Source organism: Schistosoma haematobium, chromosome 1 (genome assembly GCF_000699445.3).
Source record: "Schistosoma haematobium chromosome 1, whole genome shotgun sequence".
Taxonomy (NCBI): Eukaryota; Metazoa; Platyhelminthes; class Trematoda; order Strigeidida; family Schistosomatidae; genus Schistosoma; species Schistosoma haematobium.
In genome coordinates, this window is record NC_067196.1 from 31,243,312 (window position 1) to 31,358,910 (window position 115,599).

Consider the following 115,599-nt stretch of genomic DNA (forward strand, 5'->3'; position numbering starts at 1 on the left):
TTGTATATCACTAAACTTTCGAAATTTCATAAAAATGCCTTAAGTTCTAGCGTTTTGGTTTTATTTGTCAAAAGTAATGATACTTTCACTTTAACAGGCCCAGGTAATTGTGGTGAATTATCAGCTACATTATAATAGATTAAAATGCCGATATATTTTACTCATCATAGTACCACCTGTTATCATACAGTAATTTTCTCGTTTCAAGGTTTTTTATGAGAATAAGATGTGACAAAATATGATCCAAATACAGGCTTGCATACTTGAAATATCAAATTGATCAAGCAGAGTTGGTTGCCTATCCGTAACCTAGTGGATAAAAGTTGAGTACTTAATCTTTTAATCCAACAGTCCTCGATAACTAAATTATCTTATTAGTCTACCTCCAAACTGCCACTTTTTCAAACGTCTATGTAGTTTTCTCTATTAACTGTACTGCATGAATAAAGATTCTTTAGTGAACTCAAATATTATGGATTCATTTTCACAGCCTGTTTTCTTATGCTCAATTTCCGTTCATAGATGGCTAGGACACAGAAAAACAAAAATACCATGGGTCATTTAGGATTATTAAAGGCTCGGTTGGCTAAACTTAGACGAGAACTTATTGAACCCAAAGGTGGTACTGGCGGAGGTGGAGAAGGTTTTGATGTTGCTAAAACGGGAGATGCACGTATCGGCTTTGTGGGTTTCCCATCAGTCGGAAAGTCAACACTTCTGTGCAATTTGGCCGGTGTCTATTCTGAAGTGGCTGCCTATGAGTTCACAACCCTTACCACTGTGCCAGGCGTTATTAGGTACAAAGGAGCTAAAATTCAACTACTTGATCTACCCGGTATTATAGAAGGTGCCAAAGATGGAAAGGGTAGAGGAAAACAGGTGATAGCTGGTAAGTCATGTTTGCAAGAGACGTCAGTAAATTTTTACGGATAGTTGCCCGAACGTGCACTCTCATTCTCATGGTGCTAGATGTCCTTAAGCCTTTACAACACAAAAAACTTCTAGAAAACGAATTAGAGGGATTTGGTATCAGATTAAACAAAAGTCCTCCTAACATTACATTACGCCGTAAAGAAAAAGGAGGCCTGAATATTCAAAGTTTAGTAAGTTTTCCTCATTCTATTTTGCTAAAAATGACGTTTGCAGGTCCCTCAATCTGAATTAGATAAAGAAGTAATAAAAACTATTTTAAGTGAATATAAAATACACAATGCAGATGTCTCACTTAGATGCGATGCAACTGCTGAAGATCTAATTGATGTGATCGAAGGAAGTCGTGTTTATATTCCGTGTATATATGTTCTCAACAAAATTGATCAGATTACCATTGAGGTATGAAACGAGTCATGTAATTGTTCGGATTTTGTTAGGAGTTAGATATCATTTGTCGTGTTCCTCATTGTGTGCCCATTTCAGCTCATCACAAATGGAATTTTGATGATCTACTTGAGCTAATATGGGAGTATTTAAACTTGATAAGAATTTACACAAAACCCAAAGGGCAGTTGCCTGATTACAACGCTCCGGTTATTTTGAGATCTGCTTCGCATACTGTTGAGGACTTTTGCAATAAATTGCACAAGACTTTAATCAAGGAATTCAAGTAGTAAGTCCAGTTAACAGTTGAAAGATTTAATAATTTTTGTGTAAATGCTCTGGTCACTTCTGGAAAGTTTTATATCAGAACAGTCGTTAAATACGGTTTATCAGACGATGAAGTGAAATAGTTCTGTACATTCTCTTTAGTCCTAATACTTTTTAATTTTATAAAATAAATGCTATAAACCCTTAGTATTCAACGTAAGAATGTTTAAATAGCATGACACCTTTGACAACGACGAACTATAGAGTAAGCTAGAGCTTAAAGAGAAGTTAATGAGAAGTATAAATCTCATAGAAAAAGTTAGGTAAGATAGACAAATTAGTTTAGAATAAACTTACGTGCCTTGCAGACTAATAGTTCATAATCACTTTTGTCATTATTGATTTTTATGGTTGGTGATAGAACTTAGATATTCTGCGAGTTCATAGACTTCAGAGCATTTTGCCCATTTGACCGCTTCCAAAATTTCTGGTCCATAGATCCAGTCCACAAAGACCTGGTGCAGTGCCATAAGATTCATTTGCGTGGTAACTAGTATCCAAATCAAGTTCGCATACTATTTCTACTTCGACCATTCTTTACTACTGACTGTACGATGGCCTATCTTTTACAGGTTTCAGAGCCAGATTTATGCTTATAGTTATCTTTAATTAACCATATGTTAAGGAGTCATTAATTACAATGCACCACTTATTTCTACCTAGTTTAAATATGTGATAATGTTTTCGGCTGTTTGAACATTAATCTCCTCCCATTTTTGGTTTACTGATGAGTAGGCAGTGCGAAATTTAGGATTTTATCCCATATTTATTTACACAAAATTTCATTTTTCATATTTACCTTGGCTTGCTAGTGTTTTGTACTGATAAAGCGCTCTTTCGTGACATATAAATAGTGCTCAGTATAACATTATTTTTATGTAGTATCCACACCTAACTTGGATTTTTTGAACAAACGAAGCGTTCAGTAGCTGTTTTTCCAAATTATGTATTATTATCAAACTCTTCGACATATTTTTACCATTCATTAGTAAATTTGTAACAAATAGGAAGTTACATTTGAAATTTCCAATAAATCTCTATCAAGAAGGAACCATTAAGAACAGACCAATTTTACCGTCACTTCATATCCTTTGAATTTATCAAAAATCTGTGGTTTTATCAAAATACATAAAATTCCGTATGCTATTTCTGTATGGGTTATTGAAATATGATGTCGTGTTTGATAACTTAAAATAGTTTGATCTCCGAATACCTGACTCCAGGGCTCAGTAGTTTGGGATCTAGTCATTTTGAACAGTTTCAAATTTTATTTGTCAATAAGGGACAATAAACACGTTAAGTAAATATTGTGTCCTTCAGGTTTTCTCCAAAGTACCCATCATTTATAGTAGTCTGTGTTGTCATGTCGCTTATCTCAGCGATTGGGTCGCTCCATTTAACTTGTAAGATTCCATGTCCATTATATTTCAAGACTTTTTTGCTCGATATAAACCTGAATAATGCACCTCTATCTTTTAATTGCAAGCTACTTAATCTTAGCAGTCAGACAGAATTATATAAACTTAGCCTACTTCATTCATCTTTATTAAAAAGCTCTAAATAATTTTTAGTCAACATCTTATATCAAATTTATGCCATATATATATATTTTCCGTATAACTATATATACGAATGTACAGCTTAAGTAAATGATTTCATCGAAAAGAAAATTTTCTTCACCGAATTCTCTTTTTCTTATTCAAAATTTCTACGAGTTGATCCTTTTTGGATGAAATAGAATCATCATAACCTTTCAGCTTGCTCCAACAACTTACCATTGTAAATTTATTTTACTGTTAATTATAAATACATGTTATTGAATATTGTGAACTTGATACATTCATACAATTGTACATAGTTCCCAACCTGTACTGTATTCTACCTAAGAATTATGGAAACAGTTGGCAATATTATCACATGCGGAAATATTTCTATCATATCTTACTTCAGGAACATGCAAGTAGTTGACGAGTTGCATTCTTATAATTTATGGACTTTCACTATCTGTTCGCGCCAGTTATTTGATTTTTTGATTTAATCCAGATTTTAACAATCTGCTTAGAAAGAGTTTTTTAGCTGCCTAAAACCGTTAGTTTATTTTTCTAAAAAGAGAGTTAATTTTAATCGGAACTCAACATTTCACTGAATACCATAATTCTTTTCATTTCAATCTCGATACTGAAGTATCTCGGAAGAAATATTTATGTTTTCTAGTTAGTTGTTAAACAATTTTTTATTAAGAATCCAAGTTAGTATAATAATTATATCCTCTAGAAATATCATTTTTGAGTTTAAAATGAAGTTGCCATTCATATTCTGGAATAATCCCATCAGGACATTATTGTTCTATCTGAATAATTTAGTTTAGTCTGGCTAGCTTAAATGTAACATTTCTTTTGGCCAAATAATAAAAATAATTATGTTTTCAAATACTAAATGTTTCATAATTTTGAGTATTTTACGTATTTTTTTAGTGCCTTTGTTTGGGGTTCTTCAGTAAAACATCAACCACAGCGTGTAGGTAAAGATCATATACTTCACGATGAAGATGTAGTACAAATTGTTAAGAAGTAAGTATCCACAGATTACCTAGAATATCACCATACAATATATAAATGAATAGTATTCGTTTTAAGAAATTATCACCAAGTTCTACGGTTATAATTTCAAAATAATAATCAAAACGAATAACCGAATTCGGCGCAAGTTTATCTTTTTGGAATCCAGGATATAAATGTAGGGTTGTTAGTAAAATAAGTTTGTTAGCTAACATTTACCAATAGTGATGCAATTAATGTTTAACGTATACTTGAACTGGAGCTGTGCTACAGTGGCTTTCGGGGTTCCAACGCTTAACAGATGAGTTTGTAAGCAAATATCAGTCTGTACTTATGTGAAAATCAAAAGTTCAGTAATGCAACTAATATATTTTTTTAGACTAAAAGTTAAAAAAACTACACTATAAATGTATTTAAAGTCATAAACTTGAGTGTTAAAATCAACATACAGATACAATTTTTTTACTTAAAGGACTCAACGAGGTTTTACCCTTTAGGTTTCTATATTTCCCCGATATTAGTAAAACTTTGTATACACATTACCGCTGGTTTACTATAGTTTTGTTTCAACCTTTTACCGCCCAGCAAGCCGTTCATCCTAAAAATCATCATCACAAAATCTACACCCATATAGTCAGTCAGTCAGCTACAACGTAGGACCAGGCACATATATGCGTCGGTCCAGGTTGCCATACCTCATTAGCACAACAAGATGAACACCGAATTCATAAAAGTAGTTAATTGAATAGTGGTAATATATATATAAATGATTGCATTTAAGGACATAGTACGGGAAAGAATTAGTTCGTAGAAAAGAAGATATGAAACGATTTTAATCTCATAGTTTAAGGAAAGACAAAGAGTGTATACACCAACGCCATTGTGATCGATTCTGAGCCATGTCACCCAGAGTCTCCAACCATTGTTTACGATAATTGCGCGAACTCCAACCAAGTAGTCTGCATCTATCAACGTGGCAAACATCAGAAGTTAGTTATCATACGTTGACCATATATTTACTTGTAATTTCTCAGTGTCATAAAAAACAGGTTCTGTATATATACAACACTTGTTTCCCTTTTTGTTTCAGAGTTTGATCGATTCGCCGTTCACTGTGTCACTTTTACCTCTCTTCTGTATTTATTTCGTCTGCCAAAATTTTGATGGACAAATATATTTCAGCGATATGATTTCGACAATTGCTTCGTGTTATTATTATTGTATTTACAGATTTTCAATAGTTTTTCAATAAAAGTATTTGTGGAGTAGACTTTCATGTGTTTATTTTTGGTAGCGATATTGTTTAATCGATAACGATGTTATGTATGTATGGTGGTGGTACAGAGTTTGGTTGGTTGTTTTGTTGGTAAATATACCAAGACTTCAACATAGGCATGCTTTTTTAAGAATAACGTTTCCCGGTAATGTTTCTGGTTATATCTTACTTCATTTACCAAACACTGGTACTTAAGTTTGGAGACGTTATATTGTGGAATCAGATAACACATTAACCAAAACTCGAATATGTAGGTCATTCTTATGTTGACTTTAATGGTCCAAAGGTATTTTAGTTGCCACGGAATCTCATATTCTAAGTCCTGATTCCTAATAGAATCGCACTTGTTTGCTCCTGAGGACTCACAAAATTTTTTTATGGTCAGATTAAAATCAGTACATAGTGAGAACCGTAATCAGTATATTACTTATTTTTTTCTGGTTGCTCTTCAGTTAATGTAGTGGGTTGGTACTGAAATCACCTTCGAATTTATCTGTCTATCTTCTAAACACCAATTTCCAGTTATATTTATTGACTATTCTTATATCTGATTATATCAAGGTTAAAGTGATAATTAGATAATTGTTTAGAAATATAGTTTTTCTCAAATAAATAGTGAACATGGGAATTTCGAAATACTTATGCGACAGTTCACTTATCAATTTTAGTACTAGGTATTTGTTTGATTATTCATACAATCAAAATAATTTTACAGCAACCAAGCTGTTTAGTTTTATTATACTGTATGACATTACAAAATCTTTTTATCGTCTTGATGTCTTCGTAGAAAATTATTTATCTCTAAGAAAGTAAATCGTGGTTATTCTATGAACCAATTGGTTTAATATTCACACTTAACTTATCTCAATCTTTAGAAAAATTCGTGTTGTCACTTTAATAAAGAGAAGTATTGCTGTCAGCTCATTGACGCGTGTATTCCAACTGAATGTATACAGGTCTCAGTCTTTGAAATAAAATCCTTTAAACGTTTCTCTTAATGAATTGTTTATATATGTATATACATATATATAATACAGGGAGTGAGTAAAAAATACAACTGTTACCTTTATATCTAGCAATTAAATATTTTAGAGAACATTTCCATCGAAATCAATTTTTGGACCTTTTAGATAGAGTACTACCCATTTACTTTTGAATGTATTAAGGTTCAGTAATTGATAATGTTCTACACTCACGTTAATATGTCAACTTCTTTTAATATCTCTTGATAATGAGAGCTGATCACGATCGTTATTTAGCTTTTCGGATAATATTCCATTGTCATCTTACCCTCATATTTCATCGCTCTACTTATAAAATATTTAGGATAATCGTTTGTTCAAAATGAGAACTTAACTTGTTCCGGTTCTGTGTTTTACTTCTAATTCTGCAGCGAGATGGATAACTCTGTTTACGCGTTGTTTAGTAACCATTGTTACCTTGTTGATTTATAAATCTTTGAAAGTATTAGCTTTATGAAATGCTAGATGTCACATTGTTGTCTTGTCGTTTTTCAACTAAACAGTCAGAGAATTTCGGTTTATGATCCTCCTTGAAAAATTCAATGCCATCTGATATAGTAATTATACTTATTAAAAGTTTGCACAGAAAGACTTTTGAAATTACTAGTTGTTATCTAAATGTTAGATGGAGCGATTTATTTCATAATTTCACTTAGTCCCAGGAAATTTAAATGAAGTCTCCAATAATCTGGGAACTGGTAACCCTCATTACTATTTCTATACATTACTGTAGATCTGATTAAAGTATAGAAAGTGAAATATAATTCCAAAATCTATAGTTTTATTAATATCTAATAGAAAGCACAAATATAAATTCATACTGATACCGAAGATTTATATGTATTATTATCTATTAGCCTCATATATACCTAACTCGACAAATAAAACACTGGAACTTGGTTTTACTTTTACCAACTTACTGTGATTAGGTTAATTTTTAGATGGTAGAGAAGATTTGTGGCACAGTAGGATGACTTTTGTCAAGTAGCCATCTCTTAACTGGGTAGTTTAGTTGTGATAGTTTCATTGTCCTTCTAGTCAACATCATCAGGAGAAGCTTCATGATTCCTTACAAGCAGAACCCAAGTGGAAATAGTGTTTATGCTTTACATATTCTCTATATATTTATTTATATGTATATACCAACTTATGTTCACATCATTTTTGTTCTTAGTAAAACGTCCGACTTATTTTTACTTATTTATTGTACTCAATCATTCATTGTACCGTACTATAGTCCCAATAATAATAATAAATGCCAATCGTTTATGCATACTGTTGATATGATCAATAAAGTGAAATGAACTACAAATTCTCTTCTTATTTCTTTTTAAGAATATTTGGAATTTTATAAAATTGAATTTTAGCAAATGTCAATGATAATGCTTTTCTGTATTGAAATTTCAAACGTTTTGACTGGAATATTATCGTGTATTTATATTTGTATGTTCTTCTTTAAATGGAAAATTAGTTACCGGACTAGGATAAGCACGTAGAAACTTTTTTTATTGTTTTTTTTCTAAAAATATGTGAAGGAACTTGTAGGCAAAATGATTATCTGTCTGAATTTCAAACACTTAGTTATTAAAACGTTTGTAACTGAAAATTAATGCACTTCGTCTTGTTCAGACTTAGATAATTCATCATATACTAATTCACGTTAATTGTGTACATTGAATTTTAATCAGTATAGATGTTAAGTTATTTATTAATTACGAAAATTAGCATTAATTTTAATACCTGGAATCTTGTTGTGTTGTTGGTAATCAATACCACTTATCTGTCGAGTTTAATGTAGAACGGTTTAGAGTATCCTTAAAATTTGCGCTTTTTTAAAGGGTTTTAAGTACTTGTTGCTTAGAGGATGTAATCTATATTATCAGCTTTGTATCATTCCTAACACATGGAATCTGTGTAGATAGTTGTCACTTTTTTGACCATTCAAATACTAATATTTGACTATAAGTGTTTTCAAAGTTTTACTACTGTATGTTGAAACCGCTGAATGAATACTGTTGAAGCTAGACGCATGGTGCTAAATGCAGGTTGTAAATCTTCACTGACTGGGGTGGTTGAGACGTGTATTACGTATGTCCAACAACCGTCTACCTTGACTCATGTTATTTGATGACCTAGGAGCGAGTTGGAAGAAAACTAGGGGCGTTCAGAATAAAACTTCGCAGCGGTCCGTGAGGTCATTGACCATAAGACTAAGTCATGTTAGTAAATTCTGACTACCTTGCTGAGGTCCACTCAATTATCATAACTAGCTATTTGAGACGAATCACACGGCTCAGAATTGATTGCAGTGATATACACCTACTCATTCTTTATCTTTCCTAAGATCCTGTGTTTTAAAATTATTTTATCCCTTTTATGCATCTTTCTCGAATCGTACTCTCTATGCCTAATTTCTTTATACTATCACTGATACTGTTGCTACTTTTATGGCTTTGACATTCATTTTGATAACATTTTCTCTTTGTGACGTGGTGTGGGAATGTTTACTGATATAGTGATGTACCAAATTTTACATTGGATTTGGCTGATTATCTTATTGATTGCTACGTTTTTATCAACACTTAATCTCTTTTTCTACTGCAAAAAATCAAGTACTACATCGGATTAGTAATTTTTCAAGAGATTGGAAGTTACTAACAACTAACGTTTCTGGTGATCACTCAATATGTATCTCAGACCATAGTGCCAAATTTCGATACCACGGTCTTTACTTCCATTGAGTTATGCTTTTGTCACTGCACTTTATCCGTTGCAACGATTCTTTAGACAATCGTTATTGGACGTCATTGTCATTTTTATAGAATTGTGGATGCGAAAGTGCCTTATATGCTAGTGGAATATAGTAGGTAGTGACATAAGCACTTAGAAATAACCTAATCTGTCCTAATTTTGTTCCAAAGATCATAATGTTTTCTTGGTTATGCGATTTCGAATAGAAAACCTGTCGACAACACTAGACAATTAAAAAATGATTCATCTTTAAATGTTATGTCCGTGGGATGGTAGTTTCGATTTTGATAATACTCATCATCAAAATATCTTGTAATCAATCCGATCAACAGTATAGTTGTTTCGCGATGTAAATGTTGATTCATCAGGTGACTACTAGTGTAGTGTGTGGTATGTATCATCCATAGAAAGTGAAATGCCTGGAGGCAGAAGGTTATGAAGATCAAAGAAAAGAGAATGAGGACAGAGAGTGATTGGTGTGGAAACGAAGAGACAATTAGGTTTGAGACGATTGATTAACATTTTGCAAATGAAGTATTTGCTGTGTAGTTCTCAGATTTTACTAAAACGTTCTGTAATTTTCTATACAAATACATTTGACTTGTGTTCTCGTTCACTACACTAGTACTGAGGAAATTATAAATCTAGGTTGCGACGCTTCTTTGAAATTGCATATCATTTACATGAAACAATTTACTATGTTATAATCATAGTGTGGTTGACCGTTATTGATATCCGTGTGTGAATATTTCAAGAGAATGGGTAAACAATATACGATCTTTGTTATGCTAGATCATCCTGGATGCCATCTAATTTGTTGTAAATATGAATTTTCAGAAATAATGAAATTCCACTAGGAGTGTACCATGTTAGAACCTCATCTTAGTAGATATCGTTTACCAGTTTATACTGTACATTTTTCGGTGATTTATAAACTCTGAAAACAATGGCTCTTCAATACTTTCTGTTGAAATCGCATTTTCTGAGCTGGTTGGATTAGTTGTAAGGCTTTCGTTGTCTTTCTACTTTCATACATATATTAGGGATTCAGATGGGACGTGTTTCTTGTTCGTTATACTTTACTTAATAAAATTGAAACAGAAGTTGTGTCTTTTAATCTGGAAAAATGCTTAATCCAATCATACTGCTCATCCATATACACTTTGAGTTGATTTAATTTTATTCGTTGCGTTATTGGGAAATTTTATTATTTAGTCAGTTAATCACTATTAATTACTTAAGTGATTTACCACAGATTTTCTTATATGAACTTTTAGCCGCTCTTATGCAAACCTCGACAGATTTTATATCTAAATCTAAAAGAGAAAAATGCTGGAAATCACGTGATGCCTTTTGGGAATGTGTTACTGATGTAATCGCGAAAAATTCAGAACCTGATGACAAGTTGATAAGAAAACAATGTACCAAACAAAGAAAACTTTACGAAGAAATGTGTCCACGAATATGGGTTAGTTCACTGTGTGGTATTTGATTTTTCGAATTCCAGAAGTAGTTAGATTACATACATTCAGCTGATCTTACGAGTCTAAGCACAGTACGTAGCTAATTAATTATAATTCATTGTTTCCTTTTTAGATACTTACAAGCTCACATATAGATGAATTATAATTCAGACAGACACACCACGGGAATCGACATAAATATATGTTTTTCAGTCTGCCACATTTTATATCATATGGACAAAAAAACCAGTAAAAGATATGGCAAAATGTTTCATTAATATTAATAACAATATTGGTTAGCTAAAATGAATATGGGAAAACTTATTGTTATCTTGTGGATTGCATCTAGGAAGTGTACACCTTCCTATACGGCTCATTCAAATGTCTGATATATTTTGGTCTAGCCATCTTCACATTTTTCCAATCTACTTTTATACCGTTACGCAGGTTATCCGTCCTGTAAGCTGTCGAGTTTTCTGATTCCTGCGGAGGATCAATTCAAAAAATGACTCGGGTTCAATGAGTTTTTACCAATACATTAATTTACAGTCATTAGATAGTCTTAATATTTACCAACCTTCATGTTTTTGCTTCTGTGTTTTGTACCAATGTGTGACTAGGATGTAATCGTGATGTTCTCAATGTTCTCTGTTACTGACTTATCACAGTGGTGTGATGGAAACACCGATGTGTTTCTCTATAGTTTGGAGACTTAAATTTCAGCCATTAGGTTATAGTTTTTTCACTTGCGTTTTTTTGAGTGTATTTGTCCGATTGTAATGTTTCATCTGCGCTACAGTCTGCTTGCCCGATTCGGTTACAAAATACTCGCTCTTGCTAGGCACTTAGCCCAACTGCTATGCATTTGAAAGGACTGAAAACAATAGAGAAGCTTTAATTGTCAGGTCCGAATAAACTGTATGCAATTCGGATAATGATTTGAAAGCAATAACCTTGGATAAGTGAGTAATTCACAGTGTTATGCCACGTTTGTATTTTTCACCCACTGGTGGTATCCAGACGTGTTATGTCTGACTTTCGGAACACATAACATGTTCATGCTCATTTAGCATTCCCTTACTGAGAGGGTTTTCTTCTGGCATTCAATCAAGGAGAGGTCATGTAAAATTGTCATTCTTAACATGATCAGCAGCATTAGTGATCTTTAATGAACGCAGTAAGGCATTCTACAGTATTATCAATCTCCACTGATGGAGCTACTTGATGTGTGCGAAATTCCCACTTACTGGCTGTATACTTCAGTCATATGTGCTAGATAAATTTGAAATACGAAAGTAGGTTTCAAGGTACATGAATTTTAAGTCGTTAATTGTTCATTTTAATCTTTCCAGAAGATGTTGATCTCCAGCATAGAGTTATTAAGAGACCAGAAGTTTGCAGTTAAAAGAATCTACCTACTATAAACTGATCAGTTTATCACAGGTTTCTTAGTTTATTCTTTTATGTAGGCTTACAACTAAATAAGTGCTCACTGATGTTTATTATTCTAACTGATATTTGCTTATGATGGGAAACCTCTTTCTAACTAAGCTTCCAACAAGCAATTGTACTGTTCTGTTCTATGTTTTAAATATCAATATTGTAATGACATCAGCATTTCTAAAATTCTGACCATTAAATTTTGTAACTTAATCTTTCGATGCTGAAGTGGTGGTTTCCTCAATCTTAGTCTCTATTTTAAATATTATAGCATGAAACAGTGTATATTGCACTTCTACATTAAATTGGATGAAAATACTTTTTAATTTATAAATCATCAGCAACATTTTAATCTTTTTCTCTTTATTCAATTAAGATCGTAACGGAAGTTAGTATGATTGAGTTTTGAGATCTCTTAATTATTTAACTTCACTTAGCAACCATATACACAGGTTCATATAAATAGACTAATAATCACTACATGGTTACTTGTATCTTAGTAAATAGAGTGAGAATTGTACCAATTACCCAGTAATTGAAATGAAACTAAACTATGGAGGTTTCAAGAGCGTTTTTCTTAAAGATTATATCATTTGAATTCACTTGGTGTTGTTTGCTTCCATTTTCCAATTGTTGTTCAGGAATGCAATTGATTAGTCTCTTGTTGGCATATGTACATCCTGAGCGGATTACTTCGATATTACCTTAAGTCACAAGCTTTGTAATCAAAGATGGATAGTGGCTAGCGGTGGAATCTAGGACGCCCGTTTCGTCCGATTTGGGACTCGTCAGCTGTATCTACCTGCACCCCAGAGTTTATATCCACTCTGGGATTCGAACCCAGTACCGTTCGCTTTAAATGCCATCGCGTTATCCATTTAGCTACTGAGTCATCATTTGGTATATTCACTTGTTCAGTTGATGCATTCATGTATATCTAACTTAGATGCTATTAGCTATCTCGATTTAACCTTGAAATTGATATGAAAACTTTAATGGCCAATACTTTCATGTTTCAGTAAATAGGTCATTAGAGTTGGTTTTTGTATATCGTATTCCTCAATTGATTTAGGTTTTACTTCTCATCATCAAAATAAATTTGGGTTATTTATTTTTTTGATAAGTCCAACTGACTTATCACTAAAATGATATTTCCTGAAAGGTTTCTTTACTCATTATGTAATGAACGAAAACACAGGTGGGGGTAACTAACTGTATTTTAATGCAAAATTACAGAGTTGTTTGATAAAATGTGAAAACCATACGTTCACTACTTCATTTGCAAATCCTCCATCAGTTGTCTCAAACGTCATCGTTCCTTCATTGCCATAACAATTACTCTCTGTTCTCGTTCTCTTCGATTCGATCTTCCCAACCATCTACTGCTAGGCATTGTACTACTAATCGATATACTACTTATGTAGACATAAGTAGCATACGCCACAATCATAATTATTTAGAGGTTTTAAGACTTCTCCAAAGAAGTTATTTCGTCGATTTTTGAATATACTGATTGTTTAACAATAAATTACAATCTACTGCTGAGCTCAGAGCATATTTTTTGTCGTAAAGTGAAACTGTCTGAGAAAACTTACCACAAATTTATATCAAAGATCCTACACAGGATTAAACCTAAAATTTGTTAATCACGTAATGAATACAGTACCATTCAATGTGAGTCAGAAACGAATGGTTTAAACTTTCTAACTTCAGTCAGTTAGTTATGTGGGGCTATAATCATTCGTTACTGTCATAGATAACTGCTTTCTTCTCTGCATTATTAAAATCCTTCAGGTAACAGTTCCTCAGTGGAACTTATATAAGCGGATATTCGATTTAATCACTATTCAGCACACCATCTTCTATTTAGACAAAACATTTGTTTCAGATAAGAACTCGTAAAGTGTCATATTTTTTCACTGCTTTCGAGTCCAAAGCTGAACAAAAACGTTGGTTTCTGATTTTATTAACCAATTTCAGTGGTCACAAATAAACTTTTCATATATTGTCAATTCGTTAAATATTGAACGTTAAGCCTTCACGATTAACGATTTAAAATGCAGATGAAATTATGAGTAGTCAAAGTATGAGACTTCTTATTAGATTAGTTTATATTAACAGACAACCTAAGTGAAATTTGTTGTCATTGGTATATTTATTTCATCATTGTCTAATTGTTTCACATCCAGCACATAAATTGTGACTGATTTTCTTTTCTTTTTTATTCATGGATGGTGTTTTTTGTTAGTTTGATAATAAGCCTATTTGTGATTTAAGTCTACTACATAGTTTATGGGATGTCTCTCAATTTTTTCATATCCACAAAATTCGAAATGTTGATTGGATACTGAATGGATAATCAGTGTTATTTATGTAGAGCATTTATGTAGGACATTTCTTTAGATATTGAAAGATATATAGTATGTTCATTACAACAGTGTTCAGACCTTAGACAACCATTTAGACTTTATGAGTTACTTTTATATTCAGATTGATACTAATCAGTGATGAAGTTTTCATATTCATAATTCCGAAGAATTATATTGTCCACATCATAAACTATTGAAAACAAATAGCCTCATAGTATCTATTTATTTCTTCTCTACTTTTTCTGAACATACATATTTTCAAACCAATACTTTAGTACCAAAAAACCTAAAATTCTAAAGTTACCAATTTAATAAACATACGTTTTCTTTGTTATTTTGTTTCTTTTGATTTTACTAAATATGCCCAGTAATAACTTTAAACAGTTCACTAGTTGATTATATCTGGAAAGCGCCATGTGTTCGATCTTTATCATAGTGAATGATTGGTATCGTAGGTTATCAGATAATCTCTGGATACCTTAATTTAAACTTATATGTTGAGATAAAGTTGTACAATGTTAGCAAGTCTTAGAATACGACAATAATAACTGTTTGATAATCTTTAGTTCTCAGTGTTATCAATTAGTGATAACGATTTGTAGAGAAACAAAAAAAACTAATGAATACATAAAAGTAATAAATATTCCAAATTTTATGTTCAATTAATTGTCATATATATAGTTATAACTTGTAGCCTTGTACCCAATGACGCATAAACCCGTACGAGCAGTTTAGAGTCCTTATCGGTCCTTCTTCCTGCTTAGCCCTGCCTTTTGAGACCAGAACACCGATCTCAACCTCCGCGATAGGAATCATATATTTCAAACATACTGGGTTTATGTACAAACCAAACAGATCACATCGTACCATAAAATAGAAAATAACATATGCATAAGATCTAGCCAAAAAAGGCCGTGTTTGTGGGAGACTGTAATTAATAATCGTGGCATAACTTAAGAATGGTAAATCGTATAATGATAGTCTATAGGTCAAATAAAAGCTTATAATAAGCGGAATATGAATATACATAGCTTAATTATTTAACAATTATACAATAAAAATATATGTATAGTATTAGTCCATGAATAGATCCCAACTGTTACCATTCGTTATTCTCGTCGGGATATCATTTATTTATTTATTTCAACACATAGATATTGGTACAAAGAGGCACCAAATACATATGCGCCACACAAATCTCATTCGATATGTGTGAGGGCTGTGATACTGCCCGGGTGCCCAAACCGAAGCACGTGGTTTTCTTAGGGGGCCACTCCCCGAGCCTTCGAACTGAAGGTCTGATCCACAAGGCAGTAGAGCATCGTAAGGAGATGCAGTCCCATGGAAGTTGGTGACCAACAATTGGTTCATACGCCATTTGTTCCCGCAGGATACTGGAGCCCATGTGCACCATTGGTTTGGAATCCGGTTAAAACGCCGGGCATTCGCTTTTCGTCCTCTCATTTTTGTAAACAACACCCCAGCCACGAGAAGGCAGTGAGTAGTACTTCCCTGGTGGAGGCTATATACGCGTGGCCATGTGAGAGCATTTCAAGAGGGAGAGCGGACTCTCCCTACTCTCGGCCGTACCAGGGCATTTGGGCGATATCATATATATATATATATGGCTGCATTATTGTGCCAATGCATTTTCTTTATATTTCTTTTGTGTTTTCCTCAGGTCGATTTTTTCGATAAGAAGAAAGATTTTGAACTTTTCAAGGCCAAGAAATTTGAGAAGGAGTTGTTACATAGCACGGGTTCACAGAGTTAGTGATTGCACTTGGTGTGTAATTTAGTGTATACATGAAATTAATTTATCCCGGATTTTCATAAATATACATTAAAACTATTTCCAGAGAACCCAGTTTTCTTTAAAACTACATATTTATATAATAGATGAAATACAAATGTGTAGATATCAGTGACTCAGTACTTAAATTACAAGACAACGTGTTCGTAGATAGGGTTAGGTATGATGGTTGTAAAAACATATGTTGAATCATAAGTTTTATTTTACGATGTACTAATTCTGCATAAAATATTTATAAGTTGAGATTTTTAAAAAAGATTGTTTTCATAGTTGCATTTGAGTGTTTCAATGTGTAGTTCGTCAGAATTGTGATAATTAATGAATTCATGTCATCTGAACTAGACAATGTTGAGAAACTTAATGTGTTCAAATTATATTTCCATGTCAATGTTAACAATTTTAAAACATCAGCTATCCATCAAACCTTTATTAATTGATAATCTGGAGACGTGAGAAATATTCGGTCGTGTGATTAGTCAGTTTTAAGTTTGAGTGAAATTCTTATAAATATTCAGAAAAATAACGCAAAGATTACTGCAAGTTCCTAAAAGAACAGTTAACTTCTGATCAAAAAGTACCAGGTTGCATTTCATCGGTAAACCCATATATTATAAGATTTGCATCTATTTCTCTCGTAATATGGACATCTTTTTTCATTGAAATGAAAACAGATACTATCAGAGAATTCAGAACCGGTTATTTCGAATGAAAGTAGTTTATTTTATTCGAAAACAACTTATTTTTCGAAAAGACTTTACGAAAAAAGTATGTGAAATTTAATTAGTTACTTTCTTAAATTCTAATTGTTAAGGTATTTTGAAGATTTTATCACTAAACAACATGAATCGCAAAACCATTGAGAAATGAGGAATGGCGTCCAATCCAAATATAAAACGTCAGAAATTCCTACTCACTTCTTCCGATGGTATTCAATTAAATCTTGGTTTGAAGCAAGTCGGGCAACACTCACCTAATGATTCTAAATATGATGATTAACGTCTTCATATCTCCCACTTTGTATCATACGACCATTACTAAATATTATCAGTGTATAGCTCTTTCAGTCTCTACTTAGGAAAATAATGGATCAGAACGAACCAATCAAGCTTCGACACTGAACTCAACACCACGTCTTACACTATTTATGCAGTCTCAGTTACCCAAAGTCCCTCCCAACTGTACTTACAAATCCGCATAATGTTAGGAAGTAAGCGAGATCTATCTATTCCTCTTAGAATGTTTTGCATATCTGCAGATCAGGTTCCAGGTAGTTTACAAGTGCGATTGTACACTACCCGAAGATATTACTTTGTATTCACTATTTTTAGTAGATTGGAATCCAGAAAACTTCTGCATATAAAGTGAAACAGTTGTCAACCCAATATTGCTTAATTATAACAATGAGCATTTTGAAGATATATTAATTTCACCGAACCTTTTTTATGATTCTTTTTCCTCTACATATGAGTAAAAACTTTGCTAGTATTAGAAAAACTGTTAAAAGCATATATGATATGTTGTACAATCTTCCAAATCATTTATAAATGTAAAGCACGTTGATTCTATAAATTGCTTTGTTTTATGAATACGGAATGTCTTCACGAGAGATACTATCTATATTGTGTGAGTCTACTAATAAATATTACTGCTTTCTCTTATTGATGTATTCCTACATGAGTTCATGCAGTTGGATCCAAAAATGAAGACTTATCTTTCGGGTACATTGGGTTAACCAGACATAAGCCAAATAATAAGTGAGAAATGTTGACGGGCGCGCACTACTAGTCAAGAATTGGCTAACCGTTCTGCAGAAACGAACATACACTGTTAGTTAGAAATGCGATTTAATTTTCTGAAGAACATGTATCTATATATCTGCGAATAAGTTGTGCTTGCATTTTCGATTGGGTTAGCCAATAAAAGCTTCCTACTCATTTTTGATAGTATCACTCCGACAGCTAGCTTGGAGGCATATACGAAGCGTGTATACCAAAAGAATTCTACTTTTCCTACTTTCGAGACCCAGAATTGATAAATGGTGAAAGAAATCAACAAAAAATTATCACAATAGTATTCTTTTTATTTCACCTCCAAAAAAATGAGAAAAAAGGAAGTCCCAGTTACATACTAGTAGAACTACTGCTACTACCACTACAAGGAGTAGTAGTGACAGTAGCAAAAAATTACCAAATAACTGTACTATCTATGTTATATATGTATATAAAGTTGAGAAATTTAATAAAATTACCATTAATCATGATTATAAGACTAGTTATAGAAAGATAATCATTATTGGCAATATTGCTCGTTAACTTTGAGATCCCTTTCCATAATAGAAAAAAACCATTGCATGTATACGATAGTAATTAGTAAGTAGTATTCTTGAAATATGAAGGAAACTGTATATTCAAAGCGAGAAAGAACATATCAGTGAAAATAAACTGATCTGTATGATGATATATTAGAGTAATCAAATAATGAGTAAGGTTGTCATGAACAATAACGATTGTATAGTTAAAACAGTACTCGTTCTTGAGCATAATAGATTGCTTTAACTACAGAGAGCAAACAATAAAAAAATGATTATTTTAGTTTCTATAATGCATATTATTAGTAAAGAAATTAATGAAACTTAATGATCAGTAATACAGTTTGTTATCATTATCGAGTTGTGATATCAGCAGGGTTCAAATTAGTTGAATCAACTAACATTTTAGTGATAATAAAATATATTTTTTCTTACATTTGCAAGGATTCATTACACGCGCTGTATGAGAATAAATGTATTTCTTATGTTAATATAGAATTGTAATAAAAATGAAATGTTTGCAAAAAATACTGAATCATCAAAGAGAAAATAATAAGTATTATCTGTATTTAATATTGGGCGAATAAAGTCCAGTTTCGCTTTTGTTAACTGGTTTCTGTTTGTTCTGATAATTCTTTATACAAGGCTACAGTGAATATTGTTAGAAGAGAGGGAAGGGCATGAATTTTTACAAGATGAATTGGTAGTTGGCAGTATTTTGTGTTGCAATCTGTTTCTTGTTGCCGTCGTCTTTATCAATACCACAGCCACGAATACCAGAGAATTCTGTTCATAAAAGCACTTTTTAAGATAGTTTCGAGTCATATACACATAAAGAGAATAGTACACGTCCTGTATTGATGTTATTGTTTGAACATGTAATTGAAATAAAGTTAACAATGAATTAAAAGATAAAATTTATTTTTAAGGAAAAGAAGCACACAATGTGAAGGTGTCTAATCCATGGTTTACTCTACTAATAAAATCATCACAAACTTTCCACAGTTCTGTTAGTAATTCTAAATCCATTAAATCCTACTGTTGTTTTGTTTCCCAGCAAACAAGTACACATTAGCAGTTCACTGATGATTAATCAAAGAATTAGAAAAGTTTGATTTTTTTTGTTGTTTTTTCTAATAAATCCTTAAGATAAAATGTTTTCCAAAGATTTTTTTTCAATGAAAGAAATTCAATGTATAGAATGGCACAAAATTATCAACGTCGAGTTTATTTTTTCATTTTGTATGGAAATAACTATAAATAGTTGGCAAAAATATAAGGAAATAAAAGACAGGAAAAGAACAATTCACAGCAATCTTTGAAGATTAACATAAAACTCCTATCTATGTGTATGTGAACTGAAGGACGAGTTGACAGTGCTTTGTTTCTTATAATTGTTACATTTTACTAAGGAATCCAGGTTTTGAAATGCCACTTAGACTTCCTGTTATTGTGCCAAGTATCGATCGTGTTGGACTACTTCCTATATCAGGTCGAACAGCTTGAGCAGTTTCTTCCATCTATAATAAAAATAGTGAAAAATTTATTATTCTTCTGCATAGAACACAAGGATCTTTTTAATAAAAGAAAATAATAAAATTCAGTTTCACTCAAACAAAGTTATATCCATCTCTTTAGGAACTAGTTTACTTAATCGTTATTTTCCCTTAAGGTTTATCATAGACTCATTTTAAAAACTAACTTTGAATATTGTAGAGAATATATATTGAAGATTTTACTTGTTGAAGACTTGTTAACAAGTTTATCATGAAATAACAATCCTGGTTATGTTTTCAGAAGCTTATTTTTCTAATTGGAAGCAATAGTTTTATGTTACATGATTATTACATAACATAAATAGTATTATCAGCGGAAGAAGTTGAATGATAAACATTCAATGAAAAGAATATATTATGATGTCAGAGTTACTTTTTCTTTAATAAATAAATTTATAGTTTTTTTCTTTTAGAAAAGACCGATTGTTTTCTGTACGTGCTTAGATTCGGCTGGATATTATTCTGTCTTATTCTTCTTTGTGTAAACTTCATTATGTACATTGTGAAACAATAAAGTAAATAGTTTATACTGACAAATCATCGAGTAGTAATCAACATTATGTTTACCTGTCTAGTGCTTCATGTTGATCGGTATTTACATTTTGCTAGTTATTATACAAGGAATAAGATGAATTTTTTTGAATCCCTTGGAATCCATATTAAAACATTACCGTAATAAATATTACAAAGTAAATAAGTACATTGAAAGAGCATATAAACTAAGAAAGAAGAGGTATAATTAGTGTACACTCTAATTCTGCAAGTAAAAAAGTGAGGAATATCTCATCATATTATACATGACCTCATAAATATGATTGAAGCCATGAATAAATTATCACTTTTTGAAGAAGTATAGGATTCTAGGAATCATCAATATATTCATTTTGAAATAAATAACCTACCTTTGGCTAATTCATGACCAAAGGCAAGATAGAAAGGTAGTTCTTAGTAGCCTAGTATTAATCCATATAGGTTATATAAACTTAACCTAAATCTTTTCAAGTGAATGAACTATAGATTGTTGTTAAAGTTTGAAGATAGCTTGGGCGAAAGGATAATGTAAGAGTGAGGTCAGAATTGAGAAAACGATTTTTGGGCTTCAGTACCAGCTTCAAAAAGGAATAAGCTTTGTTTTATAACACGTAGAGAAAGCAGAATAAATAAGTTTAAGCAGCACTAAAAATGCTTAAAGTGATAATAAGAAATTTTTTACCACCAGAGAGAAGTGATGTAAAATGTATCAAATGCTCGATTTTATGTAACATACCAATCCTGTCCCTAAATTCTAACTTTGAGCCCTTAACATTTAACCTTTACCCTAAATCCACAATTCTAGCCAGGAGTAATGATGAAAATTCAAGAAATCTGCGTCTTCATGAGTTTGATAGGACAGATAATCGACAAACATTTGGAGGGATTTAGATGTTATTGGTTTTGGATTTACAGGCAAAACAATCTGTAGAAAGCTTAGAAAAATTCATCAATAATTTAGAATATATTTACCCTTTATAATTTTGTTGTTTATTTCCCTTAAACTATCCGTTAACAAAAGCTACCACCTGACAAACAAACAGCTGGCTAAAATTCCCGTTTGTTTCAAGATCATCTTTATAATATTACAATAAATTGTTTGAGAAATCCTCGTAAACTCGATTACAATTTAATATCATTGGATAACTGTGATGTAACTGACAGAGGAGAAATTCTCAATTGTGGGTAAAATAATTCATGGCACCAAAAAAAACTTAACTATACCCTGAATCTTGAGGATATAATTACACTTAATCCAAACATAAACTTCTGAGATATCTGAATATCAGAAAAATTAATTATTGCATTTGGAAAATATTAAACAAGTGATTATTATTAAAGTTAGATGTTAACACCGTTGGATACTGACTTAGTGGTTTAATCTAGAGGTTGATCGTTCGCGCGTGAAGCCCAAGAACCTTCGTTCGATTCGCACTGGTGAGGAGTTCCATACTAGGACAAAACGGTCGTCTAGTGCTTCCAAGTTTCCAGTGGTGGTCTAACATAGATTAGTTCATGATTTAAATGAAATTCAACAATCTCCACAACGCCTTACTGAAGATTACCAAACAGTAAAATAAATTTATATCAAAAAACAATCACAACTGATACTATGTGAAAATAAGATAGCATACTTGAAGTCTTTGCATAATTGTTTTGTAAGCCATTGTATCCAATGCATCTGGGCTTATACCTTGAAGTTCAAAATCGGAATACATTTTCTAAAACGTAATATTATCAATAGAAGAAATAGGTGAATCTCATAAATACTTAATTTAGTAAATAATTATTTGCAAACACAAATAGTTAATATAGAATTATGATATAAAGTATTTCAGAATAGAAAGCTACTTTAAAAGCTTTTATAAAGAAAGTTTTAATAAACTGTCTTCTCATCGTTTAAGTGTGGCTTCTGAAAAAAAAACCTTTTCGAACCTTCAAAGAATTATCAGTTGGATGCAATACTGATCATTGAATTACTTTAAGATGGATTTCCTTTAAGATTAAATGAGGAAAAATGACTTGTTGAACTAAAATAACACTGACAACATGTATAGATCATTCACTCTAAGTGATAGACATGATGTATGAGGAGTTGGATGAGACGTGATTCCAATACAACTAACCCGGTGGTATTATCAAGCTTACAGTGAAATATGGAACTAAACTGAATAAGCTGTTTTCAAAAATGAAATCTGGCAGAAGAAATAAAAAGACGCAAATAAACTTTCGGAAGAAATAGAGAAAATGTTTCTACTAGTAAATTTAATATTTATAAAGCATTCAATAAAAGTCAGTTGTAGATTTATTGACATTAAAAACTGTCTAAGTAAAGAAAAGTAGAACGTTATTTTTTATATCCAGTGTATATGAACACCAATTCGTTTGAATTCTTATCACAATTTAATTAAGTTTTATATGACATAGCACTGTAGGTTGTTTACTTTACAAAAACTGCTTCGTTAAAAAATACCAATTAACCAGTATGAACAAAGAGAAAAATTTCAACATGACAAAACTAATATCTCTAGAGGTATGAATGCCAAGGTTGAACTTGATAATTTTAAATAAATTGAGCATTAGGTAGAAAGTCAATGCAGAATGTGCATTGCTTCTTTCGTACTTTTTAAACTTGTACTAATTTAATTCGGCTATTTAATTACTCTAAAGAGTGGCTTAAATTAAGTTACAAAAAGTCAGAAATACAACTTTGCTATTCATTGGGATACAACAAAAATACATTTATGAATATCTGTGGACAAAATTTAGACCTTTTCATGTTGGAAGAAACACCTAGTATTGATAATAGAATAAAAAAGAAACAATCAATTGAAATCGATAAGAATTAGTTGCCTAGGTGGTGATTGTAAGCATAGTAATAATAATGGGATAATACAATGAATTATTCTATGTAGATTTTTAGTTATTTAATAATAAGTTGTGTATTGTTAGCTTACTTATTCGAAATGAGGAATGAAACAGTCTGAAGAATAGTAAGCGTAAACTGGTAGTCATATGATGTAAAGAATAAGCCATTTGACAAATAATAACTATTGCCAAAAATATATAATATATAGCTTCATATCAAAAACTTTCAGTAACACCCAAATATTACGTAAACAATATCATTAAAAGTCAGTATGTGTGTGTAGAATGAGATTAGAAGTAGGTAAATTGCTTAATAAATTATTTATTAATTCAATCTGCATAATAAATATTAGTAATAGAATGTGCTCTATTCAAAAGTGAATAAACATTTTTAAACAAGAGAAAGAGAAACAAGTATCCGATGTTTAATAGTGGCACATCGACTTATAATCAATAGAGATATCACTGACAGTTTTAAATAATAACAATAACTTTCGTTTATGAGAGTTTATATTTTTCTGTTATTGATATTTAAAACTGCAACTGATCCGTTTCTATTGTCATATATCAATGGTGAGCAGATTGCCTCAATAAAGACATTTAGTCATAATCAGTTATTAGAGAACCCGATTAATCGAAGTTCTTAACATCAACAATGAGGGAATAAAAACTCTTATTAATAGTTGCACATCCGTTGAACATGTTAGTGAATATCTGGACATACTAACTTAGTGGATAACGTGTTAGGCAATTGAGCTAATAGGTAGAAAGTTCGATTTTCAATATGAGAATCAACATTGATATACAAGCACATCCGGCTGACGAATCCCAAATAAGATGAAACCAATGTATTGTTTCCCACTATTAGCCACTGTCCAACTCTAATAATCACCTTAACTTTTATCTAACAACACAACTTAGTGGTGAAACTCATGAGACATTTTTCAAATTTTTTTTTTAAGAACTCTTATTATTGAATGTAACTGTATTGTAAAACTTGGAGTTTCTAACGTAATATCTTTTTATTCCTAACGTTTACTGGTTTTAAGAATAAATACATTGAAAGAAGGTCACAGCGAGAAAATAATAGTATTCAAGATTCCGGTTATTCCAATTCAGAATAGATTAGTAACAGTATGAATGAACTAACAACAAAATGTATACAATATATAATACATGAAGATCAACTAGAACTATTAGTAATATACTATAAATTTAATAAAGAATGTGATCATGACTATCCTCAGTGTCCATGGGAAGAGTTTATTCACCAAAAAATCTTGAATAAACACTCCAGTTTCATCAAAATGGGCTAATAGGGAGTCTCCTGACTCGACTTACAACCACTCATGTATGAATTTATATGTAAAGTATACTACAAACTTCAAACAAATAGATTTATTGGCTAATAAATTTTTCAACAAATGTTTGTTTGTATTGATAATTAAATTTTGAATTTATTATTATTATCAAATAGATTCCGAATAATTACTGTTTAAAACAATTAAATTTCGTGATAGTCTACGTGTTTCAATTTCCTTTCATTATCTAATACTACTTTTCTTGACAATGAAAGTTACCAATCTTCCAGTAGTCTTTAAAAATAGTCATCATAATTCTTTGGAATACTTTAAGTAAAAAATTCTCATGATTACGAGAAATGTTGTTTATTTATTTATTTGAACACATAAATATTGGTACGAAGGGGCACCGAATACATATGCGCCACACAAGTCACTTGATTTGTGTGAGGGCTGTGATACTGCCCTGGTTCCCAGACAGAAGAAGGTGGTTTTCTTAGGAAGCCACACCCAGAGCCTTTAACCTAAAGGTCTGATCAACAAGGCAGTGGAGCAACGTCGGGGGATGCAGTCACAACGATTGGTTCATACGTCATTTGTTCCTCAGGATCCTAGAGACCATGGAATCAGGGTTTTCCAACTCCCCTAGGTGGACTCTCAGTGTCCACCAACTAGGTTAAAGCGCTGAACATTCGCTTTTGGTCCTGTCAATTTTGTAAACAACACCCCCGCCACGAGAAGGCAGTGATAAGAACTTCCCTGACAGTGTCTATATACACGTGGTACGTGAGAGCATTTCGAGAAGGAGAGCGGATTTCCCCCACCCTCGGCCGTACCAGGGCATTTGAAGACCGTTTTGTGTACCGATGTTAATAACTAATTTATAGAAAATAAACTGTGTTTTGTAAGCTGAATTGTTTTATTATGAAGCTTCCTTCGTGAATATCAATGGTAATAATAAATCCAAATTAAAGAAATAAGAAGGAGAGCACGTTTGTCATTTACTAAATCATTTTACCATGATTAGCTAGCGAGAAAGTTTCAAATTATTTATTTCCATTTAACAGTTGAGGTATTTGATATAATGCTTAAAGAATACGTCTAACGGTCAGGTCTTAATTGATTGGCTAATAAGTGACCTACAAACTAAGTTCCCCAAACTGCCTGTGATATTGGATTATGTTTATTTTGTTTCCATGTTTTGTACACAAGCCTATTATTTTGATACATGAAAAATCTGTCAATATACCTAATAGTCTTGACTTAAATTTTAAGTTATTAATACGGTCTCATAAGTGGTCATTACTCGACATTTCATTTTGTTCATCTATTCAATGACTTTAACAATTGAAAATGTTGTCTCATCAAAATACTACAGTACTCAAAATTGTATACTTAGTAAAAATGTGGCAGTACGTTAGTCCAAACAATGTATATACGCACAATATATCGCTAAACAGTAATAATCTAAGAAATAAAATATTCTTCAATTTATTTTTACATAAGAAAAAATAGATTTACTCACTTTAATAATGGTAGAAAGACATGTGAATTGATAAGGACTTAAAGCATTTCCTTTACGTTCAATAAGCCAATCATTGATCATTCGTGTTTGTGTCATATACCATGTCTTTTTACAACAACAAAAATTAAAAAAGAATTAAGTTAGAGAAAAAAAAGGAAAAGATGAATAATCATGGAATATCACGGAGTAAACAGATAAAAATCACTTTGAAATGATTTTTACCTAATCTAAAGATAAGACATCTCCTTCCTTTTTAGATGAACATTTTTCTAATCAAATAAAGATATAAGTGGTTAGAATTTTTCAACAATTTTCAAGAAATATCCTTTAAATGTAAACATGAAATAAAAGCAAAAATATATTATGTCTAGGTGAACTTGAATTTGTTAGAGTATACAGAACAGATGAGAATTATCATAGTGTTGTTTTGAAGTTTTAAATACTAATTGTTTCAGTAGTAATAGACTATAATTCTTACTTTAATTAGACAGAATATACAGCTTAAACAATGTGATTGTTATTTTTTTTGGATCGAGAAAGTATTTAACGACTGTAGTCTGACCCTACTGGAATTATACAATTATTTGAACTGAAATGAAACCTCAAAAAGAACGTAACACTAAATTGATCCAAAGCATCAATGTTTGTTACAAATACATACATATAAGATAGTGAAATAGAACTTTTCTTTAAAGCAACTTCATTCATTTCAAGTAATATGAGTAAATAAAGCATAAGCTGACTGGAGATCCTCTCTAATAAAAACAGAAAAACAAGTACACTTGGAAAGCTATTACTATTATTATCATTATTATCCAGACGACCTGAAATGCGCTACTTATTTTCATCTTATGATTCATTAAACAGAAACTTACGTAAAAGCTTACATATTTTTGATTATCAAGAATATCTGTACACTGTTCTATACTTTCTTTAAACCGTTATGTCTAAACAGAAGTGTAGATTGTAAAGTAAACAAACAATGGTCACGGCCTCGAACCATCTATATTTATCGTGACAAAAACCAGCTGATATATATGTTTATCTTTTAAATACGTACATAAGGAAAAAGTTGTCAGTATAAAAAGTTTGTGGACACTACTAAGTTTCATAGCTTGTATTACGAAATGATCTTAATAAAACAATGTCTGAAAAAATGTAAACACTGGACAGGCGTTTTATTTTAGTATAGGATTTCTCCTTAGTAGAGGGATCTACGATTTTGTTGGTGATAAAACCCAGGACACAAAAGATCTCGCGGAGAGCGCCTAACCACTCGCCTACTAAGTAGATGTTCAGTGATTTACTTCCCTAACTACAATCAGTTTGAGCACTATCATAAATGCTCGTCTAACTAGGATCAATTTTTAACGTGAACTATTAAAAGATTAACACCTTCGAACATTACTTTATCTATTGATTTAGTCTTTAAGATTTAAGCTAAGTTATTCTACATGTTATTTAATCTTGAGTTCCAGAATATCACAAGGTATATGAGTTATAAATGAAACAGTGTTAGTAATGATAATAGTAAAGTGAAGTTTTATGACTAGAAAACAAACTCAATCGGAAATGACCCTGCACTATTCTATGGACTAAATAATCAAGATTCTTCATCGTATTACTGTTACTACTACTGTTTTTAGAGTTTAATGTTATATGTAATTATAGTCAATATTCTACAGTTATTTGTTGTTCCCTTTATTGTAAATATTTTCAGTATAATTCCCTCCCACTACCGTATTTCATTTTATTCTAGTCTTGACACAAAAATGATATGCTAAGCGAGAGATAATAGAAAAAGAAACATTGAATAAATTTCTACATAATTATAAATTAATTTTGACAAGGCACTGTACAATACCCACTCTATATAGGATTTGAGGGAGAAAGTTTTTATCAAGTACAGGACTATGAATATGTTCACATGTTAAACTGAATAGGTTCTTTAGGATATATAAGGCCACGTTTATACTGAGGTCAAGTTGAGTGAGATTAGTAAGCTTATGTAAAGAAATTAAAATTTCCAATCGATTTGGAAGTAAAGTATCCAAACACTAAAATTATGATAAACTTTTACATTCCACTTTATGTGAATATAATGACAAAATATCATGTTTCTCTAAAATAAATTTTGTTTGCAAAAAAATAAAGTTCAATCTTAATGATGATAATATTTTCATTTCTGACAAGAATAAACGGTGTAGCAATGACGCAAGAGAAATAAGGAAAAAAGTTGAAGGCCTAATTCCACTTTTGCATACATAAGAAAACAGGATTGATAACTGAAGTGACACAAATACTTATTTGATAGGTAAGTTTCGAAGCTTAGTGATTGGATTAAATGAAGTGGTTACTTGAAATTTAACGAATCAAACCCTTACGTAACTTCAGCTCCTTTGTTTCAATCTTCTCTGTGCAAAAAACGTATAATAATTACCAACTGAAGCAGTATAATAAAAATTCTTATTCTTCACATAGAAATGAACAGAAACCTAAAGCAATATTCTCTGCATGGTGTGACTGTGATTATTTATGCATTGAGTCATTTCACTCACTAATATATCATAAAATAAGTGAAAAATATATTCATAAATTTATTTCAACTGAAATGAAAAAGTCAACCTACATATAAAGATTAATGATATGAAATGAATTCAGATTTAGAAGGGACAAGACGGAAAAGAGATTTAAAGAGTAATAGGGATCACCAAAATTTGATTCTCTAAACTAATTATGTGTGAATGATGTGAATATATATATATATATACTGACATAATGGGTTACTGGTTTAAACGTTTGCTTAGGGTAGAATCTTCCTTAATTATTTTTAAATTCTGAACCAGTTTAGTCATGTACAATGAAGTAATATAAATCTTTAAAAAAGCAGCCTGTTATACTAGTAAAACTCGTTTTGAGGAAAACACAACTTACTTCCATAATTGATAAAATATACAGTTCATCAGAGACTTTTTGACGCATTTGTTCTAAATTGACACGAAGAAACTCAACATATGCTTTGCCAATTTCATCCGTAGGTTTCTTGGAAAAATACGGAGAAAAAAAAAACAAATGAAAAAATGACTACGCAGATAACATTTTATTCTGTTTCTAATCCTCCTCCTCATACAAAAAAAATTCTAGAGATAAGAAACTTTACTGTTATTTAGTGAGAAATCAATTCGCATTTGAAAGCATTAGGCATTATTATGGCACTAATAGTTTGAATTAAAAGAGCACAAATATCTCAAAGTCACCGTCTCATATTGTTTACAAAGTCATGAAAAATGCATACTTAAGAAGCAATGAGAACCTACCAAACTTTTCTGCATATAAGCTTATTTTAAGTAGTCAAGCGCTATAGTATAAAAGCATGGCTCTCATCACCAGGACATATTTGGACGTTTTTATTTAGAAAGTCGGTGTTTTCTGTGGGGTTTAAGTTCATATCATCTAGTGCTAGAGCTAAAGATGTTACCACCGAGTCACAACAGTCGACCATCACTTATAACAAGATAGAGCCATATCGTTTACTCACTAGTGTCAGCTAAATCCTACTAATAAAATCGCAATCTATCCATTAACATAAGGGATTTCAATTTATTTGAACTATTTAATGTTAAACGAAATACAATACTCTGCTTAGCTACCAAGCCTAGTGACTCCTCCACGTGGTGACTTGATCCACAAAATTTAATCAGCACTAAGGGTTGGATAATATCAAACCATTTAACATTAGTTAGTATGAGTGAAACACTTTAACACTAAACTTCTTCAAGTTCATTCAGGGGCCAAGATCACCGATCATCACACAGAACTTATAAAATTCCGAATGGAGATGAGAATGTTTGGGGATTTACGTACCGTTAATTCATTTTAAATGCATTAATAAAAAAAACACAATTAATCTGTAACCATTAAAAGCGGTAAAGCAGTTATGTACGTTCTATTAACTCTTTAAGTTAAATCTTTCGTTTCAAGTATCCTCTTTTTATGAATAGAATTAAAGGAAAATTCTGTATAAACCGATTGATTTTGAGTCATTCATAATTTACTGAACAAGCATACCTCCTAGGGTGTGTTTACGAGTAACTATGAAGATTACTACTAACTAATTTATAAGTACTCTTAAACACACCATAGAATTCAAATTAAACAATGATTTTGCTTCAAAGTTTCATGCTTTATAATCACTTGAATAGTCTTTTTCTGTTCAATTTATTTTACTAGAAGTAACTTATCCGTAATAATGACAAGCAATTGAAATGCGCCATTTAAAAATTTAAGTAAAAATTGAATTTCAAATATATATATATATATATATATATATATATATATATATATATATATATATATAGGTTTGATAGGGATGAACAGTAGAATTCTGAATGCAAGTTTTATTCTTTTAGCAGTCAGTCAGTTGAATTCATTTAAATTCCGAACAATGTACATCATTGAAGTTTGTGACTAGAAGACAACACTATAAAAAGAGACGAGAGACAGTTACAATGTAGTGTATGAATCTTATATATGATAGATGGGAAAAAATATTTTAAGCACTCGAATTGGTAGAAACCCTTTCTTATTTCAAGTAGATGGAAGATAGTGACTGTCGAAAACATTTATAAAAAAAGTATGTTTTCAAACAATCACAATTTGAATGCACACTAAACAGAATTACATAATGAGGACCAAATACAAACAGAAAGGAAAAGGTTTATTTATTAAAGTTTACTTGTATTATATAATGCACTTTATAAACACTTAAATACATTTTGTCATTATACATGTCAGCATTATCATTTTTTAATTAATATATACATTGATACTCCAATGTTATTAATCATAACAGTTGATCAGTATCGTTTTTAAGATAATCATTTCTAATTTTAACTACGTAATATGATGAATCATAATAATAAATATGAATTTGAATTACGTTCTCATACATATAGTATATTACTTAAGCAGACGATATTCACAACTCGTTAATTAACTGTAGTTATTTTAACAGTTATTGCTTACTAGAAATGATAATTCCCGACCGTTGTTGCTGCTGGTGGTCGGGCTTGTCTATCGTGATGAACCAGTCGAACTATACTGGCTGGAACAGTCGTTCTTCAAGGTCCTACCATGCCAGATAGGTCGGTTGAAGAGCGGTAACACTAAAAGTAACAAACCCAAGGTCCGAAGGCGAAGTCGTACATCTGACTGTACAGAGTTGTGACGGCAGTAAGGTGTTTCCTTCAGACAGACAGCATAACAGCGATGCTGCCTTCCCACAAAGAGGGGTGGGGTTAGAAAATGTCGACCCTAAAAGTGCACATCTCGTGTTATCCAACGGATGTCCGTCTCCTTCAGTAAGATCTCAACAAGTACGGAGCTAACACGTGAATTACCCACAAAAAGGTCGTGTGTAACCAATATCAAGTAGTCCCTTGGGCACTGAGGTCACGCTCTCAGGTCACTAAGACCACCTCTAATCCAATTTCCTTTCCAAGTAATAGAAATTATATTTTTCCAATTATCAACACTGTACAAGTGAAAAAAAAACACAAAAAATCATATGTTCGCCGAAACAAAAAACAAACAAGTAGAATGAATGATTCCACGACGTGAATGGAATAAAATTAAAGATGAAGATGAAAACTTAATGGAGTCATCTGTATAATTGTATCCTGGGATTTTGATTTTGTTTTACAGAAATCGAATTATGAATAATTAAGATATTACTAACGAATACAAACATTATGATACAATACAAAATCATAAACATATAGAAAACAAAGAATACAAATGACGATGAGGGGAAAATATTCATATCTCCTTATTTATGACTATTTTATCGGTCTACATATTACTATTTAACTCGTTCGAATAGGATATTTGAAAACCAAAAGAAACAGTAAGTGCCAGTTTAAGCGATTAAATTGTTAGAGCATAATTTTTCCCTGAATATAATTATGTCACAAGTTTAATAAAAACAAACCGGAATATATATTAATTGACCTTAAGAGTAAAACAAAAATAATCTTGAGATTATTTTTTCTTGACCTAAATTATGTCAAGAAAATAATGAATTAATGATAATACGGGAGAAAAATCTTTTTTTTCAATTTTGATCTTCTAGAAAGTTATGTTCCCCTATAAAGTATAATCTGCTTTATTGTTTGTTCTCCTTTCTTTTTGTTTTGAAACTCTTCATGAATAGGTCAAAAATTTATGGCAAGAAACAGAAAAGGAAGGAAAGCTATTCAACATCACCTGTGAATAGTATGGAAAAAAATCCACTTACCACCAGTAAATAATTTTAAAGGATATAAACGATAAATTAGAGCAAGAGAACAAAAAGCTGAAAATCAAGTAATACAATAAAACTTGAAAATATTGACTAAAATGATACACGTATATTTGACAGTGAGAATAAATGGGTGAAAGGTATTCACAATATACTCTATTAAGATCAATGTTAAAAGTTTTAAATTATAAATTTTGAAATAAATACAGTGGATATAGTTTTCGGATCATTAATAAGACTGTAATAGTTCGTATAGATTAGAATTTCTGATAATCGAAGTTAGTACTTTAAAGTTTAGTTTTTTTTTGATGATGCATATTGTGTGAAATAAATAAATAACGAGCACAATTATTTAAGATATGATTTTACATTGAAGAAATTCAAATAGAAGAGGGCAACGTTTTGTAAGATTTGGAAAGCATAGTATTAAGTTTAAATAAAATAATGACGGTTGAATGAAAATTTTGGAGTTTTCCTCATGATCTGTACATTTTGTTATTCAAATTATTTCCATTAGTTTAGTATTGAGAGTCAACAACAACCGTAGGTAATAAGTTATTGGAGTAGAATGGCAGCAGTAATACAAATGAGCATAAAATAATATCTGTTGCAATAACTTTACCATTAACATGGTTCACAAAAACACGTTATTATGGTTTAACATTTATAGAATTAAAACAGATAAAACCGACTGACCGGATGTAGATAAAATTAATTATAATAATGACACAATAAACAAAGACCAATTACTACCAACTATTGTTATTATTCTCATGATTACTAATATTAACAATTTTCGTGTAGTAATTAAAATATAGACAGATTAGCGTAATGTAAAATTTAATGATAGTATAATCAGATATATGAGTTGAGTTCTAGATGGTGTAAACAAATACAACATACCGGTTTTTAAAGATACACAAAGAACCCTGCTGAATACAAATGAGTAATTTGAAAAGATTTTTCAAATATTTCATCTTGTTTATTTTATTATCATAAACTCTCGAAATGAATTACCATTCGATGACATCACAAGTGGATTTGGACTAGTAATGGGTATAATATCAGGTTACATGAATCGCTGCGTAACAGATTGAGATTTCGGTGCTTCATCTTATTATTTAATCAACCCACATGTTAATTTTTAACTTATATCAATAGTTAAGTAAACCAAACAATGTTGTTGTATATAACCTATGTACTTTACACTCAGTTACTCCCTTCTTTTCGAGTCAGATCTCTGGGTTAGAATTATAGCACAGTTCACAGGATAGCCAATGTATCATTGAAAAAACCAAATGGATACAACAACAAGCAATGACAGTAAACGAATAATGCAATGAAAAAAAAATCCTTTTTCGACGACTTCACTTCAAAAGCTACAGTTGAATCTCTAACTGTTAATCTCCATATATCTCATAAATTTTAGACAGTCTCATAATTTAATTATTAAATATTATTTTGTCCTATTTATTATCATGAATTGCAATCCACGGTATCTACTCATTATATTATTTGTCACACTTATTATTACAGACAATCATCACTCTACAGATGTTTACAAAACAAGTATCCAAAAGAAATACGAAAATCTTTTTTGCTGAAATATTTGTTTTATTTTTCCGAATGAGAATTGTGAGTTCTAATTTGCCGAACGATCGGTTATTTTGAAGTAACTCATGATTATTTAAATATTCACTAATTAAACCTATCACGTTAAACAAAGAGATAATTAGAAAATCAATCAGGATAACAAAATCACTTCACCAATTATTAATAATCTAAGTAACATTATAAAGTTTGCATTCAGTGAGATATAGTTTTATAAAAAAAAAGATATTGAAAAATCCAAAATAGCTAGATGTAATCCATGATATATCGACAGGATTTATATAAATTAAATGCATCAATTGTAGATCCAATAACATTTTGATTGTTAACAAAGTAGTTTATAAATTTAAATAAAACAATCATTAAAATTTTACATTTGAATATAATAAGTTTTTACTTAAATATGGTAAATAACTTAAATTATATACGTATGAATTTATTTAATATACTTACAGTTAATGATAGTACTGATGAAAGTAAAGTATTCACATCATAACGAGCTAGTTTTATTAAATTTCCTTCCAATATTTTACCCATTTTATCATTTAATAATATTGCCATTTTTCGCTGTACACGTTCTAAATTAGTTTCTGTTTGATTTTGATATTCATGCTATTTAAAAGGGTAATTAAAACATACATATATATGAGAATAATAAATATATACTAATTTGTATAGAAAAATTTTTATATACATTTATCACATGACAATAACATACTACTTTTTTTATCTTATTCAAGTAATACATTATTTTAAATTATTAAATACGCTTATTTAGGAAAAAATGTATGTATGTAGATAGATAGATAGATAGATAGAACGCTAAGAATGAATGAATATAAAGTTGTAATCAAGAACATGGCTTTGTTAAGATAGAAAAACAAAACAAAAGAATCTTAATTTTTATAATTAAATATACGTAAAGAAGTTTGTAGAATATTTTCAAGTCAAAAGAGGAATTCTTATCAGTACATCACAAAAAAGAAACATGTAAATCAGCGTTATTGTAAAAATAGAGTTTAAGTTATATTATCAATTAACATGAGTTAGTAACTTGAATTTAGTTTATTGACTTACAGTTTATCATGAATGATTTTAATAACAAAATAATATACGTCATGACAAATCGATCATTTTCATATTGTAAACTGAAAATTTATTTTCTTTAATAACTTAAACAAGGAAGGCTTAAATTAGTTATGTCATTCAGTGTTAACTTATTAAAAGACTTTAGTCAGTCAGTAACAAATTAGAACCTCGTACGTACGTACATCAGTTCGAGTTGCCATACAACATTAGCACAGAGATACAGTTGTCGTTTCAAATCCCGTAGTGGTAGAGGTAGTAAGAGTATAAGCAGTAATAGGAAACATTAGAGTTCAAAGATGTTACTCAAGGAGTATAATCCAGGGAAATATATTTGGAAAGAGGAAAAAACGGGACATGAAGAATTCAGGAGATTAGAATTTGCGAGAACACAAAGAGTGGATGCACTTGCGCCATTGCCAACGATTTTGAGCTATGTCATTCAACGTCTCTAACCATCGGTTGCTATCATCTCGCAGATCTCAACAAGGTAGTCTACACCTACCAACATGGCTCAGTCCACTTGTCAGTGACTTCATGGACTTGTGCCATGTTTTAGTCTGGCCACCCCATCAAAAGCATTTTTTGTGAAGTCTTTTGAAGTGAAATCAAAAGATTTCATAAAAAACTGTTCAAAATAGCAAGCAAATTATTTGGAATATTTTATCCACATATTTGATCAAGAATATTATGAAATCATAAAAATAGATACAAGCCTAATGAGTAGAATTTAATGCATGGATATGTACAACAAGGACGTCACAAACATCTAATTATGCCACGTAAGATAAAACCGTTAACCTATTAAAAACTAGTATGTCAAAACCAAACATTGAAAGAAAGGAACAGAAAATATCGACATTTATACTTTCAATAACACAAATATGTAAAAACAAAGTTTTCATGTTTAAAATAACAACAATAAGACTTACCATATCTTCCCCTTTAGTATCTTTTGTACATAATTTCAATATACTTGCTTTTAGTTCAATCACAGTGTTGATCATATTACAGCATTCATTAGGTAGTATAAAATCTGTGCCTTTCGATGAACGTTTCAGCCATGAATCAAAGCAATTTAAATTACTATTGAAAGCAGAAAGTACAAATATTATTAGTTCTTTTAAGCTTTTTGTTTTACAAAATAACATGTAATATATAGAAACGTATTTAATTGTAGCACTTATTGTAAACGATTCTAGACAACACATCTGTACCAAACGAAATGCCAGTCAACCTATCATATGATGAGCTCACTGGAAGGTGATTTACTTTCTGTAAATTAAAGACTGTTATATGATCTATAAAGGTAGTAGACAATGAAAGTGTAGTATTTGTTACTTTTTTTCAATGCATTGAGAGATTATCACCGAGACTGGGCAAAAACAACTAGATAGAGTTGGTAAATCGACTGATTGGGCTGCGAATCTTCATCAACTAAAGTGGTTGGATATGCGGAACACATGAACTGTACAATGACTAGCCTGACGTTAATTGGTGGTAGGCAAATTTAGAAATGAAAGGAGGGTTATGGAACTGGAAACTTGAAATCGGTGTATGGAGTCATTGATTGTTTAAACTAGGGAGCGATATGGTTCACTGAATTTTCAGTTGAGATTTAAACCTTGTGTATAATTATCATAGTATTGCATGAAACTATAATCTTCATGCACAGTTTCCACAACTATTTTTATCATTATCATGAACATAAAACAAATAAAACAAAGGTTACTCGATGATAAAGCGATGGATATTCTAAACTCCATTTGTGAAAAGTTCTATTAATAATATTTACATTAATAAAAAACGATTTCAAAATTAGTATAAACATTCTTTTTAATTGTAATTTTATCATACTATAATTTCCTGAAAAACAAACTATACATTGAGAAATAATGTAACTAAACATTGTCACATAACAGGAAATCAGATGATAAATCTTCTAGAAAGTTTAGTCAAAAAATAAAAATGCAAATAAACACCTTAATGTGATTCACAAATAAACAACGTAAAGAATATTCAACAGAAAATTTTACAACTAATTTGCAATGCTTCACATTTTATTGTTAGAATCCAAAAAAAAACTATGCGAATATTAGATTGCAACAATAATTAACCATTAAATATTATTAGCCGTGAGGATCTTTTAACCAATTTCATTTTTACTAACCCATTAGGTATGGTAGTGTGGTTTGCTGTGAAGAGTAGGAATTCTAATGTACTGGTGTTAAGATATATCAGAGTAAAGGAGAAGGAAAATGCACCATTTGAGGAGATATTTACACTTTAGCTAAGCAACAATCAGTGTGGCCCAAAATTATGAACTTTTATGAAAAAGCAATGGAAAAAATCTGTATTGTTATCCAATTATAGTAAATAGAAAATAGTAGATACTATTGCAATAATCTAGCAGATAGATAAATAGATGGTCAAGAGAATATAAACAGATCTCCATGTTAATAAGCGAAGAGATGAACAACTAAGAAATTGCCTTCATTTTTGGTATCACGTGATTACAGGTAATTGATAAGGTCCAGGATCTAAGTTTAATTCTCGTTAATACTGAAGAACATGACAAGTAAATACAGTCTTGAAAGAACTGACATTTGCTATGGTATTTAAATCCACGTCCCTTGGTGTTATAGTACGAGAGGATGTCGCTAAAATGTACGGGTGAAGAATAACTTCCTGTAAGTTCGAGATGCTTACGTGAAATGATCAAACTTTGTTAATCAACATCACATTATTTGATTCTTAATGTTGATCAAATTTAACCCATCACCTATAATCACTTAACACTACTAAGCAAACTCATTGCATTTAGACATCCAGCTATTTAAACTAATGGTCACAGTGCAATCTAATTGATAAAATCTGATTAACATTAACGACGAGACGGATAACACTCCTTATAACAAAGTGAGCAATCAGTCGAAATCGCTTTCAATAAAATATTAATATAAGGGATTCGTAGGGTTGATAGAATTTTAATAGAAGTTTAAAACACGAAATAAGTTATGTTGTAGAAAATATATGATGTTATTTACAATAATAATAATAAATGAAGTGAACTTGTTAATATAAATCTTCAATCATTATTTATCAAGCTACAACTAGAAAGATGGACTTAAGATCTTCTGCATAGGAAACAGTTTTCCCCACAAAAAAAAATCGAACTAACGATCCATAAATATTGTTAGACAGTAATAGAAAATACCCCGATAACCCTAGCTCTCAGTGATTGTCAGTTGACTGCTTAACAGTTTTAGTTAAATATTCGCAGAGAGATATAGTTGATGATGGAATATATAGTGTACAATTGACAGAACAGCGAATGGTGATTGGATTATTGAGAAATATCATACGAAAAAAAGCGAAGAAAAAAGTGTAAACTTTTCTAGTGAATAATAAAATGGTTATGATTAGTAAAACATGTCTATTATTTGGGTTAAAAAGAAAATCATAATTAAAACATGAATTCCACGATGAAAGAAAAGGAGAATAAATTGAAAGTTATTTAATATGAAGACGATTGCTCTTTTAATTAATTTTAACAAAAATGAAAAGCTGAATTTTGAGAGAAAAAAATGAACAGAAACCATAAAAACAATGCCGCTCATTTTACTTTACTATTGGTATTATTAATTAATTATTTGAATAAATATCAACCGTTATGATAATCATAAAAACTTGTGTTTTCCTTCTACTGCTTATTTCTAATAAAAAATGAACGCAGAATGGGTAAATATACACACATGTACATAAAAGTGACTGATATTGACTGGAGGAAAGATTAAGCATGAACACAAAATGATTATATAAATAGATACAGATGATAAACAGAGTGAAAGAAAACAAGAGCGCCTTTGGCGTGAAAACAAAGAAATTCAAATTTTCTAAATAAATTACAAAATTAGGTCCTTTCCCAAATGAGTTCTGGGGATCTAACGTCCCCAACAAATAATAATCTAATTCCCGATGGATACAGGCACAGACTTGAAGATCAAAAGTATTGATATTAGCTTTACTCCTTTGCTCTCGATACACAATAAAGCATTCTATCAGTAGGACACAGTTAATGGACAACAGGTAACACATATAACCATGTTTGACAAACAATACTTTACTATAGTGTGCTATATTCAGTGAGTAAATATCCGAAAAAAGAAGTTAATATAGAGTTAAATAAATATTTATGAGATCGAATTTACCGTTGGGCCGCAGCATCTATCATATCACCAGCCATCATTTTTAAACGATTATCCATATGTTCAGCAAATATTATATCAGGCCAGTGTAGTTCTCGAATAAAATTTTGCAATGCTTCTAACTTCCATAATAATTCGCTTGAAGTAACTGGTATACAACTTGTCATACCAATAGATGTTGGATTTGTTGCAGCTTGTGTAGCAGCACTGGCTGCTGCAGTGGCAGCTGCCATTAAACCACCTGTGCGACTTGCAACATTCGCTGCATTGGCTGCACCAACCGCAGCTGCACTAACTAATGAGCCTACATTGCCTAAAGCACCAACAGTTTCTAAAGCGGATGCTGCGAATCCTGTAGTGGTTGAGGTTGTACCGGTAGTACTAGATGAATCAAAACTATTTGTATTATTTTGATTGTTTAGTTGTCCGTCGACACCACCATTAATAGACTGAGCAATGGAAGCCTCCATAAGATCAACATAACGTACAACTAAAGGTGCATATATTTGTGTTAGTTGTTGATGAAATTTTCCCGATTTTAATGAAACTAAAATGATGGGAAAAACAATATGTGTAATATACATCTATAATGTAAATATTATACAGATTCACTTTAAAAAAAAGTAAGACTGAAGCTGTCAAAAATAATGAATACATACTTCGTGGTAAAAGCAAGTTGTGTAGAAACACTTAAGATGTTATATTTCAACAATATTGATGCGATATAAGCACAAAGATAGATAATATCATTCGCTCAATTATGTGAAGAGAGATGTGTACAATTTTAAATACAGCGTTGTGTTTTCATAAACAAATCATCGACTAGTGTGAAAAATTTGAATTCAAGGTAAAAGCAAAAATTGATGTGTTCGAAAATTTTTTCTTCTTTTCGACGTTAATCATTTCAAAAGCATATAGAAATATCAGTTTAACATCTGATTATAGATGAATAACCCATTGTAGTATATCAGATATTTAAAGAGTTACTGATATTCATTTGTTTAAATTTAAAACTGGAAGTGGACCGAAATGTATATCTTACAAATGACAATCTTTTAAACATGGTGTATTACATACTATTATTGGCTAAAGGTCTATACATGTACATAATTTAGAACATTAACAAATCTTTATTTCCGTTACTAACAACTATTTTAAAACTGATAGTGCTTGAAAAGGTTAGGAAACACAAATCCATACTAGAAATCACGTAGGTTAAAAGTGATTTCGAGCGAAACAAAAATTAAACCAAGTCTTTAGAAAAGCAAAATTTGATCAGCAAGAATCTTTATATTTAAGGGATTTGATTTATTTTCATGAGACATTTAATCATAAAGGTACGAAATTCTTGGCAGTTATAGATTCATAATTGGAAGCGAAAAACACACGGGCAAAACAATGGTCTTGTACATAGTAGATCATTTCGCCTTCTGTTCGACCCTCACATATACAGGAACGTCGGTAGTTCAAAGTTCAAAATAACTGACCACCTTCCGTATAGCAAACAAAGTCGTCAGCTAAAGATAACCCTTTTCTCACCTTCCTGCAGTTGTAAACATTAGAATAAATTAAACCAGATGCAATATCAAGTAGGCTTAAAGTAGCATGCACATATCAGACATACCATCAAAAAGGCATTAGTGGAATACATTTAGATATAAATAAATAAGCAGCGTTCTATGTGACAAATGACACCTTTAAAAATAATTTCCTACACAATATTATATTATCCAAATCATTCGTGTTGAGATGGTGAAGATTTGTAGCTCAGTTGGATTATTTTGATAGAATTTTGTTCTGTGAGCTGGATGGCTTGCTCAGAGAACAAAATTCCATCAAAATCATTTGTGTTTTTTAAATCTACGATAAACTATAATACTAGCAAAGTTGTGCTTCGATGATAAAAGAAATAAAGGAAATCTTTTTTAAGCAAACTATATGCAGTGTAAATCTAACAAACCTAAATAATTAAAGTTTATTTACCATATGAAACCAAATTTGAGAACCGCCAAATTTACACAAGATAAATAAATAAAGATAAATATTGATCACAAATGTCTATACATAATACTGATATACGTCCAAAAATGACAAACATATCTTGAAATAACCAAGTAATTTATACATAACAATGATAAATAATACTGAATCAATACAAATTTCAATCCTACTAGCGTTTAATACAAAACACAAATATATGAATGAACCTGTAACTGAATTGAAATGAACACAAACCTTCTGAACTTAGGTAATCATTTAATAGTTGAAATAACGGAAAACTATCCCAACAATCGGGTGGCATTGTTTCTAATACACCAACCATATCGGCTGAGAAAAAATTCCAGAACAATTCTGCATGTTCAGTTAGCAAATCTTGAAACCATGAAAACGCCTGGAAAACAATCATTAAAATAATAACAAGAAGAATAAATATATGATAAATATACACGGTGAAGAGAATATTTAGACAAATCGTTTATTAACAACGTTTCCACAAGAAAATTCACAGGAATAATTAGTGTCGAAGTGAAAAACATAAACGCATCATTCTATTGTGACCGATCATGAGTTTTCACAGTTGATTATCAATTAATACAATAAAATGACAGGATTAATTAGTAGCTCCTAATTTTAAAAAAATTTGTTCTTAAATGACCAAAATCAATTGGAGTGATAAACTAATTTTATTTAAAAAAGAAAATGAGTCTTAACGTGAAAAAATTACAATTTTATGATAAGGATAAAAAATTTTCACATCCTATTTATCAGAATACATGATCCCTATTCCTTTTATTTATATTTCCATATCATGGTTAAGAGGTAATAAGCAAGAACCAAAAAAAGGAAAACAGTTGTAGATTAATTTTGCACGTAAAAACGGTAATGCTGTCGTTTGATAATCAACAGCTTTTCAACTTGTGTTCACTGACCTTTAAAGAAAACATAAAATGAGAGTAAGCAAAGAAAAAAGAGCCTTTATATTTCCATCTCCACTTTGAAAAAAAAGTTAATAAGCAGAAGATAAAAAACGCGATGCACGAAAAGAGAAAGAAAAAATTTGTAAAAGATGTATAAAATCCTTCAACATATTATTATGAATCATTGATTAGTAGCAGTTCAAATTCAGTATACAGAAGAGCAATGATGGAAATATTAATAGTTCTAATATTCTGATATTCTTCCGATGGAGCAATGAGAAGACGGAGTTGATCTGAAAAATGTGATGCATTTGTGCTATACATTTCGAACAATCTGGTCACACATATATTTGTCAAGGCGATTTGTGAAATAAAAAAACAAAATATTGGTAAGCATAGGAGGAAATTTATAAATAAAGTCAAATAAGTATTTATTGCTTATCTTTTATCAAACAAGAAATATCAAGACAAACTTTTATTCTACTAAAAACATGATTTATCATGAAATAATGTTTTTTAAATATATCCAAAAGGCTAAAAAGGTTAGGCAGGTATGGGAGTTGTACGTTTTATCTCTTTTGAAGAATGATATAACGTACCAAACTATCTACCACGAAATAATCATGCAAAGTATTTGTCAAGTCAACGTATAGACATCCAAGTTGAATCAACTTCCAGAAACACTCAAATTATACTAGTTAATTTTTTGTTCACTGAAGAAGTGGCTTACGCTGAGTCAAGAAACGTCAGAAAATTTTAATAAATTTAATTTCTCTACTCATTGGGATACTACAAATATATTATTTTAATAATTAAGAGTGGAAGTGTTTAATTTCCCTTTTCTGCATTAAACTGAACAAAAAACCTCTATAATCTAATAAAATTGTATAGTTGTCTTTCAATTCACACCCATGATTAGAATATGACTGGTTCTTAACGTCATCCAGTTGACGACATATCTTCACAGGATTCAATGGCTTATTTACTTGAAGATTTAAGTGATTGAGAACGATGTCCCTGGTGTATTCATAGTAATGATTTCGAAAGAAGAAGAATCATTAAGCTGAGTTCACGTTGACTGTTCTCGATGCACTGCTTGGCTGAACAGCACCGTATTATATTTTATTCAGCACGAAAATGACATGTACATATTCAAATTAACAAGAAATTATGTCATTATATATATATATATATATATATATAACATACTTCTGCATGATGTTCTTCATTTTGACGTAGTACCTCAATACACAATTCACCCAGGTGAATAAGGTCAGCCAAAGTCTTACCTAAATAGACAGATGAAGAAAATAGGAAGGAGAAAAAATGTCAGTACAAACATGAGTTATATGTTAGTGTTTTATATTACATTTTTAGGCCTCTTAAAAGCGGAAGAGAACATAACCAATATATATAAAGTACAGACTTTTAGTCAAACTAAGTAGTGTCGAATCCAACATTTTGTAACATAACTAAATTGAATATGAGATGACATTATCAATTTTGAGTGACCTAGTTCCCAATATCGTTTCTATCAGGACAAATTGGGATTTTGTATAGCTTTTTATCAACGATAGTTTATTGATTGATCTTGTTATAAGGCGCCTTTAAAAAATGTCTGCAATCTTGCCGATCAACAGTATAGAATCTGAGGTTCTGCTGAGGAATAAAGATAATAATTCAAAATGTTAATGAATTACATTTTAAAGTCGGTGTTTTGAATCTATTAAGTACGATAACTGTAGAACAGCATAATCAACCAAGCCTACTAAAATGTATTTTGCTAAACGCTTACTAAAACATATTTTTATTAAAAACAAAAAGAGAAGAGATGGGAACTAATTAAACAAGACAACTGAATCCTTCGTTTAACGTTGAATAATTTGATAAATAATTATTGAATTAATTTGACTGAAATTCTGACTTCTGAAGACATACTTTGACGCTTTAAAAAACCGTTACAAAACGAATGCTATTTATGTAATTTATTTCCAATAAAATGTTCATTGTAATAAAATTATTGTATTTCAATCAACTTACTACTTGTTTGTGAATATTCACCACCTTTATCACGACCGCCTAATATAGTGAAGAAAACAAATATAAAATAGCTATCAATTATTTAAAGCTGTGACCAGCTTATGTATATGAAGAGGAATGAATGACAAGTACGGAGATATCAAAGTGATTAAAGTTTACAATAATATTTTTGTTTTCAGATTGCAAACGAAGCCTATCATAAGAAAGATGAAGATGTTCATACAAAAGAATAGTTTAACTGATCAATTAATATGACTATAATCAGTAAAATAACAAGAAAGAAATACAAGTTCTGTACAAAAAAGCAAAATAAAATAACTGAAATACATATATCAGTGTTATTGACAATAAAAAGAAGACATTGAAGTATAATAATTTGATAGGTACTTGAATAATCTGATTTAATAACTATCACAGTAATTAAATTTTAGATAATTCTCCAGAGACTTCACAAAGTATACAATGTTACATAATAAAATTTCAAGTACTAAATAATCACATTTTCTTGTGATTTTTCATGAGAAATGTTTACTGATCTAGTTAGATTGGTAAATGAATGGATTGAAAACTTTTTGTAAAAACGTATGTACACAAAAAGAATAACAAAATACATAATTTCAATTGAAATAAAGTCACCAAACACTTATTATACATAAAAAAGCACAAACCGAACGAATTTTCTACGTTGAGGTACCATAGGAATTTTTGAAATTATTTCAAGATTTTGTTTTGCCTCATGTTAGTGAATGAAATTACAGAAACGTTCACTTAGAAATCTACATTTAAGATGTATAACAGTTATTTCATGTGTGAAATTCTAGCATATTTAAAGAACTTTGCAAAGATTGTATCCGATTTTCACACCTAATATAAAGATTTGTTTACTGTGATAACTCATGCGCGCGACCGTATATTAATATTACAATATCCCTATAAAATCTATTTTTCAGATTAAAAGGTTTTCAAGATATCCTACAGACAATAAATTGTTTGCATATATATTTGTAAACGATCCTAATATACAGCGTTTATAAACAAGGATTTAGTTATACTAATCAGAAAATCTTGAAAGTCTGTGTTACACAGCTGCGACTACCGGTGGTGTCAGCAATAACAGAAATAACTTTGAAGTTGACTTCAAACGAACGGAATTTAAAGTAATTCATACTTATTAACGAAACCAACAAGTTTTAGAGTAGAAGACGTAAGCACTTCGCGTGTATTAGTATTCACTCGATGTTGTTTCGATTCCATAATGATCCATTGAATTTATTCTCCTCAATCCAACGCATCTTAAATGGACTGAAATGATTTTCTTTCCCAAAAAAGAAATTAAGCGATTGACAGCTCAGTATATGGTTCAAACGCTGCTCAGAAATACAAACTTTCCTTCTAAAAGCTGGTTTTTACGGAAATATAACGTTAATGTAATGATGGCTAGACGTTTTTCACAAAACGATATCAATTCATTTGGACGTTCTAAACACAAACTATTGTAATATAAATAAGTAACTGATAACGGTAGTAATACTGCATGAATAGAAATTAATTAAAGTGCTTAGAATGTCCTAAAGAATTATGATATAAAAATTGATTTAGTTTGTACAGAACTGATGAGAAAATAAATTGGAGGTTTTAATTTTTAAAAACTGTTGAGGTTGATGCCCTCGAATGCCCTGGTACGGCCAAGGGTGAGGAGAGTCCGCTCTCCCTATCCAAGTGCTTTCACATGGACATGCGTGAATAGCCACTACCAGAGAAGTCCTAATCACTGCCTTCTCGTGGCGAGAGTGTTGTTTACAAAATTGATAGGACGAAAAGTGAATGTCCGGCGCTTTAACCGGGTTAGTGGACACTGAGAGTCCGCCTAGGGGAATTGGAAAACCCTGATTCCCAACCATTGGTGCACATGGGCTCCACGATCCTGAAGGAGCAAATGGCGTATGAACCGATCGTTGGTCACCGGCTACCATGGGACTGCATCTCCTTACGTCGTTTCACTGCCTTGTGGATCAGACCGTCAAGTCGAAGGCTCCGTGTGCGACCCCCTGAGAAAACCACGTGCTTCGGTTTGAGCATTCAGGCAGTATCACAGCCCTCACACATACCAAATGAGATTTGTATGGCGCATATGTATCTGGCACCCCGTTGTACCAGTATTTATGTGTTCAAATAAATAAATAATAAATAAATGTTGAGGTTCTATTCACATGTGTATAAATTTCCATGATATAAATAGAAAAGCATAAAAATTCTGTTTAACTAAACATCAAAATAATCGTTCATTGAAAGTAATTTTATCATGATATAATGCCTGAGATTATCTGGAGAGTTTTCAATGTTGACTTTGTTGTACCAGGCATTTTCGATCTCTTATATTCATTTATTCATGGAGTGAAGTATTAAGTTAAAACCAAATTTCAATATGCACGAACTACTCACTAAGTGAACAGAAAAATAAAAATCTCAGAATGTAACACACCTAATGATTGGAAACGAAGTATTTTGTTCAGATAGTATACATATAAAAAACTTGATGTGTCAAGACTATACTAATACTTGTTTATCAACGTTATCTTTTCTTAATCTAACGTGATCAAATAAATGAAGTAAAGATAATTGTCTTTAGTCATTTAGACATAAGAAAAAAATTGTTAAAGAAAATAATGGTCATAGTTTCAGAACAAAATCCGATAAGCACTGATTAACTCACAAAATTGATGAAATCAATAATTATTAGGATGATGAGCATCTTACTATCTCTATGAAAATATTCTCCCCATTAACTAATTCAGTATATAAACTAATACTATTACAAAGCATCATATAATATATCAACGGATTAGGATAGGAAATAGCTAAAATTTTAGGTATTACTATTTTTTTAAATTTTTTAAGAACGATAAAATTAAACCTGTGTGGCAATTAAAAAAACACTTCTAAGTATGTATAACGTGGTGTTTTTATCATGTGAGTAGCTGAACGAGTACTGTAAAAAAAAACCCAGATTTGCTGAGTTTCATCAAGCAATTATGGAAATTTATTCACTTATTAATTTAGTGACACTTAAATCTATGTAAGTAAATAATTGTAAACAAACTGCATATTCACAGATAGTCGCGATAGAGAACAAAGAGCTATTGGCTAGGTTAAGTTTCGACTATGTAGCAGTAACATGATACATCAGTAAATTACAACAACGGATCTTCAATCTTTAATGTAACTATAGATTACATTTACTTACATTTTACTTCAATACTAAATCAATGACAGACACTAAAGTAGATAATTATGTCCAAAACAACAGTTGAAATTAAATTTGAGACACAAATAAGAGTTCTACGCTTACTTTCAATTGCTGCATATTCAGATATACGAGCATAATTTACCAAAGCAGCTTGTTCCAAACATCGCCTTATTACTTCGCGTACTTCTTCAGCTGAAGCTGGAGCACCGGTATCTTTCATAAGGACCTACAATAAGAAACATATTCATTACTAATAAGTACATATGTTCATATTAATAACAAGAGACAATTTATTAACAGACAGATATTTTATCAATTAAATCTAATCAACGATTAATTCAACTGAGAAAAATCTTATGTTCAATGTATCTGGAAAAAATAAATATGTCACTAATAAATATCCACATAGATAACCGACTACTATCTAATCGTCATAATAAGAAAGACCTAAAATATATATAGACAGTGTTAAATATTAAGAAACAAATAAGTCTTTGTCTGTTTATTATTGAAATAAAAAAATCTGTGCTTCACTTACATGTACTTATTTGAACAGCATGTTATACTGTAACATGATAGAAACCATAATTAGTAAGGAGCTGATTAATTTTTTTGTAATAGATAAATCCCTAACCCTACTGTATTAGTCATTTCAGCAGACGATTAGTTATCGGAATGCGGTTAAATCTACCACAACTGAAAATATGTTAAAAATGAACAGTCTAACAATTATTACACACAATTTAGTAGTATGATTCTTAATGGTAATGTCATTTTGGAAAAGAAAGTCCGGAAATGCTGATATCAAAGTCAACTTTTAATATCTAATCTATGCTTGTGAAAAATATGAGGAATATATGCAGAAAAATTGATTTCATTAGTTCATTATAATAGGAAGTCAAAACTATTACAGAATTGTAATTTCATTGATAAATGCAGAAATAATCCGCATTCTTAGACTGGAAGCTGACAGTAAAAGATGTTTATAGGCTAGATGAGACGGCAAGCGTTGAATTATGGTACAAGGAAAACTAATTTGTAAGTGAACATATACACTTCTTAACTATACACCAGTTTAGTTTTAATAAATATTCTATAAAAAAATTGACGTATTGGACGTAAATGTATTTTATAAAAGTGTAACTACCAAAATTTAGTCAATTCAAAATATAATAATATCATAGCAAAAATATGAATGCTAGTCATTAACTCACTCTTTCTAACAATCCCAGAGTTAATTTCAATGCACCTTCTGGACGTCCAAAAGGAAAATAATAACGAAACTCTGTAATTTGTTTTTCTAAAAGAGCATAAAGACGTTGACGAATCCCCATGAACATTTGACGTTCATCAACTAGAACAGTTCGGATATTTGTATCTTGACTTAGTAAACAAAAAGCAAAGAAAAGAAATGAAAAATTAGACAATATTACTTGATATTTTATTTACTCCTGTATTACTGAATAAAAGCACTTTCGAACAATATCAGGAGTAGTAAGAGTGTAGTATAGAGACGATCTTGAAGTAACAGCGATAAATTTCGGCAAGATGTTAGTTAATGAGAAAACAGGCTTTATAAAAGAATAGTTAATGAAAAGTAATCGATAATATTACAGAGGATTAACAAAATTAAATGATTGATAGAATTATTGAAGTTTTCTAAACCCTATTTATTCTCTAAATCTAAAACACAACATATAAATTTATTTATACGGGTAAAAAAAGTCATCACTCTTATCACACCCTAAAAGGATTTTACAGAAGACCCTACATCATTACTGGTTATAGCTAGAGGTTTAGAGTTGACGGTTTAACGTTAGGAAACAGATATTTGGTTGGTTTGTGTATTATCAGCAATCTGCATAGCAAAAATTGAGGATTTGATATATTTCAAACAATCCCGTTTATTCTATGATGGAAAAGATTATTTTCATGATCACTTTAAACGTTATGAGTGTTCAAGAAATGTATTACTAATGCGCTTTTAATATAACACAAAATAAATTGCATTTAAATTTGAACTTAGAACAAATACCAAGGAATGGTTTCCATAATTCTAAACGAATCATTTCTATACTTTACTTTTTACCCAGAAAGCTTGTGCAGGTTGATATACCATTTATGATCAAAAATACTGATTTCGAGAATTTTAGAAATTCTTTCACAATCCTGATGACTATTAGAGTGGATTCTTTAAAATAGTTTTATTTTCAAACGAATAATAACTATGAGATGGTGAAGAAGATTTGAAGCTCAGGTGGATGATTTGGGTGGCGTTTTGTTCTCTGAGCGTCTCAGAGAACAAAACGCCACCAGAATAATAACTATCCTTAATCATATAAATAACTTGACTTTAGACTGGTTATATTTACCTAAATAATTTCAGTAGCTCATATGAAAAGAATAAGATTAAATAGAAACTGTAACAAAGCTTAATTATTACAATTTTATTCAAAAAGAAACATTGGAAAATTACCCGTAACCATAACAAAAAAAACCAAATAGAAAGTAAGGAAATTAGATTTCACGATTCAGTAATACGAAGTGTAAGAACTAATAAGTTCATCTGATTCATTGAATTGTACTGAAGGAAACATATAGAGGAAGTCAAGTCATTACCATCAGTTCAATTTTTACATGTAGAAATACCACAGTGACTAGAATAATTGTCTAACGTAAATATATGAAGAGAATTAATTTGATGCAAACGAATCTGGGATTATATTTTGGTGCTTCCGACTTTAAGTAAATCTTATTAGAGGATTTTTGTTTGTTTTTGGAATTATTTTAATAGTTCTGTGAATTTAAATACTACCTATAATCTTATGGAATTTTAGTTGAATTCAGTGTATTTTAATTACTTTTATCTCTGCATCACTTAACTTATGAATAAGTACGAAAAAATAAGAAGAAAAAACTAGGTTTCATGAAGTATCTCACCGAGTGATTCTACTTTGCAACTATATGAAACTATTATTTAAAATGGATAGCCCATTAACTACATATATATTAATTGTCCAAGGTAGGTGTGTACGACTAAACAGTCAGTCTTGATGTGATTTTAATATAAGCACAATCTTAGCGGTATACGTTACATTTTCAATAAGGAATTTATTTAATAATAGATTTGAATTAATAATAATAATTGCAAAAATGAATTACTTACGTATTACCGAATACATGACAACAACAAAATGCATATGAATAATGAACAATAGCTGGATCTATAATTATGCCTTGTTCAGCTCGATCAAGTAAATCACTTAAATAACATAAATGTCTATGACAACCACGTACACCGTAACGTGCACAATATTCATCTAATATAAACATTTGACTTGGACTAAACCAACCAAGTGATACATATGAATCTTTCATACGATAATCTAATGATTTTGATTGTAATAAAGCAAATAATTCAGCATGATTCACTTTCCATGGTTCAACACTGACAAATTCATCAAGACCATGTTTACGTGCACGATCCACATCTAAAAATGCAATGAAGATAAAAGACAATTCAATGTCAATGAAAAAGAATACGAAATATCAAAAAGTTTATAAAACGTAATAATAATAACGAGAAATATTCGTTGGTAATAATATGAAACTTTCTGCATCAATAATTCATGGATCAAAGTTCTACCTGATATGAGAGCTGTCATTGAAACAATTTATTACATGATAACATGAACTTACTAGTTAAGTGCTAATTCACTTAATCCTAAAACAGCTATTGTTGACTAATCAGGATGTTTTTTTAATTATCTAATATTTAAGGAGGTTGTTCATTTCATAAGATGTCTGTTGGATATTGATTACCTCTCACAACGTTCTTTTAATTTTCAAGCTGACAGGTATTAGCTAAAAAAACACGGACCAGTTGGTTCGTCCTTGTAATGAACGATTTCTTTGTTACATCATATCAGTATCCAAGATAGTGGGTCAGAAGAATCAACAATGCAGTAGACTTCCTGAAAAAGCTTTTCAAATAAAAAAAAACTGGTTACCGGAGACACTCCGTTTATAAATGACTACAGTGATACAGATAGATTCCGGTTTCAGGATACTATACGTTTGACTGAATTTCGTTCAACCTGTCAATAATATTTACTGTCTGTACTTTTTCTCGAAATTATAATCATTTGAATCGATTTAATTTAGTATGCGTAGTTAATTGTCAGTCTGAAAAAAAATTATACTTTAAGTTTAGCGAAGTATCTAAAAATCCTATGTATTAGAAACTTTCTCTTGACTTTCATTTTTAAGGATAGGATAACACTTTTTATAAAATATAAAACACACAATGCATAATATATACTTTTACTCACCACCTTGAGTTCTACTTCCTATGCTGGAAGTATTACCACGAGAAGTTAGTATTGAGGTAGCCGACGATGATTTATTGTCAGGATTGAGATTAACATTTTGCAAGTTACTATTGTTACTTCCACTTATATTTTTTGACGGTGGTACTGGTTTATGTGTTTGACCAGTAGCACGATAAATTGCCTGTATCCACAGTTGACGTTCATTTTCATCATCTGTTGCAAACATTACACTATCACCTTCCTTGACTAAATTAAAAAAGTATTTTCCGCCAGTAGCTGCTAAATCTAAAAGCAGAAGGAAAAATAGATTACCTGAATCATAGATTTCAACTCATGGAGTATTTACAAGACCCTCCTCCTTCTTTAAGTCATTTTACGACCCGATGTTACAAGGAAAACAAATGTTAACCAAGATAAATAATGAAGAACATGTTATATGCATTTTTTGAAACAACTAACATTGTTAATTAAACTACATAGATTATTCTAAGAATCCAATAAGACTAGGATCTTTATATCCAACATTCTCAACAAGAAAGAAAACATAATTTTTTCATACTTGCTTTCAATAGAAAACAAATCATGTTAGTCTGATTATGTTAGCTTTCTCTATGCTATAAAAATAATGAAGATTTATTCATCTACTGACATTCACTGTTTTTCTAATATATCAATAACCTAATAAATAAATAAAAAAATGTTGTGCATTAAATTATCATGAAAGTTTACTAGACAGATTTGTTAGTTAAGGTTTACTGTCTGTTATAACGAGAAAAATATTGGGTAAGCTGGAACTTTTGGAATTATTCTTAGGTTTATCATTCTTATCTATATTTTTATCGTATAATTAGTGGATAGAGTTTTGCTGTATCTCCAAATTCCGCTTGTTTTAAGCTTTTAGTAGACTTACTAACTGCCGCTATACGCTTCACTAATGAGATATGTACTGCTCGCTCATCCCTATACCACATATAGTATGATTGTATTTAAAATATGATTTCATGTTCGGTGTTGTGTGATCAGTCACCTCAAACACAGTATTGTATCAGTTTTGATTTATGACTGCATTGCATTGGGTACAGTAGAGAAATAATTAGCACTCTATTCGCGTCATCCAGTTGACGACTACTTTGAAATAACTCAAGAACCAATAAGTCTTAAGGTCTTAGTTGCTATCCACTGGTCAGTGTTTCAATTTGGTAAAACGAAAGTTACCGGTCCAACTGGAATACGGGCGGACAAATTGATAATCAGAATCCTGACTGGGCATTCTAACATGTGATATTGATTGGTATCTCAGGCCATAACAAACAGGTGATCAAAATCCACAACACTATCACTCCGATTCATAGTCGTGATATTAGTCAGGTATTTTTGGAATTGTTTAACACTTTAAAGCTTGATCGATGTTTGGTAAGTATAAATATGTTAAATGGAAAATATACTACCTTTCTTTCAAAAAACAACAGATAACCCAAGTTATTTAGCATAGGGATCAATATAGAACTGGCCAATACAAGTCTATTTCAAATGATGTGAATTGACTGTTTAAAGTAGCTCAATAAATCAAGCAAAGATATATGATCATACAAGTCAGAGATCAAATAGCCAAAAAACTATTGACAGTTATTCGTTTGTTCACTTACATTTCGTGAAACATAATATTTATTTATAAACATTGTATGATAACATAATATGGTAAATATAAATTGGAAAAAAAATGACATTGTAAGGGAATCTCCACAGATAATTGAAGAAAAGATTCTCGAACAAGATTTCATTGTTAATAATAATTATTGTCGACCATAATAAGAGGTATGATACATTCAAGTACACGTTCATGTAATGTGCTTCAAGTCACACAGTCTATTTTGTGTGACGAATAATCATACGAACCAATTGACTACTCTATAACAAACTGGATTATAGTTTAAGGTTGCAAAAATAAGTAGTTGAATGCGAGTCTTTTCCATTACTGTCACCAGAAAGTGAAACAGTAGTGATAAAGATTAATCAAATGATAATTCTTAAATAAACATATTAGGGATAACTTGTTAAAGAAATTCAGCGTAGGCATCAAGAAACAAAAACATAGCTTTGAACCAAAACAAATATTGTTTGGGTGAAACATAATGAATGGATTGCCAATAAACAGCGAAGCCTATTCACATTCATAATAGATACAAAATGACTAGTGCCATACATCATTTTATAATGTGGATAAATAACTAATTACTTAACTTCATACCACTTTATATATTATTTTATGTTTGTAACAAAAAAAGGAAAAGAATAGGCTGGAGTAATTTATCCATTAAGTATTCATCTTTTTTGCTCATGTTAGTCTAAACAGAAGTTTTTTCTCCACTTCCCTTCTTCATACATATTTTTGTCTCGATTGTGATTGTTATTACTACTATTCATCAATACAAATAAATTTCAAGTTATACATTTTTGTTTGGTCATTCAGTCAAAACAAAACTGGTAAAGTTAGTTCTTATCTCTTTAGTCATTAAACTGATGAAGATATGGAGAAATCTGGAAAAAAATTTACAATTATTAATGGAATACAACTACACATTTATTCAGTTGGAAGAATAAACTCTATATGAATTGCCTCATATAAAGGAATAATTCTTTAGAAAAATAGGTAACTTGAACACAAAAATTGGTATTAGTAATAATAATAATAATAAGATATATATATATATGCATTTGTGACATCTATTCAATTTCCTGTTATTAGCAACGCTAGTTTGGTATATAAAAATAGATTTATTAACAAAGTAACAGTTGAGCTTAAACCACTAAGTTGTCAATAAGCTGTTTTCACTGCTTAAAACAAAGTGAAATAATTCAATGTACAATACAATTCCAATAAGCATTTATCCTAAAGTTTTATTATTCCTAAATATGAAATATACTTTAAATAAAAGGATAAAGTTAAATGTCTCAAATACGTTTTTTTACCTATCAGATAATACTGTCTTGTACATTGTGCTCTATGAGTTGAATGTTTTGTTTGTTTGGCTTTTACTGCTTGTCTATTTAATATCATCATTACATAGAAAAGATAATTTTTTCATCCATTAGTTTGATAATACTCAGCTTATATCGCCATTAATATAGTTATCTAAACACTTATCATATAAGTGATTTTTTAGCTACTCTGAGGTTATTATTTAATAATAATTGTATACACGGTGCTCAATAAACTGATGATCTACCTGACATTCACAACAGCTTCACCCAGTTCTGCAACAAGAACTTGTTTAACTAACTATCATGAGATTATTTATTTATTTATTTCAACACATAAATATCGGTACAAGAGGGCACCAAATATATATGCGCCACACCATAATTGTGTGCTTGGGCTGTGATACAGCCCGGGTGCCCAAACCGAAGCAAGTGGTTTTCTTAGGGGGCCACACTCTGAGCCTTTGACCCAAAGGTCAGATCCACAAGGCAGTGGAGCATCGTAAGGAGATGCATTCCCATGGTAGCCGGTGACTAACGATTGGTTCATACGCCATTTGTTCCCGCAGAATACTGGAGCCCATGTGCACCATTGGTTTGGGATCCGGTTAAAGCGCCGGACATTCGCTTTTCGTCCTGTCATTTTCGTAAACAACACCCCTGCCACGAGAAGGCGATGAGTAGAACTTCCCTGGCAGAGGCTGTATACGCGTGGCCGTGTGAGAGCATTTCGACAAGGAGGGCGAACCTACTCCACTCTCGGTCATACCAGGGCATACTGAATAATACATATGCCATACTATTTTCTGCTCAAATTACATTAATTATTCCAATCTACAGCTAATACACTGTTCAAAAACAGGGTTAAATAATATCAAACTGAAAACCTACGATAATTCATCTACTTTTCTTTTAATAAAAGAAACAGAAAAGACCATTTCCAATAACACTTACATCAATAATTTTTTATCGGTATATAAAAGAAACACAACACAACGTGAATTCTAGATATCAAGAACTGATGATATAATTCTACTACGGGATCGCATTTACCTGGCGGAACTATTAAATTCATACAATGAATTTATATTGTTTAATCCATTCTTTATTTGTAGTTTATTGATGAGATATAATTCTTCGTAGCTAACTTAGTGAGAACTACAGAGGCATTACACTACTGTCAATACCAGGGAAGGTCTTCAACAGAGTGTTGCTGAACCGGATGAAAGATGCAGGAGACGCCCAAATTCGAGATCAACAAGCTGGATTCCGTAAGGATCGGTCGTGCACAGACCAAATTGCGACACTACGGATCATCGTCGAACAATCAGTTGAGTGGAATTCGTCACTGTACATCAACTTCATTGATTATGAAAAGGCATTTGACAGTGTAGATAGAAGAACGTTATGGAAACTTCTTCGACACTACGGAGTTCCTGAGAAGATTGTCAATATTATCCGGAACTCAAATGACGGACTACAGTGCAAGGTCGTGCATGGAGGACAGCTGACAGATGCATTCCAAGTAACGACCGGAGTCAGACAAGGCTGTTTACTCTCTCCCTTCCTTTTTCTTCTGGTGATCGACTGGATTATAAGGACCTCGACATCTGAAGGAAAACACGGAACACAATGGACAGCTCAGAATCAATTAGACGATTTGGACTTCGCAGATGACCTAGCCCTCCTATCGCATACACACGAACAGATGCTGATAAAGACAGCCAGTGTAGCAGCGGTCTCTGCATCAGTAGGCCTCAGCATACACAAAGGGAAAACCAAGGTCCTCAAATTCAAAGCGGAGAACAGCAATCCAATCACTCTTGATGGCGAAACTCTGCAACATGTAGAATCCTTCACATACCTGGGGAGCATCATCGACGAACAAGGAGGCTCAGATGCAGATGTAAAGACAAGAATTGGCAAAGCAAGGGTCGCATTCCTAAAATTGAAGAACATATGGAACTAAAAACAACTTTCAACCAATATCAAAGTCACAATCTTCAATACAAACGTCAAGGCAGTTCTACTGTATGGAACTGAAACTTGGAGAACTACAACGACCACCATCAAGAAGGTACAAGTGTTTATAAATGGCTGTCTACTCAAGATACTCAACATTCATTGGTCGGATACCATCAGCGAAAGTCTTTTGTGGGAGAGAACAAACCAGCTTCCAGCTGAAGAAGAAATTAGGAAAAGACGATGGAAATGGATAGGACATACATTACGCAAATCATCAAACTGCATCGCGAGACAAGCCCTAACTTGGAATCCTGAAGGAAGGTGGAAAAGAGGAAGACAAAAGAACACATTACATCGGATAATAGAAGCAGATATGAAAAGGACGAATAACAACTGGAAGGAGCTGGAAAGGATTTCCCAGGACAGGGTTGGATGGAGAATGCTGGTGAGCGGCCTATGCTCCTTCACGAGGAGTAACAGGCGTAGGTAACCTTAGTGTGTTAGACAGAAACCTTTAAGGAAAAACCACTGTAAATAAATCAGAAGTAAAAGTGCTATCCATACCAAATTTTATCTAATACAAGTAATAATTAATCGACCGGTTAATTTTCGTTCACACAGTTCTTAGAATTATGTACTGTGTTCAATGTTCAAATCAAAATTGTCTTACACCTTAATAAGAAACGTAACAAAAAGAAAACTTTCATTCAAATTTTTTGCGGATTACGTCTAGTCACATGACATTACCAAGTCGACCTTTTTAGTATTTTTATACAAATAAACAATGATTATCGCTGGAATTATTTTAAAATATGTCTCATGACTTTAAAGCAACTCCCAAGACCGTGAAAACACTACACTGTAGGACAAAATAGAACTATGACAAAACTTTGCAAGACTTAACACTAATTGAAATGGAAAGACAAAATTAATTGTCCATTAATATTAGATTGTTTCATAGTTTTAAGTAGAGCTTACTAAAATAAAAACAATTGTTCAAATGTGAATTGAATGACTAATATAATGCCCGAAGAATTTGACAATCATGAACAACTAGAAATATTGAACCGAATGTTAATAACCCAAACTAAGCTTCATGCATGAACAACTCCAGTGCAAAAAGATTTACTTCCAGTGAAATAAACTAATATATTACAGTTACTACAATGAAGTGTATTTTATTAGAAATTAAATACTAGACAGATAATATTAAAGATAATATACAAATTAGAAAAGAAACAACGATTAACTTTAATTTATCTTTAGAATAGTCAAATACAATAACTCACACAAACACAGTCAATAATTCGACTGCTCTTCAGTGTGATCAATTTAATGTAATAACTTCAGCAAAAATACAAGAAACGATTCTATTTTAATTTTTTGGAAAACAGAAAGAAATTACGTAAACGGAAAGCTATTCGAATATAAATATCAGACTAATCAATTAGAAGCCTATGTAACATATACTTTTTGATTAATTCTATTTATTAAAAATGACCTCAATCATTAAATTAATTGATAAAAATTAAGTTTGAAAGAAATGAAAATTGAAAAACGTGATAGTTTATCACATACCAGTTTGGAAATCACAAAAATCAACTGTGAATCCTTCCAATTGCATAATCTCTGTTGGATCCGATTTACGCTCTTTGTAGGATGCCATGATAAACGTATACTGTGATACCTATGGACAATATAAATTTAGAGGAAAAACAATACCGAAACTATATATATATATCATATTTTACATTTTAGTTCTCTATAGACAAAACTTTACAAACTATTATTGAAACAAATAATTGTAAAAATAAACTTTTATCTATGCAACTAAGGGGAAAACAAAAGTTAGTCCCACCATATAAACAACACAAATGTATAGACGAAGAATATTCTTTACAATAACGTCTTATTCGATTGTACAACCATAGATCCAAATTACATTTTCAGAGACAACCAAAATTAAGACAAACTCATTCGTAATTATATTATTATTGCTTTCACCCTGTTATCTATATTTATTCCGATTATTGACATTTTAGTTTCAAATGACCTATAACAATACACACTAATCATTTCAACACCAAACTTTTATCTTGCTAGCAATCCCTAATTCGTATATGATCATCTTTAAGGATGTATTTTTCTTCAATGTAACTACCACTTTGAAAAGTTACTTTGGGTATATAACTAAATCTAAATAAAGTAAACATCTACACAAGAAAAGCAGGAAATTGAAAAATACATCCTAATGAATTCGAAAATAGTATACTATTGATGACTAGTATTTGACTCCGATGTGATAGAACGAATGATGTTATCAAAATATACATCCCAGCTACCCTCGAATATAATTATCGACTTAATTCACGTTAGAGAATAACGGAATAAAGTAAGTCAAATACGAGTAAAGTCTGAATACGTGTATTCTGTACACTCAATGTTATGAACAGACAAACAGAGAAACGAAGCGGAGCGGAGGTGAGTGAGCCAACTCCTTTTGATCAGGAACGACTCAATATTTATAGTCAGGCAAAAATAAGTTTCAGATATGTGATGAGTAAGATAAGCGATACGCACATATACACTCATGTAAAAATAGTCAAGGTCAACAGGCGAATAATTGACAAGGTCCAAATGTGGCTCAAGAACAATGAATATATCAATCTGTCTGGAAGCTATAATAACCCATGAAGGCTTAACATAGTACTAGATACTACAATACCAATTATAACGTCTCTTAATGTTGTATAAAAAAAAGCTCAACATACATTTTAACCTTGACACCAACACCCTATTTTTGTCGCATAACAGCTAATAGACAACCTAGTAATGACAATACTGGAAAGCTATAAAACTTAGAAGAAAAACTTTGCATAAAATGAATCAATATTAAGCATCTGATTATATATTTATGGACCAGTGAAGTACATCATCTCATTGGCTTCCATTTAAAAAAAACGGGTTAAAAGTTGAAGGATTTTAAGTATACCTGATATACAGCCTTAATCACTCGAATATATCAATGTCATCAAAATCACAACACTAGCCGATAAGTAGTGTGAAAAACTTTTTTCTCCAGTCTTTTTATTTAGTTATTTTTAAGTAAGTTTCATTTACTATAGGGACAATTTTAAGGCCAACATAGAAAATAAAGGATACATATTTTTACACATAGCTGAAATTTCTATCATCCTATTTTATACTTCACGCACATGATTTATGGGTTTAGAATAGTTATCGTAAAAGAATACAGGGAATAATGAGATAAAACACGTTTGGAAAAGAAAATTATAACTATGTTTATGTATACTTTGACACTAATGAGCAAAGAAAAAGAAAAACGAAAATTTGAAACGAGAGTTGAATTTGAAAGTTGAGAATACAACAAAATTTCCAAGTAAACTATTTGTTTATTTAAGGATGTAAACGGATTTTTTATACTTTTCCAATCAGTAATCAGCTATAATATTGTAATGTTTAACCTAAATAAGTATTGAGGCTAGTATTTTAAATGCTGTATTAGTCAAACTAATCCCTCTATGATAATCAGAGAACGATTTTAACCCTTCCTTATATATTGTGACAATCAGTGATTGTGACCACTCACAAGGGATTACATCTAGTTCCCAGATTTTAGCTAAAATATTAGTCAACCTAATCGCCAAAACTGGATATCCATCCCTAGAGACTACTGGAGTTAATCCATCTGGACTAGGTGACCTTCCTCGTTTCAGATTAACTATGGTTTTTTCAACTTCAATTAGAGTCGGGAGGCCTATTTCAATGTTCCATTCAGGCTGTTTGGAAATGGTGGGTAGCTGTAGAGTAATTGAAGGTCAGATTAAATAATCCTTAAATTGTTCTACGCAACGTTCTAAACGTCTGGACTAACAGAAGATAAGAGTGTCATCTTTTCCCGAGATCATCACACTCACTCTTGCCTTCTTAATCTCGGTTTCTTTTATTAGTCTGAAAAGCTGTCTTATGTTACCTACAGCCGCCGCCTTTTCCATCTCTTTTGCTTTCGTTTCCCACCACTGCTCACGATCGTTCCGTAAACTCTTGGTTAACCTCGATCTGATTTGTTTTAGCTCATCATCGTATTCAGAGCCTGATGGGATGAGTCTAGGAGAGTCTATCAGTGAAATAGATGTAGCAGAAATCCACTGGTTTCTCGTAACACTTTGGTTCAAATCACTAACAGATATCACTGATATTTCCACAGCCTTTCGTATATCTTTCCAAGCAACGTCTAGGTCAGCCTCGTTTTCAGAACTACCTAAGTGTGACCTCAGTAGTTTCTGGAACCTACTTTCGATTTTCTCATTACTCAATTCAATTCTAATGAATCTTTTTAGTATGGCTTTCCTGCGTCCAGTGGGGCGCAAGCAGATGCGTCCTCGTATTAGAGCATAGCCGGAGCCCAAACAGGTATTCTATAATGAGCGACAATCTTCTATCGACCCTCTCCAACGATGACTGATGGCAATATGGTCTATTTGAGTCCATTGTTAATTTGGTGCAGGGGGCCGCCATGTTAGACGATGTCTCTCCTTATGCTTAAAATTAGTGTCTGTTAAAAATAAACGATTGTCTGAGCACATTTGCAGCAGACGATCACCATTATCTACTATCTTGTCTCTATCTACCATCAATTTCCGACTGAAATAAAATAAATATTACCGTCGTAACATTTTCAATAGTTACTGTATTCAAGCCAAAACTGACAACAAAGTGTATCTCTATAAGCTATATCACAGAGTAACTCTGTTCAGTCATAATAGCAAGTAGTACTGCAACGAATAGAAAACTTTACAAGTGTTTGATTCAATTTGTCTTTGTACAATAGTGTGAAAATTTATTTTATCACAGTACAGGTATTTGTTTGAAATACAAGAAATTAAAACATTTGTGATACAATAAATACTAACTAATAAATGATTAAAATTTTAATTAGTATATCGATATAGATTGATTGAATATGATGAAACATTACAGACCTGGTATATTATAACTACAAAATGGTTATCATCACTATACACTGATTTGGAGAAGATTAGCAAGTATGTTTTGTGTAGATGTGAGTAAACTATCAGTAGTTTTAAAATTATCTATGAAATAAATTCACATTCATGATAAGTGACTACAAAACCAGTTAGTTAACTTAGTTTTAAACCAAAGTAATCAAGATAGAAGAGTTTATATGAGGTACTACATTTTTTTTAAAAAGCAAACATATTATTCACTAATAAGTTTCAAACACAAACGAGACACCTGTTTCATCCTTTCCAGCTTCTAATTGGTTCTCTATAAAATATTAATGCATAAACTAAATTACCATAACAAAACAATTGTAAAAATGCTGAAGTCAACAACACATGTATAAATATCCACAAACATACACACATAAATCAACATTGAGTTTTGACTATTGAAGAAAACATTCCAAAAAATATTCCAATCCCCTTACGACAAAGAAATATTAGTGTTTTTACTGTACGCCTACATAAAACATATAGAAGAAAATAAACGATAGATGAGATCATTTTACGATAGTAACAAAAAGATCAATATTAATTATTTGAATGATTTCAAAATAATAGATTGGTCAATTTGCATAAATCTTTGTAACTATCTTAAAGGGTAGAGCATCTGTTTACTTATTTGACTATTAATTTATCTATCTATATTTTTGCGTTACTCGCAAACAAACAAACTTGAATTATCCATTATGTCAGGTATCAAAGAACAAAATATTATCTGACGGGAAAAAACTGTCATATCCCTCCAGAATACACCAATTTATTTCAGTGACAGAAATAAATAAATGACCAGAGAGAGAAGAAATTAAATGAATTGAAAAACTCTTTTCGTCACTAGAAAAACGAAAAAAAATCCAAGTTTGAATCAAGGAAGATCCAACGGACGTCATACATTTAAAATTATAATAATACTAATAACTACAGTACGATTAAAGGTAGGAAAAAAGGGAAGAAAATAGAAAAAACAGTAGCAAGCCAAATAACCAGCTAGAAAAATACCTTTATAGTGACATTTCAGTAAAATAAAGCTTTACTCAGCATAAATGAGAATAGGTAGTGAGATTATATGAAGATTATAAAACGTAAAACGAATAAATAGCTGAAATGCTTGATTTTTGGGAAATTATATGAATGTTTCGAATCGTCAATTCATATGATATTAGGATATCACTCGTTGAAAATTGATAACTAGCACAAAATCTAGGCTTGAAGCTTCCTGTTAATTGTCTATCGAACGCCTGGCAACGAACATGACTTATCTATTGGTAAGTAAGTTGGAAGTCCATATAAACCGAAAACGATATCGGAGGTGAACATACATTTCATAGGTGATTAGATGATGACGGTGAACTAATATCCCTATTCAAAATACTATAATAAAGTTAGGTGAGCAAATATTTCATCTTGACTAAATTTTATTCTAAACGAACTATAGAATTAAAACTTAACAAACTGATTCATTAAATCACAACTGTACCTTGGTATTATTCTATTAGTAACACTTACGATTTGCAGAAAATTTCAGGTATGATAAAGTTTTCAAATAATGAATTGAAAATAAGGATTTAAATATGCAATGTAACAAGTCTGTTGGATATTCTCAAAATATTCCTTAGACACACACACAACCTGTCTTCAAAAATGTACCACCTATGAATTAATAACTTAAAGAAAAACAAAATCTAAAAATGATACAAATTTAGTAATAAAATGAAACACTATATGGATTGACTTTGATTGTTCTTTAAACTTCAAGATACTCTTATTGAGATAAATATACAATAAAATAAAGATTAAGTTGTGACAAAAAAAACCTCATAAACTTGCAAACAATATTGAAACTAAGATTTATGAAAAAATTTGGCGTAATAATGAAAGAAAATAAGAGATGAGAATAACAAGTTTTAGCAGACATGAATTCCACGTTAAGAAAATTGAGGCTTGAATCTTAATGACAATATTTTGCAACATAATTAACAAATTAATATAAAAGTCTTTCATACATAGTGTCATCTCGAAAACCCTAATAGATATTTTTTATAATCTTTACTAAATAAATTAGGTAACAGCTTTTTTTAAAGAAAAGCAAGAAATAAGATAAGATGACAAACATGATAACCATGAGAGTATTGTCTAACCTGTCAAAGTTATCATCTTCCATCTAACACAACAAATGCAATAATAATTTACAAACAACACTAAAACGGAAGTTTAAACATGAATCTAGCAAAAACAACATACCTGTATTAAGCAAATATAACGTCGTATCCATTTTCGAAATGCTGTTCGACCTAATGCATATAAATAACCACAATGTTTTAGATTATTTGGTTTCTCCATACGCAATGTGAGCTGTAGTTGTAAGTCATCCGGTACATTTTTAGAAGTTTGTAATTTATACCATTCTGGTTGACGATTACCAGTACATGTAGGATTTAAGACAACCTAGAAAATAATATCGAGGATTTATATAACTCATAATAGTAACTATAGATGCAAATCAGCTATTAAATTATCTTAATATAATAAGCTTTGATGTATACGTTCGATAATTTTGGTCCCGAAAATCTGATGTGTATTGTAGAACAAAGCATAATACTCTTTAAAGTCTACTGCTTTATTTATTGAGATATCACAAAAATAGTTGCGTTAAGTAATTAATGATATAAAGAGTGATACAAGAAAAGGACCAAGCGGAATTTTTTTTCAGTAACTTTGTTATAAGAAGCAGGCTCTCAGTTATATATATATATATATATATATATATATATATATATATATATATATATATATATATATATATATATATATCACCATTTTGGAGTTAATTTTTCGGAGCTAGATAGTTCAATTGAGAAGCTATTCATTGTCACTCTAGACGACATCTTCAGTATTTTTATACGACGCAGGAGACCATATACCAATCGCTATTAATAAATAAAACGGTAAAATTGATTGCAATTATACGCAAAAAAATCTAAAAATTACCTCATGATACTGTAAAGAAACATCGTTAATAATTACAATAAGATTGTAAAACACAATGTTGATTAAACATTCCTATTCGATTACAGCATTAAAGACAAGAATTAGGGAAAATATGTTATTTTAAGATGCGACATCGCTGTTATTGAGTGTTCTACTTACGAAATCATCTAATTAAGTGACAGAGTTATAGAAAAAGAAATATACACTATGAACCATCCAGATTATTATTACAGTTAAAATGTATCGAGAGCGTAAATCTCAAGCTTAAAGGAAAAATATGCAGACTAATGCATGGAGTGACAATGGGTCTCCTGTAAGTCAATATTTCAATAGCTAATACAGAAAAGTATCAACGTTCTCACTTTAGACTCCACATATGGATTATGCGTGAATCTTTTGTAAAAGCCGTAACGATTAACTACTCTCCGGCGATTTAATTAACTTTATCTGCCCATTACATTTACATGTGGGAAAATAAATATTGTTAGAGTAGCCTTTGCAAATGTTTTACTTACGAATTGAGCAGAAAGATCTAAAGGAATGAAGCTGAACAAGGAAATTAGTTGGAAAAGATAATATACATGCCTTTTTAGAATTAATCACTTTACAGAATAAAGATATTTGAACGGTACCTAGTTACTATTCAAATACAGTTGAAGATTTATTTAATGCTATTCATATTATTCGGAGAAAAAAGAAGACAACGAGAAGTTTAGGAACAAACAGTCACAAAACTAAGATGAAAGGACCTTCAAACAATAAATCCAAACTCGGTGTTCATATTTCCTACGATTGATAGGTAATGCACCCACAGATATATCAAAAAGCTATATAGAGGCAATCCTCACAGAATGCACATATGCCAACATGAGACTGATCAACTGCAGTCCTAAATAACAATGGGAAGATACAAGTAAAACAACACCAAGTAAATTTAAACTTCACCCCATTGCACAAGCAGGTGGCTATCAGGACTCAGTGGCTAAGTGGATAACGCGTTTGAAGTGAACGGTACTGGGTTCGAGTCCCAGAGTGAACATCGACTCGGATGCAGGTACATCCAGCTGACGCGTCCCAAATTACTCATGATTAACAGATATCTGTATGAAAGCAATCAAGATGATCATTCACATAAAGGAACACTGATCAGAACTCAGGGTTTACAAATATTATATATATATATATATATATATATATATATATATATATATATATATATATATATAATATTGTTAAGGGCTATGTATGATTTCTGGTACACAATCACTTCATCGGCAAGGGTTGAACATAAGATTATAACTGAAGGTGAGTATATAGTATATTTTGCTTGAACGACTTAAAAACATTTTGAATGGTTTTAAACTTTAAGAATTCTCAGTTTCTTTCATCTGATACTGTGTAGTTCAGTTCATTTGGCGCGATACATGACTATCAGTAATAAATATTGTGTATTCTGTTTAGTATCACAGGATATGACTTTTGTAACAACCTACATTTGATTAAACTTCTCATATGCTCTCTTCTTGAAAAAAAGTTAACATGAACTCATTATACAAACAGGAGGTAAATACTATAATTTTGAGAAGAGCAGACAGGAAAATATATTAGATAACCACACCTATTGTAACTAAAACTGAGAAATCACTAGTTTCACATAGACTTCAACAGTTCATCAATGATTACGTCGAATCTCATGACTTTTACAAGCACAAGTAAGCAAGAACATTTGAGTGATACAGATAGAGGTAATAAAAAGTTGACGTAATAGCTGTAAGCTTATTTTACATAATATCGGATGAGGTTAAGGGATAGACAATAGTGCACTCCTACAACCAAGATCTGAGAGATGTTAAACGGTTAGCGTTTAAATATATATTAAATCTTTATTTAGAAACTATCAAAGGGACATTTCGATGTTTAAGGAAGCTCCAGTAATTAAGTATATTTAAAACTTTTTAATGTTATTAAAAGTAAACGTTTTCTCACCTTGCACGCATCCTACAAATCCTTGGTTCATTTTAAACCCTAATGTAGTATACTTACATTTTATTATATAACAAATCAACACTTTGTTCAACATTTCATCATTTTCATATAATAAGTCTCCTATTTGTAAATATATGGTTCAATTAGTCAAAGCGTATTGCATGAGGATATCTCATTTTCTTCATCTGATCTTCGTCTTTTTATTACACCATCCACATTTAGGAATAAAAGGGTTAACTGTTTCTATTGCTTTCATTTGAAATATCCACTATTCCAAAAGAACAGAATGGATGTAGAATTTGACAATAAATTACAACTTATTTGAAAAGGGTTGGTCCTTACAAGATGAGTAGATTTAGAGCATATGTTTATTCACACTCGTATATGTTGTGTTAATTTGACTAAAAAATGTAATAAAAGATGTAATTGATAACAAAATGTAAAGCACATATTGATGGACGAGTAAGTAGCGTATTTTAATTCTAGGGCATTGCATTTGTACAAGTATATGTGAAAGTAAGTTGCAGGTTACCGGTTTTACATGATTTATTCATAACTATAATTTACTGCAGAAGTTTAATAATTAAGATAAACTATGTAATATAAAAAAAGTCAACAAAGAACCCAATTACTTAAAAGACCAATTAACTGCAAGTGTTCATCATGAAATCTTATCAGTTAAAGAATTACTGAGAACTAGAGAGTACTCAAGAGATATTGTTTCATAATAGACTTAGAATATTTACTTAAATAAGGCAACTGCTCAGTGATCCATGAAGATTCAGTCAATGAAAAAAACGGCTCCGAAAAAAATCGGCCCACATACACAATCTGACCAAAACGAAGAAACGTTAACGAGAAACAATGAAACAAGAAGCTGAAGAAGGATGAACAGTGGATTGCTTACAATCAGAACAATAAAAATATGAGTGCGCTCTGAGAAACGGTAATTACTGTTTCGCAATTAAATACTAATTTGGTATAAAGTAGGTCTATAAACGAGATGTAAATATACACGTAACACAGATTCTTTGATTCAGATCGATAATGTCTTCCAAAATTAATTTTCTACACCCGTAACTAAAATAGTACGAAGAAACTTAACAACACAGATCTTACATCATAGAATTAGAGACTCAACGGGACTATAAAATTACGAACACATTTTAAAGAATAAACGCCCATTTCTTACTTAATATCGTATTCAAATAGAATGTACATAAGAATTTGACAGTTTCTGAAAAAAAAGATTATTACTCTTTAAAAAACCATGTTTAATGGCTTAGTAGAATAGTTTGTAACAAGCATCATTCATTGGTGTTTACGTTGAAAAAGGTGACTGAGATCTAAAGGATTACCCTAAAAAAGTGACCTTCAAGCTTGTAATTCCTGGAAGATCAGCGTTACATGTATAGATATTTTATTAACCATTTATTTTCCAACAATTTAACTTCCAAGACTAATCGAATGTTCAGCATGAAGCTTTAAAAATTTTAAGCGGGAAAAATGATAGCTGAGAAAGTTATGCAGATTTATTGAGGACCAATGTTATTATTCCTAGTATTTTCCAATATCATAATACTAGTAATCGTTCTAAATGAAACGTTTCTAGACCCTATCAATATGTTTTTAAAAAGCATTGCCAGAAACAACAAGTTGAACTTCAGTTCAAAGTTAAATTTCTTCGAAACACTAATTTTTGAGCTGTATAAATTAAAACCCATTTCAAATAATTTAGGTAGCAAAAATATATCAATTTAAACATAACAAGAGGTCGAAAGAATTCAACCTTCAAATAAAATGATTGTCCTCAATAGTTATATTCGTAGATAATAAACAACGGCGAACTTACGCGACCCAACTCTTTGCCGCTATCAAGTGATAAAAGTCCAGAAGTTTCGGCATACAATTTTACCTTGACTGTAGGAAGAGGTTGATTAGTTGAAAAATCACCCTGTGTACCCCACCTGAAGTTTGAAAAAATGGGAAAAAATTGTTCTGTCCCTTAACAAAGTATGGTAACTATTATTGATGGTGAACATTGTAAGTCTTCGCACTAAAAAATTTAATCAATGTACATATAGCAAGATTAAAATTAACATGTTCGAGGATGATAAATGACTAAACTAACAGATCAAGCTTGAAACAGTGATTATTTTTTTAACCCAGTAAAACGACGGAATTCGTTAAACCCAAAGCTTACTAAAGCAACATAGTCGAATAGCAGAAGAATTTACTTACGATTCAATGTCGTGTTTTAGCATAGACCAGAGAAAATTTACATTGTTATTAATAACTATGAAAATGTATTTGGTTTCATATATGAACCTACTGCCTGAATAAGACCAACACTTCCTGTACAGTGTTTCCCAAAAATTCACATCTTTTTACTTTATAAATTTAATAATTTAGACCGAAACAGAGACTGAGAGTACCCAATAAATGTTACTTTCCCTGTATAACAAAAACGTATTCAAACTAAAAGTTTTAACTAACTTTGAATGTGTTTCCAAGGTTTCCCTTACCCAGAGCATAACCCTATGAGACAAGTCACCCTATTTCTATCAAAACACTTTCATATTTGAAAGAAAATCAATCATAATTTCTTGTTGTTCATCAAACATCAGTCAATAATTAATCAACCGTGTTCACTAGAGTTATTAAAATTACTTTTCTCCATCTTGTTTTATTTTCATTACTCTTCCTCTCTTAATTCCTTTCATAAAATCTAACACTAATTTCATTTATTTTTTATACAGCACTGTTTTTTATCCCAAAGGCATAGAATACTTATTTTGTGAAATTGGTTTTTGCCAAAATAAAAACAACGGTAAAATTAATCAACCGACTAATCAAACACGGAATAACGATATCAACACTTAAATTAGTGTTGATTAAAAATTAACATAATCTCTACATAGTATACGGTTTTTCCCTATAGTATGACTGATAAAAAGCGCTTAACGTATCTTATTGGTAGTTTAGAGACTGAATCTCGATCGGTCTTTAATGAGATATGTATATCCGATAAGGATCGCCCTGATTTAAATATCAATATCAGAATACAGATACATCCAGCTGATGAGTCCCGAATATGATGAGGCGCGCACATCAAATTCTACTGCTAGCTATAGAAAATTTATTCTAGATATCTTGTATCGTAATGGCTACATTGAGGCAATCCGCATAGGATGCACAAAGACAAAAAATATAAATCGAAATACAGTGAAGAGTAATAACAACAGGATAATCTACAACATGCCGATTTACTCGTAAAAAATCTACTACAACATTACAGTAATGTATTTCGCTGTATGTTACGATTGTGAAAAAGGAACAAGAAAGACAATGTAATACAAGTGTACATTTTTCTTTTCAGTGTTCATGGTGATCTAACACTTCTCATGTCTGATCATACTATGAGATTTGTACGCTCATAATCTTCACAAATATAACAATCTGAACATATACAATGTTGACGCCATAGTTTTATTATACTCGAGTTAATTGAATTAATCCATCTTTATCTTTCAGATGTTTTTGGATCATCCACATATGATCTCAAAAGAATACGGTGAGTCAAATTCACTGTAATTTCGTGAACGTTTGTTTTTATATGACAAAATAATAAAAGAAAATAACCAATTTGAATTTTTGTAAATAATGTGAATATAACAAAATAACCAACACGTAAATAGATAATAATCTAGCGATGAGCAAACTACGATTAGGAGTTTCCAACGACTAAGCAAACGGCTAGAGTAAAGAAATATGGTTCCACAAATTCACAACGACTGAAAAGTTTAGGCTTATTTATATACATTTTTACGGACATCAATGTACTTAAAAGGTAAAAGCATAAAGCAAATGACAAGCTAGACAAAATTTGATAGATAACTATGCAAGTTAACCACACAAATATTCGTTGTAGAGAATTGACTAGAATTAAATAGACGAAATCGTTCAAGTGCATGATAAACCACTAAAAAGAAACAAAAAAAATGAAATCTCAACAATCATATACCTTTTATTCACAATCAATCAACACAAGGTACACAGTCGGCAATATGCTACTTTCTACAATTAAAATTTCATTCCTATTCATTCACCTGTCTATTTCTACATTACTGTAGTTCTATAATAATACACCTTTTAATCAGCTGAGTTGATCAAAGATATATTTCCTTTACATGATTCTCTTTAAACTTGTTTTTTTTTATAAAATAAATTAAAATATTGTATTTAGATATTTGCCCTTATTTCAAACACACTCTCCGCCTCTATTCACATTCTCACTATAAATAACAATAATGAAAACAAATCTTGATTTGAGAGTAACAAAAAAAAACGATACAGGATGACCTTGAAATATGATTTTCTCTCTGTTTGCTCTGAATAGGGTAAAATATTTCTGGAAAAATAACAGATAATGAAAAAAGACAACATTCATAGAGAAAATGTGATAATGGGAATTTAAAATGAAAAAAAATCAATGAAGGGGAAAACTGAAAGTACATCAAGTATATAGATTTCAAGAGGTAAGAAAATATCCTAGATATTGAAAATAATACACAAAGATGAATTAGGCAAAGAAACATTTACCCTTCTCCAGTTAAAAAACAATCTACAAAACTACGTTGATCAATAGTTTAAGGATATTTATAATTTAATTACGACACTAAATTTCAAAAAAAAAGTCAAAGTAAAAATGTTATTACTAAAAACGTCCTTGCTGTATATGATTAGATAACAATTTTAAGATATATATTATAATATAATAAATGAACTTGACTACTGCTTATTTAAATATATACATTTATCTATAATGTACTGAAACTGTTTAATCAGTGATTAAGGTTAATGAGAAGAATATCGCCTGTAAACTGTAATAAATCTCTACAAAATCATTTTAGTACAATAATTAATTATTAAGGACGCAAATAGTTATTTATTCATTGCTGACAACTTACACTGGTTTCCCAGCTTCAGCTAAATCAGTTTGTAATCGAGCATCACCTTCAACCTCCATGGTACAATAAACCATTTTATTGGTTGGTAGATGTTTCAGATTTTTCACTTGACCAACAACAATCTGTTAGTAATCAAAACAACAAAAAATGACCAGATTAAACAGATATTAACAGGAAAAAGTAACACTGTTGCAATAAAAGCTCAAATTTATATTACATTAAGTAGCCCCGGAAAAAAGACTATTGATCAGCTACTGTTATTTATGAATATAGATTATAGGTTTCCTTGAACATGAATAACAGCGGCGAAAGTCTCAATCAAATGATGTATCACTTTATTTGAATCGACCTCGATGTAAATCTATCGGTTTACTTACTCTTATGCAGCAGGTTGTACCGGCTAAACGAAGTGTTCTATTTCTAAACCAATTTTACAGTGTTATTCTAAATGGCTATCAAAAAGTGATCGAGAAACATTTACCAGCTCGATTATCGAAAACTTAGTCAACTCCTGTTACTTAACCTTACCAGGAGTATCCTGATAATCATCAATAAATGTACATAAACCGATGCAAATAGAACACAAATCAGGAAATCGTACACAAGCGGAAACATCGATCCAAGATGCCGTATTTATTTCAGTTTGTTTAAAAGTATATTATCAATAAAACTCACACTAAAACATGCCTCGAACCCGAATAAGCGAATTTGTGCTTAGGTTCGCTGCCGAATTAGTCTAAACACTACTTAAAAAACGATTTTAAAAGTACACTTTTAAGAAATCAACTATTAGGACATATATATACATTTGCGTGAAAGTATGGGTGTGTATGTGTTTTAATCTATTCAAGTAACCTAATTTATGTAGCTATATTGTAAGATGAATAGGAAACAAAATTATCATTTTCCACCGAATAAATCATTTGAATAAATTAATAAATAGAGATCAATGACAGCAACAAGCACAACAGCAGAAATAATAATAACGAAAGCAAAATAAAAAGCAAAAGAAATATAGAGTAAAAGTATAGAAATCATTATCATTATTATTATGATTATGACCATGACTATTTTTATTGTTACTATCATTATTATTATTACTATAGGTCTGGTGTTACTAATGACGGTGCAATTTCATTTGTAGTTGAAGAAAGATAATCGTTAAAAACAAAAAAGTTTATTTATTTAACTAGAATTTAACTATTTTAAAACTGTACATTTATGTACACGCCGACTATGCCACGCTTCCACAATAACAGATGGAAAGAGGTAATTAGAAAGATGAGAAAGGAAGGGAAATGATATCTATTTTGACATAAAGGGTAAACACAAGCGTCTAAAGATAAGGGATGTTAAAGATGAGTTTGAAAAAAAAGAAACCACAATGGTGGTTCACAAGTGAATTGAAATTATCCATATCCTTCAATAACAGTAAAGTGCTTCCCTCTGATAACCAACATCTGCAATGATACTGCTTTCTCGCAACAAAAGGAAGGAATTAGAAGAGACCATCCCCCAAAATGTCATACCTGACCTTCCATCTCCAACAGTAAGACCTTTTAAAGTGCAGAGCTAACACATTTAAAACTTCCCATAAAAAGGCTGTGAGCGACCGAACTCAATTAGTTGTCCCTTGGGCTCTGCGGTCACGCTCCCAGATCACTAAGATCATCAATAGTTCAGCTTCCTTTCCAGGTGTCTTAAGAAGAAATATCCTCCCACGGTGTAGGTAGCTTGGAAGTGACAAACAACCTCATAACACCATCACCATGCGAGATCATCTTCCTGATGACCAATCCCTCCCTCACCTCTTAAATAATTCTTCGACCCCCACAACTAACACTTCTTGGACATATTTATCACGACGCGCTACCAATACTAATGAATTGAGATCACGAAATGTTACTCTTAGTCTACTGAAACCACTCTTTAAACTACACGTTGTAGACTTTATTGTTTGAACCTTGTATCAGATAGGATAACAGGCTTCTTTAGCTAAGAATCTAGAGACTCGCGCCATCGGTTTATGCTGCATCTCCGAAATGATCATACAGGATCTAAGTACATTAATTCATTTGACCTCACCTTGTCAGTAGCTAGAACCGGCACGATTTAGCTTTTGAGTATCTGGAGACCTCATTGTTACTCCCCTTGATCTCTTTAGTGTAGGTATAACATTAAATTCAAAAGTATGACTGGTTCTGTAAGGCTGGATTCCAAAAAATGGTCTCTTGTGCGCTGTCCGACTAAATGGGACAGTAACAACTTGAAAAAGATAGGGATAGATACTATAGCCTCTTCTTTTTCTATGCCGACGCTCCCAATTATTTCAACTTGAATGAAATTAAGTGTGAACTTTATTATTATTATTATTATCAACTTTATTCAATATAATATTTTTGGTGCAATACAGAATCATCAGCACAAAGTATTTCAACAAGTTTCCGTTTCCCACTTCTTGGTCGATACTGATGATAAATATTGAGTGATCGCCAGTTAGATGTTAACAGTCCAGTAGATCGACATCGAAATAATGTACATTCTTTTCGCTGCATTTTGCCAGCAACCACGATATCTCTGACTGGGCCATTTTTAAATTGTACAACGAGATATTCGACTATCGATCAAGGGACAATTGTACTGTGCATCAGGTCGTCCTGTTCTACTTTACGGCTGCGAAACCTGATCATTAAGAGTAGGAGATACTCGTAAGTTACTAATATTTGACCATAGACGCCTTGGAAATATTGCTCGCATCTTCTGGGATCACCGGGTAAGTAATAATGAGGTTAAACGTAGGATATGAGGGAATGATGGTAAATTAGTTGGTGAGGTTGTGAATTTTCATCGACCGAGATGGTTGGGACACGTGCTGCGTATGCCTGAACACCGATTATCACGACTCACAATGCTGACTAGTGTTGGGGATGTTTGGGAGAAATTTAGGGGCGGCCAAACTAAAATGTGGCATCAGTGCTTGAAGTCACTATCTTCTAGTCTGAGCCATGTTGGTAGATGCAGACTACTTAGTTATGATCCGCGCGACTATCGTAAGCAATGGTTGGAAACTCTGGGTGACATGGCTCAGAATCGATCACAATGGCGTCGGTGTATGCACTCTCTGTCTCCCCTTAAACTAAGAGATTAAAATCGCTTCATATCTCTCTTTCTACGGACTAATTCTCTCTTCCTGTACTATGTCCTTATATACCATTTATCTTTTATATATTACCATCATTGAATTAACTACTTCTATGAATTTGGAGTACATCGCATTGTGCTAATTAGATGCGGCAACTTGGACTGATGTATATATGTGCCTGGTCCTACGTTGTAGCTGACTGACTGACTGAAACAAACCAAACCCTCTGACGTAGTAATAATGGAAGGTGATTTTAATACTCAAGTAGGTAAACTAAACCAAACCTAAAGGCACTTAGGTGGATCTTACTGTGTTGCAGCTAACCGAACAGATAATAGCTGCCGTCTGTTGTAACTCTGTCTAGATAATCTACTATTTCTGGCAGACACCAACTTCAAACATAAGGAGAAACATCATCTGACGTGGAAGCCTCTACAATCGACTCATCGATGGACTTACATATATCAAATTACTATCGGTTACCGTTGGAGGGACTAGATAGAAGACTGTCGTTCATCCTGGAGAACAGTTTTAGACTCAGATTAGTCAGATTAACTAAGATCTTAGCCAAAAATCTGGGAACTGGCTGATCTCGATTGCTGATCGTCCCAGATTATAAGAAAGAACAAAAAACTTTTTGTGACAATCACAGAGGAATCAGTCTAACTAATATAATGTCTAAAATGATAGTCTCAATAATACTTCGAAATCTAACTAGAGCTTATGGAGGCAAAACTAGGTTGGTTGCAGTCCTGGGGGTGAATGTATGGATCAGATATTCATTCTTTGGCAGGCTCTGGAACAGAGACATACTTTTCGACGTCCGACTAAAGTTGTATTCATTGACTTTAAGAGAGTATTCGTCATGATATTCCGTGTTAGTATCTATCATTGAAACACGTACCGATGAAGAACACCAACCATGTACAGGATCCCTACTCGAACACTAATGGTCGAGTCAACTTATGGTGAACTGTTGTCAGAATTGGTTACTTCAAGGTGTTTATCAGGGTTGTTCGCTTTCCCCATTTTTATTTAACTTCGTCATAGACATGCTTTTAGAGACAACAGTCTCATCGTCTCATTTTCAAGGGTTGAGCTCCTACCAGGAGAGTCATTTTTTGACTTACAATACTCAAATGATAGAGTTTGGTTTGATGAATATGATATTCTGACCACCTAAGGTAACAAGGCAAGCATGTTTGGGATGCGGTTCTCTTCCTCTAAACGTAAAATGCTAATTCATGATTGGCTTGTGTTATATCCCGAATTAGTGATGGGGATGAAGCAGTTGAACGTATCAAGCGCTTCACTTATCTTTGGAGTATGATCAGTCCTAATAATCTAGTGGCTGATAAAATCTCAGCATGGATTCAGAAGGCTTGATTGCCTTTCGACAACTTGCATCACTTGTGGTGTAAGCGAGATATCCGTCTGTCAACCATAGGACGTTTACTATGCAGAACTTCGCTCCGCTCTACTTTATGGATGTAAAACATGGTCATTAAGAACAGAGGATATTCGTAGGTTACTGGTATTCGACCATAGGTGTCTTCGAAGCATTACTCGTGTATTTTGGGACCACGGTATAACCAATGCCTAGGTTAGGAATAAAGTACTAATTAAAGATGAGAAATCGATTGGGGAGGTAATAAATCTTGATCAAATGAAGTATTTGAGACATTTATCATATATGTTCAACCACCGCCTACCTCGATAGAGGATGTTTTCCGTTGTAGGAGTAGGGTGGAAGAAAAGTAAGGGAGGCCAAACCAAAACATGGCATCATTCCATGAAGTCACTGACAATTGGACTTAGCCATATTAATAGGTGTAGACGATCTGGTAGAGGTCACGTGAATATCGTACACAATGGTTAAAGACTTTGAATGATATGGCTCAAAATCGTTTACAATGGCACAGGTACATCCGTTCTATGTCTTCTCCAAAATTCTAAGCTTCTGAATTCCTGATAAATTGTTTTGTTTTCATTTTACTAATTTACTTGTTCTCGAATCGTATCTTTGATGCTAAATATTTCCTAGTACCAGTGATACTGTCACTACCTATACTATTCTGGGATTTGGCCTGACAATTTCATCTCTCTGCTCTAATGGAACACGGCAACTTGCACTGATGTATACACGCAACAGATTCTACATTGTGACTGGCTGATTAATTTCATCTCCTCGTACTAACACGTTAGGTCAAAGAACATTTGTGTCAAGCACTATGTTGATCATGTCTGAATGATTCACTTGATATTAAGATGAACAACAATAAAACTCACCTCAACTGAAAAACTTAATTGAATACCCAATTTGTTCTTGAAGTTCAACTCATTAATTTCATCATTATGTTCTTTATAAGGAAGACTAGGTGAATTTGTACCAGAATTTTGTGAGCGGCTAACTTTTTTAAATTTTTGAAAGCTACTAGAACCTCTTGCCACTGGAACAGACTCTAATCGAAGCATTAATTCACCAACCATTTTACGCAATTCATCTACATATAAACTTTCCATATTTTTTACAACTAATCGAGGAAATTGGCGACTCTAAAGTACAAAAACAGAGACAAGAAAGTACAGACATAATTAATAAAGTAATTGATGCCAATGAAGAAAATACTGAAAATCAATCAAATATAAGAAATATTAGTTTAATTTTTATACAAGTAGTGAGATGCCCAATCGGACAAAGATAAAAACTTCAATAAGTTAATGAAGCTATTTAGATTATTTTAAATTTTTATTGATGATTCTGTAGTAAAACTGCACATCATGCCATAATAAGTGCAGAGTAATCAAACAAGCATAGTCTCAGAAAAATTCCTTAAGAATACAACTGTTCACCAATAATCTTTATCCAGATAACAAACTAATTAACGACCAAGTCAGCCAAACCATATATCCAGTTGGGAGTAAGCAAATTTTCTGATGATCAGCACCAAAGAACTACACAAATGAGATATTAGTCACTTGTCAGTTATTAGTCAATACAGTTTAATTCATTCAAATCCGAAATAAAATTACTTAAGCTCCTAGAAAAATTCAGGCTTGAAGTTGATAAAACTGTTCTCACAAGGTACTCAGTTGACACGTCATTTGGAAATATTAATAAATTATTCATAATATTTAAACAGCCAAGTTAACCGGTATACTTAATTCTCTACTCTAAATGTCTTTTGATCTATCATCAGTGCAATAACTACCAAACAAGTGAATCAGATCCCAACGTTAAAAAAAACTTGAATTGTCTACTAAAGACTTCCAGTTGATTTGTTAGATTATATCTAGTTATTTAGATGGATCCAATAATCTATAATTTTATCCTCCTAATATTTGTTTTATAATGTAAACAGAGATAGAAACCCTACTACGAACAAACAGAATAACATCTGGTATTCTAATTATGAACAATTCCAGGGAAAAAATCAACTTCAATAACACATAATTATGATATGTGATACACGTAGAAAAGAAAGAATGAAATACAAAAATTCTAAACAATGAGAATTACATTTCTCAATTAATGACTTAATAATCATCATCATAGCAATAAAAAATATAAAGTTTAAAACATCTAACTAACAGTAAACGAATTGTTGATAAATAAAACACTGTGAAACACTTAAATGAATAATCCAAGTATTAGATTAAATTGAATCCTACGGAAATTATTAAGTGTATACAAGACAGAAAATGTATATAAAGCGAAGTTAGTAGATTATTTTAAATAGAATAAAAAGGAATGTATAACCATTATTTAAACACATACACATACAATGCATAGAACAGGAGAAACAAACATGAATGTAGATGAACTTTAAATTGAAAAAAAAGTATAAAATCTTTTCCCCTACACTTTGGACAGTTATCAAACGTTAATATAAGAAAATACATAAACAGACAAATACATCAACTGTCAAAAAATTTAGCAATCTAGTAGTACACTGAGATGAATGATTATAGAGTAATGGTATCCTAAGAACTGTACCGAATAGTCAGGGGTTTTTGAATGTTTGTTTGTTATTCTGTTCATTGAATTTTCTCTTACATTCTGTTAAATTATATTCTTTTTAAAATCTAACATGACAAAAAATATATTAGGAGGACATGTTTCTATAGTTGATCAAATGTGACAGTGAAACAGTACACATGAATGTGATTTTCTTTTGTAAAGAGAGCTAAATTAAAAGATAAACTAATTCTTTTATTAAATTAGTTAAATGATTTATGAATAATTCAATGAATAATCTCATAAACAGTAAAAATGATAAAAATCAATCATTCTATTTATAAGCATTAATCTATTCTAATAAAAATTATAATCTTTATCACATACTCTAGACAACTCTTCAACTGCTTGTAACTGTCCATCTAATTCACGACGAACTTGAGCAGCTTGTTCATCAGCATTGTCTAACTATTTAGAAAAAAACATAAACATAATGAAAAAGCAAAAAAATAAATGATAAAAACGACTTGTGCTTTTCAAAAAAAAATAAAATATCTGATTGAACTACACATTAATTTATGTAAAGAAAAGCATTCAGACTTAACGATTTCCCATAGTCTTAATCAATCAAAAAGGAAACTTCAATGAATTATCACAAAAGTATAGGTAAACAGAAATAAAGTTTTGAATATTTGATGAATAGTTTGACAAAAATTCGAAAAATATTGAACTTTGACAAAACCAATGAAAGCATCGACAATAATTAAAAAGTCTTTCATCTTAGGTTTTTACGTGCAAAGCGGTAACTAATGGGAAGGAAAACTTACAAACAATTAATTTCGCTAATTATGCTTTAGCATACGATACAGAGGCCTATACACGAAAATTTCAAAAAGCACTTGAGTACGATCACCAATAGACACACATGAAGCAAACAGTCAGTTAATCAACAGCTTAGAAGACCAAACTAACGGTGTAAAGCTAAAACGAACACCAGGTATTGAATTAACACAATCACTTTCTAAACATTTTGTAGTTAATTTCAATGATTGAGATCATGAGCCGATTGAAGCTAGACCACCATGGGAAACCTAGAAGCACTGGACGGTCGTTTCGTCCCATTGTGGGACTCCTAGTCAGTGCGCATCTACTTAACACCGTTGGGTGCCGGCTCAGTGGTTAAGCGCTCGCGCGCAAGACTGATAGGTCCTGGCTTCGAATCTCGCGAGGCGAGGTCATGTATACGCACCGTGAATATGACTATACAAAATACTTGATACTAATTCTGCTAATTAAAGAAAACAAAAGAACCAAAATCAATTCAAAACAATCTAAATAAGATGATTTTCTAACAATTACGTGGTAGTATTAAAGGAACCCAATTGTATTAGGCCATCAAAAAAGTGGAACGAATAGCAAAAAGTAAGAGATTGATTTTAACACAAAAGAAGAGTGATCGACAGTCATTAACTTCACAGGGTATGCTTATCTCAAGACAAAAATGGAATAAAGAACCTACAGATGCTTTGTTGACATCCATATTGCAAAGCGATATACATGAATTTTGTCTTAACCTTCTTCGATTAGTAAAAGCAATACCTTTAACTCAATTCTTTACATCTACGATAAATTATTGCTTTGTCGATTCTTGCATGCAACATAACCATTAAGCTTTATTAACGATAAAAACAGATCACGATCACTCTAACTTATGAGTAGTATTTGTTGTACAGTTTTAAACTTTATTCATATTGTTTGTTGAGACAAATGCTCAATGAAAATATGTTCGATTTGAAAAATGTGTTCATCATAGAATAAAAGCAATCAGCCTCAGGACTAAAAAGTTATCCGGTATTCTCATAGTGTCTCACAGCGGCTCATAGTGTCGCTTAAACTTATATCAGCTCGTGATGAAATCCATTTTCGAATAGAACAAATTTTTACGAACCATCCATCTAAAGAATAACCATGAATTCACCAGTATAACTAACGCCAAGTGTATTCTTGAAGCCCTGGTGAGATGCTATGAGTATGGAAATTTAACAATGTTGGATATGAAAAAGTTAGCATGGACAATAATATACTATTGTTTACCAATATGTCGCAAATTAACTGAATTCGGAAACAAAAATAACTGAATTCTAACACAACAGCCGGGAAATCTCTTGTTTTTTGCTATCGCTGAAAGTTTATAGTTCGGTCCCGCTTAAAGTATTGAGTTGGTGCTGTTTTCAAGCAACATAACCAAGACCAGACAGTTATCCAGTTCATGATGACAACTATGCCTCAAAACTTGATTTATAACTGTTTCCAAGACCGGAAATTCTTACTGTTTCGCATTAAAAGTGATAAACAATTAAAAAAAACCGAAAATATTACTTTATTTTGAAATTCTCTTCATTTTAAAATTTGTGTTAGAATGTGGAAAAAGATAAGCAAAGCTGGATACAATTCAGTTACTGAATATAATTGCACGTAATAAACTTTATAAAGTTCTACACTACGGAAAGAAAGAATTATTTGTAGAATGTCTTCTTAAGAGGTTTTTCCTAAGATTAAATTGTACGCTTGCAAATCCCAAACACATACATAGACATTCATTTACGATACTATATTTCCGAAACAAATAAACTTATCACCTGAGTACACAACGACAAAATAAGATATCTGACAAAAAAATGAAAAATAAACAGTCTATATTTATTCTGAAAAACAATGTCTTTTTACTAAAATGATATGATGAATTATGTTTGCATAGACCTGTGTTAGAATTTAGATAGATGTGTGAGTTCTGTTTATTGCTGTCATATATATATAACGAATAAACGATACATCTTGTTAAACACTTTAGGCGCATAATTTGAAGAGGAAAAGATGGGGGAAGCCGAGACAAATGAATAATGACTTCGACAAAAACAACATAAATCAACTGTAGAATTTCTAGTACACAAAAACGTTTTCAATATTGGCTTAATTTTTTAGTGAAAAAACTTACTAACTTATTAGATTTCCTATTAAGAATTTAAAGAAACGAAGATTCTTAATTATGTGATTCATGAAAAACAGCAAACTAATAGAGAAATAAAGTATTTCAAGTGGAACAATGTAACATAATAACGTGAAACGCCGTACACTAATGCATTTATTCAAAAACTTTAAGTGACCATATACAGGTAAAACAAAAAAAACAAAATGCTAAATATATTGTAATAAAAAGGAACAAATTCCATCAACAGATTATAAAATGTTTCAGTCTGAGAAAGAAAATAGAGAAGATGCAGGATTCAGAGTTTTCAAAACGCGTGAAATGGCAATCCAAGGATTTCAAAATATGTTTTCTCCTTTTTAGACTTAAAATATTGCATCAGAACTAGTCCATGTTAAGGCCGAACTTGACACAAAGGAGTCAAGAAGGTGATAAAGGAGGCTATTCGCTTAGCTCAGGAGTATCGTCAGTCTTGGTGTATGAAAAACTGACGAGAAATAAAATCAGAGATTTCCGTTAAATTATTTTACACTTGTCAGAGAACATGAAGTAATTTTCTTATTAGACTGTCTGGCATTACAAAGAGATATTAACAAAAGTGTTACGAAAGACTGTGCAGTTCCAAAAACAATATCCAAGCTGTGAAATCAATATAATTAATTATCCATGAAACCTCTGTATTTTATTCCTAACTTTTAGAATGAAACTCAAATATAGGTAGTTGGTTACTGGACTGTGTAAGCCTTTCCACTGCTTTGAAGATATATATATACTCAAAACTTAATACATTGCGTTAAATTACTAAAATCACTAGATAAAGAGATAACTCACTTGTAGTGCATTGTACAAAATTTGATGTTCATATTTTTTTACTCCTAATGTAGCTTGAAACAACTCATACAATTGTTCTTTAGTCATCACTAATTCAGGTTGAGGAACTTGTAATTTTTGTAAAACCGTAGATGGTCCAGCACCACCACGACATATTTGATCAAACTTTACCATCCAGGCACTGACAACATTTGCTTTATTCAAACCTTCAATTTCTGGTAAAAACTGTACACGGTGTTCACTATTTAATCGAAATACTTCACGAAAATCATGCATTGAACAACCACCGCCACGAACCATACTAGCTACACGATCACTATGTAAAAATCCCTGTTAATGAATTTCAGAAAAGAAAACCATAATAGAAATAAGGATTCTTAGTATAGAATAACATTCATTTAATAGTGAAAGTATAAATAATCACCCATTAAGTAAACATATAACGTTTTGATTATACAATTAGTTCAGTCAAGCTTCCTTCTTATCAAAAGAAAAGAGAATAATACAGAACTAACAAGATAATTAGTTTCTCTTGTTAAACACACATTAAAAATAATAAGATTAAATAATGAATACAATTAGATCTTATCAAATAATGAGAATAAAGTAAAACTATTTGACTAACTCATGTTGATTTATCATACGACACAGTGAATTCAACACATTTTGAAAAAATGATCATTTCAAAACAAAATAAATCTTCATTTTCCTCAAAGCTATTTTAAACATCTTATATATCTATATCTAATTACAATCTATAAACAAAATTAAATCATATCTAAATAGCAACAAGTGATTAATGATAAAATTAAGGAATGATAAACTACATAAGATGAATAATCTATTTGCAAGTGAACATAAACTGTCGATTCCAGCAAGTCATGAGACTGACAAGAAAAAATTAATCTTTAAATCAACAGTTCAAGTTAATAGAAGTCACATATAGTAAATAAAACTCATCAAATGAAACTACTGATTTACGACTTAAATGAAATGCATACAACGTTGAAGACACCACAAAGATATCTCGTAACACCATGATTGCATAATATTATTCTACTCGAGGTTAAATTATTTACTAACCCCATGTTTATGCACTAGCTTTGAGTCATAGGTAACATATGAGAGCTAATAATAACAAGCTAACGAAACAAAAGTGGGTGCAATAAGTTTCGAAAATCTGTGACTGATTGACTGAAAGCCGACTGCTTTAATCACTAATCCGCAAGTTTATAGACAGATTCTTCAGAAACAATACAACTGAAATGAACGAAATTTCACCAAACAATTGACTGTTATTGATATACCATACAACAAAACTGTAACAACTGGTTCTCTGTCTGTTACATTCAAGTAGAAACATATACAACGGCGTGAGGTTGAAACACAAATATAGACAATGATATTTTTAGAAATAAAAGGGAAATGAAAAAAAAGAAATGTGACAATGAAGTACATTGTTGAAGATTGGATAGTGCAATATTTTTTCCCAGCATATAAGTGGTACTTAACGAACTACCCGAACCTAATATAAGATTATCATGTTAAAATGATTCATAAAACATATATTTCTTACTATTACATTTAGACTATAAATAGCAATGGTATTCAGGACGGCTATTTCGCTTAATTTTTTACGCATCAATTGGATTTAGCTGTGTTTCAGTGTTAATCTTTTCACTGACACCCGAGCTCAGTACCTATCATTACGAACGCCAACATTTTATACACCAACCTACTAGGTCTAAATACCCAGTACCTTGTGTCTTTTATTCGATATAATCATAACCTGGATAGACAAAACTAAAACTTCGATTTGTTTCGCCTTAAATTCATTAATAATAATGTGACCAATAATCAATTACTTTGTACCATTCTGTTCTCATGAACAGCTCAACCTACAAGTTCAATAGAACAACCATTTCTCAATTCATAATACCAATTTATGCTGTATAGGTAAACGATATTCACACATATAGCTTAGTGACGACGATTATATGAACACCAGCACACGAAGAGATACACTAGAAGAAACTGTTTAAAAGTTATAAGATCAATCTAAAAGTGAGAAGGTAAAATAACCCCTTTGTTTAAATGAGTGCATGTGACTGCCCATACAAAAGTTATAATAAATTCCCAAATATAAAGCGCTCCAGGATGCGATTACAATATCCAATTCACTGAAGCTTCCACTACGATCACTTTTTTGATATCATCAAATAAAATTGTGATTCGCTCAGAGTTGAACTTAAGAAACTTGTTGACGAAAAATGAAATCACTGTTTAAAAAATACTCACACTTCTTTTAAAATTTTTTAAGGGAAACTGAACCAAGCCTACATTCTTTGATTAGGGCATCAATGTAGTTCTAATTCTAGTACACAGTTACACTGTCTTTACCGAATTGGTTGGTTGGTCGACTGGCTATTATGTACTGTAAGGCGATAACTCAATACACAAATTGATCAATCTGAAGAAACAAATTAGAAACGAAGCGCTACTTCATTTGCAAATATATGCTTCCGATGAGAAACTTGAATACGGTTAGCTAAATGACGTGACTGAAGGTTAAAGATACTACAAACCGAAAGAATATTTATTAATGATTTGCTTTTAAAAATAAACATCAGTATTTTCTATTTTCAATCTACTGGGAACCAAGTAATGATCGCAGGAGTTTAAATAACTCAAAATGCTTACCTACTGAATGAGTAGTGGATTTTTGAAGCTTGCATGAATACGAAACACGTGAACCTGTGTGCAATTAATCAACCAATCAAACATTGTTGATAAAAATGTGTAAATGTAAAATTGAATTGTCCTATTGAATACATAATACTCACTTCATAATAACTTTGTATGGCATTTGTAAACGCTTCGTCACCGACAACATCTAATTCCCCACTAAGAAATGCCTGAAAACGTTCTTTAAATGTATTCAATTGTTGCTTAGTAATTTTTAAATAACGACGTATTAAATCAGTCGGTGGTTTGGAATAAAATGGATATGCTATGCAACGCATTACAAAGACATATCTAAAAAAATAATACAAGAGGGAAAATATATTAAAAATAAACAACATAGGAATTAAGCAGTACTACATCAACTTAGAACCAACTCAATTCTGTATTTACTCCATATATATGTGTAAACAAATATATGTATCGAATTTAATGTAGCTGAAAAAAAGTATATGGATTTTGTGAATCCAATTTAAGTAAAAAAAACTTTATCATATATTGCCTTGCTACTTTATTGTGTAAATCCCCTTTTTAAAAAATATACAGTTTAATCTATTTTCTACTCAAATGAAAACATTCAATACCATTGGATGAAATAGTATTTATTTATGACAACAATAAACAAACTGCACATTAAACCATAAAATTTCAAACGGTGAATTCATTTGGATGCGAAGCTGAAAGTCGATCAATTAAAAGAAGAACTCAGTAATACTACTAATACTACTACTAATATTATTATGTGATAAAAGTATTGAATGATAAACTCAATGAGTATTCATGTGCAACTATCTATAAAAAATATGTAGATGAATTGAGATGAAATATCACTTCACTAAGTCACTGATTATTGATCTAAGTCAATTACAAAAGTAAAATAATGCATGGCAGAATCCTGATCTTTTTAGTTTCATGATTACTCCCCTAATTTTCTTATTTTATTTATATATTTTCCGTTTAATTTCATAATCCCTCATTTTTGTTGTTTATGTGAAAGGTTGGTACATTCATTAATACCTGTTTAATGTTATGACCATATAATCTTACGAAGATTATAATGAACTGAAAATTTTATTGATAATAACATTATTAGCGAAATTAAACTGGGATTATAATTTGTTACATAAATTACTTTAATAAATATTCTCATAAATAATAATGATCGATTATCCCACAAGATTCACTTGGCCATCAAACTGATTCTTCTAACTAATTGATTGATTAATCAGAAAACAATCTATGACTGCGAACTTCACTTTCTATAATTCATATAATTTCATATACACATCAAATATCATAGTATAACCTTGACTGATACATGGCAAGTAATCTATATTAGCTAATGCACACTAGCTTTGACCGTCCAAAAATAAACAGTAAAAAATAAGGAAAACAATTGAGGAAGTCAGGTGATACGTTCGATTAATATTATTATTGTTGTTATTATTATTATTAGGATCATTCTTTTGTCTTAATTATTGATAATAGTAAACAGAATTTAAAAAAAGCATGATCAGAAAGAGAGAGGAAGGGAAAGAGATAAACAAATAATAACGTTATATAATTAAGCAATCCAACTGACAAGCGAAACTTGTTCAAAACAAAACACGAATAAGATCAGGATGTTTCGCTTAGACATTTATATCTTTAAAACATAGTTTTTGAGTTAATATAAGTAAATAAATTCATGTTGTGGTTAGTAGAATATGATTTAAAAAGGATAATTGATAATAGTCATAATGTTCATTATACATAAAACAACATATGGGTAATGTTCACTTTGATTAAGTTTATTTATTTTGCCATATTATTTTGTGATGTATGCGCGGTGATTTGTAAGTCATACACGAATCCAGCTTGTATATCTATTTTTAGCGATCAAGTAGGATATCTAAACAAATTGTCATTCACGACTTAGTACTTTTGATACGATTAGAATATTATATATGAATTGTAACGTGATGAAATCCAGTAGACGTGATTTGTCCTCTTTTTGTACCCGTCAAAAGCATATAAAGGGTTCAACTATGGGTTTACGATTTCAAAAGAGATACTAAATATATAAAGTATAACTGACATATTTAAAAAAACCAGACATTTGAAAGGTTAAAAATACCATAGAAAAAAATATAATCATACAACACCGATTTACCACAACAGAAGGTACGACACGACAGAGATGAAAACTTCTTTTTGATCCACATCTGTATATATAAACATCATTGTTTTTCTTTTCAGTAAGTTACAATTGAACAGATACTTACAATTGTAGAGCTTTACGTCTTTCTTGTTCTTCACGTTCAAGCTTTTCTTGTTCTAACGCTGCTGGATCTCTTAGAATAACAACAGGTTGATTAATCACAGTGCCTAAATCTTGACTCTGTGATACTAATGATGGATTTCGACTTTGGTGCTTTTCTTGATGAGATTCTGTAGATTCTGCATTAGGAGCACTATTTGTACTATTCACACTGTAAGAACTACTCCCATGTGTTTCACGACCATATCGTTCCATAGTACTATGTTTCAAAAACTTTGATTGTGATTGCTGTTGTGGCGAATGAGTGTTTAAACTCATAGAGGACATAGATATTTCATCATCTTCTTGCATGCTGCTGTAAGTTTGATGTTGAGACTCTTGACTGAGAGAAAAAAATAAAGAACGATATTAACGTATCTGAAGTATTGAAACTTCAAATACAATCTATCAATCGAACAAATGTTAAGACCAATTGATTCTATAACAAGTAAAGAACTACCATAAACACGTAGATATATTATATCATCAAGTTCTTGAATATTTCCTTTTTAGAAATAAAAGCCCTATAAAATTAAAAAAGCTTCATATAAGAACTTTTAATACTGACACAGTCAATCCCCAAATCTGTAGAAAACTAGATAATATGAGATAATTAACCAGCTCTAATCGAGTTGTTTTCAAGACACATGATTAAAAGTGTTGGGGTGATCCGGCAAATTTCTCGCAAAAGACAAGCAAGGATCAGGAAGCACTAAGAAGTGTTGCCTCCAATCAGCATTCATTTGAAGTTTTAGCCAAAAATATCAAGGAAGTGAAACGTCACATGTAGAGGTTTTGATTGACATTCCAGAATCTTCGAGCAACCCAAGGACATTGAAAAATATTATAAAAACCCTATATTTTCTATGTTAAAATGAACCTTGGATTAAAGTACCTCTCGCATAATTTGCATCTCCTCTCTCATTATTTAGGTCGCTGTATAGTTCTAGCTTGGGGGTTACAGAAAAGCTTAGGAAGCGAATATAGCGTTCAATTTGCAAGACTTATCAAAAAGTAACAAAAACACAGGATTGGATTGATTCATGAAGAATATGTAGTAGTAGAGTTCAGTAGTATTAGTTGTCTTGTTTCGCACCTCGGACTGTAGAGCCAACACACAGTCCTCATAGTTAATATCAATAATCTAATCAAGTAAATGATGGGAATTAATATTTTGGAACTTATTACACGCTTTAAGCCGAATGATCTCTGATAAGTAACTGAAACTGCAAGCTTTCGATAACCGATCTAGCTAGTGGATATTTCTTAATAGTTTTAAGTATATATAGATTCCAATTTTATTCAATAATATGTGACGTTAAGATTTCAAACCACCATTCACAAGATCTAGTTATGAAAAACAAATATGTATTAGAATCTAAACAGTAGGTGTAATTTAAATCCCACCAAAGGTGTTGCTTAATTAGCTTTACAACTTTTCATTTACACCATCCAAGTATTCCTATACATCATGAAAAGTGAAAATCTTTAGTTCCATATAATCATTCACGCTTATTGTACATATCACTTCTTAGAAAGTGGCAATTCGAGCTACCCACAAAATATTTATTACTTAGACTAAAATAGTCTTCAAAATGTAGAGCAAGTGTTAGTTAAGAACATCGGTGTATTAAAAAAACTCATAAATATTCACAATTTTAAAGTAGAATATGAACTTCACGATGGCTATAGCCTAAGTAGATAACAAACTAAGGAGACACCCAGTTGTTCAGTCATCATCAATGTAAAAACTAGCACAAATGTGCGTTGGGCCAAGTTGCAGTATCACAACATTACAATAATGAGATGAAATTAACAAGATGAATGATGAAAGTCATAATAATGAAAAAGATAAAACATTCAGAGTATGATTCGAAAAGACAATCAAAAGGTATGTATGAGGGAATTCTAGGACTTAAGATGCAGTGTAGGGTAAGAAATAAACGCATTTATGTCAATGTAGACAATTCTGAACCATGACGCTCAACATCTTTAAGCAAGAAGGCGATTATTGCCCGAAACACAACCAGGGAGTCTGAAGAGACATCCGAGTAACATATTAATCTGCATTCAAAGAAATCAGCAGTTCGATTATCAGAAAACTAAAAAAATCAACCACTTCGATGTATCCTCATGTGCTGATTTTATTTAAGAGAGAACTTAGCCAAAATGACGAAGAAGCACATTATTTACAACGGATATTTTCAAATGAGTGATATAACACCTTGGTGTTTAAAATAAATAAGTGTTAACAACAAATTTTAAGAAACTGCAAAATATCATCTTGTTTTGGAGAAAAGTAAGATCTACACTAAAATAGATCACTATTACAGTAATACTTCAAGTTAAACATTACTAAGCATACATTCAATGACATTAGAGTTTTCTTAGTTCAACTATTAGAAAAATCTAGCTTACTACATTGTTGCAGTTCCATTGGAACTCGCATATTGTTGTTTCTTGTGCTTGGAACCTAATCTATACTTAATGAATACCCATTGGAATTTATCCAGAAATATGTGAAAACCAATCCTCGTACAAATACGATGGAGTAGAAAAGAAAACCTGCTTCTTACACTTACGTTTCAAAGGTGATGAAATTGCCGGAATAATTAATCACAGACTAAACTGCGTTGAAAGTGACCTACCCAGCAGCAAAACTTATGACAGCATGGCAAACGAACTGCTCACTTAAACAAACCAAAATCGACAAGTCCTCTTTTCTTAGTAGCTCCAACTGCATTTACCAATTCACATGTACGTGCCAAAGCACATACATTGGAAGAACTGAGAGAAGAGTGCATGTCCGCATTTCTGAGCATGTCCCAAAAACCTTGAGGCTGCGAGGGACTAAGGCTTTCAACAGCGCAATAGCTCGGCATCTACTTGACACCGGGCACATCATCGACATTCCGCACGCTTTCAAAATTATCAATAGACAAAGACGTACGACCACCCTCCGTTTTGCTGAAGCCACTGTGATCAAAAAACATAAACCAGACTTATGCATTCAAAAAGAGACTATAATAAACTTATCACCACCCTGGTGATTCTTTGTGTGCGTGTGTGTGTGTTTTGGTTATTTGGGTTATTTTATTCATTTATTTATTTTAAAATATTTATACTCCTCCCCTATTACATAATTCTTAAACCACATTATTATTCACATATTTCCACAACCTGATCCTCTTAAATTATCTTAACTTTTCAAATTCTATTTAATTATTATTGGGTAACCTATCTTATGATTATTCAATTCCATTAATCTCTAAAATTATCACATAATTTATGGACTTCACTAAACCGACTACACCACCCAACCCGAATTATTTCCTTTTGACCTCTGACCTGTTCTAGATTATATATATATATATATATATATATATATATATATATACTTATTATTGTAATCCAGTTATTTAGACTCATCTATGTCAATTGCTTTCACACTATCTCAATGTAAAAATTCTATCACATTTTTGGTTTGTAAGCAGCTGACAGGAAACCTCGAAATAATATGAATTCATACTATTCTGCACCAATTTTTGTTCTTGCTTTATTTAAATTCATAAAGGGAACCAAGTGCATGAAATTTAGAATTATATAGTGCCAAATTCATTAAAAAACAGATGGATATGTTAAAAAATACTATTTATACAGGAAACGAGCGATAAAGCACAATTATTAAAGGGTTTAAAATTAGCTACAAAAAATATCTTAAATTATTTATTCCATTAAAGTGGGTGAAGAAAAAAACAAACCTGTAACCACTGCGTGAAAATGTTTCATTTGTCCATTGACGAGATGGTTGGCCTTGTTGACTAGAAATTACTTGACCTTTTGATCCTAACGTATAACGTTGTTTAGAATGTGGAGAATGACTACGATCGGTACTATCAATCTGATGGGAAGAAACTGAGTTTTGGCGTCCATATGTAGTGCTAACATCATTAGAAGTAGTACGCAAAGACCTAGGCTGCACACCTCGTTGTCTTCCCCCAACGTTATCTGCTGGTACCCGACTAGTTGTGAGAGCTACACTTGACTGAACTGGAACTTTACTACAAGCAGCAACATTTGACACAGTGGATTTATTTCCATAATTTGTAAATCCACTTACACCTTCCTCTTCTTCACTTGATGAAGAATCGAGCATTATTTAAAAATATAGGGACAGGTGTGAATCGGAATTCTGAAATAAAAGGAAAACAAAATGGTACACGTAAATAAGAGAAAAGTGTCTAAAAACATTCGCTAATAAGTGAAGCGAAAAAACACAATCATGTGACAATTGTCTCTGAAGAAAATGAGAATTAATTTGTTGATAATATATTTAAAAATGTACTTGACGTAAATGTAGTCGGAAAATATGACCCAAAATATCGATCATTTTGAAGTTCCACATACTCATAAATTACGCCTCATAGAGACAAAAACAAACCTCTTGACAGGTTAATATTACTGTGTAAATCACAAAAATGAGGCGAGATTTGAAGAAAACCTAGGAATCTACTTAGTCTATGTCGCTAGTAAATTAACACAAACTTCATTCCCTACTATAGAGACCAAGGGATGCAACAGTTAAAGCTGACAAGTTTAACACTAATTAAAAAAAAAATAAATTGCCTTGACTGTGGCAAATAATGGATTGAGGAATTAAACAATACTTCTTCTTACGCAACCATGGACATAGACTGAGAGTTAAATGAGAAAATATGCCATCCTTTATATCAATTTACGCTGAAAACAATAGAGGCGAATTAAGTAACTGTGCGAATTTCAAGCTGAGATGATAATCACTTAAACGAAATAGAGATTAAATTCAACCAAAATACAGCTATAAAAAAAGACTATTCATGGAGTAGCAAGTTTCAGGAACTGAGTCAAAAATGTATGAATAAAATCCATTGTTATTAGCAGAGGTAACAGGGAGGCATATGGGTAAGTCAGTATTTGATAAATTTAAAATTGTCAGCAGCGTAAAAATAATTTTCTATCGACTTTTAGCGTGACAGCTTGGGGCAATACATATTTATGATGCCTCATGAGTTATTTCTGACTGACTGATGTGAGAAAATTGGGAACGATGAAAATATGGACTTTGTGAAGAAGAAACATTTGATTCGTCATTTATATATATATATATATATATATATATATATATATATATATATATATTTAGTATACTATCCTAACGGACAAATGAATTACCGGTGACTCAAATCATTTAATACTCAATAACCTATATAGGAAGACCATGAATATTGTAATTTCTAATAACATACGCTTTAGCATTCAAGAAAGTGTTTAGTTTCATTAGGTAAAGAAGGAAATTAAAACTGAGTGAATAATTGGTCCTTCAATTTTATTATCGTTGAGGCCTATCAGTAAACATGTCAGTTTGATAAATTCAGTCTTGTAACCGGCTATTACGAGGCCACGTTGCATTATTCAGTATAATCAATCAATTAGCAGTCTGGGAAAGTGAGGCAGAATAATGTGGATTCATTATATTTACAGGCTGCTTACAGCCGTATTTATACTGAAATATAACATTATATTGAGCAATAGACATAGGTGACTGAAAAATCGGGATGAATATTAGCAGAAATCCCAGTCACCACCGTTTATTATTTAATGTCATATTTTAGTATGAATATAGATGTAAACAGTTGGGGGAAAAGCCTTCACATGAAATGAATCTATATTATTCTGCTTCAGTTGTTCTGGCTTTAACCCAAATTCATAAGGGAAACTAAATGCATGAATTTGGTGTTCTTTCGGGTATTTTATTAATCAAACTATTCATGGGAAGCCAACACTTCGATTCATAAGGTATACTTAAACAAACAAGCAAAAGACAACAATGTAAGACTTTTCACAGTAAAGTAGTCATTAGAATCTTTCTACAAACATTGATGCTGTGATTATTCCGATTCCTTGACTGTTCATCTTGTTAATTTCATCTTCCGTGAGTTAATATGGTGTGGCAACTATGGTAAATCGATATTTGCCAGCTTGTCAGCTAATTACGACTGACTTCAAATTCACAGAAAACTGAAATACAAACAAATAACTTAAGAACATCAGTTTAACAAAAGTTACTTCCGACTATCTTCGAAACAATCATATCTCACTAGAATTTCAATCTAAAATCCAAATATCCATTTTAAACATCTATTACCAATAATCTCCGCTCAAATAACAAGTATTATGAAACACATTAAAATTCGGAAATGATAGTCCAATTATCGAACAAAGTTGAATTCTGATCTACTTCCTATTTTACATATCTTCATTTTATCTCCTTTATTAGAAAGAGCAAAATGGATATACATATAATTATGCAGAAAAAATAAAAGAATTTTGTTTGCACTAAAATCCAGTCCTTTTAAATATATTTGACATTACACAATAACACCAATTACTGGATTTTGCTTTCGTTGAAACAAAGATACACAAAAAATCGGACAGTACATACGGTAAATGGAAGATATGCTGATATACCATAAATATAAAAGTTTTATGACAATCAGACATGAAAATTAGCTTGTTTGTAATCCCTATTTTTATACTAAAAACCTAACTTTAATTTACGACACGAGTTTCGATTAAGTGGATATTTTTTATATATAACCATAAGTTTTGATTATGAAGAGAACTACTAGTTTGGACTTCCTTAAACACCTAACACGGACAACTCTTTATCGTCTGTAAATACCAGGCGCCAACTTTCTTCCAGCCGTCTCCAACACTAGTCAGCATTGTGCGTCGTGATAATGTGTTCAGGCATACGTAACATGTGGCCCATTCCTGAGTTATATCCTGTCTATCAGTTACTATTTCCCACATTCACAGCCACAATTGGCCAAATCTTGTACAAATGTTATTTCCTATTTTATGGTACGATGTGGTCTGTTAAGTTGGTATATAAACTCAGTATGTTTGGAATAAATTATTCATATCGCAGAGGCTGAGATCTGTGTTCTGAAATTAACAGACTGGGCTAGACAGGAAGCAGGACCGATAAGGACTCTAGACTGCTGGTATGGGTATTATGCGTTATTGGGCCGGTTGATAAATTAGTGTTAACTAATTGGCGGTATCATTACATTATACATTGATGGGGGCACAAACCCACAAGTTATAATAATTGGCGACGGGATGAAAAACAAAGAACCAAAGGCACGAAACTGCAAGTTATAACACTTCTCATCACTGAGTTCAACTCTAATGGGTCGTCTTAACTTGGCTCTTCTGCGTCTAGTGAGGCGCAAGCAAATGCGTACCCGTATCAGAGCTTGACCAGAGTCTAAATATGTATTCCAGAACGAGCGACAGTCTTCTATCGACCCTCTCCAACGATGACTGATGAAAATATGGTATGCTTAAGTCCATCGATGCAAGGGGTCACCATGTAAGACGATGCCTCTTCTTATGCTTAAAATTAGTATCCGCTAAAAATAAACGATTGTCTGAGTACAGTTGCAGCAGATGGTCACCATTATCTGTTCGCTAAGCCGGAATACCGAAATACCCACCTAAATGTCTTTCTGTTTGGTTCAAGCTACCTACTTGAGCATTAAAGTCACCTGCTACTAGTACTATGTCTGAGTGTTCAGCTTTATGAAGTTCAGAAAGCTTTATTTAAAATCCATTTTTACTTCATCCAGGCTGCAGTCGGTCGGAGCGTATGCAACAACAGTTCGGATAATTTGATATCATGAGGAATTATTCAAGAAAATAAATCAGAAATTTTTATGATTGGCACGTGCTGCTCAGTAAAAAACACTGTTGATAATAATCAAGAATTTAACTTAATATCTACATATCTAGATACAAATCAGTTATCTTTTTACACATGTTACTACTGAATCAAATGTCATAGCATCAATTCAATTACACATAATCATATTTGTTTCCTAATTATCACTATTCATCTATTACGTAACCGGTAAAAACATGATCAACTGAGTCCCATATATAATAAATATAAACGTTCCGGACTAACCTACGCTCTACAATAAAATACACTAAAACGAAAACCTCACAAATTTAAATGACGAGAAATATAATTTCAACGGGAAGTTTTCCTCGATATCACTATGAAAGGTCAGGATGACGGACCAGTTGATAGTTACAAAAGCTATAACATACGAGTTCATTTGAGTGTTTAAAAGTAAAAGTTCCCTAACCATTTTGTAATATTCCTAAGTGAAATGTTTACACAAGTTTGACAGATTTCAAGGCAAATAAATTTTTACGGGTTTTATTCGGCAATGCATACCTTCAGCAGAGCTACCTTATATAATCGGTTTTATTGATAATTAATGTATAATGAATTTTCAACCCGAATTCTAAGCTATCAACCCAATGAAGTCATATACCTGTGTATGTAGAACTTGTTGCACATACACATACTGAGGAAAAATAATTGTAATCATCGTTTGTGTCTAGAAAACAATGACTATTTGTTACAACTAATTTTTTTTATAATAATGATCTTTCCTGCTTTTTGTTCCAATCTATAAAATTTTGTATTGTACTATGAACTTGTATTAAGTTCAAGGCCTAACTCTGTCACTGGAATATATATAAAAATACACTTAAAATATAATTTAGTTTATTTAAAAATAGAAAGTTGAAATATAAGCGTAAATTGATTACCTTAATGTAACTAATATTTAAAAAAGCAAGTTCATTTCAGCATAACAAAAAAAATAGAAGTTATTGATTTGTAAACACTAGGCTGACATAGATAATGTTTTATATTTTTAGTCCTAAATTGTTTTAAAGACTTATTTTATTTTATTTGAACACCCAAATATTGGTACAAGAGGGCACAAAATATATATGCGCCACACAAAACAACGAGAAATCGAAGAGAAAAAAAAGGTAAGGAGCGTAAAACAAAGTAACGAACAGATTAGTGTAAGGTAGTGTAATAATAATAATAATAGTAATGGGGGAAACGGAAAGGTACAATCAGAAGAAATCTTTCAGTTAAGGAAGTTACAACCACTTTTTATGAAGAAAGTAAAAGAAGGTTACAGCAGGATCGCCACTGCCTTCTGTTCTTAACCGTATCTGACAACGTCTCTAGCCACTGTGTTGCACCATTTCTCTGACCCCAGACAGGGAGTCGTGAAGGACCGACAGAAGCCAGTCCTTTGCAGCTTTCTTTCATACCCAGAAACCATATCATACACTGACCACCTCTCCGCTTTTTCCAACCAGTCCCAGAGTCGGCAAATAACGCACGACGTGGAATTCTCTGAAGCAACGTTCGTAGAACATGTCCAAGACACCGAAGTCGGTGTTTTAAGATGGTGACACCAATTGCATTATCGTCTCTGTGCTCGAACACACGATGCCGAACCTATGCGTTACTAACATGGTGTTGCCACTGGATGTCAGCAATCCGTTGGAGACAACGATGAACAAACACAAAGAGTCGTCTAACATCCTCAACTCGGAGAGGCCAGGTTTCACAAACATAGTGCAAAACTGCTCTCACCGACGCGTTGTAGATCCGAACATTTACAGCCAGACTAACATCACGAAGGCACCAAAGATGGCCCAGATTGGCATAAGCCGCTCTGGCTTTCACTATACGTGCATTGATCTCATCACTCACACCCCCACCAGCACTTATGCAGCTACCCAGATACACGAACTTCTCGACTACTTCTATCTGCTCACCATCCAGAGTGAGTACAGGATTAGAGTCCTGTCAGTCTTGTAGAAGTACTTTGCACGTCGAAGGTGCAAAGCACATACCATACCTACGGACACTGATTACCAACTGATTAAGTGCAGATTGTATTGCTTGGGCATTATCGCACAGTAAGACAATATCATCCACATACTCAATGTCGAGAACTTCTCCAGGCAACAGATCCACATAGCCATTACTTACATCCATCAGAGCTGTTTCCAGTATGTCATCGATGGCAAAGTTGAAGAGGAATGGTGAGATTGGGCAACCCTGCCTAACCCCACTGCTCGAATGGAACAATAGAGAGAGGTGGTTGTATGCCCTCACTCTGCCTGAGGTATTTGTATATAGGGCTTTTAGGATGTTAATAAACTCCTCAGGCACACCCTTCTTCAATAGACAATCCCAGAGAACAGTCCTGTTCAACGAATCGAAGGCAGCCCTAATGTCAAGAAACACTAAGATTGTTGGCCTTTGATAAGTATGACGGTGTTCTAACATTTGGCGGAGGGTGAAGATATGATCAATACATCCTCGGCCAGAACGAAACCCAGCCTGCTCCCCGCGAGTCAATCTTTCTCGGGTTTTGAACAACCTACGAAGTATGACGGAAGCCAATAGCTTGGACGCAATCGGAAGTAGACCTATCTCCCGATAGTTGCTACAGGGACTACGTGAACCCTTTTTAAAGATAGGGACAACTATCGACTCATTCCATGTCGTTGGTACACTCTCTAGTTCCCAGATTTTTGTAAACGACGCCGTCAGTTCCTTACGCAGAAAGCCACCGCCATCTTTAAAAAGGGCCGGAGGTAAGTCATCTGGGCCAGGTGATTTGTAGCGCTTCAAGAGTTGGAGTTCCTTGAGGAATTCCGCCTCATCTGGTTGATCAGTCGTCACCAGCCATGCAGAGCAGGACAGTCTGACCGGTGCTGCCGGAGCAGCAGGCCAGTTGAACTGCCCTTCGAAAAACTGCCCATCGTCCAAGACGTCGATGGATGTTAGTGATTGGCATCCCATCATCCTCGCAGATTGTTTCGCTCACACCAGACTTCTTGCTGCTAGTGGCTCGGATGAGTTGGAAGAGCTTCCGGTAATTACCAGATGCAGCTGCTGCTTCCAGCTCATTAGCACGCTCCGACCACCAGGCTTCTCGGTCCTTACGCAAGCTTTGCCCAATTTCATTATGTAACATCCTTCGTTTGTGGTCAAACTCACTGTCACCTGGAGTAGACCGACGGGCTTCAATGAGTTGTAGGGAACCTGAAGAAACCCAATGCTTATAAGCGGGACGTTTCGCGAACCCACAACAACTTGCAACAGAAGTTGCAACCAGCTTGCTAACATCAATCCGTTGGTGGCGGTCACTTCGTTGGCCACTGAAAAGTAATGTAAGATTGGCGCAGACCAAGGCATGGTCCGAGTCCATATAGGTACTCCAAAAGGAGCGGCAGTCTTATACACAACCACGCCAGCGGTAGCTGATCGCGATGTGATCAGTCTGAGTCCAGGCTTGGGACGCGAAAGGAGGATGCCAGGTGGCACATCGGCGATGACTGTGCCGGACGTTAGTGCTAGCCAGAAACAGGTTGTGGTCTGTGCATAGTTGTAGTAGACAGTCCCCGTTATCTGTCCTGCGACTAACAAGTCCCCATCGGCTACCTAAACGACTCTCTTCTGTGCCTAGACGCCCGACCTGAGCATTCAAGTCTCCGGCTAGTACTACAATATCTGTCGAACGCACTTTCTGTAGATCAGATAACTGGTTGTATAATTCACCCTTGATTGCATCCGGGCTGCAATCTGTCGGGGCATAGGCGATGACGAAAAGACATCGTTTCTCACGCCGATTTCTTCTCACTTTGATGCAACTCTCTAATCTAACAGCACATAACCGACTGTTAATGGGGATTCAATCGATTAGTGCTGCCTCAGCTCTCGCGCTTAGTGAGACACAAACGCCATCAAGACCAGATGAAGATGCCACAGGGTCCCCGGATAAGCGCACGTAAAACAAGCTTTTCGAAGCGACAGATGGAGAGCGAATTTGTAGTACTTCACCAGAGTCTTGAATACGGGTCTCAGATAGACAGCAGACATCGATATTAAGACTTTCTAAAGACATAGCTAGCCCTATCTGTTGTCCAACCTGCATAAATGTGCAAACGTTGAAGGCAGCCAGTTTGAATGGTGCACGTGGTTTCAGAAAAACTGCTTCAGTACTCATATTCAGTAGTAACATACAATTTTCAACCAGGCAGTGACTCGAGAACGTAGTAAATAATAATAATAACAGTAATAGTAATGATAATGATAATAATGTGAATCGCATGATTGTTAATCGAAGCAAGACAAGTATTTTCCATAAATATCGACATTTCATCATATTTGTGTATGAGCTGTGATACTGCCCGGGTGCTTAGACAGAAGCAGGTGGTTTCCTTAGGGGGCCACACTCTGAGCCTTTGACCCAAAGGTCTGATCCACAAGGCAGTGGAGCATCGTGAGGAGATGCAGTCCCATGGTGGCCGGTGACCAACGATTGGTTCATACGCCATTTGTTCCCGCAGGACACTGGAGCCTATGAGCACCATTGGTTTGGGATCCGTCTAAAGTGCCGGACATTCACTTATAAATGCTCAGGTGTAATTTCTGAGGATACAGGAAAAGAGTTGTGTACTTTTGTTAATAGGACTCGGCTAATAGATTATTACGGTGACGTCTAAAAGTCGAACAGTGATTCGCAAAGTCCCTTTGAAAATATTTCGTAGTTAAGATAACTCACATGAAATCTACGCTAAGATTCACTGGACTTTAACAATCTAAGAATATTGGGAGAATGAATTTACAGTTGAGAGCGGCCTACTTAAGGCTGTCTACATGCAAACATATTCCAAAATAGTAACTATCGATCGAAAATTTTAACTTATTCCATTTTATATTCATGTAGATTTGTCTGAATTTTAAAATAAGAATATAAGAAACGAGACTTGGTAACAATATCAATCCTGCTGCTTCTGTAAAACTGACTTGAAGTATCATGGAATATAAAGAACTAATCACCAAGTTTATTCATCAGTGAATCTAAGACCTGTCCTTAACTAAATAACATGAAAGTCACTAAAAGACACATACAAGCAAACGGACTAGATTTTTTATTGTTAACTGTGAAAGTAATCCATAAACTTAAGAGTAAATACTTAAAAACTATAAATAAACGACCACTTAAACTATGAGATAATTATATAATCATCTCGAGAAGATTTAATTTTGCGAATTTACCAATCTACATGTACGTGCTAAAACGCATAGATTAGAAGAACAAAGAGAAGAGTACATGTTCCCAACAACTTGAGACTGAGAGGTGCAAAAACTCCATATAGTGCAATAGCTCTGCATTTGATTGATACCGGGAATACGTTTGATATTCCTCAACCCTTCAAAATTATCAGCAGACATACAAACACAGCGTCTCTTTGGTTTACCGAAGTAGTGGCAATAAAGATACTCAAATCTAAATTATGTATCCAGAAAGAGACAGTAATCGACTTATCACTACCCTAGTAGATCGTTATTTCCCATTGGTATCATTATTATTTTATTAGTGTTTACTTTGTTATGTGGTCTTAATCAAACTAATTCTTATTTTACACCGAAATCACCCCTTAGTTCGTTAGTTTTTTTCATTCACTCAATTCTCTAAACTTATGTAAGCCTCTTCAAATCCTGTTTAATTATTACGCAACCCACCTTATCGATTCCTAATTCTATACAATTATCGTCTCAACGCTTCAAATCTTCTATATCTATTTTGGTGATTTGAATTTTACGTAAGTTCTTCACAAATTCTATACTTGGCACACAATCTGTATTATCTGCCTCCGGACTTCATTTGATTACTGTCTCACCCGCCCTCCTATGCTTTTAGGACTCCATCTCCAAATGACCTCACACAACTGTTATTACACGGATATCTATTTATAGTTACTATTGATAAACTTTGTTGTTCTAATTCTTTCCGTCATCAATGCCAATTGATGCACATTATATCATAACTCAATGTTACATTTTAATACATATATGGTTGTAAGCGACAGATGGGAAACCACGAAATATAATGAATCCATGTTGTTCTTCCTCAATTGTTGTTTTGGCTTTGTTCAAATTCAATGAAGAGAACCAACTGCATGAAACTAATTTTGTCCTCTGGAGTAATATCATACTATAACATTTTTAATAATGCATTTTTAAAAATCACCTAACCAACTACTTTATATTGAATTTAGAGAAATACTACCTAACCTTTATGTGTACCACTCGAAAGTAATCCCAATTTTTAGTAAGACATTACGATTTATATTGATCATCACTTCAAAAATCTAAACATTAGAACTTTAATCGTCGTTGTTTTCGCCGAGTTACGAGAACCACATCTACGTATATACGGTCACATGCAAGGAGTTTCGACGGCCTAATGAAGCAATATCATTTGAAATTGGAAGCGCCAAACCAAATATCTTATTTATAATTACAACCCTAAGATATTCACCATTAGTGAATGTGAAAGTAAACATGTCTGGTTACAAGAATCGGCTTGAATTTCAATGGATATCCGGTTGACAGAAATAGATTATCCTAGGAAATTTAACAGAGTAGGATACAAACAAACAAGCACTTGTTTACCATACCGATAAATGTCCACTTTCCAAGTCATCTTTAGACTGTAAAACGGTTTGATAGCAGTTTAGTAGAGGGTGATTACACTTAGTATACTACATGATGTAGTTGTTAAAGCTCAACTCATCGACGAAGAGCCCTTACCAGCAAAACGTGGCATTTATAAATATAAACCTTAATGATGATCATATAAGATTGACATAGATTAGATGAATATACGACACTATGCACTTGCTAAAATATGAAGCAAAATATCAGAACCTGGTGAAATATGTGCGCAATCTCAGGTAACCAAGAATATATGTAGTCTTATCAATGGAAATTTGCAGCTACCCAAACTAAATCCTTGAACTACCAATGTAATCTCTGAATTTAATGCAGATGTGAGGGAGTAGATGCCATCAAGTTGTCAATGAAAATGGCAAGCCGTCCAATAAGGAGCAAAACTTTGTCGCAGACACAGACAACTCTACAGCCTAAATCACAAACCATCCGAAGTATTCTGGTGATAACAGTACTACCAAGAATTTTAACGAGATGGTGGAGAGAAATTTCAGTTTGAAACCCTAACATTAAATACGAAGGAAAGCCTAGAATGAAAATCTCCTGGTCCATAGCTCATTCGCCAAATTACTGAACAAACAACACGAAAGAAAAAAACTGTATCACTGATAATACACAGAATTTATGAAATAAAATTCTACGCTTAGCCCAATCTTCCCATTTCGGGGAAACTTTGAGTAAAATTTGTGGTTTTTCACAAGTCCGAGAAGAGTTTGGCAGTTTTTTAAATGATTTGGAGGACTTTGGGAAAAAACCCCGAAGCCTTGTAAGATTCTAGAGAACTATTGCGAAAACCCCTAATTTTCCCAGGTTTGGAAAAAATTTATAAGTTTTTGTGCCACTTCCTTAAAACTGTCCCAATTTTTCTATTACGGCTTTCCTAAAATCTACTCAAAACGGGCAAACATTTCTTGAAAATAGGAAGATTAAGACGCTAGCCTGCACAAGATAAAACGTCTACTTCGATCTGGCTAAGACACCAAGAAAATAATAAAGAAACATTACTTTTGTTCCGTGTAACCTAAAATTGTTCTGAACTGACATTAAGATGCCATGAGATCGCAAGATGAACAAACGAACTCACGAAAAATCCATAAGTAACGCAATTACAGAATCATACGGCGCGCTACAGTCCATTAGAAGTAGCCCTATATTCAATTTCATAAAACTGAATGAAAAGAAGTCATATAGTCTTTTCTGAGATACGAAACAACTCTATCAAACTAGTAACTGTTCAGCAAAGGCCTAAATGTTGTTTTGTCAATGCTTGAAAACTAATGCGTTTTGGGGACTCCCCAAATAAATAATATCAAAATCCAATATTACGTCTCTGAACTCTACATCTATTTCAAAAAATTGCCAGTTTCAGATTATTCATTTCTATATGTTCGGATCTGCACCTGTCAAAGTTATATGGTAACAATTACTATTTACATAGGAAGGACCTGGAATACACCTTTGTTTGAATTGATGGGCCAAAAACCTGATATTATTTTGAAGTCATCAGAAGATAAACAAGCACTCACAGATTTCTCGGCTTTTAGTGCGTTGCTTATGTATATGAGAAATAAGATTAAACCCCTCACACTTGTCTAGAGACTTCCGGTACTTATTTGACTTGGTGATAAGAGGAAGTCCTCGTACTTTATCGTTTATTTCGTCTCAGAATATCTCATTTCACCAAAAACGTTTCTTCTTCCTCTCGCTATAGAACATTCAGATTTATTAGGAGGGACTTAGATAATTGCAGAGGAGTCATTACGAAACTTGATAGTACGTAATCCTATGTTATTTCTTTTTGCTCGTGTTTGATCCCTGACTTAACAAATCTTTCTTTTATGGTAACTGGTGGGGTAACCTTTTCAGGTTATCACGTCTTCAAAGTTTTCTTTTCGTATAAGTTGTCATTAACAGAGACTCAGCAATTCTAGGTTTCCAGTATCCTGAAAGTGCTACTTTGACGAAAATAATACTAATGTAACAAAATTGTAGATCACTAACGTAGATGGTCTAAGTCGAATGATTAGGAGCCCAACCGAGTCAGACCGAAATGATGTGACCAACAGCTAACTTTGAAGTCACACATCGTGATCAACACCTAACCTGGATTACCCCTTCGTCATACCAAGATACTATGGCTGATCTGAAAACCGTATAACACAAATAATGTTATCGGAGAAATACATTAGTAAACGTAGGTACAAGGAAGAAGTTGAGACTACCATCGCATGGGCCAACCCATGGAGTGCAATTAAATGATGCGCGTTGGTTGTCCCTTAACTTGACAAGGATCTGTGAACTATTCAAAATATAGAGACTGAATTGCTGAATAATTTGGCTAGGACTCAGTGACATTTCATTGGCCCTATAAAACGTCGGTTGATTTAACCGCAGTGCTTTGACAAAGGTATACAAGTCAAGCTTGTTCAGTAAGTTTGGTAGTTCTTACAATCGACTTTTCAATGGTCTTTCCAAAGCAAGACAGTTTCGTCAAGTCTGCAAATAAAAATATTATGATCATTATCTCAGAACTTTTTTCTATTATACACACTATGGTGAGTAAGCTCACAGGTGAAGACTGAGGCCGAGATATTTTTAAGTCCATTAAAGCTACCTACCCGTTGATTTCACCCTTCATGCCTGTAATATTCAGTTAACAACTTGATTGTAAACTTAAAAATTTTGGGCATATTGATAACCCTGCAAATAATCTTGAATGTGAATGGTGAGGATAGAGCTAGTGTAAAGGCCTCTACTAATATTTCTATTTACCCTGTACATAGGTTGGATTGACAGCTAGCTCAGCCGGATGGGGAGCGATATGACTTCGGGGACTTTAGAAACACTCAAAAAGTTTTGTAATTTATTTTATCCCAGTATCTAACACGCGAGTGAGTCCAGACATTAGTGGACAATTATAACAGCTGCCACCTTGTCTATTCAACCTTCGAATATGATATATATCACAGTCATCAAGAGATATATCTAAGCTGAAAATGCTACTAGTAATCCATTCCCCAATTATCTTAACAAGTGGTAATTGATAAACGGATAAAAATACGAATAGATCTGCCTTGTATTTACAAATCAATATAGTGTCGACAAAACATGTCAAACAGATGGCCCACTGCTCTAAAATAGATTGAAGTAAGAGTCATTATAACCTCCAGGAGTGTGATATGAGATTCGCTAAGGACGTTTCAGATATTAGGCTCATATGTCGCATCTGCCTTCATATTGCTAATGCTCGATACCTCACCATAATTACCAGCAGAACTTCTATTCTAAAGAAATCTGGTACAGACCGTGGAATCAAATTACACGCGTCTTCTAAGAATGAATAAGAAAGTTTGTCCATATGTGTTTTTTCTCTTGACCATTCCTTTGATAGTTCTTTACATTTTGTTGGTGACATCTATGCATTTTTTTCTCTTTTGGCTCACTCTGGGGTATGTCCTATATATTAATTCCTTCGTATTATATGGATTCATACAGATATCCTCACCGTGTTCTCCCTGACTTCAGTAATGTTATAAACATGGTTATGAGACAACCTGAATTACAACATTGCCAATAAACATATTAGCATCTTGATTGAACCTAACACTGGATTAATGTATACATATTCAAATCATGAAGTCTTCGAGTGTGTTGAAAACTTCGAAATATAGAATATGACTCGTAAATATATTAAAGATGATAAAATTGCGACTCATTATGCCTAGTTCATCAGAAAAGATGCCTACAGCAACTGGTAAATTTGAAATTTTCAGGCAATTTGTATGCATTTACCTAAGAAACCCCGAAAGAAACTCTATTAAATCATGTTAAGTGGAAATGATTCCAGTAACTTAAAAGAGCAAAATTTCATATTAGGATTCATCAGAACAGCCAGAAGGTTCGTGAATTTATTTCTGAATTGCAGAAACAAGCAGACAAGTGTAATCTAATGACAAATCTCATGTTCATCTTTGCTTTCAATTAATTGTACTAGTAATAATAATTTATTCTCAAAAGACAGTTTGTTACATGAGGCATGCCAGTTTACAGGTAAGATTTAAAAATTTGAAAATCAAATCAGGCAAAAAAGCTCATTCAAATGCCTAAACGCTCCTTACAAGGTGATAGAAGTGTATGTATTTATTGTGGAGCAGTATATGAAATTAAACTTTACAATATGAAAAATTCCAGTACGTTGCTAAATCGTCCTAATCAATTTCATGCTTAGGACTAAATAAACAGGCGTTTATTTGGAAGACTCTCGTTTTCGCGGAAACATGGTCAACAGTACACTGAAGTAGTGCTGAAATCTATCATATGGTAAACCTCATTCCTGTAAACCTTAAACATGTCGGTTGTGTATACGTAAGTCATTGATGTCTAGAATTCGTATCATATATTTCAAGACATTCTTCACCACAATCCCCGTGATTGGTCGATGATCATCTCCAAAATAATATGTAACTTCTGCACACTCGTAACACCACATGATTGAACGAAGAATTCTTCCTTTTGATAGATTTGATAGAGACTCTATCGTCACAGCATGTCTGACACTTCTATATTGCATTAAAAAGTACGTACTCCCCTCTCCAGCTCATTAAATGTTCAGGCGGTAATAGGATCAATAGCAGTTTTCAATGTCCTGGCAAAGTTTTCTGCCTGAACATTAAAACAAGGGTGCTAAGGCACAGTTAACAAATGTCTGCACTCTATACCATTAAACCAGAATGTAAGCCTTGCCAATGACTTCATTTTCTCAACACCTAAATGTCCACTGTGAAGATCTTCACGGACAGATTTACGAAATGATGGAGGGATAACTATACGCTCATTTAAACACAAAATACCACCAGGAGTAGTGGATAGCTCATCCCGCTTTGAAAAATATACGGGGAATCTACGTTTCAGATTAGCATTTCAACCTTTCCGTATAGCATTCAGTATACATCCAAAGTATCAACGACTTTCTCTAATGAGATCTGGACGCCTCACTGGTAAAGTTTGCACTAACAAACAGTCTGAAGTATCAACAGGTCTATCTTGTAATGACTGTCGAGAAATGTAGTCAACGCGTTGAATTTTTGGGAACTCCTCTGCTGAAACGTGTAGTCATATGCACTTAAAGCAATACTCCATCGCTGAGTCGTAGCAGCTGAGGAACGTGATAAGGAATTTTCAGAGTGATAAATAAACTTTAAAGCTTCATGATCAGTAATAATAGTGAATTTCTTTCTGAATAGATATTTATGAAGTCTTTTGACAACCCAAAACACAGCTAATGCTTCTCGCTGAGTCTGTGAATAACCTTGTTAACTAACAGTAAGTTTCGCAACTGGTCTACCTTCCTACTCCAAAACTGAGCCAATATTCACAGGCGACGCAACAGTAATGAGCACAGAATGTACACTAGGGGATTAAGTTCGAAGAACAGCATCACTTTGAAGAAACTTTAGTAGGCTTCGTAAGCATGGCTCTTGTTCCCCACTCCATTTGGATGAATCGGATGTCGAAATATTAGATAAACAATTTGCACGACAAGAAAATTAGGAATAAAACCGGGATAGTATTGAAGAGCATCCACTAGTGAACGTAATTCCGTAAGATTTTTTGGAGACGGTGAATTTGTCAGTGGAGTTAGTCGTTTAATATCTGGTTCAAAATCATTACCACCAACTAGGTATTCAAGACATTCGAATTAAACGACACAATAAAGCAATAAGCCTCTGATCATGAACTACCCTATCAGAACCATGAACAATGAGATCAACTTGACAAACTTCAACACCTTCAACATCACCAACTACTTATTCATAACTTCCTGAAATATGGCAGGAGAACAACTTAGACCAAATGGAAGGAAATCGTACTTGAAAAGACCAAGAGTGTTAATTGTCGTCAAAATAAATGAAGATTGATCTAAAGCGATTTGAAGATAAGCATCTTTTAGGTCAACTTTCGAGAACACTTTAGAACCATGAAGTCGATTTAAAATATCTTCAGCCTCTACCGTCGTGCAGGTTTGTTTCATGAAACGGGAGTTCAGTGTTAATCTATAGTCACCACATATTCTAGAGGTCTTGCCGTCCGGCTTCAGTGGCGTAACAATAGGAGTACCCCATGCTGAGGACTGGATCGGTTCAATTATGCCTTTCGCACACAAATTGTTCAATGTCTTATGTACTGTTTCTCGAAGACCATAAGGAATTATTCGTCTCTTAAGAAAGACTGGATCACCTTGTACTTGAAGTTTTATAGGCTGAATTTTCATACCTCCACTGCACTTGGCACACGTAGCTATCAATTCTTTAAGTAAAGCATTACAATTTTCTTTACAAACTAGGAAAGACAACTCCATTTTAGGCCTTTTCAAATTCCTTAAACCCAGTATTTACAGTCCTGTTTGCCTGGCTAAAACGTCACAAACTTTTAACATTATTTATCTTCTTAACAGCGTGATATACTAAATGACTATGTGACCCATAATGCAAATGCTTTACCCATCTGATTTGCTTGTAACATGGAACTGGTAGAAACAGTGTATTCCAACTATGGACTATGATTAAAGCAGTATTCATACTTACCGCAAACGTAAGAGAGCCTAACATCACAAAAGGAGGGAGGGTGGCGTTACTGACCAGTAAACATGATGGTGAGGAGATAACTTCAATTCACGCATATCTGTAGAGCAGAACATTTTGTTTAATTACGGCTCCTTATGGTCTAATGGAATGTCACGAATTAATGGTATTGGTCCTGTTTTATTTTACAGAATACCTCATTGAATCGTGTTTAGAACAATGAATTGGTTTCACTTCCTACCGAGTAATTCTACTACAAGCAAACTAGACAATTCGCTAAGAACGAAGCCTACTCAAGACCCTATGAATTCTAAAAAAGGGCTCAAACAGCTTCGACAAAAAAGGGAAACAGCCATTTGTGTATCAGAATACTGTTTTCAGCACTATATTTTATAACTGCACATAATCCCATACTATAAGCTTCTTTCTGAACCACCTCCATTTGTCAGTTTTTTATCCATTCATAACTTATTTACACTTATTTTGTTTAACCTATTAGAATGTTCATGTTTATAAATACTTTAGTAGAAGAGAATTAGGCTGAGTAGTCATACCTAAACTATTCATTCATGAACATTATCTGTTCTGCTTCTCGTCCGTTCTTTTTCTTGCACCCTGTTTCATCCCACTTGAGATGTGTCACCTAAAACAGATATGGAACGGGTAAGTTCGTCCTGCACCATCATTAAAATCTCAGATATTCCAGAGGGATATAAGGTTGTGGTGTTTAGAAGCCCCCCATTTCATGTGGATCTATTCTCGTCCATCAGTCGCACGTGGCAACGCAACCTTCACAAAGCGCGCCAACTGCGATACTGATTGAAACCATCAAAATTCATATCTTGTGAAATATCAACACAGCCGAGTAATTTACCGCGGTGAAAATTGTATCACTTGTAACAATTTGACCTTGACTGTAAACTGACATGCCTCATGTGACAGACTGTTATTTGAGAATAAATTATCGTTATTTTTATTATTATTTGTATGCAGAATTATCATCTTTCATTAGCAATTCACAAAATCCTCGTATGATCAGTCTGTGTCCAGTAATCTCCAACACTGAGACTTCAGTGGGTCGTACCACAACGTTAAGATTTAAATATTTCAAATTCTTGGGTGAAATAATGAAATCTATACTGCCTGTGTCCACAATAAAATCATGAAATGAACTAAGGGATGTATATAGTCGCTTTTGAATATGAGCATCACATTTGGAGATGGTGGATAAAGATAAGTGAACACTAGAAACAGTCGAATTATTGGGATCGAAATTAAAAGAATTTCTACTACTTGAGGCGAAATGAACAGTAGCTTTGCAGACCGACTGGATGTGACCTATCTTAACACATTTAAAATATTTAGCATAACGAAATGCACATGAATTACGAGAATGAAATGTGCCACTGGATAAACATTTACCACACTTGATCTCACCCCTTTGGTTTGCTTTGCAATTTTTTGTTGAAACACCCTTCATATTAACACGAGGATAGGAATCACTATTAAACGAACGCAAGTTTGATTGACCCTGAGATTGTATTTCATCATGACGACTAAGTAAAATATTAGAAATTTTCGTCGACTAGAAATCAAGTTCATTCACTGCCTCGTAAATAATACATGCAATTCTAGCATCTTGAAAGGAACAGTTCGGCATTCTTACAGCTATCTTTCCAGATCCGGTGTGTGCAATTAACCGGTACCTCAGTTGCACATGAAGTTGATCATCGAAATTACATTTGACAACTTAACTCTGCAATTCAAAGATGAGTTCCCTAACCTTTCGGTCATTCTGACGGATCATTTTATGAAATTTTGCTCTCTAACGACATACGAAACTAGTGTACTTTACATAATTTAATAATAGTTCATTAAGAGTTGCATAGAGAAGTGAGATAGGCTTTTCCATTTGTCAAAGTTTTTATTAAGCTATATTCGTTTTTCCTAATGAATGTGAGGAAATGTGCCACGACTTTATCACTCTTATATCTTTCTTGATCATGCTCCAGATTTTAAATCTTTCCAAATGATCCTCAAAATCTTTAGAAGTTAAGTGAATATCTAACTTTTCTGTCGCAGGCTCTATCGCGACACCAATAATGATAATCAGAATTAGAACAAACTAGTAATCCCATATATAAACCATTTGGATCAAGAAATATTAGGTAAGCACGAGCGAATGTACTGTTTTTGGAATGCGAAGTCAAGCATTCAACAAGTACAAAGGAATCGTTGGTTCATACAAGCACCAAAACTGAATCCATTATTTCACTCAAAAACTTGAAGTTTTCATATTTTGATGTTCTAAAGTGAACTTTTGAAGTAAAAAGACTTTGAATTAATGGAAACGAACTGCCTATACGAGGATATTTCAAATTGCATTTTAAAGATGACAGTTCGTCATACCATGTAAGCTTGCATTAGGTGAAACCTGACCGTTAATAATAAGTTCAAAAGTTTGAAAAATCCGAAAGCGAAAGTCATCTTTATTGACTTTTATGGAAAATTTCGATGTTTTAGTTAGATATTTGGCAGATGAATGCGCTAAGTGCAGTAAAGAATGAAAATTGAGCTCGCAGAATTTTTTTCGTCTTTCCTAAAAGACGGGCAATCCCTTATGATCTTTCAAAAACAGTGCATAGAGCACATATGATCTTGCAAAAGGAAAGATTTACTGAACCAGTTTAGTCTTTAGAGTGGTTTGTTCTTGTTGCTACACTTCGAAGTTTGATGGAAAGACTTCTAGAGTATGTGGTGATAACAGTTCAACGCTGAAGTCGTCGAAGCGCAAAGGCTATTAAAATATGCCTTTGGATTACAATGAAACTGAATAATTACGCTTAATAGGAGTGTACGCACAACTACAAAAGTTATGCTTTAAAAAAGGGCGCTCTGCATCCCACCCTTTTAATTTTCTTTCTATTTTTCGGCACCCTCGTAATATACCACCAAAAACATATGGAGCACATGACGTCGTCACGAACCCTCGAAAATACCTCCGTTATTTATCGGGGAACAGTATTTAGAAGCACAAAGTGATATACAAAAGTCTGTTCCAGTGTTTCTATGACCAGTGGGTTTTATGGCATATTAGCCTAAGTGTCTAACTCATTACAGTAAACTCTGTTGCATTTGTAACAATTTATTCTCACCTTTGAACTAACATGGTTCATGTAACTTATTGTTGTTTGAGAATATATTATTACCATTATTATTCCTCTACATCAATCTTCATTAGTTCTGGGAACGATCGGCACTTGTTTTGGAATATTCAAATACAGCTCCTTACATTTAATTTATTTTACCTTCTACCACATTTTGGGAAGTGATGAGTGACGTAATCTGCCATCTTAAAGGGCTGTACTTAATGAATGAGTGGATCTCTGTGCCATAATTCATCCATTAGCTCAGATTTCACATTTGAGAATGGTCAATTATCCTGTATTTCATTTTTGGCTTCAAAAATGAATTTTCCTCTGTGGCAACCTATTTCAATCGTTGACATCTAGCACATTTAAATGGGACTAGGAAAAGGAGTCTTGTTTACGAAGTGTGAAGTTTGTTCATTGTGATTGCGTTCTTCGAAGTTACATTTTATTGTACACCCTATACTCATTGCTGATACACCTGCTAAGAGTATTGGTGCAGTTTTTGAGCAAGTAGATGGACGAGTAATCTGTCTCACGCATGCTTACTTTAGCTGAATAAGGTTATTCACAAACTCAGAGGAAAGCAATAGATGTACTCAGGATTGTCAGACTGCTTCAAAATCATTTATGTGGATAAAAATTCAATTTTGTTATAGTTTATGAGGCATTTCAGTTAATTTATCGTTATGAAAAATCTATGGCACTTTCGTCAGCTGTGGTAGTTCAGCGACGAAGTATTTCTTCCGATGTTTATGACCATATTGTTCAGCACAGAGGTGCCATACCAATTTTACGTGTTGACTTCATAATTCGATAGTCGTTGTACTATAAACTTGTTTATGCCTCACATTATTTAGTGGTCCAGACTTTACCGAGAGTCCATGCATAACGATTTGATCGTGCCTGTAAACTGACACGCCTCACGTAAGAGACAATTATTTGATAATAAATTATTATTATCTCATTACAGAGACTCGTCGATACTTTTGATGTATGCTTAGTGTAAAATGAGAAAACTGGGATCTGAAACGCGAAATTCCTGACTGATTTGTCAAACGGAATGAATCATTCACTACGCCCTATGGTATTTTGTATTTAAATGATTGTTTTCTATTCTTCCTACCCATAAGGGATTTCTTAGTGGAAGTTAAGGTGTTGAAAAGCTGCAAACTTCGGTCAGGTTCACGTGTTGTTGACGGGAGATAAGTGACGACATAAGTCTCTGAGCAACTAGTTTTGAAGTATGTCATCCTTCAAAATGGACTTAATGGACCATTTTGCCAGAGGTCTGGCAGACCACTGTGGTTCATTCCTAGTTAAGTACCTTGCACTTGTCGTCGCAGATTATTTTTTAAGTAGTTTGAATTATTTACAAATATCACTGAATTCTTACTGCAGAATTCAAGTGCAAAGAAAAGTGTTCAGTTGTGTGGGTGTCATTAAAGTATTAGTAACTGAAGGTGGTTCTCACTTTGCTGCAGACGCACTTATCGTCTGGTTGATTGGCAGGGAACACACAAATGTTCAATAATTCCATACACGCTTATTTTAAGTCACGCAGAAAATTCCGTCAGAGCGTTAAAAACTACGATTAATTCCATCACTATTATAAAGTTCGGTCAAATGAAGAGGGAAGTACACATTCCTTCCAAAATAGAGATGACTACATATTCTGTAATGAAAGAAACCTCAACACAGTTATTAAAAGAAAGGATTCTTTGTCCAGATTTGGGGTTCTTAGAGTCTGTAGAAGTTACTTACTGTCGTGAGAATGACAGTTGAATTCGTGCTGTTCTACCTGACTTCCATACCCATCCATACCTCACCGTCGAACATACTGACTTCGGAAATCTTCAATCACATTCGTTTATATAAATAATTACTATATTGTTTATGATTCCTGAGACTCAGCCAACTTGGAGATGCTGCCTGAGTATGACCACGGTTTTATTCTTATTTTATTTAGAGATTAGATTACTGCCGCCAAACACATTGTGCGATAATTTTGTTGGTTCCTCTGGATGCAAATTCATGAGTCCACCCCTAATGATAGGCACTTGACTTATTAATCATTAAGCAATCCTATGGCTCCTGAAGTTTGGTTGCTTGTGTCAATTCCATTTCATTGGTGACATTTTTGTCCTTTGGGCAGTACGTTGTTTCTGGATCATCTGGGGCCCTTTCGCTAACTACCAAGCGCTATATCCAAACAAACAATAAATGAATGGTAACTGCTGGGCATTATTTATTATTTTTACTTGTCAAGTAAGTAGATTATGTATATACTAATATTTCTATTAGCATTAACATTCATCTGACCTTTTGGCTACTGTTATACGATTTTCCATTCTTAACTTATTCCTTATTTATTACTTACTATATCTTATACTCACAGCCAAATCTGGCTTGGTCTTTTACAGTTATTATATTTAATATTATGGTATGATTTTGTGTGATCTGCTTGCATACAAACCACTTATCTCTGAAATATACGATCCATAGAGCGGATGCTGATATTTGTGTTCTGAACTGGTCTGTCTAGACTAGGTGAGGGGCTGCTATATTTGGAACCAACAGGGACCCAGAGTTGGCTCAAGACTGATAATGATGAATAACTCGGAAATGGCTTAGCACACGGACTGTCACAGAATTCCGTATTCTGATTGGTGATTTCGTCACATGATATTCGAAGGGCCATAGGACATAAAACTAAGAAATTATTGTTTATTCGTTGTGGTAGTTATTCGTTATTCTGTAGTCGATTTTACCGTTTTTTTTACTACAATTATTGACTCACAGAAGAAATTAATGACAATATCTTGTACTGCTCTTAAATTATCTGACTTTTTGATTCATTTTATCTTCATCATATATATATATATATATATATATATATATGATTAATACAAATTGACGCTGACGACCATTGTTTGAATTAGCTACAACGTTCATAGCATCATTCGAAACCATTACCGCACAAAATTTTATTCTGCCGCCACATCTTGTTTCATTAACAATTCATTTCCTTAATAGTATATTTATTCATTTGATTCATTTTTAATACACAGATTACGGTCTATTCTTATTCTGTTTCACAGAAACACTTATTGAATTATTTAGATATTTCATACTTCTCTCATGCATTTCCTTACTTCTCTTTTTAAAGTCAACTTAATATTCTAAATTTTACAGAACCTGTTTCATTGTAGCTGATATTAGGCAGACATTATTGAAACTTGTGCATTATCGTACTTCTATAGAGACCTGAAATGATCTCTTCTTAATAGGTATGCACCAATGAGCTGTTTGTAAATTATTCTGATAATAAAACATTGTTCAAGTATATTCAGCGT

The 115,599-nt window shown here is 32.4% G+C and overlaps 2 protein-coding genes across 2 annotated transcripts in view; one reads left to right on the forward strand and one right to left on the reverse strand.

Annotated features, from left to right (window-relative positions):
* DRG1 (GTP-binding protein) overlaps window positions 1–5,468 on the forward strand; it is an 8,040-nt gene extending 2,572 nt beyond the window's left edge. Inside the window, exons 2-7 of the mRNA XM_051218428.1 lie at window positions 523–889; window positions 934–1,103; window positions 1,147–1,332; window positions 1,371–1,606; window positions 4,119–4,214; window positions 5,293–5,468. Of these exons, the coding sequence (XP_051073709.1) occupies window positions 523–889; window positions 934–1,103; window positions 1,147–1,332; window positions 1,371–1,606; window positions 4,119–4,214; window positions 5,293–5,299 (1,062 nt within the window). The 3' untranslated portion in view covers window positions 5,300–5,468. The remainder of the gene's footprint in view (window positions 1–522; window positions 890–933; window positions 1,104–1,146; window positions 1,333–1,370; window positions 1,607–4,118; window positions 4,215–5,292) is intronic.
* A 12,622-nt stretch (window positions 5,469–18,090) lies between these two features.
* CADPS2_1 (Ca -dependent secretion activator) lies at window positions 18,091–98,576 on the reverse strand. Its single transcript, XM_051215726.1, has 26 exons — window positions 94,161–98,576; window positions 91,817–94,112; window positions 88,021–88,398; window positions 87,909–87,986; window positions 85,858–86,050; window positions 83,015–83,344; window positions 79,585–79,665; window positions 77,529–77,795; window positions 72,098–72,219; window positions 68,980–69,094; window positions 64,395–64,598; window positions 58,687–58,795; window positions 52,165–52,449; window positions 51,000–51,324; window positions 49,048–49,216; window positions 47,936–48,059; window positions 44,587–44,625; window positions 43,756–43,835; window positions 41,864–42,020; window positions 39,632–40,175; window positions 36,353–36,506; window positions 34,788–34,946; window positions 29,360–29,467; window positions 26,426–26,530; window positions 22,366–22,452; window positions 18,091–20,164 (listed from the first exon to the last, which is right to left on the reverse strand). The coding sequence occupies exons 5-26, from the start codon at window positions 86,035–86,037 to the stop codon at window positions 20,042–20,044; spliced, it is 3,867 nt and encodes a 1,288-aa protein (XP_051073710.1). The 5' UTR covers window positions 86,038–86,050; window positions 87,909–87,986; window positions 88,021–88,398; window positions 91,817–94,112; window positions 94,161–98,576; the 3' UTR covers window positions 18,091–20,041.
* Window positions 98,577–115,599: the final 17,023 nt, after the last annotated feature.

Bases quoted from the DNA above. Each gene is read 5' to 3' on its own strand.
- CADPS2_1 (XM_051215726.1), bottom strand. From the start codon at position 86,037: ATGCGTTGCATAGCATATCCATTTTATTCCAAACCACCGACTGATTTA. The intron at 58,796-64,394 runs GTATGTTGTTTT...TATTGTCCATAG, and splicing joins GTTATATTTGCTTAATACAG to GTATCACAGTATACGTTTAT. The intron at 36,507-39,631 runs GTAAATTCGATC...TGCTTTCAATAG, and splicing joins ATAGATGCTGCGGCCCAACG to TAATTTAAATTGCTTTGATT.